Consider the following 144179-nt stretch of genomic DNA (forward strand, 5'->3'; position numbering starts at 1 on the left):
GAAGGAAGATTTGCAAACTGTTAAAACATTTGAAGGACAACAAACTATGCGCTCTAAAGACACATACTCATCCTAGTGCCGTTAACATTATAGTTTGTCATTTTTACATCTGACCACAAAAGTTGGTGTCAGAGTAGCGTCTCACGGGCGTGGATTTGGTTTTGGCATTGGTGGGGACGGATGATTCAACCACCGAACCCTGCCCTGTTTCTTTCTTTTCACCCTTTTTGTCTTTGGTTCTTGATAAAAAAGGAGAAATATACTTGCCTACTTATGCTATTCTACCTGCTTTTAAACCATTTAAAATCACAATTCATAGTTTTATATGTGAATTATATAATGTTAAATTACTATTAAACAAATGACTGACTAAGTATTTTATACTTTAGTTTACTTCAGCCATAATCCATATAAATCAGGTATCATACAAAAATAAAAATAGAGTCATGACAATAAAAGAATATGACTTTAAGGACTTAGCAACATTACTTCAGTTATAGTACACCAACATCTCTGATACATCAGCACTAAGGGAACACTGAATGACCTGCTGGTTTTTGTCCATAAAACTACTCGTCTAAGATTACCACAAAGTAAAAGATCTCTCAGCAAAATTATGCAACATTTTAGGCACTATTGCCCCGATCAAATCAGTGAGCTGAGATTTTTTATTCTAAACATGAACTACTGTTACAGCAACAGACATGGACTACTGGTGTCCCACACAACAACTCAATGTCCACTATGTGAAGCAGCCACACACAGGCCTGCTCCTCTCGTTAACTGAGATAAACTGCTGGCATGTTTGTTTTACATCTATACTGTCCAGTCTCTCCTGGTGGACACACAGCAGCATTGTTTAATCTCATTTGAGTCATTGTTGACCTTACCCATGTTTTTAGTCTTCTGAGAGCACTGAAGCTTCTTTTAGCCTCAGTACCTGCGTTTTATCCTCAGATTAAAAGTATTATTCTATGCTTGATGTGCCTCACCTTTGGCCCTGGCTCCTCCCCTCTGACTGCACTAGGACATATTGCCACCTGATAAAATAACACATTGATTTGTGCCATATAAAAAGTGAGACGTGTCAATTCAGATTCTTTGTCAGATATACACTAATGAATCAATTTACAGCAGCAGCCTAACAGTTGTCATGATAATAAATACTAGTTAATCTATAGCACCAAATCATCAGTCAGTCACCTGTGACCTCGCCTCTCCACCTGTCTGAGCTACAACATGGCAGAGCTGCCTCTGTCACCTGATCAATAACAGTGAGACATTCCACATACATGCAGTCACACATGTGCTTCAAATACAGTCATGAACCAACAAGTCATCATTCCACCTGTGATCTTGTGTCACCATTACTCTCTGAGCTTTGTGTTGGTTGGAATATTTGCAAAATCATGACTACCTCATGATATTTTGTCTCAAAAATGAACCCTATGAATACGTCAGTGCCATTAAGATGAAATTCTTGTGTCACCAACATTTAACGTTAGACATATAATTCTAACAGCCTCTGTAAACTAATATCCTGGCTGCTCGAGGCTGCCGTTTTCTCTGACACTTTCAATCAAAATTAGAAATGTTGCTCTGAGACTGAGAGAACTGATAGTGCTGCCTGTTGTGCAGTTAGTTTCCAAAACACGTTCATGGTTGCATACAATTTTAGACTGATGTGGGCCAAAGCCTAGCATAGCCTGTAACGTTATTATGATGGACACATTTTATGAGTGAACTTGACTTTAAGTGAGTTACAGGTTTCTTTGAAAAATACTTTCTTATATCCAGGTTCTTCCTCTTTGCTGCCGTCCTCCTCTCCTCCTCGCAGCGCAGGTTTGCCGCTGCTAAAACTAAACAGAGCTCCCTTAAAGGCACAGCCAATCACATTGGCCATATTTGTCACATGACGTAGGACTTCAGTAGAGCAGCGGTCCCCAACCTTTTTTGCGCCACGGACCGGTTTATGCCCGACATTATTTTCACGGACTGGCCTTTAAGGTGTTGCGGATAAATACAACAAAATAAAACTAGTACCGGTACCGAAAAAAAAGAAGATTTATTCATAACACACTGAAAAGACCCAGGAAAACCGAGTTAACGATAACAAAATTTCACACCTGAGCCTCAACTCTCGCGGCCCGGTACCAAACGCCCGGGGGTTGGGGACCGCTGCGGTAGAGGACGTAATTTAACTCTTTCTGCACCGCTAGGTGAATGAGACGTTGACAGATCTTTTTTTTTCTTCTTTCTATCGGGTTTGTTTTTCTTTACTCGAAGAGATCAAATTATTGGTGGGGACAATTCAATAATTGCTGGATATTGGTGGGGACATGTCCCTCCGTCCATGCCAAATCTACGCCCTTGTAGCGTCTCACCTGCAAACATGAAGGTGTTGGCTTCAGCTTGTATCTCCTCATCTGTTAGGCCTTGTCCATCTTCGTCCTTCAACACACACATCAGTAACACTGATAAAGTCCCAAAAATGCAATACATTTTTAGATGTTCTCCTTCCCTTCACTTTTTAAATCCACCTTTAACTATTTACTCACTCTGAGACCAACTTCAATTTAGCCCCTACACCATTTTGCTAAGGTTGCACGTATGTTTGACATGAACTGCTCCAGTGCCTGTGGACTTTACTTGGAGTGGGATATAAAGCTGTGTCTGTGAAGGTTCTCAGTCATCCAGGTCATCGTAGTCAAAGGAGCTTGGAAGGAAAAGCGTCTGGACTTCTTTAAGTTGCTTGAAGACGTTTCACCTCTCATCCGAGAAGTTTCTTCAGTTCTAAGGTCAAATGGTGGAGAGTCCCAGATATAAACCTAGTGGGAGTTTCCCCCCACAGAGGGACAAAAGGACCCCCTGATGATCCTCTAATCGCCTGAGCCAAGGTGTGAAACTGGGTGTGGGTCCCAATCAGCCAGAGTTTTGGGTGAGTTCATTGTGAAACCTGGCCCCACCTTATCATGTGATTTCCTGAGGTCAGATGGCCCAGGATGTGAGTGGGCGTTAAGGCGTCTGGGAAGGGATCTCAAAACTGGATTATAGATGGCAGAGAGTTGGTGTCGTAAACCCCGCCTCTGTTCAAAGATGGTCGCTCACAGTGGACATAGATGGCTTCTTTCACTCCTCTTTCAAACCATCTGTCCTCTCTGTCCAAAATGTGAACGTTGGCATCCTTGAAAGAGTGACCTTTGACCTGTAGATGCAGATGGACTGCTGAGTCTTGTCCTGTGGAGGTGGCTCTTCTGTGTTGTGCCATGCGCTTGTGAAGTGGCTGTTTGGTCTCTCCGATGTAGAGGTCTGGGCATTCCTCGCTGCACTGTACAGCATACACCACATTGTTAAGTCTGTGTTTTGGCGTTTTGTCTTTCGGGTGAACCAGTTTTTGTCTGAGCGTGTTGCTGGGTCTGATATAAAGCTGTGTAATGCTAAATAGGCACTAATACAGGCTTATTCAATGCACTGTGAAAGTGGATGTCCTATGTCTTATATAAGCAAAACTAAACACAGATCAGTTCCATGTGATCATTTCAGAACTGATCAAATTAATGGCTCTGGAAGTGGATTATCATCCCTTCTTGTTTGTTTATTTTATTACTACTACTATGATGCTCCTCCGAGTCCCTCTGTCCTACCCTTGTCAGCAGCAGAATGTCCACAAAGTCTTTCCTCCTCTGTGATGTCGGGGCAACTTCACATTGTGTCACTATCTCCCTCTGTGCTTTCAGAAGGGCACGTCGCTTCTGAACCACATCCCTGCTGAATCTGCAAACCAGAATACAGCAGACTAAAATTAATGATCCCTGCAGCTTCCTACATAACTTGTATAACTTGGCTACACAAATATCAGAAGGTCAGAACATTACCTGTGTACAATATTTAAGGTTTGTTTGAACAGTTTCCCCTGCTGAGTCTTCCAGTAAATCCAGTCCCAATGATGTAAAATGTTGTGGTGCCGCTGTCCTACCAGGTCACAGAGCTGCACTATGGCTGACACGTACTCACTGGAAGACCTGGAGGGACAATTTTCTTAGAAACACCATCATAACAAAAATGGGAGATATCAGTTGAAGTAAGTGGCTGTTCTCACTCCTGACAGTTGCTGTTGTAGCTGAAGGCACATTTCAGTAAACTGTCCAGAGTCATCAGACTGACGTGGTCAAACATTTCCAGATTAGTTTTGCCTTCTGCTACAAGTCGGCACCACTTGTCCTGAAAACAGAAACAAGAAGGGAGGAATGGGACAAAGATGTGAGAATCTGCATGGAAACAAAATCATATTTGGGGCGTCATTCATGCTGTCCTCAACTTCAAGCAGCTGAACTCTGGCTTAGACTCAGATGGAGATGTGGGAGGAGAAAGCAGTGGAGAAGGCAGATTAGAGGAGGAGGAGAAAGGGATGATAAAAATATAATTCTACAAATCTTACAGGCACATTTAGTTTAAAAGAGCTTTTTTTGGCATAATTGAAAACTAATTCATAATTGACATTTAGCAGTAGTTTGTAAGCTATATTTGGGTGTTTAGAATGTTTATCAGATTCTTCCTTTATTTCAGAATTCTCAGGAATCTGGAATATTGTAACAGACTTCTATTGATGTTTTAAAATAGATTTTCTCCTTCGCACTGTCATAAAATGCTTGCTCACAGGAAGTTGGTTGATTGTTGGAGTTTTCTTCAATTCCGTATGTCACGGCTGGGTGCGAGTCAGTTGTTTTCTCTCTTCCTTCTAGCATCTTAAAGTCAAGCCATGCTGGTACTATCCTACTCCTTTGGGGTGGAGTTCCATGGTTTCCCACCGCACCTGTTGACCATCTGACTCATCTAAAGGTTATGCGCTATAGTCTGTCAGTATGCTAGTGAATACTTGCATTCTACCTGGATCATCCTGCATTAACCACCTGCTTGCTCACCCTGCCATGGCTGCCACCTTGTGGACACAACCAGCATGCAAACGCTTCCTCTGTAAAACCCTCCCTCATACTCCAAGTGAGCAGTACATTCACTATTGGCAAAACTACGCTATCTGAAAACTCAAACACTGGGCAGAAATAAACTCATCCTCCAAACCTGGAAGAAACTCCTGTGTTGTTTTCCCAGACTCACCTCTACTTTTTCTCCTGGTGTGAAAAACTCTATAAAATCTTTATCCGCTTCTTTGTTGGCCTGTATTTGGATATTGTACTTTTGCTTAAACAGCCCTCACAGCCTTGACACTGCAAGATGTTTATGTTACAGCAGGGTTTTATAGGCTTTCTTATTGACGAAGACCTGTCCACATTTCCTTTCACAATACCACTAAAGCAATTACAAAAAGGATAAACAAGTTCCTGTTTTTACACAATCTGCTATTAAAAAAAAAAATTAAAACAATCCACATTGGGGGAAAAAAAAATGATACAACAGCCCATGCATCTCTGACTTACAACATCAAGTGCCTTGATAAAGCTGCTGTTTTTGTTGAATGACACTAGAAATCAACCTAGATGACTTATTTAGAACCTACAGAGAAAACTAAAAAGCTAATTTTCCTCATGGTTGTACCACTTTTACCAAAAAGCAACAAATCAAACTGGATCAAATGCTTGTCTAAATGGTTAATTGAAACAAAAATCGTCATGGAAGCAGTTCTGTGCATGGCTGTGTGAATCTTACATGCATGATTTTAGACGAGGAGTTAAATATGGTAATGTAGCTCTTCAAAATATCAAAATGAAAAGCTGGAGTCAGCAGTCGTCTTTTGCGAGACCACACCTCGCCATTACTGATCAGCACACTGCGTCCTGAGACAAAAGAGAAACAGAGTTAGTGATGCTAAAAGGAACATCCTGTAAACTATGTAACCACAGATGAGAAAAACAGAAATATTTGACTCACCCAGCCAAGGCTGTAGGTGGTTATAAATGAGCCCATTTTTCACCGTCATGCTGGCTGAAGGAAGTAGATGATGGATGATGTAAGAGAAGAACAAAAACTCTTGAAATGTGGTCTGTTTGTGTTTTACCCTACCAGGTGCCATTAACAGAGGTTTGATATAGTCAGGGTGGAAGAGTCTGACCAGGTGAGAGAAAGGACCAAGGACCCAGGAGCAGGAGTGTTTGTATGTCTTCACCATGTCATCCATCAGCTGGAAACCTTCTTCTCTGCCCCGTATCTATCATGTTTTATCACAAAACAAGATCTTAAGATCAGTAATCAAAGAGAAAATCTATTGTGTCGCAACAGAAAGTACATGAACCCTACAGCTTTTATGATGTAGAGATACGTAAATATAAAACTAGAACATGCCTGTGTATCGTACCTGCCCCAGATGGCCCAACAGCCATGAGTTTGCCGGTGGTTTGCTGAAGCATGACAGCCTGTGAGAGTACCAGACTTTCCTCACAGTCAAAACTGCAACCGCAGCAACCAGTCCAGTACTGAATATGTACATTAGTGAACAGAGACATGTCCAGCTGAGGACCGGAGAGAGGACACTGTGCAGGAGAGCCATCGCTGAGAGAGAAATTAATATTCAGAAGTCCTCTGATCCTGCTATGTGGTTGAGGAAACTGCTCCAACCCTCAATTCTGATTCGACAAGGGGAAAAACAAATTACCGACAGTTTTCAAAAAGAGGCAGTCTCCCTGTCAAATATTGGTCAGGCCTGATATTGATCATATATGGAATGCAAAACATGCCAGTCTGATTATAGTGATACAGTGTGTTAGTAATGCACTTATAATAAACACAGTAATGTATCAGTTAAACTAGATAATTTTATATAGAATAATGTTAAAGTAAAAGGTAACTGCACAGTTACAGTTTTGAATGTGATTGTTGTTACAACCATACAGAAGAAGGAGGGAGAAAAAGGAAAAGTACAGCTGTCATCGAGCAAAAACGGGAGCTGGAAGCATGTAATAATAATAATAATAATAATAACCACTGCAGCCAAGAAGAGAGCCTGACGAGCCCAGTTGTAAGTAAGCTATTAAGACTCGACTGTACACCGTGTTCGTGTTTTCCTCCAAAAACAATAAGTTCCATTGGAGCAGCCTTTCAACGCCTCTCTCTGTCTCTTGCTAGCAAAGTTGACCCACACAACAAAGTAAAGCCAGTTTTCGGCTATGAGCCCGACACGAACCCGACGTATTAGCCAGAGGTCCCTTTACTACGGTTCGGAGCCGCGGACCTTCAGTGACAGTAATAAATCACAGCCATAGTACATTCACGTAGTTGTAAACAGCATGATAATATATTAAGTAATCCAAAGTATTCAGGATACGTTACTGTCATTGAGTAACGTAACAGAATACGTTACAGAATACATTTTGGGGCATGTATTCTGTATTCTGTAATGGAATACATTTTAAAAGTAACCTTCCCAACACTGGTAGTAACAGGTAAGTTTTTTTTTTTTTTATTTGAATATATATATATATGAGTGTTTGTGTATTGATACAAAAACAATAGACATATGAATTCGATTGTGTAATTTAAGTGATCTAGGTAGCTCTGTTTTGGAAGTTCAGTTAACGCTAGAAATGTGTTTTGGAGTTTGTACGTGTTTCGTCTCTAGGGGCCCCCATAAATATTTATATATAAATATATATATAAAGAAAACCACGTTTTTTACATTACTAATTCCTTTTGTGAATAATTTTATATTGTTGTTGATAATTAATTAATTAATTAAAGCAACAAAACAACCTGAAGAGCTGGTTTGGAGCTGAAAGAGCCGGCTCTTTTTAGTGAGCCGAGCCGAATGAGCCGGTTCTCTAAAAAGAGCCAGAAATCCCATCACTAATTCAGATAGTTAATCAGTTGCTGTTCCAGATGACCTACTTGTACCAGACCCACTGCAGGTTAACCAACCAACCGTCTGTATAGGATCTCATTTATAGTCATAGTAATCCAAGGAGCTGGGAAAGAAAAGGGACTGGACTTCTTCTATTTTCTTGAAGATGTTTCACCTCTCATTGGAGAAGCTTCTTCAGTTGTAAGACCAAATGGTGGAGTGTCCCAGATATTTAAGCCTTAATGGGAGTTGTCCTTTAAGAGGGCAGTCAACCCACTATTACCCACCCCTGATATTACCACCTCATAACAAATGTTTAAAAATCAAAGCATCATCAGAGCTCAACAGAAAAACAAATTAATTATTAAACCATGAGAGTATTCTGCAGCCAATGCTGTTTGTATAAATTCACTGTAGTACTTTTCTCACAGCAGCTCTTATTAATATTAGTGCAAACAAAGCTGTAACATATATGAAAACAATATTGAAATAAGACTCGCAACATTGGGGGTGAAGGAGTGCTTCACAGACACAGTTTCATCCACTCGCCAATAACCTGCACCCTTTACATTGAGAACAAACAAACATTAACCTGGCTTAACTTCATTTTTACACTGTTTGAAAATCAAATCATATCAAAGCAAATGGGGGTAATTACCTGTACAGCAGAAAAGAGAGCTTCAGCTCGTTTTGACCCCGTCTGCTTCTCCTCCTGTTCTTTTTTCTTTTGTCAGTGATTTATATACTGAAGTCCACTAAAGAGCTCTAGAGAGCTTGCGCCAGTGGGCGGGGAGATGCACAGTGTGTGCACTCAGGTCTCCCACTTACAAAGGTCTTCAACAAAACAAACAGTGAGAAATTTGAATCTGTCCGTTTGAGTGTTAGAAAAACACTGTAAAACAGTGTTTACAAAAGAAATAATTTATTTTACACACAGATTTAGGGAAAAGAGTTATTTTGTTAGAATAGTTAAAAAGCTACACAGAATAAGCATAAAGAATAGATTAGTAAAGCTAAACTATGTATGGCTGAAAAAATATATTACCACATGACAAGACAAACATGTTGAGGTGAAAGGTAATCTGAAATTAAAATAAAGACAACAGGTGAAATAAATGATATGAAATGAAAAATTAGGTCATTTATTTCAAGTTATATTAGGGCTGGCCTAAAATCCATATTGTGGTATAATATGAAGCATGTGCGGTAACGACATATATCGCGATATATTCTTTTCTTCTGTATACTGTATTTTCCGCACTATAAGGCACACTTAAAATCCTTTAATTTTCTCAAAAATCCACAGTGCGCCTTATAATCCTGTGTGCCCTATGTTTGTATTCTGGTTGTGCTTATTGACCTCGAACTGATTTTATGTGGTACACGCCACTCAAAAAAAAATCTGTAAATAATGATTGAATGAATGTAGTCCAACTTTGGTGAGCTATGAAACCGCACCGCTTGGTGGATTGTCAGCGCATTACGGCTACTGTAGTCAAGAGTCTCGCGGTGTAATCTGGGTCCTAAACTCCGTCTGCATCAGGTCCCAAAGTCAAACGAACACTGCGGCATCACTAAGAGTTAAACTGTCTAAAATCTTTCCTCTTTAATAAAATGATGAGCGTTGCTGCTGTACCGATTGTAACAATTAAGTTTAACATCCAGGCATCCATGAAAACAGAATTTATTAAATTTAACAGAGTTAGAAGTTAGCTTGCTAGTTTCCACCTAAACATGATATACCGTGTTCTGACTGAGAGATTTCTGAAAAAACTTACAGCTCTGCTATCACTTCCAAAATAAATGAAGACAGAAAATTAAACAGCAGTGATTTTTGTAGGGTCACTGAAGTAGGACTAGCTGGTATATAATGATGTGCTAGATGATTGCTACCGACACAGCTATGTTAGCATATCCTAAACAGTGAAGCTGGAGGATGAACGGCAACTTTTTTCCAAGTTAATGTGACGTGCTTCATCTCTTTGCTATTACTGTCGCCTGGCATAATTTGCAGGTGATATTGCTTGCAGCCGCTGTGATGCTTTCAACCAAAGCAAGCGCAGCTTGATGACACGATCAACATGTTCTATCGTGGTTAGAGATGGGCAGTAATGCGTTACTGTAATCTGATTACTTTTTTCAAGTAACGAGTAAAGTAAGGGATTACTATTGCAAAAACGGTAATTAGATTACCGTTACTTTCCCGTAGGAACGCTGCGTTACTAAAACCGTGATTTTTTGCGAGAATGTCTCATGACAGTGACGTAAGCGAGTGCGACGTTCGTGACAACAGCTGTGTGCAGATCAACAATGGAGTATATATCGAGTACCGAGAGAGTATGAGCGTGCAGCGTTTAAGTACTGACCTTATTTTGAGTTTGATTCCATAAAAAGTGACAAAAACATTAGCGTCCGTTGTGCGTGGGAAGAAAACTTCTTTTTACAGCGGAAAAAAACCCCTAAACTTCCAAGCAAGCACCGAGTGCGCTACCACATAGCGGGAAATTCACAGAGAAACTCGTGGATTCTTCAACTGCGCTGCGGCACACCTGCACCAGGGCAAACCTCCGCCTACCTCGCTCCTGCTTTACAGGTGAAAATAGAGCAAAAGGACCGCTAGTCTTTGACTTTATTTATTTTCTGCTGTGTTTTACTTGCATCTATTTGAAAGACTGAGTGTAAACACAAAAAATATTTTATTTTATGTGCTGGAATGTGCAGAAAATAGGTTTAAATGTTAAACTAATTTCTTCCAGTCAGAGAATGTTGCCGATAATTAATTTTTTGCTTGATGCCTAAAGTTAAAAGATTAAAACTAATAAAACAAGTTTTAAAAAGAGACTTTTCCATTTGATTCCATTTTGTATGATGGATTATGTAGAAAAAGTAGAATTGGGCTGAAAGATCTATCACTTTATCACCTATTCAGGTTGTAAATCGTGTTTTAAAAAAGTAACTAAGTAACTAAGTAATTAATTATTTTTGAAAATAAGTAATCAGTAAAGTAACGGGATTACTTTTTTGGGGGAAGTAATCAGTAATTAGTTACTGATTACTTTTTTCAAGTAACTTGACCAACACTGGCCGTAAGCTTCTCCAAGGTCTTAACCATGCTGCACTCAATGAGCCCGTTCTGAGAAGTTGCACCTCGTCCCATCGTTTCAATCCCAGCGGGCAGCCTTGGGGGGGTTTGAACAGCCGGTTCCGCTTTCTTAATTCTCCGATAAGCCAGGGCCAAGCCAGCTCCGATCAGCAAGAACCCTGTTATCATGGTTCCGAATAGGTCGATATCTTAAGCGTCCTCGATCGACAGTCCCGCCAGACACACGATCCTCTGCCACCCGTCCATCATGTATCCGGCAGGGAAAGTCCCTCCAGGGCACTCGGGCTCTCCCGAGCCCAGACTTCTCGTTAAAGGGTGTCAATAGCATTCAGAGACCAGCTGATCAAATCCATAATTCTCTTTTAGGTTTAGAGAACAGACTGTGAGAGAGTGTTCCAGGGAAAGTAATACACACGAGACAAGACAAGCACACAAGAGCCTAAGCAGGGAAGATAAGGTAAGGAGAAGGAGGAGAGGAGAAAAGTGCGACTGCCTTCGCCGAGAGCCAAACGAGAAAATTTTTAATTGGCACAGATCATTTAATTGAAATATAAAAAGTACCCTTTAGATATGATGAGAGCCAAGCAAGAACCTGATCTGCTAAACCAACAAAGTTTTGAAGCCTTTGAATTCTAATGCGACAGTCAACAGTGCTGAAAGCAACAGTGAGATCGAGCAGAACTTAAACTGAAACTCTTTGTAAGTCACTATTGATCTTTAGGGCATTGATGCAAGAGCATCAAGCAAGTACTGTTTCTGTGCTATGATCAATTGACATAAATGTGCCTCTTACTGAGGCATATTTTACACATATTAGATATTTCTTCACTAGCAGATGGACCGGCACTTGAATCTGCCTGCAACCAGTGTTGACAAGCAAGCTTGTCTCTGCGGTGAAAGTTTTCTCTTTCTGTTTCTTTCTTAAATTTTTAAGTGCAATAAACTTTCCATCAAAGTTCATCTTGTGTCTCAACTCCAAAGTAATAATAAATAAAAAAAAATTTAAAGATGGAGACTCTACAGTATGCAGCGGTAGCATCTCTTCCACAATGTAGCCTGCAATCATTTTTTTAAGCTCACCTTCAGACGTTTTCTGTGCTGCTGAAGTAAAATCAGGTTTTGCCTGCTTAGCAGGAGTTGCCGTGGTGTTATCCATGGATGATGAACAAGGATCACTCAGAAGTGTTCATCTATGCTCTCGTGTCAGGCGCTTCAGTAGATTACTCGTGCTATTAACAGTTTTAGCATGAGTAAAAATAGTTTTTACATATTACTGTAATGTTCTTGTCTGCTTGTTTCAGAAAAGTGAAGAGACGGGAATATATCCATTTCAAAAAACAGCCACTCGCTTCAGCCGAGTCCAACAGCTTCCGCTTTAGAATATGACTGTGCAGCAAACTGACGCGAAATGACACACAGCTGCACTACAGCGATGTTAAAGCGGCAGAGTTTACTTCTACGTTTAGAAGACAAAATTATTGAAATTAAATAATGATATTCAGCAAGTTCAATTATTTTACAATGTAACGCAAGTACATTGTAAGTAACTGTAATTAAAATGGCTAAAAATGAACAGTAATTAGTTACTCTACTTTTTCAGTGGAAAAGTAATTTAATTACAGTAACGCTAGGGCTGCACGATTTTGCACAAAACGAGAATCACGATTTTTTTGCTTAGAATTGAGATCACGATTCTCCCACGATTTTCTTTTCCAATATAAATATTTCTTGCGCTTATTAACTGCACATCAACTTCGTAACTGTCACGGTCTGGCTGGCAGACCGTGGGGATGTGGGGAAAGGAGGACCCAAAACGCAGACTCTGCGATGCAAACAGTGCTCTTTATTTACAGTGAAAAGGCTGTAAATACAATAACTCCCCGTTGCTCCCTCGAACCCCGTGTGCGTGCTTCCCTCCGATATCTGTGCTCGTGCTCCCCGCTGTAGTGTTTCCGCACCCCCGTGCGTGCTGCCTCTCCGGACCACTCCTCCTCCTGCAGGGAAACCAGAGACGCAGCCGTCAACACTAAACCTCCGCGGGCATATATGAACAGCACAGACTTAAGCTAACACACACTGACTTGGTAAGATCACTCAATGATCCCGCGCCGGTGGGAGCTCCAACTCTCTCCTAAGTAGCTGCCCCGACGAGCCCTGATCACCAACAGGTGTGGCATGAACTTCAGGTGTGGCCAGTCCTTCCGCAGGGCCACACCCCTCAGGCCTGCAGGTGGCTGAGCTCCATCCTCCAGCCACACCCGCAGACATACACACCCATACCCTTCCTATACATATGAGTGGGACACAGACTAACACAGCACAGTGCAGAAAAACACATACATCACCAAAATAATAATAATAATAATAACAACATCAACATCAACAGTCAAAACTGCTCACGGACCCCGAGTCCCCCAGAGCTGGGTCCGTGACAGTAACAGTTGAGACTGAACATAAAAACAATAAATAAACATAAAAACAACAAATGTCTCACGTTTTGTCGTTGCCGCAAAATGTTGTACTGCTTGAAATTCCGTCTCCACCGTTGCTCCACACTGCGTGTATAGAGCAGGTAGTGCAACAATAGAAAAATAGTTGCGGGACGGCACTGTGTAGCGTTTGTCTAGGGTGTTGATCATTTTCCTACATCCCTCGTTTTGCACAGTGTTGATGGAGCCATATCATTGGTCAGGTGATAAGTGATAGCCTCCGTAATTTCTTTGTGCCTGCGGGAGTTCGACGGGTATAGGGAAGCGCTGTATAATGTAACGCAAAGTTATTTAAGGACTAGTTTATTTCAATGGATGAGTTTACTGACTGACGCGCAGAAGAAATAGTTCTTTATGGAGCCTAGATGGTGTGAATGATGAGACCAAAGACTGCAATATCCTGCACCAAAAATATATTGAATAAATGGGGGACAGGGGAAATGGAACAAAATAATGAATACAACACACAACATAAATGCCCACAATTAAATAATAAATCAATGCTGTGACTTTTCTGTGCAAGAGTCCTTTTGCTAAGAGTCCTTTTTGGTCCTTTTCTTTTTCAAGTTCACTTTCAAGGTATTCCTCCTTAGGGTCCAGCTTCATACAATGGGGAAATATGTCCGTAATCCAAAGACGGTTAAGTGGGAGAAAAGAGGGGAAAACAAAGAATGGTCCTACCGGCTCGCCACTTCAATATGAAGAAGATTAATTCAAAGGGAGGGAACAAAACCTGACCGCTGAGGTGAAATGAGTTTATAGATGAATTGAGAGGAGAAAACGCTTTGTTTTCCAACACCGTTCTAAATGCCATAAGCTTACAGCCACAGCAGGAGTCGAAACCGGAAGTACCCCTCCACAGCCGGTTTTCAGAGTTGCCGCGGCGTGGAAGGAGCCAATCAGAAGAAGGACCTCAAATCAGCTGACGTGGGTCATGTGACAGGGAGTAGTTGATATGGGTTACAATAAGGTTCCCGTTATTGATGTTTGGGTGGCTGACGGGGACGGATTTTCTCCTGTCACTTTCTTGGCCTTTACAGCTTCGTCATATTGCACTTTATGGTGACGTCTGAGGTGGTTATGCAGAATTGTAGTGTTACCTTACGGTGCTGCTACTATGGCAAAACACAGCTTGCAAATGATATTTTTTTGACTCTCATCGTCTTCTTTGAAGGCAAATAACTTCCACACGGAGGAATGAGAACCTTTTCTTGGAAGTAATTTTACAGTGGGGTTGTCATTCTCACCGCCATCAGGAAACGTTTCCTCTGCGCTCATTGTGTTTTCTCCCCTCAGGCAGTTTCACGTGCTCTCCATTGTTTTTTCCCTGCCAGATGGCTTCTGTATCACGTGGTATAAGGCTCCGCCCTTGTCATTTGTTGAGCAGGAAGCGTGAGCGCTTGTTTTCATGCAGATTATGTCCCAGATCAAAATGCGGTACAATCGTCATCTTTTTTTCTTTTTTTAAATCGTTGTCATTTGGAAATGAGATCGCACATAAGTATGAATCGAGATCGCGATTTTCTAACGATTAATCGTGCAGCCCTAAGTAACGCATTACTTAGTAACGCATTACACTCAACACCATCAAGGGCAAGGTCTGGCTGCTAATGTCACCCTGGGTTCTTGGCTAGCTTTGTGTTAGCATGAAGAGCAGAAGTTTTCTTAGCAGCATAATGTGGTTGTTTCTGTGTGCGTTGCAGTTTCCAGTGTACCATTGTGCTCTTGTCCTTTAGTGCAATAAAAATTAAAGTACTGTGCATATCACTGCTACAGACTGCACCACTATTTTCCTTCTCCGGTACACAAACTGAAATCAGCTAATTGTAGTGCAAGTGCAAGTGGAACTAAGCAGAATCATAGGCAGGCAGACTAAGAATTCAATTGAAAACCTGGGTACTGGTTCTCGATTCCCATGCCTAGTCATACAACACTACATACATACAACAATTTTGATCTAATTTTCCACCACCATTATAAATGAATTTGACTGTGCCATCATCACTAAGGATAAATAGACTGATATACTTAGATTTGCTACATTCTTTGTAGATATTCCTCTTTAATATTCATGCATTACAGTTATCCTTAGTCTCTGTGGCATCTACATGCTGTCTCTTAAACCTTTTATAAGGGGGTTATTGATTTTGCTTCTTTACAGGTTTTAACAGTCCATCGACAGAGAGCAGCAACCCGGCAAACTAAATCCTCATTGTTTCCTGGAGAAGGAAAAACAGGAACATTTTTTTGGATCAAGAATTTAGTCCAGCAAAAAATAGCATTGCAGTGAATATCAGATATGTTAGGCTCCTGTGGATTCTGACGGTTAGTATTCGTTCTTCTCTAATGCTTTACCACCTCCAATTGCAACACTTCTGGCAAGAATTATAGACAGTTTTCCTCACTGCCAGTTGCAATAACAGGACAGAAGAACTGACAATCCTTTTTTTTTCCCGTATTTTTTTAAAATGAAAAGAGCATTTCACCAAGCAAAGTTTTATTGATTATTTCAAAAGATAATTTAGCAAACTGTTATCCTTGGATTCTGAGCCTCTTATCAGCATTTAATTTCAATGCCACTGCTGGCTGACTGTATTTTGTTTGGCGAACAACAAGCACTAGTGAACTGAAATACCTTGGCAATTGAGTAGAGTGCAGTCAAACTTAAAGGTGAACCTGAAGAAATGCAAAGACACCCTGTGGTAGGACTCGACTTAAGCGGTCAAAGAAGTGCAGGAGACTGATGCTGTCCAGTGTAGCAAGTGATTTATTCATCATTTTGTGGCCCAAACAATATTTACAAAGAAACAAATAAGAAACTCAACTCTATAATTAACTCAATTCAAATAAACATAACTGAACTTAAATCAACAGACATTAAGGTCAAACTGCACACAGCTACACTGACCTGAACCTTTTTCTTGAAACACCTGAGTTCTTCTGCTTAAATAGTCCACTTAACCAAACAATTTGTCCTCTGGACTATTCCATTCAGTAGGTAGGTAAGATGAACATGATTATAGTCAAACCTTTACTACTCCTCTTTACTGGCAACATAAACTCTGGTGTAATCAATACATATTACAACAATAAATCTATTTCTTCTCAAACCCTCTAAAATCAACTTTATTAAATTATAAGAATTCTTCCCCGTCTGCACTTGGTCTCTTCCTGTGACCTCAGATGAACCCAGAAGGTATAAAGCAGGAAGTAAAACTACATTTCCTCCTTTTGTTTCTGCAAGACAGGTAGGTAAGGTAAGTTCTAAACAATACAAATTAACAGTTGAAATAAAGAACATGTTAACTTAACAAACTTGTAGGAATTGATTTAAACCAAGATGTTATATTATATAATCTGTAAAAGTAGTGATGGGCAGATGAAGCTTCATGAAGCACTGAAGCTTTTCATCCAATTGGTTCACTCCAGCGCAAAGCTTCTTGAAGCTTCATTTGCTCTAGTAGGACACCTACTGGACGTAAAAATATTAGTTGGCATGAATTTGAAGAGTGTGGCCTTTTGCACACAGCCTGTAAATGTCAACAACAAAAGGAGTGTGTAAAGCATCTATATTGTAGTGATGGCAGTATACTGTGTATATTTATGCTGGCAGTATGGAAAATGATTATTTGGAAATGCTTAAAATGGAAATGATCATTTACTGTGAGGTGAGGTGTGGTTGGGGTGTGGACAGTAGTTGTGCTTTTGTAACGTTGAGGTATGGACAGCTACACTGAGTCCTGCCTGTTCACATTTTATTCTGTAAAAACTACATTTTCACTGCTTTTATAGCCTTTTTAGTGGGGAGAACATAGCTAGGATTTAATGATTTAACAAATCTTTTGAATCCTTTGTCCTCCACAATGCTAAATGGCTGGGAGTCCTCAATCACCATGCTAACCAGGTCTTCATCTCAACGCATCCACTTAACACACTGTTTACTGCTACAACTACACATGTTTCTTTTCCAGCTATTTATTAATTAATTAATTAATTAATTTATTTATTTATTTATGTATGTGTGTATGTATGTGTATATATATGTATATATTGTACTATTCTTAGTTAGCGTATTGTCTGTCTTGTCTTAATGTTGGTTTATAATGGAGCACTGTAACAAAAAATAATTTCCCCCAGGGATCAATAAAGTATTCTGATTCTGATTTGAGATTGTTCTCCTGAGGAAAGACAATAAAGACAAAGCACAAATATAAATATCACACACGTAACTTATTACAGCTGTATAATGTTGTTATATCATTTAGTAACATTACTGCATGCTATATTATCATGGCATTTGATGGCTCACCTGGTCTTGCTCCACAATCGGTGTTCCCCTTATTCTCATGCAAAGCTCTGTAGTGCCTAAGCATGGATGAGGTGTTGTTGTTATATCCCAGCTCCCTGGCACATAGCAAACACTTCACCTTGTACAAAAGTCAAGACAGCTTAACATAAATTGTAACTAATGCACCATCAGTATTATGAAAATACATCTTCTGTAGAAATTTACATACCTTGTTGGGAGGAATAAGATCAAAATGTTCCCACACAGGGGAGGACATCCTCCTCTTCTTAGCTGGCTCCATTCTCTCCTGACTTTCTCTCCTCACTCTCATAAACCTCCAAACTGTCTCCAAACTCTCACTAACCACAACTCTCCATCAAACACCCACATTTTGATTGAAGTCTGAGGGCTTTATATCGCTGTCATAGCTCGCGGCAAAGTTCGAACCACTTCATGAACCAGTCACGTGGTACAGCCGGGCAGCGAGGCTTCGGACGTCATCATTTTCAGCTCCTCCCATAAATGAAGCAAGCCTCGATACGCGCATCGCGGAAAGGCCCCCTCCATTACTCGACACAAGCTTCGAAGCCTCGATACAGAACGTCACATCACTATGTAAAAGTGCAAAACATAAACAAACCTGGGATAGTTGATGTTTGCCTATTGCAGATTACATGTGAAATATGGTTAAATCAAAACAAGAATGTTAACTAAGAATGTAGACAAATGGTCTTCTCACCCACTTTGTCACACACCCGCAGGAAGAAGCTGGAGGTCAAACTCAATGAAAACAACAAAAAGTGGAGGTGTGAACTGAGAAAACTAATGAGAACCAGTGGCCAACCTGGACAAAACAAATGAACTCTTAGTGATTTCTGCAAGAGGTTTACAGGTTCACAGCCCTCTCCTGCCTACACACCCAGACTGCCTTCAACAATGTTTCCCATCCGTTTTAACTCAGATGAACTCTTTGGCTCGGATTACCCCACCTCTGACAAACATTATGGTTTTACTGTGACTTTTGGCCAAGTTAGGAGGAGGGGGAGCTGGAGAAACTACATGAGAGCAAACCTGCAGGCCAAGATGGCCTCCTGTTCGTGAACCCTATCCGGTTGTTCAGTGATGACGCGACGAATCCTACTTCCGGGTCTAAAGTAGTCTGCGTTTAATATGGCATTTGTGTTGTTAACATGTTTAATGTTTTGTATTTTCTTCTATTTGATCTCAAAAAGCTCCTAAAACAGTCAGCGATCACTGTTGACCTCCCTCGGCTTTTATTACCGCTAATCATTTATTTAAGCTCAGTTTTTAAAACCTTAGGATGTAACTGCAGCCCAGCCCATGCAGCAGTATATGAATGACTAACCTCGTATTGTGGATGGATTATCTCAGTTGTTCTCCTGGCTGAAGTTTGGTCCTTTTACAGCATCCTGCCATGCGATTACATTTGTTCCTGACCACCGAGAACACTCACGTTAACTTTTATCGAGTGGGAAAAAAGTTAGCTTGTTCATATTATGCTAACATAGCTGTGTCGCTAGCGGTCACGTAGCACATCATTATATACCAGCTAGCCAAACTTCAGTAACCCTACAAACGTCACTGCTGTTTAGCTTTCTGTCTTCATTTATGTTGGAAGTGATAACAGAGTTGTACGTTTTAATTTGTTTCCAAAACCCCGCAGTCAGGACATGCTATATTGTATTTAGATAGAAGCTAGCGAGCTAACTCCCTGCTAACTTCTAACTCCGTTAAATGTCATAAATTCCGTTTTCATGGATGCCTGGATGTTAAACTCAATTGTTACACCTGGTAGAGCAGAACGCTGATCATTTTATTAAAGATGAAAGACTTTAAACAGTTTTTCAACTCTCAGTAATGCCATAGTGATCGTTTGATATATGGACCTGCAGCGGAGTTTGGACCCAGACACGGCTAGTGACGTCAGACTGAACAACCGGATAGTAGTATAATAGAACATAAAAGGTAGAACAGCTATTTATTGTCATTGTAGAATGTACAAGAAAATTGTGTGTGCTCCACAGCAACTCTGGAATTACTGGAATAAAACATAAGAAATAGACAACAAAGGAGTGTCTCAAATATGTTTTAAAATAATTATTTGTTATCTTTTGATTTACAATCATTTTCACTTTCTTATGTTTTAGTTTTGGTCTTCAGTTAAAATCATCTGAAGCTGGAGACTGGTAAGGTCCATGAAGAAGAAAATCCAATCTGCATCCACAAAACGTTCACTGACTCAGCAAACATATAGATTGTTTTTCACAAAGTAAAGGCTTTTCTGCTTATCTATATGTCTTGTGGACTTCAGCCTAACAGCCCTATCAACTACTGGTTACTGGTCTGGTCTTGTAATCCATACCATTAAGCTGCATTCCTTTCCTCACTCCAACAGTAAATACGATGAAATTCAACACAGCAGTATGTTTGTTTGTTTTTTTCAAATATATTATTTCTTGCCAAAACTCACCTGTCACCTTCTTGAACTAAAATGCAACATAAACACTTAAAGATATGACATTGTGCTCTTTTGTATTCAAATACAGAGAAACAGAGAGGGCGAGCTGGCTGCAGACGTCTGGTAAACTCAGTCTTCCTGACTTAACAGCAAAATTTTCTCTTCAGCATTCACAATGCTGACAAAAGTGACATTGCTAGAGACAGTTTCTTAAATTAATCTAAAAATAAATAAATAAATGTTTTATATGACTTTTCTATCCAGACATAGTGGTGGTATCAGTGGTGATGATGGCGGTTATTCAAATAAAATTTGAATAATGAAAGCTGGAGTACTGTGTTGTATCTGCACAGAGATAAGTAACAAGCAGGTCGCTGTCTGAAGCACTGAAGTTCACTGACCTCACAACACATCAACAGACAGACTAACCCTGGACAAACTGTCAGTCTATCCATGGTGAATATATAAAGACAGACAACCATTTGCACTAATATTCACACCCATGGTCAATCTAGACTCAGGAGTTGGACTAAGTGGACTGTGGGAGAAACCAGAGTTTGCAAAGAGAACATTGAACCAAGGATTTTCTTGCTGTGAGGGACAGTGCTAACCAGTGCAGTAATTTCCTGAAATACTTGACTGAAAGTGAGCGATGAACTCCATGAAAAGGCTTTGCAGTTCATGTGCCAGGTAAAAGTGGCACAGCAGGTTCAGTGATTAAACTGCTTTACAAGAGTCTTATAGCCTGGAAAATGATCTATCCGATTTGAATATTGAAAACTGTCGTAAAATATTGTTCAGACAGAGATAAGTAGCAGACAGCTCCTTGGTAAGATACTCAAGTTCACTGAACCAACAACACATCAGCAGAATTTATGTGACACAATGTTTAAACATGTAAAAAAAAAAAAAAGTGCTGTTTCGGCATGATCATTAACAGAGAAGACATCTTCTGACCTTTGTCTTTAGACCTCACATATTGTCCAGGAGTGTAGTGACGTTAATGATCAATGAATGACCATAAAAAACTACATCTCTAAAAAGAACAGAAGAGTTTGATGAAATTAAATTCAAATGTATTTTAAATTATCTAACAAAGATACACTACCTTTTCAAAAGAATTTACTCACCAATTCAAATCACTGAATTCAGGTTATGCAATCACTTTCATCGCCAAGTCTAGATGCAGTCTGCACACCTGCTTCTACAAACATTTGTGAAAGAATGGGTCACTTTCAGGTGCTAAATGAATTTCAGTGATGTACTGTGAAAGGATGTCACCTGTTCAACAAGTCCAGTTATAGTTCCAACTGCCAATCTGATGTATGAGTCTGGGTTTGGTGGTTGCCAGGAGAACAGTATTTATCTGGCTGCAGTGTGCCAAGTGTAAAGTTTGGTGGAGGGAGGATCATGGTGTGTGGTTGTTTTCAGGAATTGGGCTTGGCCCCTTAGGCTACGTTCACACTGCAGGTCTTGATGCTCAATTCCGATTTTTTTGATCAAATCCGATGTTTTTGTCTGCTCGTTCACACTACAAATAAAATGCGACAGCAAACGCGCTCTAGTGTGAACGCTCAAAGCGGCCGCATGCGCAAAAGAAGACGTCACACACAACACGCTCTGTTTAGACCCAGAGCAACAGTATTGTTTGACTGATGGCCTTAATATAAAAACTTGTTTCGGACTTTACGTTTCCCAATTTTGCTTTAAGTTATTTTGTTATTTACAAATAACCTAATAATGATCCTTGTTGGAGCTATTTGTTCTTTAAATTGGTTAAAGTTTGTTGTTAGTTTACTTATATTTTGGGGTTTATTTGTCGGTTAATATTTTGTTTTAAATGATTTGTTTGTTGTTATTTTGTTAAATTAGTTAGTAAGAGCTGTAGGGCCATTTTGTTTCTATAAATAAAGAGACTGGTATAGGACCAGCATGCATTGGGGTGGGCCTATGGTTTTTTACCAGAGCAGGAGAAGCAGCAGGAAGGATCTTGTTATTGCTTGCCAAGATGGATAAATAAACCAAAACTCTCAACTAAAATGTTTGGACAATGGACTTCTTTTGCCTGCGTACGAAATATTACCTCAGTGCAGCAGTGGCTTGTGGACTTTAAGTTGTGGGACGTTTGATCTTACAAAAGTAAAGGAATTGCCACTACATAAAGTAAAAAACCATCCCGTGGACAAAGGAATAATCCTTCATTAATGGATATAAGGATTTCAAGGATCACCGTCGAACTCGAATAAATGTTATTGGATCGTCTGGTGAGTAATCCAGACGGATTTGATGTTGAGGCCTGGATCAACATGTCACTCGTTCGTCAAAGCTGGTGAGTGATAATATTGTTTAAGCCGTAAAGGAAAACGGTGAAGCTATTGGAGTTTAAAGACATAATTTCACTACAAAGACTGATGAACTGAGTTTTGATGTACTAAATTGGTGCAAAATTGGATCGCTAATTGAAACATGCCAACGCCCTCTGTGGAAATGTTTGTTCGCTGCAAAAGGCAGGTAAATGGATGTCATGTTTGTACTTTAGGCTATGGATTCTCAGTGTGCTGTACATCTTTATGAAGTTTGAAATAATCCAAGAGGACAATAAAAATGTCGGATATTAAGAGTAAACGAGAGGATGACACTGCGTTAAATTTACGCCAAAAGGTTTGGATTTGTATATAAAGACATGCCAAGAAAAGCGCAGTTCAATGTGTAAGCAAGCATCTAAGTACATGGGGAAAACTTCCGCTTTAATGACCTCATATGAGAACGTTAAGGAAGTGTCTTCTGAATTTGGGAAGTTTATTAAATGCTATCAAGATGCAAACGCTTTGCAAGAATCCTTTTTAAGTTTGCCACTGCCAGAAGATGAAGTGAAAAGGCAAAATGCACATTTTCAGTCGAAGATGACAGCATTCTCTGTTTTTATGGACAAAATAAAGGTTTGGTTGCAGGAGGCGGGCGAGCCGTACACTGAACAAAGCAATATTGTTCGTAATGATAAAGTTGTTGAAAGTTTGGATGAAATAAAACCTGAAGACAGTGTCTCTAATATCTCAAGTGTAAAACCACCTTCAAAAACATTGTCACAGCAAAGTCGAATTTCATCAACATCTTCCGCATGCATTAAAGCTGCGGCTGACAAGGCAGCGCTCATGGAGCGACTCGCTGCATTAAAGAAAAAACATTCTATCGAAGCGCAAGAGGAAAAACTGAGAAAAGAAAAGGAGACATTATCCTTGGAAACAGAGCTGGCAGCCACTAATGCAAAGCTTCGTGTCTTAAAAATAAATTCAGTTTGTAGCTCTGAGCATTCTGATGGAATGAACTCTTATTTTGAAAGAGGGCACGTACAAGAAGCGCCTAGTTTAACTCCTTGTGCCGATACATTTGTTCCAACATCAAGAGATTACTCTGGTATAAATTCTGCATCTGAATCACAAGTAATCGTACCTAGACAAAGTCAAACCCAACATCAGGTTGATGATTCAGCTCAAGTGTTGAGACATCAGATCTTTTATCCTTGATATATTCTTGAGGTGATAGTAAGCTGACTTTGTTATTGTCTTAATGTGTTTTTCTAAGTTTAAGTCTGCATCCATCACTACACCCAAATTTCTCGCCTGGTTTGTGGTTTTTAGATGTATAGATTGAAGTTCTCTGGTGACCTGTAATCGTTTTTCTTTGGCGCCAAAGACTATTACCTCAGTTTTGTTTTTGTTTAGCTGGAGAAAATTGTGGCACAACCAGTCATTAATTTCCTCAATGCATTTACCAAGACCCTGTACAGGGCCTCGGTCTCCTGGTGACATTGTGATATATATTTGTGTGTCATCTGCATAGCTGTGATAGTTTATTTTGTTGTTGTTTATAATCTGTGCCAGTGGGAGCATGGAGGATTTAAGCTTTCAAAATGGATCAGCAACAGTCGCACAGTGCTCATGTCAATCCCAGAGGAAAGAAGAGCAAAGGAAATTAAGGATCTGGATTTGGACACAGATCAACTTCCAGTTGAGAGAGCACTGGGTTTACAGTGGTGCATAGTAACAGACAAGTTCCAGTTCAGAACCTCCCTGCAGGACCGTCCAACAACCAGAAGGGGCATTTTGTCTGTGGTCAGCTCACTGTATGATCCTTTGGGAATCTTGTCTCCCTTCAGTATGCCAGCTAAACTGTTGCTACAAGAGCTTTGCCGACAAAATTTGAAGTGGGATGAAGTTATTCCCCACTCTCTTTCCCAGCGGTGGCGTGATTGGCTGGAGGATCTCCAGCTGATTTCAAAGTTCAAAGTGGAACGTTGCATTAAACCAAATTGCTTTGGAAGACCAGATGGGGCACAACTTCATCATTTTTCTGATGCAAGTCAAGATGGGTATGGAACGGTGTCATATTTAAAGTTGGAAAAGAATAACGTCACGCATGTTGCTTTTATCCTGGGAAAGGCTAGAGTTGCTCCTCTCAAGCAAACTACAATTCCCAGGTTGGAATTGACGGCTGCAGTTCTTGCAGTTCGGGGGGACAGGCTTCTGCAAAAGGAGCTGCAGGTCAGGTTGGAAAAATCAGTTTTTTGGACTGATAGTACAACAGTACTGAAATACATCTCCAATGAAACCAGAAGCTTCAATACTTTTGTTGCAAACAGAATTGCTGTCATTCAAGAAGCAACAGATGTGAAGCAGTGGAGATACGTTTCTTCTAAGGAGAATCCTGCAGATGACGCATCCAGAGGCATGAGAGCTGGGGATTTCCTCAAATGTAGGAGATGGATAAAAGGGCCAGAATTTCTCTATAAGTCAGAAAAGGAATGGCCTAAACTGGATGTGGAGTACAGTGTAATTTCTGCAGATGACCCAGAGCTCAAAAGGGACCTGACAATGAATGCCATTGTGAGGGAATTACAAAATCCTACCAGCTATTTTATCCTCTACTTCTCGTCTTGGGCAAAACTTAAAATCTCTGTAGCCTGGCTTTTAAAGATGAAAGAGGTCTTGGTGTTGTTGGCACAGAAGAGGAAAGAGTTGCTTGCTGCAGGTTTGAATAAGAATGATCCGGAAGGTCAGAAAGAAATGGATGATGAAGGACTCCAAACAGTTTTCTGTGAGGTTGAAGCTATAATGAACGACAGACCCATTACTAAAGTTTCAGATGTCTCAAATGATCTTGAAGCACTGACACCCAATCACTTGTTGTTGCTGAAAAATAAACCAGTTTTTCCACCAGGACTGTTTCATCCAAGTGATTTGCATGTCAGGAAAAGGTGGAAACAGGTACAGTACATGGCAGAGTTGTTCTGGAAGAGATGGCTTTCTGAGTACCTACCTTTGATGCAAGAAAGACAAAAATGGATGAGGACTAAAAGATGTCTTATACCTGGAGATGTTGTTTTAATTGCAGACGCTACAGCTCCAAGAGGATCATGGATGATGGCGAAAGTCTTAAATGTAAACCAGGATGCAAAAGGCTTGGTGCGTTCTGTGAGACTACAAACAAGGACCAGTGTTTTGGAAAGGCCAGTGACGAAACTTATTTTGCTACTGGAAGCCTCATCGTGAAGAAAATCCTCAATGAAAATTAAGGATTTGTTTAAGGGAATAGCTCCTCCTTTTGGGACTTTAAAGTAATTGTGATTGTATGCACAATTAGGGGCCGGAGTGTTGGAGCTATTTGTTCTTTAAATTAGTTAAAGTTTGTTGTTAGTTTACTTATATTTTGGGGTTTATTTGTCGGTTAATATTTTGTTTTAAATGATTTGTTTGTTGTTATTTTGTTAAATTAGTTAGTAAGAGCTGTAGGGCCATTTTGTTTCTATAAATAAAGAGACTGGTATAGGACCAGCATGCATTGGGGTGGGCCTATGGTTTTTTACCAGAGCAGGAGAAGCAGCAGGGAGGATCTTGTTATTGCTTGCCAAGATGGATAAATAAACCAAAACTCTCAACTAAAATGTTTGGACAATGGACTTCTTTTGCCTGCGTACGAAATATTACCTCAGTGCAGCAGTGGCTTGTGGACTTTAAGTTGTGGGACGTTTGATCTTACAAAAGTAAAGGAATTGCCACTACAATCCTTATTGCTGTTTTAGAGAGGAGCGGTGCTTCGAAGGATAGTTGCAGATTTCTGTCAGAATCTGCAGATTATACAGTACAAATAAAATGTTCACGTTTTCTCCATCGTTGTCTTCCCAACAGTTTCACTGGATGGCCAGTAAGCGTTCGCGATGTCTTCTCCGGCGCTGACAATTGGCGTCTGTCTTGTGTCAGTGATGTAAAAGACGGATTTAGTGCGACATGACCGTCAAACAGCAGTCGCTTTCTGAAACATCAGATATGTATCGGATTCAGTACCACATACGAAAGTGACCCAGCTCGGATTTGAAAATATCGGATTTGTGCCGTTCACACTGTCACACCATGATCGGATAGATGGGTCGCATAGGGTCAAAAAAGTCGGATTTGATGCGCTTTCGCCTGCAGTGTGAACGTAGCCTTAGTTCTAGTGAAAGGAAGTCTTAATGCTTCAGCAAACCAAGACATTTTGGATAATTTCAGTTTGAGGATGGCCCTTTCCTGTTCCAACATGACTCCACACCAGTGCACAAAGTAAGATCTATAAAGACATGGATGAGCGAGTTTGGTGTGGAAGACTTGACTGGCCTTCACAGAGGCGAGCCAAATCTTCTCGTCCAACGTCAGTGTCTGTCCACACAAATGCACTTCTGGAAGAAAGGTCAAAAATACCCATAAACAAAAGGCAAAGAGTTGGCCGGCATCATGTTAAACCCTGTGGTTACGAATGAATGTCACTCATGTTCATCCCTGTAGCTTATAATTAAAATTGTGTGTGTGTGTGTGGGGGGGGGGGCAGTTTCTTAACAAAAGCATTTCTGCTCTGAACTGGAAGAAAAAACCCTGAGTAGAAGCTCACATCAAGACAATAGCTCGGTTCACAGTAGCATCGCTCAGCTAACATGCTAACAGCACATTTGAGTTACTCACCCCCTCCCTTGCTGTGCTGAATCATAGCATAAGCGAATCACTCAGGACTCTCTAACCCCCTCCCTCCTGGCTCACAGCTCAAACGAGTTGAACGAATCACTCACTCACTCACCCCCTCCCTTCCTGTTACGAATCACTCACTCACCCCCTCCCTCCTGGCTCACAGCTTCTTCTTCTTCTTGGTTGGCAACCAATGTTAAGGCGCATTACCGCCCCCTGGCTCACAGCTCAGTGGACATTAAGATGAGAAAATATTATATTTAACACAATTAAGGAAAATACCAATAAAATAAAAATAAATAAATGTTCCCTTTAGAATTTTTTTTGCTCTTTTTTGCTCTAAAGAAAATAGTTGTTTTCTTTTACAATCATACATCATGTCATACAGTGAAAGAAAGTGGTTGAATTTTTACTCTTTTATCTATGTCTTCTTCAACAGAACAACTAAAAAAGTGTTATCTGACCTCGCCTGAAGCAACAAGTCAAATCATCATCATCATCATCATCATCATCATCATCATCATCATCATCATCTTTATTTATAAAGCACTTTAAAACAACCACAGCTGACACAAAGTGCTGTACATTGGAACTGTAAAATAAAATTACCTGAGATATAAATAAAAAACAAATAAAAGAAGAGTGAAATCATTAATTAAATAACTACTGCATTAAAAAAGAAACTAAGTCTCACTGAGGTTAAAAGCCAAGGAATAAAAGTGGGTTTTAAGACGTGATTTAAAAGTGGACAGTGAAGGGGCCTCTCTAACATGCATGGGCAAATTATTCCATAATTTTGGAGCCACAATAGAGAAGGCCCTGTCCCCTCTGAGCTTCCTCCTGGATCTCGGTACCTCCAGGAGCAGCTGGTCAGCTGACCTGAGAGACCGACAGGGTATGTGGGGATGAAGAAGCTCAGAGAGGTAAGGTGGGGCAAGACTGTGTAGGCATTTAAAAACAAACATAAGAATTTTAAAATTAACTCTAAAAGACACAGGCAGCCAGTGCAGAGAGGCCAGCACAGGGGTTATATGCTCTCTTTTTCGAGTTCCTGTTAGGAGTCGTGCAGCCGCATTTTGAACCAGCTGCAGACGTGAGAGCAATAACTGACTGACCCCCACATAAAGTGAGTTACAGTAGTCCAGGCGGGAAGAAATAAAAGCATGGATCACTGTTTCAAGGTGCTGCCTTGAAAGAAAAGATTTTAGTCTTGCCAGTCGCCTTAAATGATAAAAACTGGACTTCACCACTGCTCTGATTTGGTTGTCCAATTTAAAATCACTGTCCAACTTAAAACCAAGGTCAGTAACAACAGATTTAAAATAGACTTCCAGGGATCCTAAAACAACAGAGGAGGACTCACAGGGACCACTGGGTCCAAACACCAACACTTCTGTTTTCTTTTTATTAAAATTTAAAAAGTTTCGAGCCAACCAAGCTTTAATGTCATCTAGACATGTCAAGAGAGGTTTTATGGAGATGGCATCCTTGCGTTTTAGTGTCAAATAAATTTGGCAGTCATCGGCATAACAGTGAAATGAGACCCCATGCCTTCTAAGGATAGAACCCAGAGGCAGTAGATACAGAGAAAAGAGCAGTGGCCCTAAAATTGAGCCCTGTGGGACACCACATGACAGAGGAGCAGAAGACAATTCGTAACCGAGAAGGCTGACAGAGAAAGTTCTATCTGACAAATAAGACCTAAACCAATTGAGTGCAGTGCCACCAATACCCACTACATCATGTAATCGAGAAATTAAAATATTGTGGTCTACTGTGTCAAAGGCAGCAGTTAGGTCAAGCAAGACAAGAACAACATGGTTACCAGAATCACATGCCAGAAGGATGTCATTAAAAACCCTTAGTAATGCAGATTCTGTGCTGTGAAGGGTTTTAAAACCTGACTGAAAAACCTCAAAGATTCCATTTTCATCTAGAAAATCTTTCAGTTGACTAAAAACAATTTTCTCTAAAACCTTGGAGACTAAAGGCAGCTTGGAAATAGGCCTATAGTTCGCTAAAACTGTGTGATCAAGGCCAGGTTTCTTAAGCAGTGGCTGTACTACTGCATGTTTGAAATTTGCAGGAACCAGCCATGCTAGCAGCCTCAGAGAACAACACCAAGGAGGAGGCCTCATCTAAAGTATAGCTGTTGTATGAAGGCTTGTGTGTTCTCTCACCACAAATTATTTAAATATTAAATACTAAAAATGACAACTTTGTTTGCTCAAAAGCTCCCAGTCAAAGTGGATGCTGTATAACAGAGTTACAATCTGAACAGTTCATCTTATGTGGATGCAAAATGCCCTGCTGCTTATTCAAAAAAAAGTTTAAGTTGGCTGGAAGATAACTTCTCTCATCTGAACTGACAGCAGCATAGTGATGAGAAACTATCGGTTGATGTCAGCAGACAAAAGAAAAACATCACCAAGAAAACGGCGTGAGTTCGATCAAATAATTTAAAAAGTGAAACTGAAGATACAGATTACAGGAAGCAGAATATTACCAGGAAAAGTATTTACTGGTATGTGCGAGTTATAGAAAAAAGGATTTTAACAGTATTTGACATGATAATTTAAATGGCATCCTCCAGAATTTATCCAAAAGTTTTTCACTTGGAAAGTTGTGACACCGTTAATCTAATGTAAATGCAATTCAAAGCTGAAAGTCAAGTTTAGATTATCCAATATACACAACCGCCTGGGGTAACCATGCTGTACAGAATGTAACAAATACTTAAAAGTAATCAGTTTCACTAATCTAAAATGACAGGCATCTTTGTGAGGATGAAAAGGTCACAACAGCCACATATGCAAGTATAGAAAGAAGAAAGAAAGAAAAGAAAGTTTGAACACAATAAAGAATATCTTTGTGATTTTGTCGTTATTTTTGCTTCTGCACTTAAATGTATTATGATATTAAATGTGTTTTCCAGTGGTGATAATGCTACATCTATAATGCTTTACAGCTTATTCAAAAAGATTTTGACGACACAAACATGACTGCTTGGGTATGAATGAAGTAATTATGAGCACTAGGTTGTAACAGTTGAGAGATAAGTAACAGACAGCTCTGCTCTGTGAATTATTCAAAGTCACTGAGTCAATGCCACATCTGCATCTCACATACGACTTGTTGTACATTGTGTTTTAAAGTGTAAAACACCACCTGAAATGGTTAGAGAACAGCTTGTTGTTGGATGTGATCATGAACACATGATCTTTTTTTTATCCATTGTGCTTCAGACAGTTACATAATACACAACATTTTCTCTAATTTGCAACAATGGACTTCGTTTAAACTGACATAAAAATGCTGAAATAAATGTGCCTTTAAACTGGCAGGTGCACAAAAACATGTTAAAGGAAACTCTATAATGATACTTATAATCTTCATGCAGCAATAAAAACATGACACTGTAGCATGTGTAAAAGGACAAACAGCGCCCTCTGCAGCTTGTAGAAGGAAGTGCCCAAGCGGTCTCCCATCCAAGTAGAAAGAGATTTTCATATCGGGAGTGTTCAGCATGCATGAGGCATGTCAGTCATCACTATAAGAACCACGGAGTGTTTTATGTCCATAGAAATACATGACGTAACTCTGAATACAAACACACAACAACAACAACAATAATAATAATAAAAAGAAGAAGAACAAGACTGTATAGCAGGGCTCTTATCCAGGAAGGGAGATCAACAAACTCAAAAGAAACTCCGAATTGATAAACGCTGAGCGTCCAGAACAGCTGATCAGAGTTAGTTTAATCAACTCTGAGTATGCCCACCCTGAGGTAAGCACGTGCGTGATACCATTTTTTTTTTTAACCCAATCCAAAATCCAAAAGCCTATGATTCACCATGGAAACCGGGCAGAGAAAACGCTCGGCTTACTTCACCCCACTTGAAATAGATATTCTGCTGAGTGTATATGGAGAGTACGAACACATTTTTAGCAAGAAAGGCAACACGGCTGCAGCAGCAAAGGAGAGAGAACTGGCGTGGGAGAGAATTGCAGCGCGTGTAAATGCGTGAGTTGAAACGGTAAATACTAGTCAATACAATCCTGAGATGCATTTACAGGCGAATTTTTACTCATAATTTTAATTAAGGTGCAATACGGGAACAAAAAGGACTTGGCAGCAGCTGAAAATGAAATATAAAAACATAGTTCAAACAGGTAAGGCCCACTTTTTCTTTTGTATATGAGTCCATAAATGTTTTTTTAAACCCACAGGCCTAATATCCTGCTCAGATTAACATATGGCTTCAATTTAGCTAACAGAAAGAAGGCAGAGGCTCGCAAAGTGGTTGAAGGGGCACCTCCATCCATGCTGATGGAGGCAGAACAGTTTTCCAAGAGTAAGGATACTGGATGCCCGGTGGCTGAGCCCGTCACCCCACAGAGCGCAAGTGTCTGCATAAAATGTAATTATTTATAGCACACACATACATGAAATTTGAATATGTGGGATGAAATTCTCATTTCCTTCCTTTTTATAAACATAACCAAGTAAATTTTAGTGCCAACAGTTTAAGTGTTAAAGTGAATGAAAATTTAATGAATTACTGAGTGAAGTAAAAGGCAAAGCATAAAGGTTCAAATGCAACAAACAAACCAAAAATCGAATTCATTTATATCTCTTTAAAAAATAACTAAAAAGAAGCAATACTTCAGGAACCATCACACCCAGACTCTTTGGCCACGTCTGACCAAAGTACATAGTGAGTTATACTACAAATTACAATTCACAAGTGTTTGAAATGGGATCATTTCTGTCTGCATTGTCTCAACTAAAGGTTCAGTACATTTGGTGAAACAGTAGCTAAATTTCTTCATCAGCAGTGCAGTACTGATCCTTGTTACTAGTATTAGCTTGGACATGCATTTTCCATAATGTCTTTATTACTTAGGAATGCTGTTCCCTGCTGACTTATTCATAATGCCATCATGTGCTATAACACATCTGCATATTTATTTCAACAGTTGCTGATGGCCTTGATGAGACTCCTACTTCAGCAGAAGCATTTCCATCCCTTCCATCTGTAAGTAGGTGACTGAGTGCTCCTGAGATATTTCTAAAGAAAGGTTTCTAAAACAGAATGTTGCTCTTCATCACAGGAAGCAGACGAAGATGACGATAAGGATACATTATCTGCTGAGATAGAACCAGATAGACCTAGTGAGGTACACACCATGACAGTAGAGGTATGTTTTAGTCGTGTGTTCTTGTATTTGAAATGTGCAGTGAAGTGATGACGATGACTGGAAAACAACCTTCATATTCATGTTTTTATCTTTTAAATTAACAGAGCAAGGCCGAACATTATCAAGAGGAAGCTCCATCAACTACCCCAGCACATATTAACACAGTGAGACGTTCAATGCCATTCTGCATTTTCATAGCTTTATTTAAACTGCACCATGCATACATTTCAAGCCATTCTTACATTTTACAGTTACCAGTTAAAGAAATTTACAAAATGCACCTCATCCAAACAATGACAAAAACTGACAAAGAAATCACATACTTGGATCGTCAGATTAGAAAGACAGATCTGGAAATTGAATTACTGGAGCACCAGCTAGAGGTGGGTAACATGTTACAGGTGGTTACTCTCAGATAAATCCACAAATGATAATGGCTGGTTTTGTATTTGTAGGAAATAAAGAAGAACAAATAAAATGTTGAATAAAGAGTCCTGATTTATCCTCTGGGGGTGGGGTAAACTAATCTGAAAAACGATTTTAGCAAATGGTTTCTCTGACAGCTCTTGCATCATGAACATTTTCAGGGTGAACAGGATCCTCTTCCCCAGGTTCATCCAGTCATATGGCAGGGTGCTGCTAAGAGAGGCAATATTATGGAGAACAACACATGCCACAATGATGTCGCATGTTCTCTCTGATGATACCTTGAGTCTATGCAGGCACTGGAACCAGGATTTGAATATTCCTAGAGTCATGTCCACCCAGAGATGGGGAAGTTTAATTACAGCAGCTACAATCCCAAGTATAATCATGAAGTATAACTGAAGGATTTGTACATCAGTCACCTGCTGTGCTACAGAATTCCTCTTTAATACTCCTTCTTACCTTACGAGATTTCTTATTTGGAATACTACAAAATTTTGTAGCTCATGTGTAAGAGAAAAGTAAATCTTTCTAACTGGTGCATAGTTTGTGTCATAAAGGAAACCCCTGATGGTGACAAAGCAAATTGCCACACAAAGAGGTTAGTCTGATGTGAAAAGCACGACCTCGCTGTGTTATATTTGATATGTATAGGGTTGGAGCAAAATGTTCGTAATGGAGACATTCAACGAGATGCTCATCTGGGAATGAAAAAAACTTCTAATCAGGGTGTCACGCACAGAGATCTGAAAGATCTTCCGGGGATGGTGACACTATATAGGCAGCGATTTTATACCTGTTAATCTCTAAGATAGATCTTAATCTGCTCTGGCGCAGGTTTGGTTCAAGGCAGGCATGTGCAATAGTGCAACTTCTGGTACTGATCGGATGCTAAGTAATTACATGGCCGGTACCAATACCGATATTTTGATCTTACAAAGGCAGCTTATGTCTGGGTGAGCAGTGCGTCATGACTTATGAGATTAATCATCAAGTTACAAATTCTTAACACATTTTAATGAGCACCAAATCACTGTTAACACAACAAAACACACCTCAGGTTTTCAGGTTTTTTTGAAACTGGGGTTTTTGGAGACCTGAAATGTAAACATACCTGTCTCTTAAGGAGTTTGTGTTAACTTCCATTGTTTAAAAGCGAGGCTATAAATAAAATAGATGTGACAGTCAGTGCAAAAAAGTTCTGACATTTTTCACAGTACAGCTACAGTGGGCTACATACTGGACATAGAGGACTGAAACAAAATATCAGCCCTGTTATGCTAGTATCGACCCAATACGTGTTGGTATGGATACAATAGACTTTGTTTTAACTGAAATAAGCAGTATTTGTTTTGATCTGCTCACCTCTGATTCACAGCATAAGTTACCATGGGGATTTAGTCCTGTGAGAAGTGAACCCCCTTCATAGTATAGGTAACCCTGAAGTTACCTACATAAGACAAAATCCTGCTTTGTAGTTTAAGCTTCTGCTCCGGTATCAGGTTATATTTGTTTCGATCTGCTCGCCTCTAATTCACAGCATAGCTTACCATGGTGATTAAGCCAGGTAAAACTTTCATACTACTGAAAGCTCAGATTTAAAGCTCAATACAGCCAAGCTGACTTTGCTCTGTACTTCAACGCATCTGTCCAGTTTTTTTTCTTTTCTTTTCCATCATGGACTGTATGGTTTCATACAGTTGTGTTTTTCACGAGAGACCCCTGAAGGCCACACTGATTGGAATCTCGGAGCAGCTGAGAGACAAGCACACTGAGCCCGGAGAGCGACGGGAAATGGTTTTGGAAACAGCGGCGTGTTATGAAAGCAGCCGGGAAAGCGCGTACCTGCAGGTGTTATACTTATAGCTGCCTGCCACAGGTAAGTTTCACTCCGCCACAGTGGTAACTCTGCTAGCTGATGGGAAGAAGCTGTTAACTCCCAAGTGAGACCCTAAACTGTACTATTCACAAATGTGTAGTTTTATTTTAGTACATTTAAAAAGTTGTTTTACCTCGAAAATCTGTAATTTGTCACATTTCTTGTACGCAAACGGTTTTACTCCACAAATGAGCTGAACAGTCATGTTTTCAGCAGTCTAAGTAGTTTGCCCTCGGGTTATTCTTCTGTTTTTTCGTTTACATAAAGCACTGAGTGGTTTTTCTCCCCCTGAGCCTTACTTTCTGTGGAGAACTTGGCATGCCACAAGAAACAGGCAAATTAGTTAACGGTGTCCAGAAATCTTTTTATTACTTTTCTGTGTCAGTTGTTATTTGCTTGTTTCCAGGGTAGAGTCATCAATATATTTTTGCTTTGTGTTACGAAATGGACATTCCTGCTGCTTTGCTATCATCTTAGCTAACTGACCTTAGTCATAGAGGCTATAAAATGGAGAGAATGGAACGAATCGCTCTTTGGGTGTAGGACCTTGTTGCATTGACCGTCTGCTGACATTTGGCCATGAACCTAAGAGCCTCACTGCTGCTATTACCCCCACCCTCTGATGAACCCCACGCACCCTATGCATTGCTATAGCATGTTTCATTATTTGCAGGGTATTGTGAATGACTCTAGTATGTGTGCTTTGAACTCCACTATCATATTAGACATTCTTTAAATCCATAGGGAGCAATCCATTCTAATATTGAACTGCTGAAAGCTTGCATCATAAAGAGACCTTAGTTTAAGAGGCAGTTCTTGGAGCAGCTTGAGCTGAATTCAGTAGGTTGTAATTACTTGTGCAGTTGTGATAATGCTCAAAATGATTTATGAAGGAAAATCTCATCATCTAGTGTCTGTTGTTTGTTTTGATAGTCTTCAGTAGTGATCTGGTCCCTGTACTAAAGACTGAGTTCATCATACCCAGGGTGCCATTCTGTTATCTGGCTTCTCTTTAGTGTAACATCAACAATCAGCGGGAACAGGCACACAGTGCTGGTTATCAGATTGCTAAGTTAACCCAATCACAAAAATGAAGTTTACTGGCAGCAGAATTGACGATAAAATTATGCTATAGTAAAGATATGAAACTGTTACGCCCAATACAGACCGAAAATAACACTGCTGCTGCAGACACACCAGCTGAGTGAGAGAAAAAGCAGTTTACAGTAGTTTAGTATTAAAAGAAACCAGAATAAACACGTAGGCTTAGTCTGCATTCAAAGGCATTTTTAAATCTGCTTGGAAGACCCACTTTTTCTGTGTGGCGTTTGACCAAGTGTGAAATTTTATTGTTTTATTTTATTGTGTCAATCCATGTTTTTGTGTCTTGCACTTTAAAAAAAAATAAAAAAATTCTTATATATAATTGTAACTGTTTGGTGCTTTATAAATAAAACCTGGCTCAGCTTTGTATCTTTAGTTCATCTATCCACCAGATTTCTGTGGTCACAGGAAAGATAACTTCACCAGCTCAAAGTTCAAACTCATAATCTGATTACAGAATACCTGCACGTTGTTAACGTAGGAAACATCGGAACTTTTGTGATTCTGTTTACTCTTAATTTCTTAGTTTTGATTCCCCTTCTGTGATTTGCTTTGCTTTTGCGCACACTTTTTTTTTTCATAATTTCCCAGGTTTTTGCCAACAATAATGCTCAAAAGTCACAGTTTAAAACAAAACAACTGTCTGGTTCACAACAAACAACTATTCAGACTGGTACTCTGCTGGGCCCCAGCAATTAGAAACTGAACAAAACACTTCAGTGTATGGAGGATGTTTGTGTCGTTGGAGAAACTGTAAAATCTGATTTATTTTTATTCACACCTGTGAGATACATTATCAAACTTAAACTCTAAACAGGGACAAAGATACAGTGACTTGTGTTGATCAGATTTAAATTCAAACTACAATATTGTCATAAATCATAAAGTAAATGTTCACCATTCTAGAAGCAATAAATAAAATGAGCCACAACTCACTGAGTTGTTTTTGTTATTTTTAAATTAAGTATTAATAATATTGTTGGTAGAGCCTCTGTCATCTCATTAACTCCACTTTTACTCTCCCTCTCTGCATGCAGCAGGTTTAAAGGTTGTCCTGAATGAAATGGCAGAAGGGTACGACTGGTTCACCAACCAAAGAAAATCTCCACCTGCTTCCTATTCCCCTCTTTCATGTCATGACAGCGGCTCCATCCAAAAATGTCTGCCAGTGAAAACTCTGCAGCCTTTCTCGAATGATGGTAAAATTGAGCATGACGAAGACTCTGGGGGCCGTCAGTTGAATGAGGGTCCTTCGCCTCATTTGTATGAGGAACTTTTCTGTGCCGGTCAAACTTCCATCCCTCTGGGCCATCTGGCCAGTGCCCTCATGACCTCGTCTGGGCTGAAGACTGATGTGGTGAAACAAGGTTACCTGGGGAAGCTGGAGCGGAACCACAAGAGATATTTTGTCCTCAGAGCAGGGAGTCACACTGGGCCGAGCCGACTCGAGTGGTACAAGAGCCAGGAGAAGTTCATGGCAAAGGAGAAGTCTTCTGGCAAAGCTGCGCTGTTTGGGTCGAGCAAACAAGGGTCTGTAAAAGTGACTTTATATGTGAAGCATATGACACAGCACCCTCAAATTGATGTTTTTTAGTAGTTTCTTTATAAATCTCTAAATAATAATACAGTTAAAAATATTTCAACTATTAGCAGGTAGTCCTAAATTTAAAAAGTATGATACTCAAAACATGTGTCCAAAAATAGGTGTGTTTGTAGAGGGTTTATAGGATGTATGTCTTTCATTTTCATCTGAAGAAGCATTAAAATCTAACTGTATTTAATTCCCCAGAGTGATTTACTTGCGGTGCTGTCTTGGCGTGAGCCGGATTGCCAGTTCCCGGAAAGGCCACACTGTGGCGTTGTATCCCAAGGATCAGACCATGGTGCTGGTGATGGAGGACCAGAAGGAGCAGGAGGATTGGTATGTAGCCCTTAAGAAACTGATGGAGGAAGAGCAAAACGATGAAGAGTATGGCGAAGGGGCTGATGAAGATGATGATGGCTATTGCACTCTGCCCCCTGCTGCTTTCTTTAAAGAGGTTAGAGCACTTTTCGGTTGTAGTTAAGATCATAAGCAGTTGATTAAATATACTGAATTTAATAACATCTTGATCAAAGCGAGTAGCTTCCCTGATACTCAGAATCAATCAGAAATGGCAAATATGACAACCTTATTCTCAATAGGACACATTTATGCCACACAAGTGCTGTACCTCCTTCAAAAAGAAACCTAATCTAATGATTAAACATAAAAAAGGACTGTGCAGAATTCATATTTTCATCAGATGGCTGCTTTGACACCCTCAGTCAATTCAAAATAGTAATTAAAAAAACCTCCCAGCTGTCTTGCTCCAACCTGTTTCTGTCACATTGTCTAAGGTTTGGCCCATTACGGTGAAGCCCAGAGGTCTGGGTAGTTCCAAGTCCCTCACTGGTGAGAATCGGCTCTGCCTCACAGCAACATCTCTGATCTTGGTGAGAGTGGGTGCAGGAAATGATTTGCCATCCGTCACGATACCTTTGTTGAGCGTTCGCCGCTTTGGCCACTTGGAGGGCTTGTTCTACTTGGAGCTCGGCAGGTCTGCACCAAATGGTCCTGGAGAGATTTGGATGGAAACAAATGACCAAGGTAATTAAACAAACAAAAAATGTTGTGTTGAGGCCTGACTGGACAAAAGTAAAGAGTGTGACTCATCCTGGTGTATATGTTCTTTACAGGAAACAGAATACTGGCCCAGCATATTCACGAGGCAGTTCGGGAGGCAGTTCGGGCACTAAGAGTTCTTCCAGAGTTGAGCTGCTCTCCAGTCTCCAGTCAGAGTCAGAATAAAGGCCTTCTGGCCTCAAAACGCTGCAGACCTAAATACAGAAACAGAATGGTGAATGTAAGACCACAGCGTCCCTTAGTCTTGTTCCCCAGAAGTCCTGACATACAGACTAGTCCTGCACAGTCTTGTGTAAAGCCCCTCGAACCAGACGAAACAAATCCTGAATCGTCTCCAAGCTCGAGCTTTAATTTCAGCCCTTGCAGATCTCAGAATAGGTCCATTTCTGAAACTTGGAGTGACATGGAAATGAAGATGGACCAATGTGATGCCGCAGCCTGTGAGATGCAGGAGTCCGTTGACGACAGGGAGGGACTGGGATACATGGTCATGTCCCCTCATGTTAGCCGCAGCTCATCTGTGTTATCTCATGATGACTATGTTACCATGGCAAGCCCACATAAAAATAGCCAGCCAGCTTACTCGTCATCCTCTGCTTCTCTGCAGACATCATTCATCAGGCAAGTCTTTTTCTTACCTATATTGGTACTAGTAGAATATATGATCTTGAAACAATGGCTGAAATACTTTTGACAGAGGGTACCGCAAATAAAAATGTCAGAATTGATCAACATGTTTTTTGTTTTGTTGTTTTGGTTCACCTTGGCTGCCAGTTGTGTAATTTCTAGAGTAAAACTTTTGTCGTTTTAGCTCCTCCTCTGACAGCAGCTCTCCCCTGGACCCGCCTCATCATCTGACCAATGAGCACAGTCAGCCACACTGGCTGATGACACCAGCCCAACAGTCAAAAATGGATGCTGACCAATCGCAGATGAGCATCAGTTGCTCCACCGAACCACAAGTTGATACAAAGCAGGAAGGCAGTAAAAGCTCAGCACAGACTGGAGTCACTTCTCCTTTAGGGGGCATTGATGGGTCCGACCTGAAAATTCCATTTGTCACATTTGGATCAGGCTGTAGTGGGCCGATCCAGGCTAGTTTCAACTTGGATACAGATCAGTCTAGTCAATTCCAAGCTGTACCAGGCCAGTCTAGTATTAGAAGATGCTGGCTGTCATTGCTTCTGCCTGCTTGCCTTCAAGCTGAGGACGCATCCTGAGTGTTTGTAATGATTTAATGTTTTGTTTGAATCTCAGTAGTGTAAAGAAAAGCTGATTATTTATAGGTCACTTTACAAATGAAAAACGTGAAAATTAAAAGAAATATTTCAGTGAGATTGTTGCTGACACTTGTTGCACTTGATCACTTGCAGTCGTTGCACATGAAAAGAGAAGCTGGGACTAACGTCTTTACACAGTTTAGTAATGAGTATACTTTTGAGAAAAATAAAGTTGTTGTTTTACAGTTTGTCTGTAAAAGCGCACAGTGTGCCTCTTTTTGTCAGTGGGTGTTGTTTTGGGGGGTTTCTTCTGCTTGGAGTCTTGTTGTTTCGTGGAGGAAAAAAATTGTTAAATAAAATGACATAAATTGAGTTTTTCTAAAAGTTTTTCTTCCCCTGTTTGGTAAAAAATTGTAAATGCCAGTTGATAAAATGCAAGTGATGCATTATATCTAATCCGTCTGTTAACACGTCACTAACTGTTCTCTAGCAAGACTTTAACACAACATATTAAAACTATATTTAAACTGTAGGGAATTAAGTGTTGAGTGGCCGGTGACTGTTAAGCTTATTTCTAGCTTCAAAATAGATTTTTAATATGCTACCATGTCGATGGATTTGTGAACATGTATATCATATGCACAACTGTGTGTGGCCTATCTCCATTCAAATAAAGTGTAGTACTCTACAATACTCTAATTAAATTCAAATGTAGGAACATTTCCTATTCCTGTATCAATACAATGAGGACAATGACCTAACACTGTTGTATTGCAACATGCAGTAGTGTCCAAAAGCCACCCCCTTATTTCTTTATATTCTGCTAGGAAAATGGGTGCAATGAACCATTTGCAAGCATACATGGAAATACAGGATGTAACGCAAAAACAGTTGTAGTACTTTAATGCTCAGCACAGCCTGAAGTATTTTAGGCAGCTTTTAAGTACCGGTAGTCTTCAGGAATAGAAGGACACTCAAAGCTCTTCTTTGGATGAGAAAAAATGATGCAACTGTAGCTGTAGTATTGATTCTGATATAGTGCAGGCCTGAGCCTGACTTGTAATGCACACTGGCAGAGCAGTTACTGCAAATAAATCCAGATGTGGCCACCAGGAACATCATGGAAGCCTTTTGTGCTTAAACATAAAAACCACGTCGTGGGGTATGAACCCAAAGAGAAGAAAAACAGGATGTCTGTGTTTGCAATTATACTGAAGAACAAGCTGTTTTCTAGTTTGGGAAATTGACTTCGGCTGTGATCTTGCAATACTGTCTGTGGCTTTTTCCTGTTGAAATATAATACACTGCTCTTCTTTATTCAAGTGGGTGTCAAATTCTTATTAAGCTGTAAAGCAGTGTCACTGCTGAGCACTACTGCTGCTCATCCCTTTAAGTCTGTATACAAACAAAAGTCAATGACTGTAACTTTGTTATTATTGCATGCTGTAGTACCTAAGAGTACGCATGTTCTTAGTGTTTTCTATCATTTCAGTGTCCTGAATGGTTCTAGGAATCCTCACAATAACAAACAGTGCTTTATAGAGGCTGTAACAACAATTACATGCAAAGCTGCCTCTGTAACTGTGCAGCTGCGTTTCGTTTTAACGTTATTCTACCTAAAATCATGTCTCACTAATGCATTACTATGTTCTCTGTATGTAGTGTACTAACTCACTGCGTCACTGTATTCAGATGTGTTTTCTTGCTTCTGTGGACATAAACACACTCAGATGGTTTTTGTGGTAATGACTGGCATGTGTCTGATCCTGCCACTAACACACGACTCTGAATATTCACAACGTCAGGAGCCTAAGCACCATCCGGCCTGGTTAGAACCTGAAAGGAAGACTGCCTCTTTTTGAAAAGTGTTGTCTTTTCTTGTGTGTGTGTTTAGCCTCATGCTTTTGAATGTTCAAATACTGGCCCAGAGAAGAACAGACCACTATTGAGTTAAAGCCTGGTCACCAGGCACTCCCAAACAAGCTCCCTCACCAGACCTAGCATCAGGATGGGGTCTCCACCGGTGTCCCTGGGTATCTCCAGTAAGGTTTATATATTCAGAAATCAGTTTATGGACTGATTTCAGATTTTGAGTTGCACTTAGTCTGACCCCTCACCCAGGACCATTTGCCCTGACAACATTGCTCCTGAAATCTAACATCTCATCACAATAAGGTGAGTCCTGACACATACAGGGTCTCCATCAAAAGGAATCATCTAAGGTGCATTAGGCATCTGATCAGGACGCCTAATGCATCCTGCATTGGAGTCTTAGATGAGGCGTTTTGGGCTTGTCCCACAGATAGGAGACCATGGGAGACCAGGGCAGGATGGGAAGATTATGTGTGATGACTGGCCTGGAAACCAAATGGTAGAAGTGCTGGAAGAGGCAGCTGGGGAAAGTGAGGTCTGGGCATGTATGGTTACTACCCTATGACCCAGACCTGGATAAATGATTGGTATTTAAAAATGCTTGTTGATATGTTTTTAAGACACATCAATAAAATATATTTTGCACATTTATGCTATTAGACTCTGGAGCTCCCCCATGTTCAACGTGATTCACTTACCAAAACAAAAAAGAAGTGCAATAAACAATCTGAGTGAATTTGACAAAGACAGTTGGTGATAGCAACAGATATTAACATTATTGTTAAATGAAAAATTGTGTTTTTTTTGCAAAGATTATCATCATGTACACAAAATCTGATACATGATTACAATTTTCATTTTTAATGTATGCTGTGATTAGTTAGTGCTCATTTAAAAGTTTAGGAATTGTTGTGCCCATGGTGCAGTTGTCATTGAGATTTCCTTTGAGAGGAAACATGACATGTAGAGTTTTTATGAAATGACAGAGACTAACAAGAGCTCAACTACAATAGGCTCATCCCAAACTGGATTTTTTATTCTATTAAAGCCACAACTTTAAAAAAACTAAAAATGTTTCCTCTTGTACCCGTTGTGTGAATTCTGTGGTAAACATGTTGCCCCATGTGATTTGATCTGTGAAGGAGAACGAGAAATGCATGCCACTTTCTTCATTTACGGTTTCTCTCGGAAACACTTTCTAAGACACTATGTCAAAATTTAGCTTTGTTCTTACATACACATACAATTTTACTTTACATTTCTGGGGGCAGACATTTAATTTGGTTATTAGCTTTCTAGGGATTTTTGTTTGTTTGTTTGCTTTTGTGTGTGTTTTGCCATTTCACTTTTTTTATCAAGCTTTTTTCCAGGATGGGATAATGTTTATATTTCTACAACTGCATATTTTGGAAGATTTTGCTTCTCTATGTACAAACTGCTTCCAGCACTGTTGCACAGTACAACAATGCAATGCCTTTCAGTGGTTTCAACAACTTGATGCAGTTAGAGCAATGCAGTTCAGTGTAATACTTTAACCTTTCAGTATTTACAATCAGAATTGGTGGGGTGGAGCACTTTCCTCTCTACATGTTTCAACATCAGCAACTTCCCCCTATAAGAAACACGACAGAGCAGGATCAGTGGTGAGAAACTTGGACTTCTGGATGCTAATTTCTCTCTCCTAATGATGACTCTCCTGCACACTGTCCTTGCTCTGGTCCTCAGCTGGACAGGTCTCTCTTCAGTCCTGTACATTTTCAGTACTGGACTGTTTACTGTGGTTGCACTTTGGACTGCGAGGCTGCTGCTGCGGCACGCCTGGTACACTCACAAGTTGTCCTGTTTCAGCAAACCACAGACACGTTCATGGCTGTTGGGCCATCTTGGGAAGGTACGACACGCAGCAATCATCTAGATTTTTATGATCTACTTGACATATTTATCTCTAAATCGTAACATAACTGTAGAGTTCCGAATTAAACAGGGTTTACTTTCTGTTGCAAAATATCACCATTATTTCCTCTTCGACTGTTTTAAACACCGCAAAACTTTAAATTTTGTTTCGGGATGAAACATTTTAGATGCAGAGCACAGAAGAAGGTCTTCAGCGGGTGGATGACCTGGTGCAGACATACAAACACTCCTGCTGCTGGTTCCTCGGTCCTTTCTATCATCTGGTCAGACTCTTCCACCCTGACTACGTCAAACCTCTGCTTATGGCACCTGGTAGGGTAAAACACCAACAGTCAGTCAGTATTAAACCACATTTCCAAAGCTTTTGTTCTTCTCTCACATCATCTGTTATTTACTTTTTTCAGCCAGCATCACAGTGAAAGATGAACTCATTTATCACAATCTACAGCCATGGCTGGGTAAGTCAGACATTTCAGCTTTTCTCATCCATGGTTGCAAGATAGGATCACTGTCAAATTTTTTTAAATTACGCAGTCTTAATAGAACATAGGAAATACAGGAAAGAATTATTCCTGCAAACTCTCTTTTTTCTCTCAGGAAACAGTGTGTTGATCAGTAACGGAGAGGTGTGGTCTCGCAAGAGGCGGCTGCTCACTCCAGCTTTTCATTTTGATATTTTGAAGAGCTACATTGCCGTTTTTAACTCCTCAGCTAAAACCATGCATGTAAGAGACACACAGGCACACATACAGATACACAAAACATGCTAATTTTAGTTTTTACTGACATATTTAGACAAGCAAACACTTGAAACCTTTAAAAACTGCATATGGTTAAACTGATACAGCAATGAGGAAAATTAGGTTTCCAGTTAACTTCAGGTTACAAATTAAGTTAATTGAAGGTTACCCATAATCTTCTTATGGCCTCTGACAGTGGCCTCCTCTCTGTGCTTATCCTGCTAGACCTCAATGCAGCATTTGATACTGCTCACCATAATATTTTGCTACAGAGATTAGAACATGCCCTTTTTAAAAAAATTTTTTATTTTTTTTTAGACTTTACAGTGTGACTGTATTTATTCAGGGTCAGGACAAGATCTCATTTCAGATTTCAGAACTCCTTTACAACGTTTGTGTAATGTTTTCTTGAATAGCTTCTGAAGGACGGTTTTGATTCAAGTTATCAAAAGTTCCTGTTTGGGAAATTGTGAATACAACTTTTGTTTTCTTTTACAAATTACACGTGCACAGCTCTTATATTTGAGCTTCTCTGGGTGATGGCAGTCAGACTTTTGTTGCTTTCATCTTGCTCATGACAGATTTGTGTTGCACAAGAATGTTTGACACTGTATGTTTCGTCCTCACTGGTAGGTACCCATTACTACACATCACAAAGAGCATGTATAGAGGCGCTGCGCACACAAGCACACAACAGCAGTGACAAAACTGCGTACCCCAGAGGTTCCCGTTGCCACATTTCTCATTATATCAAGCCGTGCGAAGCTCACTTTGTATGGAGTTGCTATGGTTACTTGTTAGATCCAGCTGGTTATAGATTTTATATTTGTGTATTGTTTTATTTATATATTTTAATATTATATTATGATATTTTCCAGTATTGTCAAAAACGTATGCTTATCATGCACAGAGCAGGTGCTGTAAATTATATACCATATGAATCACACACCACATATGATTTGTTTCCATGCTTATGCTCACACCTTTATCCTGTTAATCCCTCCTTGTTTCCGTTTTCAGGACAAGTGGTGCCGACTTGTAGCAGAAGGCAAAACTAATCTGGAGATGTTTGACCACGTCACTCTGATGACTCTGGACAGTTTACTGAAATGTGCCTTCAGCTACGACAGCAACTGTCAGCAGTGAGATCAGCCACTTACTTCAACTGATATCTCCCATTTTTGTTGTAGTTGTCAGTTTCTAAGAAGATTGTCCCTCCAGGTCTTCCAGTGAGTACGTGTCAGCCATAGTGGAGCTCAGTGACCTGATAATAGAGCGTAGAGAAAAAAATATTTTACACCACTGGGACTGGATTTACTGGAAGACTCGGCAGGGGGAACGATTCAAACAAGCCTTAAACACAGTACACAGGTAATAATCTGACCTTCTGACATTCTGCAGCTGAGTTACACAAGTCACATAGAAGGCTGCAATTGTGATGACACATTGTTACTCCCAAATGGTGAAAACTAAAGTGTTACTGTCCTTTATGTTGCTTATCTTCTTTTCCTTGTGCAATACTGTTGAAAAAAAATCTATTTAAATCTAATGTTCTAGATACTTTTGATGCTGTAATATTCTTGAATAGTAACTTGTAATTATGTCTAATGAACTGTTGAGTATGGTAAAGGCAGGCTAGTGATGTAAACCGCTGCATTCTGGTTTACAGGTTCACTAGGGATGTGGTTGAGAAGCGCCGCACCCTCCTTAACCAACAGAGGGAGACAGAAGCACAATCTGAAATTGCTCCAACAGCCCAGAAGAGGAAAGATTTTGTAGACATCCTGTTGTTGACAAAGGTAGGGTGGTACTCAACTTTAATAGAAAGCGACTGAAAGAAAATGAGCCGGGCTGAGCCGAGTAGATACCAGGAGGAGGTAGTAGTGGAAAAAAGGAGTGTATAGAGCCATTTTTAATTGAAATACTGCACCGGCTTAAGTGTCTCTTAAATAAGGGGTTGTAACATGTAGATGATTCATAATGAGGAAATTTCAACATAGCCAGACTTTCTCTGCATTAGCTGACTTCACATAATACTAGATGTCAAAATCTCACAGAGGTGAAAAATAAATTACCTGGAGTCATATTTAGTTTACTACTTCGTGCACTTTTGCTGCTGCTGTATATTTCATACAGCTGCACATTAAAGTTAAAACTTTTCATACATTTAAACATTAAAAGTTACTCTGTGTATATATATGTATACACTCATGTTTAAAAATTATTAAATCAACAAGGCACTTTGTTCACATTGTACTACATTAACTGTTTATTAAAACCTCTTTGCAGAAAAATTCAATCTTTCACTTCATTCTACCTGCATGAAGAATGTATCATAGCAAATCTCACAGCAAAATATTAGTTGTTGGATCTCTACATTTTCCCCGTGTGTTTTAGCATGCAGCACAGTTTCTGCTGCTTTGGGAGTAAGACAATATTTAGATGACACATATCTTTGGCCAAATGGAATTCAACTGTATTGATTTCACTGCATATTCTTCGAGCTGGTTGGATATATAGATGTGCTATACAGGCTCACTCTTATGGGCATCTGAGTGGGTCCTGGATAAGTCCTTTTAGTGACCAGTGACTTGTTTTTCTTGGCCTCCGCATATTAATTATCCTGCAGTTTGTGGTGTGTTTTCAGGCAGTTATATAATAATACCCTTTCCATATGATATGTTCTTGGTTAAGCTTCTGTTCATGGATGTAGTGTTTTAGGCTACATCCAGATGAACAAAATCAACCTTTTGGGATTTAATTAGCTGGATTATTGAGTATGCATCAGTTATTCGCTTCCAGAGCCATTATATTTGAACTATTACTGAGACAGCTCTGAAATAATCATGTAGAACTGATCTATATGTGGAATTCTGTGCAGACAGAGAACCTCCACCAGTCATTAGTGGCCTGGAACAGGTGATGGTATGGACCTTCCACACATATGCGTAAACTAAGTGAAAGTGTGTAGGAAGATGGTGTTGGGGACACTTTGAAATTGGCCACAGTGTAGGTAAATAGTTAGAAGTGAAACAGGGCATTTTAACATTGATCTCAAAAAGGCCTTCGACACAATCAATCACTCAATTTTATTGGATAAATTGGAAAGATATGGTATTTGAGGGAAAGCTGGTAACTGGTTAAAAAGTTACCTAACAGGTCGGGAACAATATGTTAGCATAGGGCATTACCATTCAGAGAAACTTGGTATTACATGTGGTGTTCCCCAAGGGTCAGTGTTGGGACCAAAACTTTTCAATGTATACATAAATGATATTTTTGATGTTTCTCAAGTACTTAAACTCATACTGTTCGCAGATGACACCAACATATTTTTCAGTAGCGATGATTATACTGATCTTGTAATGACCGTAAACAGGGAGCTAAAATTAATAAAAAAAATGGATGGACATAAATAAATTATCATTAAATATAAATAAAACTAAAGCAATGTTTTTTGGTAATTTAAAATATAATGTAGAATTACCAATTATCATTGAAGGTGTACCAATTGATAATGTGAGTGAAAACAAATTTTTGGGAGTCGTAATTGATAATAAAATTTCATGGAAACCCCACGTCAGACACATAAAAACCAAAATTTCCAGAAGCCTCGCAGTTTTGAACAAAGTGAAACAATTCCTTGATAAAGATGCACTTCGTACTCTGTACTGTACCCTGGTTCTTCCATATCTTACATATTGTGTGGAAGTGTGGGGAAACACATATAAAAATACAACTAATCCATGAGTCACAGTACAGAAACGAGCACTGCGTATTATTCACAAGGCTGGTTATCTAGATCATACTCACAAACTCTTTCTTCAGGCAAAGTTACTTAAATTCCAGGATCTGGTTAATTAACATATATGTACATGTGTGTGTAGATATATATATATGTATGTGTGTTTGTTACTTGTAGTTATTACTGCCTGTTACCTGTGGTAATGCAATTTATAATTTATATATTCTGTATTCAGTTATGAAGGCTCTAATTGTTGTTTGCGAGCTGCCGTTTAGATGCTTGTATCTGCCCGGGGCTGTTGATGGGTCTGTATGCAATGATGGGCGTAGCTGCGGGAAGTTTGTTTTTTTTGTTGATGAGTGAGTATAGGGGTGGGATTTAATAAGTTTTCTTCGTCCCACTCCTTTTTCAGGCAATTTTTGTTTTTTGTTTTGTGCATTTTATGTTCAATATAGGTATTTGTTGTGCCTGAAAATGAACAAATAAATGAAATGAATGAAATGAAATGAACATGCATTACATTTTTGGCACTGCATTAGTTGCAAGATGTCTGTGTGTTGAAGGATGAAGATGGGCAAGGACTAACGGACGAGGAAATGCAGGCTGAGGCCAACACTTTCATGTTTGCAGGTGACATGTTACAGTAACATCTGTGGTCACACATAAAAATTACACCATAGTGGTAACTGCTGCTGTATACTCTAGGATGTCTCTTTAAAGCTGCAGCTCATAGTTTGCTGTCATTATCCTCACACTTTGCAAATCTTCCTTCTTCTCGGGCAGGTCATGACACAACAGCCAGTGCCATCTGCTGGACGCTTTATAATTTAGCACGCCATGAACACTATCAGGAAAAATGCAGACAGGAAGTGATGGACCTGATAGAGGGACGAGATGGACAAGAAATCCAGTGGTCAGAAAATACAAATGCCAGCAACATTATTGGTAGTTTCAGATGTTTACATGTGAATTTTATCTCAGTGCCCTGACATGACTTGATCTTAAGGGAGGATCTGTCCAACCTTCCCTTCACCACCATGTGCATCAAAGAGAGCCTCAGACTCCACTCTCCTGTGCAGGCTGTAACACGGAGTTACACCCAGGACATGGTGCTGCCAGGAAACCGAACAGTCCCAGCAGGTGAGGGGGGAAACTCTCTTTCAAGATTTTCAAATAGACTTAGGAGATTCAAGAGCTGTGTCTTGTCATAAATCATGCTTTAGCTTTCATTTGTGAGACAGTACTTTAAGGGATACTATTTAAGGAGAGATTACTATATATTAGTTCCAGTTTTTAATGTCAAGTTACACACTTAATGAGAGAAGCTGATAACGAATAAATGTTGAAGTTGTAAAAGGAAAGTTTAAGCTTTAACTAACTCAACTAATTGTTTCTTGTAAACCAGGTACAATCTGCTTGGTAAGCATTTATGGAACACACCATAACCCCACTGTTTGGACAAACCCACATGTAAGCACTTAGTAAGATCATCTTAATTTTTGATACAAATCTGTCATATTTAATCTTTGTCATTTGCTCTCTAACCAGGAATATGATCCCCAGCGATTTGACCCAAGCAACAAAAAGAGCCAAACCTCTCATGCCTTCATCCCCTTCTCCTCAGGCCCCAGGTTCAGTTTCAGAATTATTCCCAACAGTACAACTAGGAAATGTTTTGGTAGCAAAATAACAAGTATATTTTAACAGGAACTGCATTGGTCAGAAATTCGCCATGGTGGAGCTCCGTGTTGTTGTGGCGTTGACCCTGCTCAGGTTTCGACTGACCCCAGGAGTGAATCCTGAACTCGGGAGCAGCAGAGTTCGCCGTCTCCCCCAACTCGTCCTGCGTGCGGAGGGAGGCCTGTGGCTGCAGCTGGAGCCTCTGAACACGCCCACATAGCAGGAGCAGTCAGATGAATGAGCCAATAAGATGATATAGTAACTTGTGTTTTTGAGAAAAGAGTAAAGAAAAGATCAGCCAGGAAGTGAAACTTAATGCAGTATCTACGTCGATGCCCACTGACAAACGTTATCTATCTGCAGTAACTTTTTGGTGTCTTTATCTAATATAGGCAAATGCAATAATAACCATGCAACTCTTTAATGTACCTCTCAGACCGTAATTAGCAGTTTGGTTTTGAGGTTTCATACATTAATATAAGGGCTAAAATCTTCTTGTCAGAAATCGACATTTAACTGGGCAAATAAAAAAATTATCTTCTTTAACATAAAAAGAAACATAGCATTCACAATTTTGTTTCCTTTCTTACATTTTGGTGGCACAGTTGATCTGTCATAACTTCGATATACTGCAGCTCTATATTTAAGTACTGTTAAGAAAAAAAATAAGTGAATTTCAAAAAAACCTTTTTTTAGATATAAATATACGGCTTTATAGCTTTAACTTTTACCTGCAATATTTTTACATGTGTAAAAATGATTACATTTTAACTATTAATATGATGAAATGTTCCTACAGCACAACTGATCAACCTTAGAGTTGCAGAAAAGTACTGTTATTATAATGTAATTGTATGTCAATTCTCCTACATGGCAGTCTTATTTAATCATAAAAATTACATACCACCCTTAAAAGTCAAAATGCTCTTAAATACTGTAAAACTAGCATCTGGGTTTGTAATTATAACAATCTACTGTTCATTGTTGATTCTATCAACTGTTATTGATATAATTTATTATTTATAACTTTATGTAAGAAATCGTGGTATTTAATAAAAATTTTTTTTAAAAATAAGTTATTCCAACCTACAAAGTTTAAAATGACGTTTTATTTAAAAAATTAAAAAATGTTAATGTTATTAAATGTTATTGGTATTGTAATCACATGCACATGTAATTACATTGCTAACTACAAATCTTATCAAATCAGACTGGATTCCATATAAACACTGAAAGTTACATTTAATATTAGCTTTGGTTTGTTTGATACTATCATAACAGTGCAGTAATACGGCATAGCATTTTGATTTTTATATAAACATTTACCTACTTAAACATTATAGAGTTACGAAATTCAGTTTTCCAATGACAGCTTTTAAACACACTTCCTGTGTCTCAACATTTAATCCTTTTTTTTAATCCTGTTTGTCATCCTTCACCAGGTACAAACTATAAATGGCCTGTTTCCTTCCTCCAAATTTTTTCCTTATTGCTGCCTATTGGATGAAACTTTTCAATTTCCAATCACATCATTTCAGATCTTGTCGAGGTTGCGCGGCAGAGTACCAGCACTAACACTGCTTCTGTTAAGAACTAAGATACAAAATGTTTTGACTGATTGGTGGCACAATTTTCTCAATATAACCCTTTCACTTCTGATATTTTTCAATAAAAAAAAGTACAAAAATATTGATATTTTTAGTGTTACATAACTGATAGTACTTTAATTATATGAAATTTCAATAGCCATCTGTAAAATAATATTATGATTGATTGCATTTTAATAATGCAAACCTGTAATTTACATGCAATTGTTCATACTCATTACATTTGTATCTATATATAATCTGTATACAATATACATTTCTGAATCTGGCAACTACTGGACAGTAATTATAGTTTTCAAAGATAATTATATCTGCAAAATTCTGCAAAGATGTAACAGAAGAAAAATGTAAAATTACAGATTTTTTTTTACAGCGTATACAAGAACTCTATAAGAATTTTGTTTGCGTTTTGTTGATGTACTGTAAAAAAAACAAAAACAGTTTTGCACTAGCACAGGTTACAAAAATGCCCAGAACACAATACTCCCAGTCCTCCCAGTTCCAGTTTTGTTTTTGGTTTGTGTCCAGATAAATTGACAATGTGAAAAATGCAAGCATGTATTCTGCTTCAAAATGTATTCATAGCTGTAAATCCAATAAATCAAAAGACAAACAAAGATTGCTGGAGGAAGAAAGTTTATTCTGCTATATTCAATGTTTCCCAAATTCTTACACTTCCAAAATAAATCCTTTAATTTCCAGAATTAACTGAACATAGCCACATAATTAACATTTAGATAAATGTTACTTCCAAGTAAAGAGGCACAAATAGCATCACTTTCAACTTTAATTCTTCCACGCATCAAGGTGTACAGGTTTTCCATTGTTACACGTTATCACCTGAAGTTTGGTTTCAGTGTACTTGTATGAACAAGGGTTCTTGCTCGATTGTTTACATTTAATAACGTCATACTCTCTGGGGATGAATCCTGTGTTTGTTTTTACACACACAGTCAGAACTGATTCCAAATACTCTTCTTTGATGAAAGTGTTTTTCTCCTTGCATTCATTTCTGCCATTGATGTTTTTCATCATTTGATCACAGGAGCCCTTTCTCACAACGATATGTTTAGTTTTGAGCTTGTCATCAGTTTTACAGAGCACAGCAGGAGAAAACAGCACCAGGAGCAAACAGGCACATTGAAACCTCATGATCCCCTGATAAAGAAAACAGAGCATTTACATTAATATTTCCTCATTCTTGTTACTGGTGTAGTAGATCTGTCATAAATTTGATATAGTGCACATCAACTGGATGACACTGATCACATTTTACTTTGGTTTTATCTGAAAATGTGTAGATTTACAGTAAAACAGTGTTGAGCCTCCATCAAAATGTTTGCGTTTATTTGATGCTCTGTAATAACAGAGCCACAGAGACACTGCTTTTGCTAAATGCAGTTTCACATACAAAAATATCGGTTACCCAGCACTCTACCTTTTTTTGTTTTTGCTTGTAGTTGTTTGGTTAACTCGCAGTGGCTCAGGAATGAGTTGGTAATCTGCAAAGTGGAGCAGAATCAATAATTCAGACTTTGGTATTCAACACACGTCTTTACACCTGTGTGTGAACTTCAGTTAAGAGTTTTGTCTATCAATGAGTTTCTTTCCTATAATATATGATAAATGAATGTTCTTACCAAACATGAAGTGAAGACTGAAGACCAACAGATATTATATTTTACATTTACAAGTCATAGTTTGCCTTTGTCAGAGCGTAGACTCTGTGCACTTCCGCTTTTATACATAAAAGCACAAACATCTCAGATAATTATTTGCATCACTTTTGCAACCTTCCTGAGACGCTTTAGCACTTCTCTATTTGTGATTAGGAAACAATGCAACTGTCACAACAAATGACCACAACAGCTTGTAGACACAGTTTGCTATTCAAAGCTGGTTTTACATTAAACAAGGTATTCCTGCATGTTTGTCGGCCAAACTGTGACAGCACTTTTTCACAGCACTATATTTATATAACTGATGATTTATACAGTTTGTGCACACTCTGCTAACATATCTGGTGCAACAACAGATGAACTATGATGTGGCATTTATTCTGTGACTGACAGACTTGTGAAATGTTTTGACAGTTTGCTCATATTTCCGCATTTTAAACCAGAAGACCAGTTGCACTTGTGGCCACAGGCATGACTCTAACATGACACGTATCTCTATACTTCTGAATATATCTACAATTTATAATTATTCTGCCACACAATATATACATCAAATAATATTCTGCCAGTCTGCTAATAAACTATTTGCACATCTCTGTTGTCTCTCCTGTATATGACAGACATCTATCTAATGTAGGTCAAGGTACACTGCATATCATATAGTATATGCTCGAAAAGCTAAAAACAAAATAGAAGTAATACACTTTTAGATTGTCTGAGGACACTAAACCTTTAGATTTTTGATCAAAACATGTTCCAGTTAAATATTTTTGATTATTCTTATTTATTTGGGAGTAACAATATGTAGTGACAGTTAAAGTTCAACTTATCAAGATGCCAAATGTCCCAGTATTAAAGTCTTGTGTTAGAAGTTTCATGATTTTAGTTTCTTGTATTATTAATTACACTTTATACACACTGTGGCCCCATTAAAGACTGATTTGGCCATGGTAAATTCAGATGAAACATTTCAAAGTTCATATTCACTCAGCTGTAATGTACACATGACTTATTTTGCCATTACCTATTTAGAGATGGCACGATACCACTTTTTTATGTCCGATACCGATACCGATATCATAAATTTGGATATCTGCCGATACCGATATGAATCCGATATAGTGTTTTTTAATCAACAAAACTTGTTTTTTTTAATATCTTGCTGCATTTTGTATAAGTTCATACTCAAGTTTAAAACAACAACTACACTAAAGCTATTCTGTTATACCTGTATGCAAAAAAAAATGTTTCATAGTTCAGCAATACTGATCAATCTAATAAACTTAAACCTACACCATCCTCCCTATTCTGGTATTTTAAAGAGTACTTAGCGTAAATATTAAGCAACCTAACTAATAGGGTTCCAACTCCCAGCAACAAAAATAAATAAATAAAAAATGGGGAACCACCCCTCACGCTCCACCTCATGATGCTTAATCGACGTAACCAACCTTAATTTGATGCAGTGTGAAAAAAAATGCACAGAAATCAATTATTTTTCAAGAAATATTAAATAGATTCAACATCTTTCTTCAACAAAATTGCAGACTGCACAGATGGTACCTTCCCAAAGGAAAAAGTACTATAGCTTACTAGGGTATATATATTAGACTTAATAGTCACTATATACAGTAATTGACTTCTATTCATTTTACATCAAATTAAAACTTTGGCTGTCAGATAATTATTTATTAAAAGCTAGACATTTTAAATGAGAATAAGAAAGAAAAGTATGTCTTTGTGCCCCCTTTTCCCTGTTAATGCCCTGTCGGCCCCCCTGGCTAAACTTTGCTAGATCCGCCCCTGCACAGTTACCAGCGTCAGCTACGTAGAAAAAGATCCTGGTGTAGAAAGTAATATTAAATAAATTGTAACAACAGCTTATCAAGCTTAAACGTGCTGCTGTTGTTCAGCCGCTGGTTTCCTCTTTCTGGTGCAAAGTGGGCCAAAAACAAAGACGGACTCGCGACAGAAAAGCTGATCATTAAGCAGTTTCATGATTGAAGTAGCAGCAGGAGAGGCAGTCGCTCGTTAAGCTTAACGCAGGAATGCTTTACATTCAGAGATGGACTTACACACTTGCTTTACTTCTCTCGGGATAACTTTGTCGGAGATGAAATGCCAGGTTGCTAGCGAAGCTCCACATGCTATCCAGACCACCGACAGGTCCCGCATGCCACAGCCGCTCTATCACGTGATGCATACTGCTCCGACGTGCTAACGTTCTGAGGTGAGTTACGGCGTGTTGCAAGTTTTGTGAGGTGCTTTCGTGATATTTAATAGATCGGATTACATTTTTTATTTTTCTCCGATATCCGATCCAGTAATTTAGGTCAGTATCGGACCGATACCGATACGTAATATCGGATCGGTCCATCTCTATACCTATTACAATAGCTTACTGCGGGAAATGGTTAATGCGGTACAGAAGTTTAAAAATAAAGAAAGAAAAGCTAAAGTGGCGAAACTGTTTTGTGACTTCCATCTCTGTAGAGAGATAAGCACCTCTGCATGTCACATGGTCAAAATTCACTGAGTCAATGTCACGTCTGCAGGACGTGTGACTCTTGTGAACACACTGTACACCCCCTGTCTGCAACACCACTGGAGTCTAGAAAACAGCTTTTGTTTTGTTATGATCAGATAAGACATATTTCTCATGTAAACTCATAAAGATGTACATGGTGTGATGATTGACAACATAAAAGGACTTTTTATTTGAGCACTTTGGCCCTTTATGGTTTGCATCATGATAAAAAAATATTTGTTTTAGTTTAAGTCACAAATAATAATAATAATAATGTTAATGTATTAAACCAAATATATATGTGTGTGTTAGCAGAGAAGGGCGTAAGTGCATTTCCTTGTTGTGGTCATGTCTCTGTAACTCTGTTGGTTAGTTGTTTATATGCCGTATATGGGCTTAAAATACACACTATGAAATGGACAGGAAGTGTGGGTGCTAAACTGTTGCTCTGCATACCACAGGAGTAGGGCAGGAGCTGCACAGAGGAATCAGGGTTCTTTCTCCCTTGGCTGTTTTGTTTGACTTTTTGTTCCTTTTTTGGTGATTTTCATCTTTAAGCAGGTCAGTCTTTGAACTTGTTATATTTTACCATTTTGCCTTTGTGTAACCTTTTGCTAGTGGGTAATAACATTTCCGTAGGCCTTTTGGTTATAAACACTGATATCTGAAAAATGTACATCATAAAACTGCATGAATACAATGTTTTTAGTCCATCATTAATGATAAAACTATAATAATAATGGCAGTTGCATTTTGTTAGTACTAAGATTGACCAGAATCGACAGGATTAAAAAAGATTACATCAGAGGGACAGGTTTTGGAGACAAAGCTGGAGAGGGCTGGTGTGACAGATGAGGATGGTAAGGATAGGATGATAACTAAAGCGAACAGCTGAAAGGGGAAGAAGAAGACTAGAAGTTGTATACAAAAAAAGTATTACATTAATTAAGTAATATCCTTGGAATGCTTCAGAGTTAAAGAAAACAAAAGTAATAGTGTCTCAGTGAATTTGTATATCTGATAAATGACCTCCATAACTTACACACAGAGCTGTTTGTGAAAATAAGTGACTCGTTGTTGTTGGATGTTGTTCAAGTCATATATCTCACATACACAGCTGACTTTAGTGGTTACTTTGCTTTTGTTAAAGTTAAAGAGTCTATCAGCAGGTCACTGTGTAATGTATTTACTATGATTCAACCATATTCATCAGATTGAATCTAAAAATACATCTTTACCATCTGGTGCTTCAGACGACCAGCTTATGTCCACCGCAGATTAACCAACCAACCCGTTCTCAGTCAAGTCACAAAACTAAGTAATTCAGCAAGTTTGCATTACAAAAATTTAGTATATTATAAAAAGTTTGTTTTGTTTTCTTCTTTTTCTGTACTTACTGTTATAGTGTACTAAAAAGGTCCTATTTTTCTTGTAATTCCACAAAAATGTAAACAAAAATTCAGAAAGTTAATTTCCCAGAGTATTGTGTTGGATGTCATTTACTCAGAAAATGTTTTTTTTATTATGACTGTTTAAACAATATTATATTTTTTTTGTTCTACAGACAACTGCCCACTAAAATCAAAACTTTAAAGAGGACAGACTAATGTAAATGTTTGGTTTTTCTTCACCAGGGACTCATGAAGGTTCAATGTGCCTGTTTGCTGCTGCTCTCTGCTGCTGTGCTCTCACAAACTTATAAAGATTTCAAAAGGAAACACATCCTTCCAAGAAAGGGCTCTCATGACTGTAATAACATGATGATAAATGTCAATGACATAAATCAGTGTAAGTCAATAAATACTTTCATGAAAGATAAGGTGACCTTAGTAGTTGCTTTGTGTAGCACTAACAAAAAGGGGTTTGTCACCCACAAATTTGATGTCATTGACTGCATAATGATAAGCAGCAAACCTTGTTTATACCAAATGCTAACACTCAGAAAAAACAAAAGGATAAAATGTGAAAATGGCCTACCTGTACACCTTGAGGCCTGAAGTATCAGGTTTCAATGATGCCTTAAACGGTTCTCTGTCTTTCTGTTTCTTTATCAGTTATATATTTTATTGTGTGATGCTGAATCTGAGTAAATAAGTCACAAAAAGGGTCCCATCAGTCAGACTCTGCCCAAACTTTGCCTGTGCCACAAGCCTTTAATTTTGACCTTCCTTTATAAACATTTACATTTGATTTAATAAAGGCTTTCTAAAACCACAAAATTAACAGATAGAAAGTATGAAATTGTTTGAAATGTGTCTATGAGGAAGCAATATGTTCATAAAAAATGTGAATTTGAACATGTGCTATCTCAAGTATATCATAAAATAGTTTGAAATGTTTAATCACTGTAGGGTCTGTGATTTGGTGCTATATAAATAAAATGTCATTCAATTTAATGCTGTTTTAAATAAACAGTAGAAATTCCTGATTATGTGTGTGTTGCTTGTTGAAGCACTTTGAGTTTGTTGAAGACCATCTCTGAAGATGTCCTTTGGATCAGTTACTATCCTTACATGACATTATCGTGTATAATGTGTGTTTTAACCGTTCTGAGAACATGATTGTGATTGGCAGTCAAAACTACTGTAACAACATTTGTTGATAAGTTAACATTTGCACGTTTTCACTTTTTGATCATCTGGAGATCATTTAACTAAAATAAAAATGTGCAATCTGACAAACCAGGCTCTTGATTTGTCTCTTACATTTTTGTGTTCAGTACTGGCATAATCATAAACTGATGGTGAGACTAATCAAATAGTTATTGTGGTATTAAAATGTAGCACGGGCTACTCAAGTGAAATATCTTCAGATTTTACTTAAACACAATTCTTACATCATTGTTATGTGGATAAATGCTATCTCTGGTATTGCACTAATAGCCATGTTACTGTAATACCTCTACTAGAAGCAGAAGAATCAAATACTCACTTTGGCATTTTACAATAAATGCCAGCTATAGTACACAGAACTGAAGAGTCTAAGGCTACGTCCACACGTACCCGGGTATTTTTGAAAACGCAGATTTTTCTATGCGTTTGCGCCTTTTGTCCACACGTAAACGGCGTTTTCGGTCACTGAAAACTGAGATTTTTAAAAACTCCTGCCAGGGTGGATATTTTCAAAAACTCAGTTTTTGCGTTTACGTGTGGACGAGGAAAACGGAGTAAACGCAGCGTCAAAGGTGTGCGCCTCTTCTGACGTCACACTGTGCGCCACGTTATTGTTTCGGTGAAATTAATTTCTACAATGGCGGACGTAGACAAAATACTGTTACAGAGGAGGCTACCCCCCTCTGTCCCCTTCTGGCTGCCTCTGCCTCAATTTTATCCCACAACTTAGACATTCACATTACTCATACATATAGGATCTTGGGGGTGGGCACGATACACGGAATCCAAATTACCATCAGGGTGTACACCCCACCCCTGGCATCGTTGCCCACCTCTCAATTTTAAATACACGTAGACATTGAGGGCTAGCAGGAGGGACCATGCGCTTACCTGCTGCTCTCTGGCAGGTAGCTCCAAGCCCTCCTGGGTTTTAAATGCACCTTAGAACACACATGCATCAACACTACAATGAGCGGGTGGAGGGAGGTTTGGAGTCTTCTCTCACCCCCGTTCTCTGCGGCCTGCTGGAGCGGGGGGGCTAGGAGGAGGAGTTGGCCGTCCGACTGCGGTCTGGAGTGTGGGGCCTCCCTGCTGCTGCGGAGTCGGGGCGGTCTGCCTCCCCCCACCGCAGGGAAAAGGGAAACACCACCTGGGTCTGGGTGCAGTTCCCCCCTCCAGGGGCAAGGGCACCTAGACCCGGTTTGTAGAGTACGCTTGGGGAGTGTGATCGTGTGTACAGCGTCTCTTTATGTCTGTCTCCACGTTGGTTGAGTGTGGAGTAAGTGCATATGAGAGCATGAGGGTGGGAATGGATGTTTGTATCTGTGTGTGCCTGTATGTCTGTGTCTGTATGTCAGGTTGGGTATCAGACGCCACCTCTCTGGGGACATCTCAGGCCCTCCAAGGTTTGGAGGCCTATCTCCCCCCACCACCACTTCCCCTGCCAGTGGTGGACTCCCTCAGACATCGGTGTGTTGGTGGTTCTTTGTGTCCGGGGATGGGCGTCCAGGTACACACCGGCTCACTCCTTGGCGGCCGCTTATTGGGGCTCGCTCAGGCCACTTCGGAGGTGGGGTGCCCCCGGCCTCTCGGCCTGGGGCTCGGTCACTCAGGCACAGCTGGCTGCCGGCGGAGCTCACGGGCGCGTCACTGCAACCCCCCCTGGCTTCTGCTCCGCGGCTGCTGAGTGAGCCCTCATCTGGGACTCTCCTCAGCTCTTTCTGGGACAGTGGCGCAGCTGCCCCTCTGGTGGTCTTCCTTGGTCTCTTGTGTTCTGGGGGCCTCTGGATGTCTGGAGTTTTGATCTCCTCCATACCTGCTTCACGCCCTGGAGGACGGGGCTGTGGCCCCCCCACACCCTCTAGCAGATCATTACATGAAGGAACCTTTTAAAAAACAAAAAACAAGCGCGTCCATGCTCACAGGTGTACACACGGGTGATCACACCCACAAACTACACCCTTTTTGGCTCCTACCTCAAAGCACACTGTGTTCTGTTGATCTTATGTGCTGCACAATAATGTTTAACATTTAGTATTTACTGTCATATTCCCATATATCATTGTGACGTTGTTTATTCTATTACTCTTGTTCTCTTCTGCTTGCTTTCTTTTTTCTTTCTCAGCAGGTGATCCAGGTGATTGATATATGCATTTTTTTTTCTGCTCATTCTGTTGGTTTTTGTTTTTTGCCCTTCTCCCCCGTCCCTCTTCTCAGCTCTTTCTCTTTCCCTCTTTCTTTCTCCCCTTCTTTCCCCCAGTCAAGTCTGTCCCGTATTCAGCAAGTGAAAATAAAATAAACAATAAAAGGTGAATCAAATGGACCATTACGGCAAGGCTGGGATGGTCAGTTTGGTAAAGTAAATCCGTTGGGCATCTTTCTTTGCCTTTAGACAACAATTCTGAGGGCAAAAGAGCCAAACGGGACAGGCAAAAAAAAAAAAAAAAAGAGTCATTGTAGGTGTGGTTTGGCTCATGCTGCCTGTTGAAGAAGCTGCAGCACAGTCTTTGCCTTTCACTTCTTGCTCCACTTCTGTTGGCTACACAACACTGTTTAGACTGAACATCGACAGAAGCAATTACAACCCAAGCATGGCTGGCAAGTTCGATTCTGGCAGGACAAACGATGATGAGATGAGGATAGTGATGGTGGGGAAGACTGGAACTGGAAAGAGTGCTACTGGAAACACTATTCTGGGCCGTGAGTGCTTTGAATCCAAGTTCAGTCCCATATCTGTGACTGTAGAATCTTTCAAAGGAAAAGCTGCAGTGGATGGACATCGCGTTGCTGTCATTGACACCCCGGGCCTGTTTGATACCAGGGTTGATGAAGAGAAAACTCAGAAAAATACACTCAACAAAAATATAAACGCAACACCTTTGTTACTGCTCCCATTCCCCATGGGATGGACGTAGAGACCTAAAATTCATTCCAGATACACAATATAACCATCCCTCCCAAACAGTGGTCACAAATCAGTCCAAATGTGTGGTAGTGGGCACATCTGCTATATTGAGATAATCCATCCCACCTCACAGGTGTGCCACATCAGGATGCTGATCTGACATCATGAGTAGTGCACAGGTGTACCTCAGACTGCCCACAACAAAAGGCCACCCTGGAATGTGCAGTTTTTTGCGCTATTGGGGGTCTGGGGACCCAGAACCGGTCAGTATCTGGTGTGACCACCATTTGCCTCATGCAGTGCAACACATCGTCGCATGGAGTCTATCAGATTGTCAATTGTGGCCTGTGGAATGTTGGTCCACTCCACTTCAATGGCTGTGCGAGGTTGTTGGATATTCGTGGGAACTGGTACACGCTGTCGTATACGCCGGTCAAGCACATCCCGAACATGCTCAATGGGTGACATGTCCGGTGAGTATGCTGGCCATGCAAGAACTGGGACATTCTCAGCTGCCATCTGCCCTGAACAATGTGAACCATGATTCATCCGTGAAGCGCACACCTCTCCAACGTGCCAGACGCCATCGAATGTGAGCATTTGCCCACACAAGTCTGTTACGGCGACGAGCTGGAGTCAGGTCAAGACCCCGATGAGGACGACGGGCATGCAGTTGAGCGTCCCTGAGACGGTTTCTGACAGTTTGTGCAGAAATTGTTTGGTTGTGCAAACCAATTGTTCCAGCAGCTGTCTGGGTGGCTGGTCTCAGACGATCTTGGAGGTGAACCTGCTGGATGTGGAGGTCCTGGGCTGGTGTGGTTACACGAGGTCTGCGGTTGTGAGGCCGGTTGGATGTGCTGCCATAGTCTCTGAAACGCCTGTGGAGACGGCTTATGGTTGAGAAATGAACATTCAATGCACGGGCGACAGATCTGGTTGACATTCCTGCTGTCAGCATGCCAATTGCACGCTCCCTCATTGCTTGTGGCATCTGTGGCATTTTGCTGTGAGACAAAACTGCACATTCCAGGGTGGCCTTTTGTCGTGGGCAGTCTGAGGTACACCTGTGCACTACTCATGATGTCAGATCAGCATCCTGATGTGGCACACCTGTGAGGTGGGATGGATTATCTCAATATAGCAGATGTGCCCACTACCACACATTTTGACTGATTTGTGACCACTGTTTGGGAGGGATGGTTATATTGTGTATCTGGAATGAATTTTAGGTCTCTACGTCCATGCCATGGGGAATGGGAGCAGTAACAAAGGTGTTGCGTTTATATTTTTGTTGAGTGTAATTTTGTAGTATATTAATATAGAAGGTCTAGTTACATGTGCATAAAAATAGATAGTAGAACTGTCTACTTTTTACTTTCGTACTTTGAGGACATTTCAGAGCCTGTAATTATTCACTTTTGCTCGAGTAAAGAACTTGAATCAGTACTTCAACGTTCAGCATTGGGGCCGGTTAATACTTGGATGGGAAACCTCCTGGGAATACCAGGTGCTGTAAGCTTTTTCACTTCGACACACAAACTGCAGAGGGCGCTGCTGATATCTATTGTAGCTGGAGACACAGTTCAGTAAGACATGGTCAGACTGTATCAGTCCTTACTACAAACCAGGAAGGCAACAAATATTTTTTTCACAGTACTGTAAAACAACACAGAGTTACACACATTGTGTGGTATCATCGTAATAGTTACTAATTGTGTTGAGCAGGTGTTCATTTTCAAATTAATGTCAGCAAATTTTTGCTAATTTACTGTATAGAGTAGGTAATAGATAGCCATGCAGTGATACAAGCAATCCAAAACTACATGAAACACATGACATTAGACATAATAGGCCTTCCTCATTGGAGACGTGTTGACTTCTTAGTCACATGATTAGCAACAATGATCATGCTGATCTGTGTGTGCCTGTGAGCTGTTGGCAAAACTTATTGTTGCTGCTGTTTCCTTTTTACCCTCTTTTTTCTAAGTTAATCAGAAAAAAGTTTTTAGCCATAATTTTCTTTATTACTCCATTTACATAAATTCTTTTTATTTATTTATTTTTTTGTATTTTCCAGAATTATATATTTTTTTTAATTATAAGGTTAACCAGCAACACTGAGAAAGCAAGAACAACACTCAGTTGAATTATGACAGTGACTCACAAACTTATTTTAAAGGCGACAACTAGGTTAAAAAAGAAGGACCAGTTCTAGAGGTCATGGCACAAAGTCCACAAATCTAAGTTTATTGTCAGGCTGCGAGTCACACATGTGAAGGAAAAAGGCAACGCAAACAACTCAGTCAAGGGGAAGTTAAAAGTTGGAGCAAAGATGGATTCGTTCACCAAGAAAGTGAAGAAAAGTAAATCTCACAAACAAACAAAAAAAACCCATCACTGCCAACAAGATAAGTTACAAAGAGCTCCCACGATCAGTTTCTTAACTGCCTATCTATTGGAGCCTATGTGTTTAACCACTGTTACAGAGTGAGAGGGTACATCCTGCTCATGCTGAAAGTCGGTCACCAAAAATAATAATATGCTCTCACATCCACACATACACCAATTATTTCACATAAAATATAAATGTGTTTGTAAAAATGTTAAACATATACAGATATCTCTAACTATAATATTGCCATGACTGAATACTGAATGTCCCAAAAGCCCACAGTAAGACTCTACTTCAACTAATAAATCACTGAGATAACATAAGAAGGAAATTCAATATGTCCACAGGATCCGCTGTGTGAAAACAGCGAGCTGTAAATGAAAAGAAAAAGCTTCAAAACTTCAGAAAGAAGTTTGACATATTTTACAGGAACCTCACATATAATCCCCAAAATATTATGACTTTTGAACTTGTTGCTATCTGTGACATCATGCTAGGAAGTCTTGATATGCAGGGAAACTCAAAAAAAAAGTATGATACAGAGGGGCAGTCACACTTTACTATATGAAGAGATCAAGACTAAGCTTACAGTCAATTAATGCATGAATCAGTGGTTTGGAACTGGTTTGGGGAAAGTTTAACATTTTCCCCAAACCAGTTCCTAATTTTTTAACTCCTCCAACCACTGCATGGCCAACATTAAGTACGGTTTCAGCAGGTACTATCAGAAAAAATAATGGATTAAACTCCTCAGCTTCATCTCTGGCTTCATTTTCATATCCGGCCTGAATCTTGCGTCTTTCTTCCTCCAGTTCTCTCTCACACTTCATCTTTAACTTCTTCATCTCCCATTCTCTCTCATCCATCTCTCTCTTTCTCTCCTCATTCATCTCCTCTCTCTCCCTCTTCCTCTCCTCCTGTCTCTCCTTCCTCTCCCTCTCTCTCTCAGCCTGGAGTTGTCTTTTGTATTTCTGCATCTCTTTCTCATATCTTTCCCGTATTTCTCTCTCCATTTTCACTTTTTCTTTCTGTATTTCTTCTTCTTTCTCTTTCAGGATGCGTTGTTTGTCCTCTTCAATCGCCCTCTTAGCCTTTTGGAACATCTCGTTGGTGTAGTGGCTTCCTCTGTTCTTCTGGACTATCTCTCTGATCTTCTGGATCAGCTCAGTAACCTGAGAGTGCTCCTTCAATTTATTGTTGAAGACGTGGTACTGACCGTTACATCTGGCCACGAGTTCCTGAAGGTCTGAGCTTCCTTCTAAGAACTCTTCAATAGTGGTGCCTTCAAGTTGGTCCCCATGGGTAAAGAGAACCATGCTGTATTTGTCTGCTGCGTGGCCAAAGATTTTTTGAATCCTTTGCACCGTCTGTTTTTCCTCTTCAGTGAATCTGCCCAGTCTGATGACCACCAAGAAGATATGGGGTCCTGGAGAAGCATAGGAGATGCACTGGCATATACACTCAACAAAAATATAAACGCAACACCTTTGTTACTGCTCCCATTCCCCATGGGATGGACGTAGAGACCTAAAATTCATTCCAGATACACAATATAACCATCCCTCCCAAACAGTGGTCACAAATCAGTCCAAATGTGTGGTAGTGGGCACATCTGCTATATTGAGATAATCCATCCCACCTCACAGGTGTGCCACATCAGGATGCTGATCTGACATCATGAGTAGTGCACAGGTGTACCTCAGACTGCCCACAACAAAAGGCCACCCTGGAATGTGCAGTTTTGTCTCACAGCAAAATGCCACAGATGCCACAAGCAATGAGGGAGCGTGCAATTGGTATGCTGACAGCAGGAATGTCAACCAGATCTGTCGCCCGTGCATTGAATGTTCATTTCTCAACCATAAGCCGTCTCCACAGGCGTTTCAGAGACTATGGCAGCACATCCAACCGGCCTCACAACCGCAGACCTCGTGTAACCACACCAGCCCAGGACCTCCACATCCAGCAGGTTCACCTCCAAGATCGTCTGAGACCAGCCACCCAGACAGCTGCTGGAACAATTGGTTTGCACAACCAAACAATTTCTGCACAAACTGTCAGAAACCGTCTCAGGGACGCTCAACTGCATGCCCGTCGTCCTCATCGGGGTCTTGACCTGACTCCAGCTCGTCGCCGTAACAGACTTGTGTGGGCAAATGCTCACATTCGATGGCGTCTGGCACGTTGGAGAGGTGTGCGCTTCACGGATGAATCATGGTTCACATTGTTCAGGGCAGATGGCAGCTGAGAATGTCCCAGTTCTTGCATGGCCAGCATACTCACCGGACATGTCACCCATTGAGCATGTTCGGGATGTGCTTGACCGGCGTATACGACAGCGTGTACCAGTTCCCACGAATATCCAACAACCTCGCACAGCCATTGAAGTGGAGTGGACCAACATTCCACAGGCCACAATTGACAATCTGATAGACTCCATGCGACGATGTGTTGCACTGCATGAGGCAAATGGTGGTCACACCAGATACTGACCGGTTCTGGGTCCCCAGACCCCCAATAGCGCAAAAAACTGCACATTCCAGGGTGGCCTTTTGTTGTGGGCAGTCTGAGGTACACCTGTGCACTACTCATGATGTCAGATCAGCATCCTGATGTGGCACACCTGTGAGGTGGGATGGATTATCTCAATATAGCAGATGTGCCCACTACCACACATTTGGACTGATTTGTGACCACTGTTTGGGAGGGATGGTTATATTGTGTATCTGGAATGAATTTTAGGTCTCTACGTCCATGCCATGGGGAATGGGAGCAGTAACAAAGGTGTTGCGTTTATATTTTTGTTCAGTGTAATATCAGTACATGAGAATACAAATGTTAAATGCTGTTACTCTTTGTGGATTAAACTCAACAAGATGTAACCTGATGTTTCACAGCTATCTTGGCTGAGTTCCATTCCCTACACTAAAGGTATACTGTAAACTGTTTAAAGTTGGTATAATGACTGAGTTCAGTGAATGACTCTAAGCATCATCATTTTAAATGTAAATGAATTAATAATTAGAATAATTAAAATAACGTGTAAGCACTGGCGCATTAGCATTAAACCTTGTGAACTGACTGTGTGTGTACGGCTCATTTCCTATTTAAATAGCATCTCCTACAGTCCACAGATATAACCTCTCTTCTTTCTCTCCTGTCCTGTCTTTTCTTACATCTTTCTGGGTGAAGTTAGCTCTTTTTCTTTTCTCTCCCTTTGACCCCTTTGACATACAGCAGCTGGACCTTTAGCTAGTGTTGTGGATAGGCGTAGCTTTGGGTCACGTGGTGTCGGTGATTGCTATATCACCTGTTCACGTCCTGAGGGAATTTTTGTGAATGAGTGGGTGATGGGGGAAGTCGACTTTTGCTGACCGCTCAAGCTTAGAATGTTTTGATCACTGTTTTTCTACGGATTTTAAGGATTTGATAACAAATAAAGGAGTTTTAACCTGGAACTTTGACTTACGTTTTAAACAGCGGGCGCGTCAACATTATTCCCCTATTCAGCTGCTCGGCGACTCAAAGGCTTGACAGTCGCCAATATTTGTCAGCAAAAAGTGCGACGGCAATGGAGCCTCCCGCAATCAGCGCTGAATAAACGCCGACGCGAGCCCACACACCGCCGCCACTACACCCATAAAATCGGCTAGTCTGACAGATAAGGAGAAGACGACGGTGGTATGTAAACTGTGTTTTTGTGCTGCGTGTTGTTTGTTTGAACGCAGTTTGGATTCTGACCATACGAAGATGTTTTTGTGACACGCCCACCGCTACGTTTGCTGTTGGATTTGGTGTGTGTGTGTGTGTGTGTGTGTGTGTGTGTGTGTGTGTGTGTGTGTGTGTGTGTGTGTGTGTGTGTGTGTGGCTCGTGGCTCGTGGCTCGTGGCTCTGCAGGCGTTCAACTGAGTTTGAAGGAATCGCTGTTGCCTTTGTTTTGGATTTTGGCATGCTGCTTATGTTGAATGCTTAAAATGAGTGGATCGCAGGCTGCATCTGTTGTTGGAAAAACTGAAAAGGATAAAAGATTAATTTCCCTCACTGAGAAAGCTCTTGCAAACAAAATTGAAACCATCCAAACAGATTGGAAAAGGCATGTAAACAAAATGAAAAGTGTTATTATGTCTCTTAAAGAGCTAATGAAAGATGATAAAAATCATTCACGAGTCAAATCACAGTTTGAGTTAACACACCTGTTTAAGGATGCCAGTGCATTGCATGAATCTTTACTTTCTCTAATCTCATTTGATGAGAAAGATAAACAAAATACATGGTTCTCAAGCATCGCTAAATACAATAAAGGGTTTATGGAGGATGTTAACATATGGCTTTCTGAAACTGATAAATGTTCGGGGAGGCCATCACCTGACAAAGCACAGTTACAGGAAACTTCCCTGGGAGGAGAAATGGAGGTTCGGGAGCACACTGGAAAAGAACCTCAATCATCTCTTAATCCTCAGAATGATGTTAATGGTGACGTGTTGCCATCCGACAGTGTGTCAAATCAAGGCAGCTCAAGAGTATCATCTACTTCATCTGCACATCTCAGGGCAGAAGCTGAAATGGCCGCCTTGCTTGCACGTCAACATATGCTGAAAGAAAAACACTCTCTTGAAGAACAAGAGGAACAATTGAGGAGAAAGAAAGAACAACTTCAGCTTGAAGCAGATATAGCTGCAACTGTTGCAAAGGTGAACGTGCTGAGAACTGGATCCACTATGCGGAGCGTCGCTCCACGGAAATCTAATGGAATGGAATCATATTTTAAAACAAAGGGAAACAGCCTTGAAATTCTTAATGCGGATGCAGAGACTTTTGTTCCACAGACGCTTACAAAAGGAAATGCAATCACTGGGAATGCAGAGCTTCAAGTAAAAACAGTGCAACAGAATATGAAAAGTTCAAAAAAAGCGCCCCTCGACAGCCAAACCCATCTGTTCTCTGATTGGATTGTTACATTTGTGATTGACATGACATTGACCAATCAGATGAAGGGAAGAAAAATAGGGTCAAAATCCGTACTTGTAACTTGCAGGGTTGTTTTTTTTTTTTTTTTTTTTTTTTAAGTCCACACACAAATCTTTTTTACAAGTACAAAATATTTATGACCACATTTTGAGCCCATATGATATTCACTGCACATGCCCATATTAACCTTAACCAGAGGGTTTAAAAACGGCTTCTGCCGTGGCCTGGTGGACAAGAAATTGGTTAAGGGTTCCCCGAGCTTTCACGCCCCTCATGTTCTTCATGTGCCCACCACTAGAAGCATGCCTATGGAAAAAGTGCGCCGGCACACAGTGCAGTGCGCTTTATAGGTGTTATCGTGCACTTTTCCAGCCAGGTGTTTTCCTTTTCCCATTCCTCCCTGTACTTTTGCAGCCTTTTTTTTTTTTTTTTTTTTTCTTTCTCTGAGGGGAACAAACATTTTGGCCCAATTTGAGCCGATTTTTGATTCGTGCGACCGATTTGGTGATCGGCCCGATTTTGGCCTTCATCGTGCATCGTGTAGTATACGTGGGGTAACGAGAAGCGATTAACACCTCACGACCAGCTCCCGATCATCAATCGCTCGTGAGGGTGTCACCGCAGCCGCTCACACTGCTCACGCGCAAACACATAAACGTCGGTGAAAAAGACGGAGAAGCACGGCTGTGCAGCGTGTGATCTGGACACAAGCGATGGAGGAACAACTTGTAGAACTTTGGAAAGCTCATCCGAGTCTTTTCGATGTGGCATCACAAAATTATCACGACCACAACAACCATGAAAATAGTTGGATTTACACTGCTGCTCATTCACAGCTGCCTGATCAATGTTTTTCATTAGCAGTTTGGCAAAGTTGATGGTGGTGGTGTGTCTGTGTGAGTGAAAGACAGAGAGAGAGAGCGACAGATTTTCTGTTATAACCTTCATTTTATGGAGGCACAGTGTGAGCACTCAGGTCGCATCAGAGCATCGGGCCGTATAGTGTGAGACCTGCGTCGTGACCTACGAACTTCTAACCCCTGCGAGTCAATCGTGCAGTTTGAGCAGGAGCTGAATAACGTGACTGAAAAAATCGCACAGTGTCTGCCCAGCTTTAGGTGTACTGTCGTCCGAGACTTGCACCGCAGTGTCGGCGTTTGTTTCCCTGTTGGCCATGCTTCTTGTTGTGGTCACCTGTTGTCTTCCGGTATTTTCTCTGTAAGCGACCTTTCCTCGACCAATGAGATGAGCGGTAATCTGAATTGTCATACTCGAATTGTCATAAGTGTGCTGTCAGCTCATTGGTCACAAAGCAGGAGAGGGGCTGGGAATTATGTTTTCAAACAAAGCGTTAATTCCATAAACATTTATAGACTACTTTTGATTCTCACTGTATTACGGGACAAAGTGCGTCCCTTATTAGCTCAATACGGGACGTGTACTTTTGTTTCTAAATACGGGACGATTCCGTTTTTTAAGGGACGGTTGGCAACCCTAGTTGTAGTATTCCGCATTATAGCTGCTCACCACTAACTTGAACCTGTTAAAATTTAAAAAAAAAAGTAAAATTATTGTAACAATTACAGGGAGTGCACAATTATTTGGCAAGTCAATCAATCAATCAATCAATCAAAGCTTTATTCGTCACATGCAGGTTGCCCTGCAGTGAAATAGGACCCCCCCCCCGACCTTACACATATAGCACAAACATTACATGGGGATACAGGTCAGAGATTGTTAGAATCAGAAAAAAAAAACACTGAAATGTACACTACACTGGGGAAAGTACAAGAGGAAAAAAAGAGACCCCTACTCATGCTGTGCTTCCATGGTAGGACAGCATGAGAACAGGAAACAAAAAAAACTCCTCTGCACAAAAAAGCACATAAATGTCCACAGCACAACATTGTGAAGACATGACAAGCCACAGGGGTGGGTGGGGGTTGAGGAGTAATCCGAAGCGAACACAGCAGCCACCCTGCACAGCGCTACCATTCCAGCGCGGCACACAGACCCGCCGTGCTGCCCCTTCAGGAAACAAGCATCGAAGGCGTTTGGAAGGGAGGGGGGATGAGTGTGTGCTTATCAGTGTAAGTGTATGTGTGTGCGTGTCCAGAGTTCAGCGGAGACAGTGTCCTTCGCTCTATCAGGCTAAGTAAACAGTCTGCCAGCCAACCCAGGTGGCCTTCATGGGACGGGAAGAATAGTCATCACACAGTCGTTATCAGGGAGTTGTTTTGGTGGGCTCCAGCCTTGGGCCTGCAGCTGGCGCCGTGGTGTCCGAATGTTGAATATTGTTAATAAGTTGTATTTTTGAGGAATAATGTTATTATTGAACAACAATCATGTTCTCAATGAGCCCAAAAAACTCATTAATATCAAAGCTGAATGTTTTTGGAAGTAGTTTTTAGTTTGTTTTTAGTTTTAGCTATTTTAGGGGGATATCTGTGTGTGCAGGGGACTATTACTGTGCATAATTATTAGGCAACTTAACAAAAAACAAATATATACCCATTTCAATTATTTATTTTTACCAGTGAAACCAATATAACATCTCCACATTCACAAATATACATTTCTGACATTCAAAAACAAAACAAATCAGCGACCAATATAGCCACCTTTCTTTGCAAGGACACTCAAAAGCCTGCCATCCATGGATTCTGTCAGTGTTTTGATCTGTTCACCATCAACATTGCGTGCAGCAGCAACCACAGCCTCCCAGACACTGTTCAGAGAGGTGTACTGTTTTCCCTCCTTGTAAATCTCACATTTGATGGACCACAGGTTCTCAATGGGGTTCAGATCAGGTGAACAAGGAGGCCATGTCATTAGTTTTCCTTCTTTTATACCCTTTCTTGCCAGCCACGCTGTGGAGTACTTGGACGCGTGTGATGGAGCATTGTCCTGCATGACAATCATGTTTTTCTTGAAGGATGCAGACTTCTTCCTGTACCACTGCTTGAAGAAGGTGTCTTCCAGAAACTGGCAGTAGGACTGGGAGTTGAGCTTGACTCCATCCTCAACCCGAAAAGGCCCCACAAGCTCATCTTTGATGATACCAGCCCAAACCAGTACTCCACCTCCACCTTGCTGGCGTCTGAGTGGGACTGGAGCTCTCTGCCCTTTACCAATCCAGCCACGGGCCCATCCATCTGGCCCATTGTTGGGGGAAAACTCTGTAAAAGACCCAGGAGAAATAAAGACACAATGAGACAAAGTTACTTTCTTTATCAAACGTGTACACGGGTGAGCTGCTAAGAACAACTCACACCATGCACAGTGGCTTGGTAATTTTTATAGGAAAGACAGTGAGAACAGGATAAGAAAATACAAAACAAATAAAATAAACAACTCCATATGTGGCGCTAGTCTCGTCAGCAGAGAGCTGGGAGAAGGCTGTGAGAGATAAAACAATCTAAAACAATATGTCCCAAAACAGTATGTCTTTGCTGAGAAAGTCTAAAAAGATCATTCTAAACTAATCTAACCATAGGCAAAGGGCAGACAAAAGGCATCTTTGTACATTTAAAAGAAGGTAAAGAAACATAGAATCATTTTTCCTGTAACATTCCCTCCTGTTTAACTTATTTTAAATGTATACAACAATTGTCTATGAAAATTATTTATTAAGTATCTTAGGCAATTTTTAATTTCCAAAATCTTCAAAATGTCAGCATAGCAGAAATGGCAGTCATTTGGTCTAAAGAATAAAACAAAAGAAAATAATAAAAAGAAAAACATAGTAAATGAAAATCAGAGTAAATGAAATAACAAGTGGAATAAACAAGAAAAAATAATAAAACTACAAAAAATAAAGGATAAAAACCTTATATTTTAAAACAAAAACTTACAAAAATAAAAGGATGAAAAGTAAAATGAAAACTTTATATTTTAAAAATGATGAAAACCTAATATGTAAAATGAAAACTTCAAAAAATACAAGGATGAAACCTTATACTTAAAATGATGCAAACCTTAAATTGAAAACTTTATGTGTAAAATAATGAAAACTTCATATTTAAAATGGAAACTTTATGTTTAAAAGTCAAGACTTCAAAAAAATAAAAGCATGAAAACTTGCATAACCTACTAATGTTTTAATCAGTGCATGATCACTTGACAAGTCATTTTTAATCACCACGTCATTTATTAGCAGCTAGTACAAGTTCTCCTCTAACAGAATTGCAACGGGATGTTGTTCTTCTTCAGGCACGGCAACATAAGCAGTCATTGTAGTTGTTATCATCTGTGAAATCATTACTCTTAGGCATGGCAACACACACAACACTAATATGAGCAGTGCTATCATGATGAGACCTAGAAGAAAAAATGGCTTTGCTACAGCAGCCAGCCATGAACCGCTGAACAGCCAGTCAAGCCAGCCTTGTGCTGTAGCTGCTCCAGGTGTGTGGTCAGTGACATATTTTTGCAGAGCGGTCAAATTCTGCAAAGCTTCATAAATGTCTCCTCCAGTTTCGTATCCATCAGGGATAAAAGTGCAACATGTTTCCCCGATCAGCTTGCAAACTCCTCCTTGTGATGCTGTTAGCAGGTCTAGTGTCAGTCTGTTCTGCAGCACCATCGTTCTGATGGCCTGCTGTTCTCCTGCTAAGGCGGTTCCCAGGGTCTTAGTCAAGTTGATGTGTCGTAGCAGAGCATATCGGTTGATTTCCACATGATCCCGCACCTCGGCAACTCCAATGCCGGGGATCAAGCTCTGTAAGAATTTCACTCCACCTCCCCAGATGCGAAACTCTCCCGGCACTCCAGTGTCCACAGTAATGCCGAAAGAATTGGGTGAGGTGAAGTCCACTTCACGTCTCTGTCGGCGGCTTGGGTGATGTGCAACACGTTGCATGAAGAAAACGTGATCTGATAATTCCACCAGGGCGCACAGACCTCCCCAACCTTCAGGGAGTGACAGATAAGCCTTGTTGCCACATAGGAAGTACCAGTCAGCCAAAACTCTGGTTCCTCTGCTGCTGGGTGCCGTCCGTGCACATCCTGTCTGGTACTGAGTCTTTGTTTGTAGTGGCATTCGGTAGCTGTAGTCGGAGCGACAGTTTAGGCCCATCAGCGTCGCGTTACTGGCACAGGTGGCGTTGATTGAACAGGCCATACACTTCCTCTCGTTCCTTGGTGGGCAGAAAGTGTATATGTGCTTACATAGGTGAGTAGGCAGCTCCCCCACTGCCCGCGAGCCATTGTTCATCACACATACTGGCAGTTGTGATGCATTCAGTTTGTTCAGTAGAATTACATCAGGCAGCGGGTCTGAGACTTGGGGCCAGGTCAGTAGGTAGGTCTGTCCGGAACAGTTCACATTTGTGAGTGATGATGACCTCCAGGTTGCTTTCGCTGGGATGCTGTAGTTGGCTTTGGACCAAAGAGTACCGTAGCCTGGATGTGTTGCCAGGCCCAACAGGCACCAACTGCGATCTTCAGGTATGCTGTACGGCCACAGGCCAGACGTCTGCGAGGATAGGGGCATATGGGTACATGCATAGCAGTCAGTTTTGTTATTCAAGTGAGCTGTAGTGTTCATAAACTGCCACCAGAAGTTAGTGGCGTAGCCATGGGGAAACTTGGTGTACTTTCCTTTGTCATACAGTGTCTGCCTTTTCTCCATATAGCGTGACTTGTTGTCCCTCATGGAAGCAAAGGTGAGGAGCCCGGCCATGGTCAGGGCCGCTGCAGTTGATAAGAGCCACCACCTCATGACGACGGGACACACCCTCCTGTCGCGAGTAGACCCCCCGGCCAGGAAAGCTGACCCCTCCACCGGGCGAGATCACAACAAGCGGGCAAGCCTGCCGTCAGCTGTGTTTAGATGGCTTCACTGACTCGCCTGCAGTGACTCTGATGGATCCAGGATGGTCGTCCCGCAATTTTGCAAGCGGTCGGTGTAGTGAGGAGGACTTGGTATGGCCCCTCCCACCTGGGTGTGCTCCAGTTTTTCCTTTGGAGCACCTTGATCAGAACCCAGTCACCGGGCTTTAGTCTGCAAGACACTTGATAGACATCATTACATTCTTCGTCATTTACAATCATCTCTTTATTTTCCTACAACTTAGACATACATTTTGCTACTGAAATTGTATCTGCCTTTTTCACTGGGTAGATTTCTGGCCACTTTGAGAATACATCTATAACCACTAGGGTGTATTTTTACCCTTGGCATTCATTTAGCTCAATAAAGTCCATATGGATTGTGTGGTCTCAGGTTTCCCTGAGCATTACATTTTTGACACGTCATGCATGTTCTGACAAATTGTTTTGCTGAGGTTTCAAAATTTACAGTGTAGAATTTACAGTGTAGAAATGAGAGTATTGTAGAATTTACAGTGTAGAAATGAGAGTTGACAATACTGGTCAGTCCCCCCGTTGACAAATGCGTACAGCCATGAGTCACTAATGCTGCCATTTTGTGGAGGAATTTTGGCAACACTGGCTTGCCATAACACATCATTAAGTCGTTTGTCAGAACTGCACCGTGTTTTAGCCATTTTGCCTGCTCTGCTGTGCTTGCTGCTTTTTGTTCATTTTTCAACACATCCAGTGGAATCTGATGTGTGTTTACTGCCATCAATGTGATGTTTGCCTGTCGTGCCGCCTATTTTGCTGCTCTGTCAGCAAAATTGTTGCCTGTAGTACTGAAAGAGTCAGTAGGCGTTGTAAGAGGTTGGCATGCTGGTTTTCCAGTTGGTGTAATCATTCCTCTGTTATGCCAAATTTTTTGCAAAATGATGCACAGCAGAGAAAACATACTGGCTGTCTGTATGTATGTTTATTAGTTTGTCTTTGTGTATTTAGCTTTCACGTATCACAGCTATCAGCTCAGCGCTCTGTGCAGGACATGAAGAAGAAAGTGGTTTTGCTTCTATTATTTTACTATCTGTGGTTACTGCGTAACCTACACAATTTCGGCCTGTGCTGTGTTACGTCTGGTTCAGTTTGGGTAAGAAGGAAAAACAGCCGAGTCCGTGTAGGTGACAAACATAGTGATTTTATTACACACTTCTAAGACAGAAGCATGGGAAGACAAGCGTACAGCCACAGATCTCCAAAGAGTGGACAGCTCCCCCTCCTTATATAACCCATGATGACGTCACACAGTCAGACCTTACTGGAAATGATAACAGTTTGGGCCTGTTCAGAGAGTTTACCTAATATGGACATCAACTGCTAGTTGTTAGAGAAAAACAAGTGTGTAGTACATTCGTGCCTTTTATGAAAGTATATCTATCAGAAAACTGTCCTCAGACGACCCTCCTATTATTACTAAGTGTGTAGGTGAACGTGCGTGTGTGTTACATAAGTGCGTGCATGTGATTACAGGCCGGCATACGTGCAGAACTACACGCAGGCCTGGGCCCAACAGGACTAGTGGGTCTGTATGGTGTGACTGCACTAAAGTGCAACAACTTAAGTAGATAACAAGAATGATACAGAACCTCACTGAACAATCAGTGTGCATTAATATTTACTCAAAGTAACACAGATGTAATTAAAAGATTATTCTGTCAACCGATTTAACAATGGTAAATGATTAATCAATGATAACTGATTATGAGAATACAAAATAAAATATCTCCTGGTCACATTCCTCCTCTTTGGGCTGGCTTGCCAGCCCAACTCACACCAGGATTTATTTTCAAACCAAACAAACACGTTATGACACTTATCAACCCTAACACCTCCGTTGTTTTCCAATTTCCAATTTTCCCACTACCCAGCTGTTCTTTTAGCTTCAGACTCGAGTTTCAGCCTGCCACGCTTCAGGGCCCTTTACCACCTCCTCTTGGAGTGAAGAAACGCCCTCGGATTCTTCTTTCTTCGACTTCCGGGGTTAGACCACCCTTCAGTCGCTACACAGATCTGGGGATTATTCTGCCCCACTTTTCAAACAAAGATCTGTGTGTTTGTTGTCCGTTGTCACCGCCGTGTCCCCCTTTTTGCCAAAAGCCTCTCGAACCTCGTTGGTCTCTGGTGTTCCTAGTTTTCGCCAACCCCTTCCGGGTTATCGTTGTGGTTATGGGATCCATCTTCTCAAGGAGCCCCAAGGCCATGACACTTGACCCCCGTTGCTGTGGAGGGTCCCCATATCTCCGTGTCCCCGTCTGGTGTCTGTTCCCTTCCCTGCAAGAGACAGAAAGCCAACACCTCTCCTGCGCTGGCTCTCCTAACCTAATGTTGTTAACTCTGTTTATTCCAATCCTATGCCATGCTTATGTGTGTAAGCGTGCATGCACTTAACCCTCTGCACGTGAAGTCAATAGCTCCAATATATCAATCCGATCCGTTGTCGGATGAAGCTTTTGACCTTCACAGACTAAGTGCCAGCTCCTTATAAGCACATTTGCAATGTGTGTATAAAAGTGAACAACAGACCTCAAACAAATTGGGCATTCTTAATTCCAACTTAAGTGTAGTACTCAGTTTCTGATCATCTAATTATGCTTCTCACAGGTCCCCTAAATTGTCTAGAAACCTTTAATTTAAAGGTTAAAGGTTAAAACACAGACCAAATCATAGACCCCCTATATAGCTTTTGCCTTTATGAGCACACTTCAATAATGAGCAACAACCTGCAATCTGTACCAAAAAATCTTCATGGTCCCACCTGCAATTAAAGATCAGATGCATTTTATACCTGTTTTAATTCTTCCTTATATAGAACCTCCTCAGTTTCAGGTTAGTTGCGATTAGTCTCAATTAATCGTTCTAGTTGTATTTTGCAATTCAGCTAAAAAGCAAACCTGTTAAAGTAAACAGCTTATTTACAACCACCTGCAAATCATAAGAGTAATAAAGGATTCAGCACAACAGACAAGTATCATGTTCAGGATTTCTCTGATCATTAAATCACTATTATTGCCACAATTTGTTTTATTCACCCTTTGGGCAATGTTACTCCAAGAGAGAGAGAGAGAGCCCCTAGTGGCCAGTTAGTGGGCTCTAGGTTAAACTGTCCCCAAATTTGTTATTTGTTATTATTACTTGTTTTCATGTCACTTGTCTGTTTTCTACTGCACCCCTCTCACCAAAGCAAAGCAAACATTAGCAGCACATTGACCGTAGTCAGCCATCCTCATTCCATAGGTGCTATAAAAACATTTCCTGTAAAAGAATCAGTTTTCAAGACAGGGTGTGTCTCACCCAACACTCTCACCAGAATACCGTGTAATAGCATCACCAACTCCTAACCCATAAACACCGTTTCTTCACACATCCGCCCAGAAATCCTGTAATAGAAAAACATTAAAAACTGTAACCCTGTAGGGAAGAAAATGTAAATGGTAACGCTGCGCAGTTACCTCTGTAAACAACACAAGACACAAAAATGGCATTTAAAGGTTCACTCTTCCTCGAATATTTTGTCATCCTTCTACTCCTGTAAAAAGAAACACACATAAATTCATCCACCCTTTTATCCTATCTAGGTGGAGGTGGTTAACCTTGAGTCATGGTCTAGTCTTGTCATCCTTTACCAGTCAGTCCGTTTTTTATTTCCAGTCTTTCATCCATTCATCCATTCATTCATTTCTTTCTTTCTTTGCTGATAGTGAAACCTGTCGTCGCATTTAGTTTCCACACTCAGCAAAATGACGTCATCTCAAAAAGAAAACAAGAACTTGAATTTGGATTCCCTCGCTGAATCCTTTTTTAGACAGGGACTCTCGTTTCTAATTGTCCCCACAAGTGTTTCCTCCAGAACCTATTTCAATGCGGAGAAACTCACTTACAACAATTTTCTCGCCGACGTGTAATGCTTGTAATTTCCGATGTGCAGATCTGCTTAAAGAAAAGATTCACAAACAAAAATCAGTGCACTGTTCAAAATATAAAACAAAATAAAATGAAAAATAACAAAAACAAAATGCAGACGCCCGGGTCTTAGGACTTGTCACTGAATATTCCTCCCATCAATAAAAATACCAACCTAAACCTACACAGAGTCAAATCAACACCACCTCAACCTTTTCATATTCATAAACCTATATGTTTTGCGTTCGTGAAACAAAATAGAACCGTTTCCATATTAAATAATTTGAACTCTTGAAATGTTTTAATTCTCTTAATTCTGCCTGTTTATTTCAACACTTATTCAATGACTTTTATTCAACTGCTACTTGGTCACTCAAATTTTACCTGTTCAAATTGCCTAGGGTTCAACAAAGTCTAGATCCCCGTTATCATAAAACTTGAACGGGTGTACGATGATTTACTTACAGTAATTTAGAATCATCACTCAACCTAGCTCTACTACTGGCACTGCGTGACTTTTCTCACACTGGAAACCAGAATTTAGTACAGAACTTTAATACCTCAGGCAATCGTGTTCAAGGGCTGCCCCCCCTTTCTCTTCTTCTTTGTCCGTGTGTTCCTCCTTTTATTAAATCTCCATCACAATGATGTGGCGCTCTGAAATAAAACTCACACTGTTAATTCATCGTTTTCACTCTGCATCACTGCTCAGGCTGTTTTCTTTTCTTTTTGGTGTACAGTAAACAATTGAGTCGAGGCCTTAAGCCCCAGATATCTCGCACAGGCATCGTTTTCATAACCAAACCGCTCCGGACTCTGCTCCCCAGACCACACAAATGCCCTCTGGGCTTGTTATTGTAACAGATTCTATATTTGAATTTGTTGTGTGCAGCATTGAGCCTTTGTCAGTAAAGCATTCTTCATTGCAGCAGCTGGAGCATTGTGTGTCACTTCTTAGTGAATTAAATCGACATTTTGATTTTGGTGCATGGGTATGTATCAGTTTGCCAAAGTGGATCTGGGCCTGGAGTTTGTTTAAATCTCAGAATGTTGTGATACTCGGTCGGTTTCTGGCACTCAGGTGTAATACCAGAAAAGAATGGCATGACGGGTCATATATGCATTTAATAAAGCACCTGCGGCCACTTGCTGTGTGTACTAGTTCTAAAAGGGCAGTTAATTGTTGTACAGTTGTGTGGCCTGAAGCTGACTTTGCAACTAATTTGTCCTCTACTCCTACAATCTTGTGGGAAGTGACCTTCCTCTCCACGGTTCTAGCAGGCGTTGTCTCTATGTTATCTGCTGTTTCTGCGTGGCTGTCTGCAGCCTTAGTGTCTGTGACTTTGCTCGCCTCTCTGTTCCTGATAGCCACCTGTGGATTAGTGTTTTAGTCTATTGTCAACAGTCAACCTTATTTTGAAGTTACAGAAAGCTTCTTCTTTTTTGTTTGTCTTGGTTTGGGAGAATAGATGCAACTCTACATTTTCACTTAAGGCAGTTTTAAATAATTTCTAGTTTTTCAAACAATTCATGGATCTCACACATTTCAAACTTTCAAGTTAGGGTTGTTTCCCATTTATTTATATATATATATATATATATATATATATATATATATATATATATATATATATATATATATATATATATATATATATATATATATATATATATATATATATATTTAACTTTGCATAGCTCACAGCTCTAAACCTAGGCATTTTTCAATCATATGCCTATCACTATGTGTCACTGTGATTCTCAAGTATTGTCACAAGTTCGTTTAAATTCGTTTCCAAAACCAACAAAATAATCAAACAAAAACAAAAAACATAAACGTGTCAGGACACAAAAGAAAAAAGAAAAATGCTGCCACCCGAACAAGGCAGAAGTCTGCATATGTTGGCTTGTAATAGCATGCAGCTTGTAACATGGTAGACTAATGTGCCTGTGTTAATTCAGCTCCATATTATTGTGTGAAGTTGCACTGGGTTGGGAGTGGTTTTGTGGTTGTCACATTTTTGGTGAGCCAATGGCTGGAATGGGGTTGGACTAATTAGAGGCAGGTGTACTTGATTGCACTGATACACCGGTCCTCTTATAGCCCACACTACAAACACTGCTGTGTTGTTTTGTCTCTCTGTGCAGGTATGTAATGTGATGAAATCAGATATGTTTGGGATGGACGGGTTTTGCCCTATGAATTTTATATTAAGTGTGTCGTTTTGTCTCTCTGTGCAGTCCAGGGCCTATTATATGCCACAGCCTAAAGGCAGCTGGGTTGCAGAGGCTTGAGTGACCACTGACTATATGCTTGCAGGGTGGTGGGTCTCCAAGGACGACTTCTAACCCTGTTAAAGGCAACATGTGGAGTGCAACTTGGCTGTGTGGCATAGCTGGCTCTGGCCTTGGGACTGTGTGTTTTTATACAATTCTTAAGTGGGACACTGGACTGTTTTATCTTTTATCTCTTGATATATTTTTTGTCAATAAATTATCTTTTAGAATTTTATTGACTGACATCTTTTTGCCCACGACTGAGACGGTTGGTCAGACCTAGAGTCTTTCTTTGGGTGTGTTACAGCAGCTTCTGCTCTAAAAGAAACAAATAAATAAAAAGAAAAGAAAATGTGGAACATGCTCATCAGCTTAGCAGTGTCTACATATTTAATTCAGCTTCTCAATCCTGTAGTTGTAGCTGTTGTCTACAGGGTTTTGCTTATTGGTTGTTATTATAGGTGTGCTCTATATCTCAGCAATGTGTCATTCTAGGATGATAGGTTTCAAGCTGGTCAAGTGCCTCTATGCACTTCATTAGTTTAGTTATTCTCCGTATTGTCTTCATCTCACATGCCATTACACTGAGTTTCAGCAAACCTTAAGCTTGATGCAGACTACTGCTTAACAATTATTCACCTCACATCATAACCGATTAAGGTGCCTCTTCATATTAATATTATGTCATTGTTAATATTATCCTCTTTGTCTTATATAACAGCAATAGCATATTATAATATTTTATCAGTGTGTACCACTATACTACTCCTGAGCCAATTTGATAGTTAGGATCATCTTATTCAGCAAACAGATAATTTAGAATTCATCCAATCTGCGGTCACATTTGTTCTCTCTGTTGCATGGCGGACCAGGCAGTTCTATTATAATATATTATTTATATTTTATTTTGTATCCATCAAGGGCTTCAGATGACCTGCAGAATCATCCTTTTCCCAGGGTGGAGACAGTTACCTTTTCACACACTGTCCTTGGCTGAACAGTGACACAGCCTTAATATACTTTATTTATGTTATTAAAATATTTTCGTGTGAATTATTTGCTCTATATTCATTTTATACATGCTGGGCATGGTCATCATGCCAACTGTGTTTCATTGTTAATATCACTTTACAGGTTGTTATCCTTGCTATTATTAATTTCAAATATTCTAAAGATAATTTCTACTGTAACTTTCCCTTTGTTCATCTTTATTTCGTACTTTTTATATTTATATCTACTCAGTGGGGTCTGTTTTCAACCCTTTTAAACTACTTCAAACTACGTTGATCTCTAGTTTTCACTTAATAAGGGATTATTAAGTTCTTCCTGATATGGGTGTTGCTGCAGATGCGGCTGCAGGAATGAGTGATGGCTTTCTAAAAGGGTTGTGGGAACTGCACAGTGTCTCGTCTTCTGGTTTTACTAAACTGGCAGTTGAGTTCTGTTCTTCTGACTGTTTTATATTTTGTTTTCTTAAATCTCTCAGTTTACAGACACTGTTTTTGTCCGGCGTCTGGACTTTTCTTTTCTCACCACTGCTCGTCAGCAGGAGTGAGTTTTAATTTCACTTGCTTGATTACCCATCTTATTTATGTATTTACTTATTTTTGTTTAAGTAATATATACACAATACAGCTGCTATCACCTTCGCTGGTATTAGAGACGAGAGTGGTTGCTCACACGCCCTTCTACTTTCAGACTATTTCCAAAAGCGGTGTGAACTTTATGAGACGGAACTCGACCGTTCTCTCAACTCACCAGCACGTCAGTGAATAGCAGTAAAAGAAAAACACAGTAGGAGCAGCTCAGTCTCTTATTGGACCGTGAAAATTCAGCTTGCTCCATTAATTAAAACAATACACACACACATTCACATTCACAGCTTCGACGCGCGCGACCGGAACCCTTATGATAAGGGGAGCTCCCAGAGCTACTTACTCCCTAGACCCAGTCTAGACCCAGCTGGGGGAGCTACCCAGAGCTCCAAAGCTACCAGTCGACGAGCTCCCAGAGCTACCAGTCGACGAGCTACGCTACCAGTCGACGAGCTTCCAAAGCTACCAGTCGACGAGCTACTTCCGCTATTTTAAATTCCCTGAATTCAAAATGCGCTTTTACGCAAGATTGTGTCAGTGTGTCTGTATCTACCTGGTCAGTGTCGCCGGGTCTGGTCCACCTCGATCGGGCCCCACCACCGTGGGTCGCTTTCTAAGACGTTGGCCAAGACCCGAATTTAACGCTCTTGGTCTTTTTCCACACACCTGGTGTGTGGGCTGTCGACAGGCGAACAACGTGGACTGGTCACTGAGATGGGACACGATGGAGGTGATCCGGCTGTCGAAGGACCAAGAAATGTTGGGGGAAAACTCTGTAAAAGACCCAGGAGAAATAAAGACACAATGAGACAAAGTTACTTTCTTTATCAAACGTGTACACGGGTGAGCTGCTAAGAACAACTCACACCATGCACAGTGGCTTGGTAATTTTTATAGGAAAGACAGTGAGAACAGGATAAGAAAATACAAAACAAATAAAATAAACAACTCCATATGTGGCGCTAGTCTCGTCAGCAGAGAGCTGGGAGAAGGCTGTGAGAGATAAAACAATCTAAAACAATATGTCCCAAAACAGTATGTCTTTGCTGAGAAAGTCTAAAAAGATCATTCTAAACTAATCTAACCATAGGCAAAGGGCAGACAAAAGGCATCTTTGTACATTTAAAAGAAGGTAAAGAAACATAGAATCATTTTTCCTGTAACACCCATCAAGACTCACTCTCATTTCATCAGTCCATAAAACCTTAGAAAAACCAGTCTTGAGATATTTCTTGGCCCAGTCTTGACGTTTCAGCTTGTGTGTCTTGTTCAGTGGTGGTCGTCTTTCAGCCTTTCTTACCTTGGCCATGTCTCCTTGAGTATTGCACACCTTGTGCTTTTGGGCACTCCAGTGATGTTGCAGCTCTGAAATATGGCCAAACTGGTGGCAAGTGGCATCTTGGCAGCTGCACGCTTGACTTTTCTCAGTTCATGGGCAGTTATTTTGCTCCTTGGTTTTTCCACACGCTTCTTGCGACCCTGTTGACTATTTTGAATGAAACGCTTGATTGTTCGATGATCACGCTTCAGAAGCATTGCAATTTTGAGACTGCTGCATCCCTCTGCAAGATATCTCACTATTTTTGACTTTTCTGAGCCTGTCAAGTCCTTCTTTTGACCCATTTTGCCAAAGGAAAGGATGTTGCCTAATAATTATGCACACCTGATATAGGGTGTTGATGTCATTAGACCACACCCCTTCTCATTACAGAGATGCACATCACCTAATATGCTTAATTGGTAGTAGGCTTTCGAGCCTATACAGCTTGGAGTAAGACAACATGCATGAAGAGGATGGTGTGGACAAAATACTCATTTGCCTAATAATTCTGCACTCCCTGTATTGTTCACTGGTTCATTCAATGGGTCGTTCAGTGGCTTATTTAGTGAGTGTCGTTCAGTGGGTGTCGTTCAGTAGCCCATTCACTGAACGACCCATTCAGTCGGATACCAATTCATTTTCTATGGCGGCAACTTTTGACCGGGAAGTTTTTCAAAAGTGATTTCTTACACTTACCAAACAGACCCTATATAAGGGGATCAGTGCTCAGCTCAGTCATTCTGGCCGTGAAACTCAGAGTAGCAGTGTCTCTGGATTTTTGACCACAGCGTCTTGGTTAACTAAGACACACAACCTTTTTATCTGCTCTCTTTAAAGACTGTATTTACAGTACAGGTAATATTTTTGCATATTCTTAACTGTTGCAAATTGCTATTTCCTGTTCTTTACTTACTTGATTTTAATGTGTTTTACTTACATGATTACACTGTTTTTGCCTTTCCTGGTTTAACAGTTTTTTTAATTACATTGTTTCACTTTTTTTTCTTTTTTTTCTTTTTTAACTTACCTGATTATACTTTCTGTTCTTTCCAGAACACAACAGCCATGGAGGACGTTGGTGTTGAAAATATGAAGGGTTTGGCGGATGCTTTCGCCAGATCTAAAAGCGTTGAGGATTTCCTCCTGGACCCCAACATTTTCATTCCATTGCAGGCAACGACAGTTGAGGATCCCACGAGACTTGTTCAGAGTAAATTTGATTATGACGGAGTGGTGGTTGAACTAAAAAAAACTTGAAAGGCCTGCATATACCCTTTTCTAGGTTGAACATGGCACCCTTCAAAATGCACCAGTTGAAAAACTCCTGGCACACCATAAAGAAACACTTTGACCTTAGTAAGGTGTCTGTGGAGGGCTTAAAAGTGCTGCGAAAGGTAAGAGGCTTTGATTTTGCCTACCTGGACGGGGGATTCAAGTTAGAAGCTATAGTAATTCCCAAGTCCCTTGTGGTGGTGGACAGAGTCTGTAAAATGCCTGACTATTTACCAAGGCACACGGTGGACCTTGTTAATGGCATCTTAACAAAATTTGTTGAGTTGCTCAAAGACCTTCCACTGGAAGACCTGACCAGACCCACGCTGCAGAAGACCATCATTCAAAACAAAGGGAGCATGAACGTATTGAGCAGGATCGAACGTTCATGCTCTCCAAACTTGATGAAGCGAAGAGGATGTTGCCGGAGCATCCAACATTGGAAGTCCGGTTCTTTGTCTACAAATTTTGACAAAAGACAAGGAACCCCTTTCATTTGAGGGAAATGGCTAACCCTGATGATGTTGTGCGGTGTTCTCTGTACGTGGCCTGCAACTTAATACTACTGGACCCTCACACCACACTTTTCTGGTCAAGAGCAGGACTGGAAAGGATGTTTGGACCCAGAGCTAGGCTCTTCACGTGCATGTCCATGCATGAGTGTGTTAACGTGCAGACAGAACTCGACCAGCACCCACCGGACATCTTGCCAGCTTTGGCAGAGATTGTCACTCGGCCTAATGTCACCTTCTGGCAAGTTTATGTGGACAGCCCACACACTCATTATATGTCCACATTCCGGCACCCCATTAGCGGCTTGATCGTCACTGGTGGCCTCGGCCACCCAAATTACGTCACAGGCGGTGACCACCAGAGCTGAGGACTACTACATCCACATGATGGACTTGGCCAGGAAGGTAATTATAACCAGAGAATAGAGATCGTGAAGGGGATGGAAGGGAAGGAACTGGCAGACTTTACAGACGTTTTTGCATGCTCATTCTTCAACTTGAGGAAATTGCATAAGTGCCTGATGGACTTCCCCCTTGTTGTCCCCTTTAAACGGGAACAGCCAAGCGTGAATGAGATACTGTCTCGCTGTCTAAAGTATATGGCTGACCAGCTCCGGCAACTCGGGGAGAAGCACATAGGCAAAGGCGGCTTTCTCCCAGTGTGGAAGGCATTCAAGCTGGAGCTTGCGCTGGAGGAGGCATTATACGGGCACCCCTTGTACAAAATGGACAGACAGTACTCGGCAGCACTGGGGACTAGCTCGCTGCATGAGTTCAGTGCAACCAACATGAGGGGCTTCATGGGCCTGGGTGCAGCAACTGGTGCAGCTATTGAGGACTGCCCACCACCTCTGGCACACTGGATAAGGGACACACTCCAGATGAAAAGAATCGAGAGGCTATTTGCTCTCACATTGACTCTCAAGTGCAAGTCTTCCGTGCTGGGACCTGAACTTGTAAAGCTGCTGCTGAAAGACCTCTTCAGGAGGAATGACGCCATCTTCATCTCAGAGTTGCAAGGGGAAAAATGCCCAGAGAATCTCAAGGGACACATTAATCTGGCTGCACTGACGGAGAACCTGGCCACCAGAGACTCCTTCCCGACCCCATTCACCTTTGCCCGGGCGAGGAAGCTTGTTGAAGGGCAAGGCAAGAATGTACAAGAATGCCTGAGAGCGGGATTCCTTGAGCTGAAGATCAGGTGGTTCCCGGACATTAAGTACCGTGATATAAAGGGAACAAGGAGGGCTTCTTGGAACTTGATGGATTATGTAGAGATGCATAATGACGGCAGGGAGCCTTCCATCGAGTCCCAAGCCATGGCCATAGTAGGGGATGTGGCCATGGACTGTGCTACGCCAGGACCCTTGAAAGGTACAGAGAGCATGGAATGCAATGGCTGCCCCAAGTGATGAAGAGGATTCCGGGGAAGATTGAAAAGCACACGCGGAACAAGGTCTTGGTGCTGGTCAGCTCAGTGGGACTTATCATGAATAAGGATTTTGTGTCCTATGAGAAACTGAAGGGCCAACTCCTGGAGCTGAAGATGACACAGGCAGAGCTCCAAAAGTACAAGATACTTTTAACATCAGTCTGTGAAAAAGTTTTCGGCTTCACTCTCTATAAGCTCCACTACGATATCCTTTATCGAATGGGGAACCCAAAACCCCATACGGAGAAAAAGTTGCCTCCAGATCTCCCCCTGGTGATGGAGGAAGAGGATGCGCCTGTACTAGAAGAGGATGAGGAACCTGTCCTATTGCAGATGAGAGCTGTGTACATGCCCGCTCAAACCAGCAGACACTGGACACAGCAGGAAAAGGGATTTATCAACCTTGATCCAACAATCTCCACTGGCGTGGCATACAAGGAGTATGTTGGACAATGCAAAGCAGCAAGACTACCTGCAAGGTCGTACAAGGGCTTTGGGAGAAAGCGAAGAGACCTTCTCAGGGATGCATAGGCATACAAGTTGATTTCCTTTTCTAATCATGTCCTTTTTTCTTTTTTTTTGACTTTATGCTTAGAACTAACAGAGTAGGACATTTTTGTTTCTTTTGTATCCACTTTAAGACAAGTGTGAATTTGATTTCTGTTGTAGTTGATCTTGAAGAAGTGTGATCTCAGTTATGTTGTTCACAGGTTCCACTGTAAATACAGGTATTTTAAGAAGAAAAAAAAAAAAACACCCCTCACATGGACTCTGCCTTGACCTGGCATGAGGGCTTACGTGCCCCTCTGGGATACAACCAAAGAGTCCAACAGCTGATCAGCGACCAGCTGAACCTCAAAGCTGTAACAGAGAAGTGTGAAGGACAGAGCAGTATACTTCCTGTCCCTCACGGCCTGGATGTTCAGCTGGTCGCTGATCAGCTGTTTCTCTCTCTGTCGGCATGTGCTGTGATGTTCACATCTCTGATGAAGTTTAGTGTCAGTACTGATATATGATCAGAATGATAAGATTCTGACTGTCTGAGGAAAAATTGCACCAAATCGAATCTGGACCTTGTGAATCGGAATCGAGTGGATTATAGAAATCAGTGACTAGCCTAGGCCCGACAGAAGTGGATATAACTGACTGTGGGTAATGAGAAAAGAGGAAAAGAACAATTGATAACTTTTTTAAGTTAAGGCCTGATTCATCTGAAATTCATAGCCAGTGCTCTGACAGGCAGCCATAAATCTTTAAACGCTGCTTTGGGTGCGCCCAAATTTTCTTAATGGTGCGCATAACAAAAAAAGTTAGGCGCACTCAGAGAGAGAGAGAGAAAGACAAAGTGACACTTGTTGTGCATTTAAAAACCAAACAGACAGAAAAACCAAAGACCAAGCTGTTCTTACACTGCCAACAAAAATGTGTTAAAAGGCATTACTCTTATTGTTTTGGATTATCTGGGGAAAGTAGTTTTGTGTACAAGGCTTTATCTATATTTTTGCCCCCATAACCTACCTACGAACACTCGGAACACAGACTTAGACTTCCGGACACAACGTGACAAACTGAACAACCATCCTCTGACTTTATCTCCACGAAGGAAAGTCCCAGAACGGCCAGGATCACACCCTCGGACTGGGGGCTGGATTCTGCATCCGTCGATGGGTCACTCAGCACCCATCAGTAAACCGAACAAAACTATTTGGTCTCATAGTAGGTCACCAACACCTGCCATGTGAGGGGTCTAACGACGCGGCAGGCCCTGCTGAGTACAGTGGTGGTCGAATCAGCCTGATCCGACACTCCTATCTCCAATTTCGAACTTTTTATTCGGTCAGATTTGGACCCATTTGAAAAAGTCCAGAACCGTTGGTGCTATCGACATGGGGTCTTCACCAGGGTGTCCGGAGGACCCCAAAATCCCCCCATAGACACCACTTTCATTCCTCTATCACGCTTACTTTTCCACTTATTCCAATTTTATTCGGTCAACTACTGGCTATTACCCCCTAACCTAACCCGAACCCCTAACCCTCAAACCCTAATTCATTTTTACCGAACATAAGTTAAAAAAGACGAATGGGAATTTACACAGCTGAGGGGAGAATATAAAAGGCTGAGCTCGCACAGGAGCTCATTTTCCACTCGGCACTCGATGAAAGCACATCTCTGCCTGTCCAACTATTGACAGCTAACCTAGCAAAGAGAAATTTTTTGGCAAACAGCTTTCCATGCCTTCAGAAAGGGACACCAGTGTGGACTTGGATGAACAGTTATTTAGTTTCAGGAGGCCCTATGGAAGCTTCACCAGCAGACGAACCAACGACAGCAAATGCCAGTCCTCCAAGTCGGGCAGATTTACACTTAAAGAACCCCATTTTGCTGTGTAAAAGAGAAAATTAGACTGTGTCTCAGCTGGTGGTGGAGCCAGACAGTCAGGCAAGTTCACGCTGCAAGGACCGTGCACGTCCCCCTGCCTTCAAAAGAGGGGGGAGTTGTCAGTCTTCACTCCCTAAATGTTCAGTATTCATGGCTCAAAGATTGTTTCATTTTGAGGAAGGGATAAAAGAAATTGAAGTACTAGTGAATATTGCACTAAATAACAAACGCACTCTTTGTATTGATAGACAGATGGGAATTTATTTTTATTTTGACTCAAACTGCTGACTGCTCTTGAAAAAGCCAGTGATCAGATCAGATCACATCACTAGAGTTATCAGCAGTGTTGGGCAAGTTACTTTGAAAAAGTAATTCAATTATAGTTACTAGTTACTACTTCAAAAAAATTACTGAGTTAGTAACTGAGTTACAATATTCTAAAAGTAATTAATTACTTGAAAAGTAACTATTGCGTTACTTTAAAAAAAAAAGTTTAACCCTCTGGGGTCCAGGGTGTAATTGGCCATTTTTTACTACTTTTGATTTTCCCTCCACATTTTACATTTAAAAACTATTTCCTTTGCCTTGTTTGGTATCATCCTTTTCAGCACAACCTCACGTGCCTGGATTTACAGTTATGTTTTCATTTTGACATACTGTATTAACACAATTGATCCAGAGGATATCATCCTGATGCGGCCAGAACAATCGGTTTGACCCAACACGATGCATGCATTTGACCTGGACTTGTGTTGTTTGTATGTTTAGAATGATGTCTGGATACAAATCATCGTCATATCTGAAAATACACCATCTACCAATCAGCTCTGGACTTTCCCACTGGATTTCTTTTTCTGAATTTCCCCCACTGCCTGTCTGTGATACAGCTGTTTCTATCTTCTGGCCAAAAGTGAAACACTTGGTGTTGAAGCACTTGCAGTTAAACTGCTTCCATGTTGTGCACATGCAGCTTACATCATGAACCATCAGTTCTCCCGGAGCTACAGTAATGACCTGGTGAATTCTCATGGTTCCAGGAACAGCTGGTATCTGCTTTGGCATTTTCTTCATAGCTTCCTCAACATCTTCACTTTTCCCAAAGAACAGTTTCACACTTGTGTTTGTTTCAGAAAAGACCCTGAATAACTCTTCTGCATCTGGGATGTCATGCCCCTTTGCTACCATCATGTCAGCTGCTCTTTTTAAGGCTCCCCCGACACCATCTGGTGCTCCTTTTACATGACTGGCCTCGAAAAAAATCCAAGAACCAGCCTTGAATCCTCTTCTGTCCAGTTCTGTAGTGAAAAGGTAGAAGTTTCTTTGTTGTTTGTATCACGTACAGGCTTAAAAAGTGCAGCACAGACACTTGTGGATGTTGGCCTTGAAGGGAATCTAGCACAGGATTTAGGTGCTGCCATATTGCTGGAGGTCCTTTATGTCTACTGGGGGAGATGTTGCTAAAGCTCACAGGTTCTGAGAGTTTACCAACAGACAACACACCAGTATGAAAGGTGGCCTGCTGATGTGAAGCCCCAGAGTGGACCACCTGAATTTGAGAACTGTATTTACAGCTGTAGTTTTCTGAGAAGTCAACATGTATCAAAGCCACCTCACCTGACATGTTGTTCTTCAGGCATACTGCTGCTCGATATTAAAGTGATTCATTTTAAATTTCTTTACAAAGCTCTGGAAGAGCTCAATGAGGTCCTCTTGTGTGCCCTCCACAGATTTCTTGAGTGTCACCTTGACAGTTGCCTCCATCTCTCACGCTCACTCTGCAGGTATCTCTCCCTTCTTTCAGGATCAGCTTTAAGGCGTTCCCGATACTTCCTTTGCCCTTCTGCTGCTGTTGTTGGTGCCATCTTACTCGCATCCTTAACATGGAACATAAATCACATTCAGCATGCATGCAGTATAAGAATGGTGATTGAATATAATAATAATTAATTTAAATAATTGGATAACTTAACATCCAAAGTATTAAAATCTCAACCCCGTTACAATCAAAAACATAACAGGGTCGAGATTTTTGCACAAACTGGCCGCTGCTCAATATAGTGAATACCAGACAGAGCACATGGCATGCATGAAATTCAAAATCACCACATGTTCATGAACTAACAAAAAACTTTTTCATAAGTAATAGTTTTCTATCTTTTTTTCATGTTACGGTACAATGGGATTTGGACAACAGGCTGTGTCGATAAATGAAGCAGAGGGAGCCTGACCATGCGTCACACATTTGACGAGTTAAGAGTGAGAATGTTGATAAGACACGAGGGGTGGAGAGACATGACCTCAAAAAGTGCTATAAAGAGTGGAATGTCACCACCCCTTTTCAGTTTGCCTGGTCCTGAAGAAAGATGTGACGTGGAATGGAAAGTTCAATAGACTAAATCTGCGATTTTGCTTATTTATGTGCGGTACACACTTTCTGCAAAGTCTTTACACAACTAGAAAGCTCTTGGAGCTTGGAGTCAATAGATCTTTGCAGCAGCAAACATGATTGAGGGGAAAAGGCCATTATCACAGCAAGTCGAGCGGGAACTGATGGGTCTGCATCCCAACATGAATTGGATTCAGAGTGTCTGTCCTCTCCAGTAAGGCCTGAAGTGCAGAAGGCAGCGTGCCCAGCCAGGGTGACGCCCAAACTGGAGAGCTGCCTGGAAGACAAGTGGATTTGCGACACATGACACTGAGCTCAACAAGACACTGGGCAAGCTGTGGCAGTGAGTACAACTCAGTTTCATCCAATGAACACCACATAATTTAATGGATTCTTTCTTATTACTATTTAACTGGCTTGGGTATAATTTTGCTGTTGCTGCTCCATAAGGCAACAAAAGTGCGAGAAAAAAACCAGGCTCTGCCTGTGAATCACTTTCTTTTCCTCCTTCCAACCTTTATGGCTGCGCATTCAAAACATTCATTAAAAGGACATTAGTGATGTGTGCTAGTGCACGTGTAGAGATGAGATTTATGGACTAAGCGCTGTTCTCTCATTGAATTAATGTACAATGAGTCATACATCATCTCTCAGTCTCCTCCAGCCCAATATCCATTTGTAGCATTTTTCAGAGGAACAGGAATGGGGAAAAGGAGGCGCAACATCAATTTGTCACCATGCAAACAGCCACAGCTCTCAGCCATATGTTGCCTTGAACAACCCGCACGCTGAGGCTGGAGACCGCGGAGGATGCTCTGTGAAGAGGGAGTTGAGTTGAAACCGGAGCCAATCATCCCGCCCTGTCTGCTGTGCCCACAGACAGCCTGGGTCTCTCGTGGGGCCCACCCAGCTGCCATGTACTCATTTGTCACACTGGGAGGAAGAGACCGCTGGTACACCAACCCTCCCATATCCTCCACGCATCCGTGCCTCGCCATTTGGTCGATACGGAGTCATCCGTTTAAAGGGTGTACTTATTGTACTTATTTTTGTGTGTACTTACCCCATTTTTCTTCTTTTTACTTACCAGATTCCACGAGCCATGGAGGGTGTTGCTAGGGAGAACATGGATGGTTTGGCCACAGCATTTTCAAGTGCCTCCAGTGTTCCATATTTCCTGACTGACCCAGAGATCCTCATTCCTCTGCAGGCTAGTACTGTTGACAATGCTGGTGAGCAACTAGATGCTGACTTCGATTTTGATGGCATCGTAATCGAACCGAGATGGCTGGAAAGGTTGAAGCTGTTGTTCTCAAAGTTCAACCTTTCTCTCTACCGAATCCAACAGCTGCGGAATTCTTGGCATTTGATCAAGAAACATTTTGATCTAACCAAGTTTTCCAAGGAAGGCTTGGAAGTCCTACACAAGGTTCGAGGCATCGACCTTGTTGAGCTGGATGAAGGATTTAAATTGCATGTTGTTGCAATTCACCGATCCCTTGTTAGGGTTGACAAAGCCTGTCAGTCCCCACAGAAACCATTGATCTCATCAATGGTATGATGATCAACTTTGTGGAGAATCTTAAATTGTTCTGCTCGCTCTTCAGAAACTTGAATGTATGCCTGGTAGAATGCCCTGCATGGATTACAGCTTAGTTTGTAACTGTGTGCTTGGTGTGGCTGAAGAAATTGCTCATCAACTTTACTGTTGCGGTGAGGACCTGCAGATGGCGAGGCATTGTAACACTTTCCAATTAATGTGTTCTTGAGGAGGAAAAGTGTCTTCACTGGTGCTTTGCTAACACTGTCAATAAAGTCTTGATGTGTAAGGTGATATGGTGTGTTATGGAGAGATTGTGTCACTGCAGTCCGGGAGTTCACATCGTACTGCTGCTCTGCCCTGTGATGTCTGAAGTTTATCTGGCTTAGACGTTTAGGTTCAAGGTTCTTTGCTGTCCCTGCATTCCACCTGTGCTGCTCATCTGTACACACAAGCCCTGTCTTTCCACTGATCGCAGCATTCTGCACCTGTAACAAACATTAGTTTTTTTTCTCACTGTCAATACTCAAGATTTCAAATAATGAGGAAGTTTACACTAACAAAAGCAGTACACGGTCGGTGTCCTGCATGTTATAGATATGACCCTGGGTCAATTCACCTGAATCATATCCAAAACAGATATAAACACTGGCAAAGCCACCCATATTATCCATTTCATATTAATAGTCAGTTACTTTTTGATGCAGAAATATACATCCACAGTCTAATTTTTTTCAAAGTAGTGTGTGTGTACAAATATACATACAGTACATATATAAACAAACACAAACACAGGAGGTCGAGAAAGTGGCCTACACATCGGAAGGTTGGTGATTCACTCTGCTCCAGTCGCCAGGTATCCTTCATACCAAGACACTAACTCCAAGGTGCTCTCCGATGCATCCATCGGAGTTTGATTGTGTGTGAGCATTAAAAAGCACTTGCATAGGTAAATCTTAGAAAAAAGCGCTTGGGTGAATGAGGCAAGTTGTATAAAAGCACTTTGAGTGCTCAGAGTAGAAAAGCACCAGTTTATCCTTTAACTTAACTATAATGAAGCTTCTTCGTTTAAAATAAAAGGAATCAGGTTATAACAAAACAACTTTGAAGGTTCCACAGAGCTTCACAAACAAGTGTAAACACCATAAACAAAGTGTCCATCGTACTAAACTGATAATGAAGGAGTTTGAATTTTCTTAAGTTCATTCCTGAGAGTCAACTTTCCTCTAGTTTTTAGTCGCTAGCTAGCTTTAGTCAGACCAATTAGCATCCAGTTTGATTCATTTACAAAGTGCTCCTAAATGAAACAGAAGTCATGGTTTGACCCACCCTGTGCTTTTATGCAAGTGAACCAAATTGAAATGACGGCCTCTTTGTCTTTCTCATTTCATGAAACTCAGAGCAGCTTCTCTGGGTAAGCAGGTGATCAGGTTAAGAGGTGGTTCTCTGCCATCAAGGAGAATTCCAAGTAAGTGGGCATTTTCGTGTAATCTTAAAATCCAAAGCCTGTAGAATGGAGATGTTACTGCATTAAATCAGAAAGTACCGATAATTAATCTCCACAATGAAAATAAAATCAGAATTCTCCAAAATATTGCGACAACACTACTTTTGGTACAGCAGTTCTTGCATAGTATTTTACCTTTTTATAGCCATCATGACTTCTGTTTTTATATTCAGTCACTTACAGTGGGGCAAAAAAGTATTTAGTCAGCCACCGATTGTGTAAGTTCCCCCACTTAAAATGATGACAGAGGTCAGTAATTTGCACCAGAGGTACACTTCAACTGTGAGAGACAGAATGTGAAAAAAAAATCCATGAATCCACATGGTAGGATTTGTAAAGAATTTATTGGTAAATCAGGGTGGAAAATAAGTATTTGGTCACCTCAAACAAGGAAAATCTCTGGCTCTCACAGACCTGTAACGTCTTCTGTAAGAAGCTTTTCTGTCCCCCACTCGTTACCTGTATGAATGGCACCTGTTTGAACTCATCATCTGTATAAAAGACACCTGTCCACAGCCTCAAACAGTCAGACTCCAAACTCCGCCATGGCCAAGACCAAAGAGCTTTCGAAGGACACCAGGAAAAGTATTGCAGACCTGCACCAGACTGGGAAGAGTGAATCTACAATAGGCAAGCAGCTTGGTGTGAAAAAATCAACTGTGGGAGCAATCATCAGAAAATGGAAGACATACAAGACCACTGATAATCTCCCTCGATCTGGGGCTCCACGCAAGATCTCATCCCGTGGGGTCAAAATGATCATGAGAACGGTGAGCAAAGATCCCAGAACCACACGGGGGGACCTGGTGAATGACCTGCAGAGAGCTGGGACCAAAGTAACAAAGGTCACCATCAGTAACACACTAAAACGGCAGGGAATCAAATCCCGCAGTGCCAGACGTGTTCCGCTGCTGAAGCCAGTGCATGTCCAGGCCCGTCTGAAGTTTGCCAGAGAGCACATGGATGATACAGCAGAGGATTGGGAGAATGTCATGTGGTCAGATGAAACCAAAGTAGAACTTTTTGGTATAAACTCAACTCGTCGTGTTTGGAGGAAGAAGAATACTGAGTTGCATCCCAAGAACACCATACCTACTGTGAAGCATGGGGGTGGAAACATCATGCTATGGGGCTGTTTTTCTGCCAAGGGGACAGGACGACTGATCCGTGTTAAGGACAGAATGAATGGGGCCATGTATCGTGAGATTTTGAGCCAAAACCTCCTTCCATCAGTGAGAACTTTGAAGATGAAACCAGGCTGGGTCTTCCAACATGACAATGATCCAAAACACACCGCCCGGGCAACAAAGGAGTGGCTCCGTAAGAAGCATTTGAAAGTCCTGGAGTGGCCTAGCCAGTCTCCAGACCTCAACCCCATAGAAAATCTGTGGCGGGAGTTGAAAGTCCGTGTTGCTCGGCGACAGCCCCAGAACATCACTGCTCTCGAGAAGATCTGCATGGAGGAATGGGCCAAAATACCAGCTACTGTGTGTGCAAACCTGGTAAAGACCTATAGTAAACGTTTGACCTCTGTTATTGCCAACAAAGGTTATGTTACAAAGTATTGAGTTGTATTTTTGTTATTGACCAAATACTTATTTTCCACCCTAATTTACGAATAAATTCTTTACAAATCCTACCATGTGGATTCATGGATTTTTTTTTTTTTTCACATTCTGTCTCTCACAGTTGAAGTGTACCTCTGGTGCAAATTACTGACCTCTGTCATCATTTTAGGTGGGGGAACTTGCACAATCGGTGGCTGACTAAATACTTTTTTGCCCCACTGTATTTCTTTTTTATACAGTTATCATTTTAAATTACCATGTGCAGTAGCCATATTGTTCAGACTACATGTTATTATTATCGTTGGGGGATTGCAAGAGTGAAATAGTTTGTAGAGTTATATTAAAATGTGAGAAGACTAATGGAATACTATGTACATTTCATAACTTAGAACTAGAGCTTTTAGTATTTTAGTATTTATAATCAAGTGTGTGTGAGTGGGGGGTGGAGCAATTTGCCCCTATAAGTACAACCAACAGAGCAGGGCCAGTGGTGAGAAACTTGGACTTCTGGATGCTAATTTCTCTCTCCTAATGATGGCTCTCCTGCACACTGTCCTTGCTCTGGTCCTCAGCTGGACAGGTCTCTGTTCAGTCCTGTACATTTTCAGTACTGGACTGGTTGCTGTGGTTGCACTTTGGACTGCGAGGCTGCTGCTGCGTCACGCCTGGTACTCTCACAGGTTGTCCTGTTTCAGCAAACCACAGACACGTTCATGGCTGTTGGGCCATCTTGGGAAGGTACGACAAACAGACATCCTCCTTTTTTATGAACTATTTTAAATATTTGTAATCTCTACATGATGCAGCTATAGGTTTCACAGTTAAACAGGATGTACTTTTTGTTGCTATGTTACTATTTCTCTTTGATTGCTATAATCAGCACCAATCTTTAAGTCTTGTTTTGTGATAAAACATTTTAGATGCAGAGCACAGAAGAAGGCCTCCAGCGGTTGGATGACCTGGTGCAGACATACAAACACTCCTGCTGCTGGTTCCTCGGTCCTTTCTACCATCTGGTCAGACTCTTTCACCCTGACTACGTCAAACCTCTGCTTATAAAACACCAACAGTCAGTCTGAAGCTAAGCTTTTGGTGTTTGCTTACATTGTTCATCATTTACTTCCTTCAGTCAGCATCACAGTGAAAGATGAATTAATTTCTCACCACCTGCGCCCCTTCTGGGTGAGTGAAATATTTTAGTTTTCCTCATATGTTGCAGAGTTTACTGGAATTAAATCTTTCCCAGTATTGTTTTTGTTCTAAAAGCCAAACAACAGTGCTCCTAACTACAAGTCTTTTTTTTTGGTTTCAGGACACAGTGTGTTGATCAGTAATGGAGTGGTGTGGTCCCGCGAGAGACGACTGCTCACTCCAGCTTTCCATTTTGATATATTGAGGAGCTACATTGCTGTATTTAACTCCTCATCTAAAATCATGCATGTAAGATACACACAATCACGCATGCAGTAATGCACACAAAGCTGATCGCATGACAGTTTGAGTCATACCTCCAAGCGGGCAATGTGGACAACCAAGTTTGTGAATGCGATAACTTGAGACGTAGGCTACATGGAGTTTTGAAATCGATACCATAGGTGCATCTACTAAAAAGCTCAGACAAGTTCGATTCTCAGTGACCTCGGCCTCAAAGTCAGGGGTCACAGGTCAAGTTTTCTGAAAATGTTAAATTAAGTCACATTGGGTTGTGAAGTTGATAGGATAAGTGTATACAGGGGTACCACCGGTCGCAAACAAGACAAGCAAACATTGTTAAAACTGGTACAACCATCAGAAAAATACGTTTTTCAATTATTTTCAGATTCTAAATTAGTCATTCGGGTTTTAATTGCAGTAAGAGCACACAGAACACAGTAACAGCCACCTTAAGATGCTTTACTGTTAGTTAAACAACTTACAGTATTGGAAAAAAAACAGCAGTAATCAAGTGAACTGCTATGAGCAAGCACATTCTGGTGGTCGGAAGGAAAAAGTTACATTTAGCAGGAAGAAACCTTCAGCAGAATAAGACTCATCAATGTGATGCCTGTTATTCATATTTCTTTTGGTGAAGAGTAACACACCCTCTACAAAACTACTACATCATTTTCTGTAGTGATTTCCAGAGTTTTAGTGCACCACACCTTTTAGCAGCCACTCTTTCAAGAAGATCAAATGTTTCCTTATCAGCAATTTTCATAGGATACACCGACGTTTTCACATGCTTTCAAACTGCTGTCATTTAAAACAATACACAAACAGTGGCACTGATGAGATGTTTATATCTTTTATTAATAATAATAATAACTTAGATTTGTACAGATCGAGTAAAGACAAGTGGAAAAAAAAAGACTGTTTACTTTAGATTCACGAAAGTGCAGAATGTGTTGAAGCATGGTAATATTAACATTACATGGAGGGGTGTTGTTTGTTTTTTTGTTTGTTTTGTGTGTGTGTGGGGGGGGGGGGGAACTAATAGACTAGGGTATTTTATTCATTCGTTTTTATTTATTCTCAGTTTTAAAAAAAATTCCTTAAATTATCCAGGAGGCTGAACACGCAAACGCACAATCTACATCTACACTGACTGCACAGAACTTAGCTGATCTTTAAAATTCATATGTATAACATATGTTACCATATTTGAGATCAAATCATAGTGTTCACTGTTTGTCCAATAACATCTTAAACCGATCCTGAACAGTTCAGCTGCTTTAAGTTGAAGACTTGGACTGCATGAATCACCCCCCAAATGTGATTTTCTTTCCATGCTTATGCTGATATCTTTATCCTGTTAATCCCTCCTTGTTTCTGTTTTCAGGACAAGTGGTGTCGAATTGTAATCTGGAGATGTTTGACCACATCACTCTGCTGACTCTGGACAGTTTACTAAAATGTGCCTTCAGCTATGACAGCAACTGTCAGGAGTGAGAACAGCCACTGATTTCAACTGATATCTTTCATTTTTGTTGTAGTTGTCAGTTTCTAAGAAGATTGTCCCTCCAGGTCTTCCAGTGAGTACGTATCAGCCATATTGGAGCTCAGTGACCTTGTAACACATCGGCGAGAAAACATTTTTCACCACTGGGACCAGATTTACTGGAAGACTCAGCAGGGGAAGCGATTCAAACAAGCCTTAAAGACTGTACACAAGTAATAATCTGACCTTCTGACATTTCTGTAGCTGAGTTACACAAGTTACATTGCTTTTACGGAGCTTCGAGTTGTTGTAGCGCTGACCCTGCTCAGGTTTCGACTGATCCCAGGGGTCAAGCCTGAACTCGGGAGCAGCTCGGGGAGAGTGCGCCGTCTTCCCCAACTCGCCCTGCGTGCAGAGGGAGGCCTGTGGCTGCAGCTGGAGCCTCTTAACAGAGTCACACAAAAGGAGTAGTCAGAGGAATGAGTTACTAAAATAATATTGTAACTGCATTTAAGAGTTAAAAAAAGATCAGCCAGATCTTAACAGGTAAAAAGTTATTATGAGTCTTAATGTTAACGGAATTACCTTTTAAAAAACATATTATGTCTTATTGTAATTACAATTATCCTTTTAATTACAGATGTTATCAAATGCAACCAGATTGATCAAAGATTCCATATAAAATCATGTGTAATAAGTGGATATAAACCATGTTACATTTAATATTAGCTTAGCTTTGCCTGTGCCACAAACACTTGCTTCTCTAAGGTCCACCTGTTGATCCTCCTGAAGCTGTGCATGTCTGCAGCTACCAGAAAGTCTTGTTAGAAGCTGCTGATTGATTATTTATTTATGAAGTCCCCTTGTATTTTTCACCATACTGGGAATGCTTATGTTGTGTTCAATAAAGACACAGAAATTCCTGATTACATGTGTTGTTTTCCTCCAATGCCATGGACGGCCAGTCATTCATCCTCAGCTTATCCCAACCAGCAGACCTTTTGTTACTTGCCCAATGCTGTTCGTCTTATGTAGGGGTGGACTGCCTTTTTGTTCATCGTTTTCTCATGTTTTTCTTAGGGAGGCAGGTTGCTGTCATTTGGTTTAATCTTTTAGAGTAGGTAAGTTTGTTAAATCCCTGAGACAGGCTCCTTTCTTTGTTGTTGTTTTGGCATTGGGTGCACCCTGAAGTTATAATCAGCTCCTTCCTTTGTGTCAAATAATCTTACAAAACAACTCATTGTAAGTAAATCATTATCAAATTTTTCCAGTTATGTGATGTAGCTGCTTGGGGTCTGATGAGGATAGTTGTGGTCTGGCCACCCCTAGACGGGCCGTCACAAGAGTTTTATTTTAATAACCGATGCATCCACAGGTGTATTCATATATGAATGACAAAGATATTCTTTAATGTCTCCAAACTTATTTTGCATATAGCGCTGCTGTTACCTTGTTGCCCTCACAAGATCTCCTGCTAGTTTCTTTTTTGTTTGTTTTTTTTTTATAAGGAGACTCATCATGTTGTTAATTCTCAGAGTCCGCACAGCAGCACGTTCCCTGGTTATGCTGGGTTGTTTTCTTGTATTTAGGATTAAACTGATATCTTTGCAGGAACCTGTCAACCCATCCAAGTGCCACCCAGGCCCAATGCTGCTTAGCTTCAGAGAGCATGAGGTTGAACGTGTTCAGGGTGTCATGGATGTAAACAACATTCTTGATCAGAAACTGACTTTTTACACAACTTGGTAAATAACTTGAAATAAAAAGTAAAGATACTTGTATTTCACTTTTAGATTCAAATTTGTTTTGAACCTTGTGCTCATACTTTTTATTCTGTTTTATTCTAATGTTCATCTGATGTCTTATGGACGAAACTCATGAAATTACTAACTGAAGCTGCTTTCCTGTGAGGAAGATGGTGACACCCACATCATGAATAAACTAAAGTAAGCATCTCTACACATTTGTCCTCTTGAACGCTGTGCATGTCTGATCTGAAGCTACCGGAAAGGTTCGTTTGAAGGTGTTGTTGGTCGTCTATATGGTGTGTTAACTAAATCCTTATTATGTGTGGTGTTTGTTTAAGCACTTTGTCTTTTTTCAGTTGTCCTTTTTGATAAAGCTCATCGTTAGTGTTGGATCAGGTGACCCTGACCCATTTCTTAATTATGCTGCAAAAGACGATGCTTTGGTGGGCTTTGCATGATGAGTTTTTCCTTCCCATTGTCACCTAGAGCTTCTCATAGGGAGTCATCTGATTTGGGGGTTTTTCTCTGTAATATTGTCGATTCTTTACAGCATAAAGCACCTTGATGTAACCATGGTTGTGAATTGGTGGTATGTAAAGAAAACTGAAACACAGGAGGCTGTGACAAGTAGCAAGTGAGATGACAAATTATTACTACCAAGTGCAAAAAAAAAAAAAACGCATATAGTACAGTTCAATGCACAATTGTACATAGGACATCCAGTCTAGTAGGGTCTTATTTATAACAACAGTTATTTGCAAGTACACAAGATCTCATTGACCAACAGAGGGAGCCAAATCCCAAAGACCCTACAATAGCAAAGAGAAAAAACCAACAATCAGAGGACTCCCTGTTAGCAAGCACTTGGCGATAGTGGGAAGGGAAAACTCTCTTTTAACAGGAAGAAACCTCCGGCAGAACCAGACCTAGCCATTTTCTTCAGGGTATTTCTATTGTACAGCAGCAGAAATACGTTGAGCTCGTCCTTGTTGCTGATAACCGCGCGGTAAAATTAATCTTCTTTTCTAACTTTTTCATTTTTTCCCCTTGGTTTGCAAAATTAGATTTTTATAAGATAAACTGCTGAGAAGCAGGATGAGAAATTTGTCTTGTGGTGTTTCAGTATGTGAAGATGAACAGGGATCAAAAGAAGATGAGACAGAGAATATTTGAGATTGTCAACATGGCGAGTCTGTTTTTTTGCTATTTCTATACAGATTCCATACCAATACAGACACACTGTACTACATACTGTTCTGCAGTAGTTGCTAGCAGTTGGAGTATAATGTTACATCCCCAATGTTGTCTTCTTCAGGTCTACAAACCTCTGAGGACCTTTATTGCTCTGGTGGGGTTGGAGATATGGACGAATGGTGACCTGATCTCTGTGACCCCCCCAGCAGGAGCAAACCTGGATGCTTTCATGAAGTGGAAGTGCCATTGGTGAGGGAAGGAAGACAGGATAAAAAACACACTGGGTAAAAAGACACTGTCTTCCAATTAAGCAAGAATTACTTTGTTTTTGTAAGTGTGTGCATATTAAAGACAGCTGCTCTAGTTTATTGACTCACTCAGTTAGGATGTTCCTAATGTAGTGCTTCTACATTAACATTTGCCATCTCGCTGTTTCCCTATCAGAGCCAACAGTAGCCAAGTCTCGATCTAGCAATAACAACTGCATCTCTTCTTTTGTTAATAAAGAAATATTTTTTCTGTTCTCACTTTATTCTGTATTCTGTCAAGTTAGCCCTTGCCTTTTTACCATTTCAACTATAAATCTTGAGTGGGAGAGGGAGATTGCCTGGGAATGCCAGTTGCTGTGAACTTTTCCCTTCTCTATGTAAACGGCAGAGGGCGCTCCTGCCATTCAATGAAGAAGCTGCACCTGGAAATACTTGATAACGATGGGAGCTCTTAAAACCTTGATTTAAAAGTTAAAAGTGACAGTTTAAACAACTCAGGTATTTTCTAGTAGACATCTGGGTTTGTGACTGTGACATGATGCTGTAAGTAGATTATTAGCATTCACAGTTTCTTTGTTCATAAACTCATAGAGATGCCCACGATGGTGGTAACTGGCAGTGTAACACTATCGTTTTAATTCAAAGTACAACACTATGATCTGACTTTCATCTTTGATTTGCTTTTACATTGGATTAGCAGGGTGCTAACTACAGCTGTCTGATATAATGCATAGCTTTAATAATAATGATGATAATAATGTACCGTAACTCTCAGCCACCACAAGTAGCCACCACTACACTCCTCTCTCCTCCTGAACCAAAATGGCAACAAGTCAGGTCTGAATGCAAAAGCAGATGACAATATGTCTTCTCTATTTTCTGCTTTCTAACTATTTTTAAATGTGAATACAGTTTAGTAGTTCTGCGTGTCTGTAACTGTTTGTTATTTACAAGGATGTGATTAAGTATTTAAGCAAGCATGTCTTTGTAAATAGACATAAAAACTGGAAAGTACACAAACAAATATTTGTACGTGCTGTAAAGAAAGTAGGTCTAGAAAGTAGGTGCATTTCCTTCATTTGCAGCCACATTGCTGTGACTCTGCTGGTGTGGTTTTTGTGTGTATCACATAAAGGCTCAGAGTACAGACATGAAGTGGACAGGAAATGTGGTTGCTAAGCTATGTGTGCTAGTGTGCGTGGTAACCAGGGCAGTAGTACAAGTTGTGTAGCATAAAAGGGGCTGACACAGAGAAATCGGGGTTCATTTAACCTCTTTCTAATTTTCTGCTTTCGGATGAGCCTCAGCTGCACACAGGTCAGTCTGTGAACTATTTTGATTTTAACAAAAGTTTGCATTCGTGTAACTTTTTGCTCAAGTGTAATAAAATTTACGGAGATCTTTAGACCTACTTAAACATCATTTAATCTCCTTGCATCCTGATATTATTATTATTATTTTATTTTTTATTTATTCATTTATGTATTTATGTATTTATTGGGGGGGTGGGGGGGGATAAAAACTCCTCTGTTCTAACATTCGTCTGCATGTTCCAATTTAATCAACCTCTCTTCACCATGATGGGAATCAGAGCACTGGGACTGAAATACCTGCTAATTTTGTGTTAAACCTAGTTCAATAACTACACCAGCTTTAGTGTTGCCATCAGATACCAGTGTTTGGATACTGATACCAGCAGCACATATACACACTGAAACACTCAAAGTAAAGGACTGTGTTGTTATTGTTGTAAATCTTGTAGGTAGAGGCTCTTAGGTAGTTATTACCATTCAGTCAGAGGTGTCATCATCTGTATGTGTCAGGTGTTCTGTCTGTCAGAAAACTCTTCAGTATTTGTTCTTCAAAGAGCTCCAAGCCAGCAGTAATCGGTCTAGGCCCTTTGGTCACGTCTACATCGGTATCCACACCAGATTTTGGGGTTTCATCATCTTAAAATGCAAATGAAGAAAAAGTTGTGTTTGACTCATTATTTAAGTTCATAGGATTTTGAGGTGAAATTTCTGTGTCAAAATGAAGACCCGATCAAATTTATGGGACATTAAACAGGTTTCCATACTTTTGTTGTGATACTATAATAAATGTATTTAATAAAATGCACTTTGAAATAATATCCTCTAAATGCTAAATAAAAATCCTTTTAATCTGTTTGAATCTACTCAGACAATAAAGACAGGAAGACAACAGGAACCCCTCATATTCTAGTCTCAGTGAATTTGCATATCTGATAAACATGATGTGGTTTCTGTGATTAGGTCGATTTTGCTAAAGCTTAATATCTGAAATGTCTCCATTGATTTGTGTCTAGTTTGACACAGAATTAATTCACCACATTCAGGGAAATTCACTGACTGAAGATATCTTTACCAGCTGGTGCTGCAGACGACCACCTTGTGCCCAAACCAGCAACCAACTCACAAGTCAAGGTGAGTCTGCTGTCAGTAAAGCAAAAACTAAGATAATTTTGAGAAGTGTGGCAAACAAAATTGTGGTTGTTTCTAATGTAACACTAACAGTCGAAAGAGTAGGGTAAGTCTATGCAGTATTATTTTCATTACTTTACACATATTTTTCTGTGAATATTGTTTTATTGTACCTGTAATCTAAAAGCTTTTAGAAAAATAACCACAAAGTTCATTTTCCAGATTAGATTACTACAAATGGTTTTTATCTTGGTCTTAAGCTTTTTAAGTAGGTTTTATATGATTGTTGAATTACATCAACGAAACCAAAACAGTACAGAGGAGAGACTCCTTTAAATATTCTCTGTTTTCCTTCCCCAGGGAATCATGAGGGTTCAGAGTGCCTGTTTGCTGTTGCTGCTGCTCTGTGCTGCTGTGCTCTCGCAAACTTACAATGATTTCAAAAAGAAACACATCCTTCCAGAAAACGGCTCTCGTAAATGTGATGATATGATGAAAAACGTTAATGGCATCAATCAGTGCAAGCGAATTAATACGTTTATCAACCAGAAAGCAGAAAAGGTTAAGGATTTGTGTAAAGGTAAAAAAAATGAATACATCACCCACAAGTTTGATGTTATTGACTGTAAGATGAAAAGTGTGAAGCCTTGTAAATACAAGTCTCTAGCACTCAAAGGAAAGAAGAAGAAGGTAAAATGTGAAAATGGCCTACCAGTACATCTTGAGCAGGGCATATATGACAATTTTGATTATGACAGTGAAAATTAAAGATTGTTGTGCTTTTTTCAGTTTTCTTTGTAATGCTGTACGATCTTTACCTCCCAGTATAAAGCGCATTGACACAACTGCTGTTGTGATCTGGCGCTGTTTAAATAAATCTGAATGGAACCGAACAAAGAATTTTACCTGTGCCACAAACCTTTTAATGTTGCCATTGCTATATTTTGATTATTTGTCTTCGATTGTTTCATTGTTTATTCATGCATTTTTCTGGACTTTTTTGTGTAACCTTTATGGGTTACACGTGTTAAAAATGTATTTGCAAGTGATGAAATTTGCTAATGAGTATTTTTGAGTTTTATCTGCATATTTCTGAAAAATAAACCACATTCACATTTTGCTTTAAAGCACAAAATGAGCGAGTACTTCTCTGAGGACCGTCTCCGGACATCGGTTCTCTCTATGCATGTCTGCAGCTACCTGAAAGGCTTCTCTGATGTTGTTTTTTGATCATTCGAAATCCGCTTGTGTGATAAATAAAGAGGCAGAAAAACCTTCGTGTGTGTGTGTGTGTGTGTGTGTGTGTGTGTCTTGTAACCAGTTAAAAGGTTCACATACTTTTCGTGCGATTGTGCTAAAGAACAAAAAAATATACATACTGATCAAATAATATAAAATGAGTACTTGCTACATGCTATTCTTCCTTAAAGTGCTTTCTGTATTCTGAAAAAGAGAGACGTGATTTTCATTAAGCTATCAAAACATGTCTTCACAACTGTTCAGTAAAAACTACATTTACCTTATGAAAGGCACATTTGAGCTTGCGCTCAATAGCACGACACGAGTGTTGAACTCAGCATTTCTGACCCATGTCAGGGGCTGCAGCGATGCATCAGGTTGTGATGAGCTACCAACAGAGATCTTGACAGAATGACTGTTTAGCATCATTGCTTCACTTTTTGTCAAGAATAAAGCCTTTAAGCTATGATTCTGGTATGACTCAGATCATGAGCAGGTAAACACAAGTATGTACAGCATACTTCCATGCTCGAAACAAAAAGGACACTCTATCATATTTAAGAGGAGCTGATTATACAGATTCCAAATTGTAAGTAATTGGAGTGGATGATAATTTAGCTCCACTCTCTAACTGAATGACTTTCCGGACTTTGAAGTCCACTGGAACACGTCAATCAGAGAAATAAACGCTGTGACAATCCTGCTACATAATGAAATAGAATTTATCATTAAATTACAGGATATTTGGAAATAAAAAGGGTTTTCCACTCTCTTTTATTGTTTCCTATATCCCCATTTTTATTTAATTAATATAATTTACTGTATTATTGCATGTGGTGATCAATTTTACCCATATTTACCATAGTAAGGCCTTACTTGAAGGTTGTTGGAAGTAGTTTAGCAGATGAAGTCATAGTGTGTAATAGTGTGTGGTGTCAGTGCAAACATGCAGTCTTTGACCAGCAGACTGTGCTCCCTGCTTCATCTCTCAGACTCATACAGCAACTAGGAGTGAGTCAGCACATTTTCTCACACCATGCATCACCTGTGACCATCATTCTGATTTGATTAGCATTTTCTGTCATTGCATGTACCGTCACCATATTATTATATTATTACAGTATATTCTTTAATTGCCATGTAGTGTTTCTGACATTGTTTTCTTATTTGCTCTGAATCAGGTCTGTTTTGCCTCTGGGGTCTCTGAAATGTAAAACCTGCTGGTAAATATATTTGTCTTCACACCTACACAACACTTTTTTTAAAGTGTTAAATGGAACACGTGAATGTGTATATTTTTTTTATTTTTTCCGATCAGCTCTCGTAAACCTTCCTGCTAACCAAGCAGTCATTCTCATGCACCGATCACAAAATCCTAACTCAAATCAAAACGGCTCAGTCAGAACAGAACAAACACGTAAAGACGTGAATGACATGAGCTGCCTGTGTGAGATTTAAAATGAATGATGGCAATCATGGTTAGAAGGAACACATGGTAAACATTTTAAAAAGGCACAAAGCCTTATATCATATTAAATCAAATGCAATGCAATGACTTCTAAAATTTTCATATCAATACTAGGATCTATTTCGCTCTTAAAAAGTGTTAGTTGTACAGAGTTTTGTGTAAGGATGCATCACCCGGCTGCAGTGAGTCATTAGGTGCTTACTTGTGGTCATGAAAGGAAGAATGTGGTTAGACATGTCTTTGCTAAACTGGCGTAACGCACCACAAGTAAACCTTCTGTCCAGCCACAGTGTGATGCTGTGAGAGCACACTTCTTATGAGACATTTTGCATTCTCATGCAGTGTTTTCCACTCTAAGATTTTTACAGATGTTGATCAGAGGCCTCGAGTTAATTTACGTAAACAAGTTTCTGATGAATAAATCAAAGTCATCCGAACACGCGTCTTTGTGTCAGGAATCATTTTTAACTAAAAATGACATTTTATATAAACAGTGGATTAAAAATTTGATAAATATTTACCAGAAATTTTTTCTATCCCTGTTGGACGTCAGTTTCTGTGCGGAATGTAAGATCATATTACCTAAAACTACAAGGTGTCTCGAGATGGAAATGTTTGCACTGAAGCAGTTTATTTTTGTTCTACATTTTCAAAATCTAATGGTTAATTAATAAATTCCTACTCGGTGTTTTTGCATTTATTTGTCAGTTTTGTCCTTTTTAGGTGTAATTTTGATGTATTTGGACTTTATTTGAGAGTTTGTTTCAGTTTCTATATTTGTCATCTGTTTTGGGTTCAGCTATTCATTTTCACAATTAAAGAGTTTCGTTCATTTGAATAAAATATATTTATTTTTTGATTTTGAGAACCTGTTTATATATATGGCCTACATTCTTCCCTGCAGCTTCCTGAGCAGCGGCGACCTCTGCAGCTTGTAAAGAGAAGTGAAAAAACAGGCCTAGCACAATTTCACTTGTGTAGGCAGGCGTATTCAGGGTGGGACATATACCATAGTTTACCTTAACAAATGTAACTTTTAGATGATGCAGACCCCTGTCACTGTAACACTGATGCACATCTCTGTAAAAGAATTCACCTCTGAATATTGAAATTGCAGTTAATAACTTTACTAGTTTGCTGTATCATATCACAATAGAAAGAATCTCAAGAACTGTAATGTTTGTCATCTATAATGACTGTCAAATAAAGTCTATCAGAATCAAGGTGACAGTTTCTTTTCCATTTGTTGTGACTGTGTGTCAGTCATACTGACCTAAAAATAGATCAGCAACAAAACATTTCTAAACCACTGACACTGGATTGACTGGAAGACACAGCAGGTGCTCTGATTTGACCTTTTTGTAGTCAAGTAACACGAATCATGTAGGAATCTGACTTTGATTTTCACCTTTTGGCCGTAATAAACTGTAGAAAAATAAACATTAGATTATCATAGTTTTGTAAATTTAGGGTCTGTGTGATATTACATTGACCAACAGAGGGAGACAGATCACAGTCTGAGCTCATCCAAACACCACAAGGCAGGAAAGATTTTGTTGACGTCATACATCTGTTTGGAATATCAGCAGCATACCATGTAAGTAAATAATGAAAGGTAAATGCAAAAGTAAAAAAAAATAGATTTAGATTTTAATGGTGTTTGGCTGTACCAACATGCCTTTTCCTTTTAAGGGGAGTCCAGTCATCCTTTCATTACTATATATAAAGTAATGGAAAGAAAACCCCAGACCCTGCTCTCCTGTACAGGCTGGAAGGACAAGGAAGGACATCCCATGGTGCTGCCAGGGGAATCACTCAAGGTCAGAGCAAATGTTATTTATTTTTTCAAGGATCGTGCACACAGTAAGTTAACCTCACAGTAGTAAATGATGGCTTGTCCCAGATTTAAAGATTAGTTAATTTCCGCCTGCAAGTCCTTGGCAGAGAAAAATGCTATTGAAATACAGTTGAAATCTGTGACAGACACCCTCTTTTTCCTTGATATATTAGGGAGTTGAGTTGTAGGTTTGAAAGTGTTTTTTTTGTAATTTAGTTAGTTTAATGGGATTTTGTTTAGACTGGGGCCATTTTGTTTATGTTAGCTTTGGCTCTCCTTGAAGTTAATGTACGCTTTCAGTAAAACAGCTTTGCATTTAACCAGTTCAAACTAACTAAACTGTCTGTCACAGTTTACTAACCTGGTTAGTAATGGTGAAAAGCTGCCTGGAAAAGTCAGCTAGCAGGTTGTTAATACATCAAGTCTAAAAACAGCATATTAATACATTTAGATCCCGAAGGCTGCTCCAAAAACGATCAGATTGTATTTTACATTTTTGTTCAGTTCAAATCATCTTGGTTTTTCTCAAAGAAATCTACTACATCATGTATATTATTTTTATGTCATGTGTAATTTCCATTGCAGGAAATTAATTTCCTAATTAATAAATTTTAATCAGAGTTAAATTAAGAAGGGACAGCAGTAAAAACTCCAAAGCAGCGATGTCATCAATACACTGCACTTCCAATTGTAGAACGATTGCACTGGGTTCTTGGGAAGTCTGGACTGCTGTGTGAACTTATGAAGTCTGGACTAGCGAGAACTTGCGTACATGAGTATTTAGAAACGGCCTAACAGTCTGCAGTCTATGAACTCACCTCGTGTAATGCCAGCTAACAATGTAAGCTCCTTAATTAACAGTAACAAAAATCACACAGCATAGTACATTGAAGGTACTGACTTTTCATCCCATCCCATTTTTCTTATGAAGTGGTGTTGTAAATGCATTCCTGCCCGTGCACTGCTGGCTCTGGGTCCATTGTGTAACTGACCTCACCCCCATTAACAGGACGCTTACATTACAGCCTCTTTTTGCATGTTTTGTTTGGGTTTCCAGAAATCAGAATCAGAGAAACTCTATTCATCCCAGATGGAAATTGAGTAAATAAAAAACTATAATTAAAAAAAGGGTTCCAGGTTGTACTCAAACCCGGGCTGGCAGCTAAACCTGCACCCAACGGTGCCAAATCATCAAAATTGGATAAGGATAGAGAGGGGATAGCATAATATTTGAAACTGGAAATGACTGCCGTGAAATCTATTTATTTCAACAGAGTAACTGTATTGTGATTACCACTTATTTAAACAGTAACTGTAACAGAATACAGTCATATTTTGAATTGTAAATACAAAACGCCGGTACATGTATTCCGTTACTCCCCAGTGAAGGTCAAAATTTGACAGCTTTCATGCTTTGTGCAAAAATGAACATTGCTGCGATTTCTTTTTTCCAGTGGAAATTTAGTGAGGTTTATTTTTTTTGTGTTTCATGAGGATAAATATGCACTCCAGAACTGTTCGTAGGTGTGCCTGCAATAAGAATAGTCATGCATGCTGTTTTGCTATTGAAATTCTGTTGTCACTCCCTTTTAATACAGATAGAGTTGTGGTCAGAAGTTTACATACACTTACTATAGGCATTTACCAAATATTGGTGGAGGTGCATGTATATATTTGAGGCTGTATGTAGACTTTTGAACCTGTGTGGATGAGTCCAAAATAAATTCCAACTTGTCCCCCCAAGTCTTGCTTTCTTAAAGTCATTAAAGGTGTATGCTGCACAATCATTCCACCCTGGCAAAAGAATCGTTCCAAGAAATCATCAAAAGCCCAAAATTACCATGACATTCATGCCCATGACGAGAGGATAAAAACTTCTAACCAGAACTGTACATGTCAGTGAACTGCAGCATTGGAGAATTCTGGTAAGTTAATCTCAACATTTCTGAAATTCTTCAATATAAAATTATGAATATTATTTTTTAAAAGCCCCCCAAAATAGCACAGACAAGAGGGACAGAGCATTTTTTTCTTTAGATTTTAACATCATATAAGAATTTGTGAACCCTGAGATTGAGAAATAAAGAGACAACTTTTCTGCAACAAATCTTCTGCAGCATTAAATTGGATGAAAGAAGTTTATTCTGGTTTCTTACATGTGATCAACTCAAATCCTTACAATTCCTCTTCATGTTTGTCAGAAGACAGTGATTATCAACACATTTTAAGAAATTCTTTGAACAAGTAGTTAAGACAACACAACAGTTTCAAACTGGAATCAACTGCTGAGTCTTCTCCTAAGCGCTACCAGCCTCAAGGTGTACAGGTAGAAATTTATTCTTGGATTTGTCTTTTTCACATAGTATCCTCTTCTTCTCATTAGGTTTTTCTTGTGTGTATGAACAAGGTTCCATTATATCTTTTGTCACACAGTCAAACCAATTATATGGTAAGTTAACAAATTGCTTTTTAGATACAGCTTTACACATGTCCTGAAATATTTTGTCGTCACGTTCGTCGATGAAAGTATTTTTTCCCTTGCACTTTCCTGGAGTTTTCTTTTCCAGTGCATTGACATCTTTCATCAAAGTGTCACAATCTTTTTTACCATTTGCCTTCACAAGCGTGTGTTTCACTATGAAGTCGTCATAATTTTGTGAGAACACAGCAGTGGAGAGCAGCAGCAGCAGTAAACAGGTGCACTGAACCATCATGATTCCCTGGTGAAGAAAAGCAGCAAAAACATTTACATTAGTCTGTTTCATTTTAGTTTTAGTGGAGCAGTTGACAGTAGTTTATTTGATTTTACTTAATTCAATAATCATTAAAAACATGCAGCACATTGCTCTGAAAAATCTACTTTGTGGATCTTTGTCAACCAACAAGATTTTAAACAGAACAATACGTGACTTTTAAATACTTTTATATTCAAATATTATTTGTATTTGGTTAATGCTCTGTAATTACTCTGAATAAACATCCTGCTCTGGCTTTCATAGCTTTCCAAGTAATCCAAACTTTTCCACGTTAGGACACCTACCTTAATCTTTTGATTGACTGATGAGTGGTGGGTTAACTGGCAGTCAGTCGTCTGAAACACCAGTAGACGAAGATGTCTTCAGGAAGAGAAATTCTCTGAAGCTGGTAAATGGATACTGTGGATTCATTATATAGTGTCTGCATGAAAGGTCATCATCTGATAGCCTCTACATTTTGCATGAAAAATAAAGTTTATCTCAACAGAAATCATTAGAGGCAGCCCTGCATGTATGATATGTAGGTTATACAAAATTTGCCTACTCACATAATCTAGATCGGGATAGCATGGGACTAAGTCCATATCTGGACAGTGGAAGTCAGTTATATTCACAGACAGCTCTGCATTTAATGTACGAAGCTAATTTATTTGATACAAAAGGCAACTGAGCTATAACATTATGAATTACTCTTGTGATCCCAGTATATCTGTATTGTCCTGTCATTGTTTTAAACCTTTACGCATTTAGGGGATATTATTTAATCATTATGTACATTTTGGTGCTTGAATTTAATACAGTAACACAAAACTGAATCCTATATTGGCCATGTGATCTGATATTCATTTGACAAAAATGTCAAAACATATAATTTGCTAAAGCAAACTAACTCATAAATGTCATGTGATCCAGGAATTTAAAGCATTTTTCTTTTATAGTCAGATCACATGGAGGTACAGTACAAAAGTTATGCTGTTCCTTACTCAGTGAACTGTTATGTAAATTAGACCTCACAAAACGAGCTAACTGCAACATCTTTGTTCATACACAAATTTCTCCACAGTACTTTTCTTTATTCAAATCAGAAGCAGACATCCGTATTATTAGCATATTCTGAGAACCATTTCCCTGTTGTAATCTCATATTAAACTTTAGCTCTATGTTGTAGTGGGAGCTCTGTGTCTTTTGCTGAAGTGTTTAGCAAGAATACAGCTCAACCATATCCAGGTGGGATTTAAAAAAGTTTATTTCAACAGAAATCAATAGAGGGTGTAAACTTTCTGTAAACTATATCACACTTCTTCACCTTGAAGTTGCAAAGTTGCTTATACCCTGCAGAAATCTGTTTCGATGTCAGCAAAAGACAGCACACACACTGGACCTGGAGGATACTTTTACCTGGAGAAAGCAAAAACACAATTTTTAACAGGTGATATTTGATCCTATCTCCATATATATAATAAGTTATCTCCAGTTATTTTTCACAACTTAAGACTTGTAGAGCTCGGTTTAACAGCTGTATAATGACCAGTGTTGTTTAAGTTAGTTGAAAAAAGTAATTAGTTACTTATTACTAATTACTTCTCCAAAAAAGTAATCCCGTTACATCACTGATCACTTATTCTCAAAAGTAATTAGTTACTTATTACTTAGTTTCTATTTAAAAACATGATACACAACCTGAACACTTAAAGCAATAGATCTTTCAGCCCAATTTTTTTCTGCAATATCCATCATATAAAATTGAATTGAATGAAAAAGTCTCTTTTTAAAAATTGTTATGTTAGTTTTAATCTTTTAACTTTATGCACATTGCATTAAGCATAAATTAAATTACATGCAGCAGTCTTTGACTTGAAGATATTTGTTTAACATTTAAACCTATTTTCTGCATATTCCAGCATTTTTTTTTATACTCGCTCTTTCAGATAGATGCAAGTAAAACACAGCAAAAAATAAATAAAATCAAAGACTCGGTGGCACTGTCACTGTAAGTTCTGTCGCTCTTAAATCTATTTTCACCTGTTTAGGCAGGAGTGGCGCCAGTGGAGGTTTACCCGGTGCTGCAGCAGTCATGTCAGTGGAAAGATCCAGGGGTTTCTCTTTGAATTTCACATTACCGTGGCAGTGTGCTAGGTGCTTGCTCAGATTTGAAGTTTCATTTTTTGCCATGGAAAGAAGTTTTGAGTGTACAGCAGATGCTGTTTTTTTTATGGAATAAAACTTGAAGTAATATACTTCCATGCTTTTAACGCTACATGGTCATACTCTCTCCCGCACTCCATATTATCCATTGTTGATCTGTTGCTGCCACGGGCATCGCACGTGTTTATGTCATTATCATGAGACACACTCAAAAACAAAATTATGACAGTTTAGTAAAGCAGTAATGCAGCATGCTTACGGGAAAGTAACAGTAATTCAATTACTTTTTTGCAAAAGTAATCCCTTACATTACTCGTTGTTTGAAAAAAGTAATCGGAACACGTTACTCTGATAATAACATCTGGAATGTAGAAATGGTCTACTATAACAGTTTTTTTTCACTCAGTATCAATAACAAATATGTTACACAACCATACAGCAGAACCTGTGATGTTTCTTATTTCAGTAACCCACATCAAGTATAATGCAACAGGACCAGTGGCAGACATCATGTCTTATCCAGCCTGTTTGTAATCTGCTTTAAAGAGGGAGGAGCTGACTACCGAGGCCTGGTAAGTTCAGTCCTCATAACTCCACAGACAATTTTTAATTTTCACATTTTTCATTTTAGCATTAAAAACTCAAGTGACATCAGTTCACAGTCAGTTTTTCAGATCATTTTGAAAAACAAAAAAAGCTTTCTACAACTTTTTACACATGCTATTATAGTTCCTGTTATTGACACATTTACACGTATCCAAGAGGGATTAAATGTAAATGGCCTGTATTTGTATAGCGCTATTTCTAGTCCCTAAGGACCCAAAGCGCTTTACACAACCAGTCATCCACACATTCACACACTGGTGATGGCAGCTACACTGTAGCCACAGCCACCCTGGAGCGCACTGACAGAGGCGAGGCTGCCAGACACTGGCGCCACCGGGCCCTCTGACCACCACCAGTAGGTAACGGGTGAAGTGTCTTGCCCAAGGTCACAACGACCGAGACTGTCCAAGCCGGGGCTCGAACCGGCAACCTTCCGATTACAAGGCGACCACCGAACTCTTGAGCCACGATCACAAACAACCGTCTCCTTTGATAATTTTGTGATTAGACTAGTTAGGAGGACTGATCTTGGGAACCTTGAAATGATGCATTTTATATTCAAGCATTAATTAGTTGCATCTCGATCTCTCCCTTTTGTTCTCTCTCTGAACATTTTTTAGTGGGAAGAGTAACACTTTATTATGTTCAGCTATTGACTGTATGCTATTATCAGTCTCAATACCTGGAAGGTGAGTGCTTTAATTTGAATAAAGTTAAGATGAGTACTATGTTCATGTGAGATACTCAAATTCACTGAGAGAATAACATGTCAGCAGAACTTGGGTGACTCTACACGTTTAGCTCACGAGGCATGCGTGGGTGCGAGGGTAAATTATCAGTTGTAACACTACAGACCCAAAAATGTTCATAGTTCAGACACTGAAACTAAAGATGTAGATGTAGATGGAGTATTAACAGGAAAACTGAGTCAAATGTGAAACATGGTGACTTTAAGAGTTTATGATTTCTCCACTAATATTAAAGAACTACTGTTGGGGTTCTGGGGGTGCTCTGCCTCTGGGCGGGGGCTCTGGCTGAGCCTTGGGGGCTTGGTTTCTGGTTGGTGTATCGCCGGGTTTTGGGTGGGTGCATGCACAGCCTTGGCACAGGGGTCTCTGGTGCATCGGCAGAACTAGGGGCCTCTTCAGCTGGTGGGGAGGTTTTTACATCCTTGCAGGGGTCTCTGCTCTCTAGGAGTTCACTCTGCAGGTGGGGGAGAGATATAGGAGAGTTGGAGAGTGACTCAGTTTACTCTGGACTGGGCAGAAGATTAAGCCAATCAGGACATCAAATTCACATTTCCAATCACCTTCAGAGAACTTAATGTGCTGAAAGAAGAACATTTCAGCTTGGTGGGATTTGTTAATCATTTCTTCACTGAAACCAAAAAAGCAGGAATCTGCAGATTTGAAGACTTTAAGGTTATATTAATCTTTGATGGCCTGGATGAGTGTCAGCTTCCTCTGGACTTCCACAATACTGAGATCTTAACTGACCCTAGAAAGTCCACCTCAGTAGATGTGCTGCAGACGAACCTCAACAGGGGGAACTTACTTCCCTCTGCTCGCCTCTGGATAACCACACGACCTGCAGCAGCCAATGAGATACCTCAGTTGAATTCTGAGAAGTCAGAAACATTAATTATTGCCCCCGACAACCAGATATCTCTAATCAAACAGCATCTTGGTTCTCTCGGCTCATCTGTTCACCTGAGCCTCAGGTACCTTGGTGTGATGTTTGATTCTGCCATGTCCCTAGAACAACACTCTCACCAGTTAATTAGGAACTGCCTTTTTCAGCTAAGAAACATCTCCAAACTGCAAACTTTGCTGTCTAAATCTGAGTTAGAAATGGTTATTCATGCTTTTATTTCATCTCGCTTAGATTATTATAACAGCCTTTTTCTTTGTTTGAGCAAAAGGAATCTTGACCGTCTCCAGTTAGTCCAGAATGCTGCTGCAAGGCTTTTAACTTAGACACGAAAAAGAGAGCACATTACACCAGTGTTACGTTCATCACTGGCTAGAATTCATTTTAAAATCTTGTTAATGACTTTTAAAGCTTTGAATTGTGATGCCCCTGCATACATTTCTGATCTTTTAGAACCCCACGCTCCCTCTCACATCCTGAGATCTTCTAATCAAAGGCTGTTGGTAGTCCCTCAAACATATTTTAAAACCAGAGGTGATAGATCTTTTAGAGCTGTGTTCATCCAATCTGTTGTTGGATGAACACAATTTAATCATGGCACCTTTTTCCACGTGATTTAACCAAGTACAATAAACCATTTTTGACCATGTCAAACCAACACATTTTGTATTTGGTGGTTTAATGTAATCAGATTATGTTGGATCAACGTAGTATACTTGCATTGACTTGAAGTGATTTATTTAAGTATTTAGAGCGAAATTTGTTTTAATTAGTTCTACGCAAGTTAAAAACTTCAGGAAAGCACAATGAAATCTTGATGTTTGAACAACTACTTTGTTAATCAAAGCGATTACTGCTAGTCGTGCTTAACCTAACACACATATTTTTATATATATATATATATCCATCATCCTATTCATGTAGCCCCTTCCGCCGGGGTTACTTGCGTAGTAGCATTCCAACAACGCCCTGTTTTCGTCTCTTGCCCACCGATGCCTTCTTGTTCCAGTAGCCCACTTTTCGCCAGGGTGCCCTGGTTCCTCAACACCGGACGAGGACCTTGTTGATCCGGGCGACGTCCGAGCCGGCATGCCTTCATATTTATCTGTCTCGCTCATGTCTGCAGTAGGCTTGCTTAGCATAGGGGGTCTAGCCTTAGGACCCTTACTGGATACAGACGCCCCAGGCAGGAATCGAACTTGCGATCCTGTGTTCCAAAGGCGTTGTAACAGCCGTTATGGTGTGGTGTCCCTTTAAGACACCCAAGTCGAGGGTTGATGGTGTCATCAGTGTGTGCCACTGCTCTTGCTCTCTCTCTCGCTCTGGGACTATGAGGACACGTGCCTTCACGCTCGTGCTTAACGAGAGAGGGACTTATGTTTTCTTTTCCAGACCCTTTTTTTTTGTTTTGTTTGCAACGCTTGGGTTGTATGAACGCTGGGCATTCTGTTGTTGAGCCGCAGCCGTTCAGCCGGGCTTTTATACGGTTGCTGAAGAATGCGTATTAAAGAACCACCGTGGATTACTGATACCAGCGTGGGTGTGTATCCTTCCGCCTAGCCTGCTAGGTGTTTTGCCGCCTCTTCTCAACCACACAACACAACCCAACGTTACAGCGTGTAGTTTAACCACTACACTATCCAGCTGTAAATGCCAAGGGCTCAGAGAAGAGCTCGAGAGGATGTGGAGGGTGAAGGTAACGGTGGTCCCCGTGGTAATCGGAGCACTAGGTGCGGTGACTCCCAAGCTAGGCGAGTGGCTCCAGCAGATCCCGGGAACAACATCGGAGATCTTTGTCCAGAAGAGCGCAGTCCTGGGAACAGCTAAGATACTGCAGGACTCTCAAGCTCCCAGGCCTCTGGTAGAGGGGCGTGCTGGGTGTTTTTAAAAAAAAAGAGAGAGAGAGAGAGAGAGAGAGAGAGAGAGAGAGAGAGAGAGAGAGAGAGAGAGAGAGAGAGAGAGAGAGAGAGAGAGAGAGAGAGAGAGAGAGAGAGAGAGAGAGAGTGTACTTGGATGGGAGACCGCCTGGGAATACCAGGTGCTGTAAGCTTTTGCACTTCCACACACAAACTGCAGAGGGCGCCACTGCTCACTCAGTGGAGGCAGCTTCAGGAAAAGCTTCATGACAACGCTCCTCATTGCATTTCGCTTTTGTGCAAAACAAAAAAACAACAACAACAAAATATTTAGGAAATACACAAACTTATTTATTCTGTAAATGTACAAAATCTCTGTGGCTAGTCCGTCTGGCCTCAGTCGAGAGGAACTTGTTAACCTTGTAGTTTGCAGCGGGCGCAGTGTCAACCTGACACCCATGTGCAACCAGTTTGAACTCTTATTGGCTGCCGACTGCGGTCCCGAAGAGCACTGAATAAATGCGCATCAGTGTGCTACCCTGAGCAGGGAACACGATATCATGGAGTTTCTAACACGGAGCAAGGTGAAGGTGACGCTACTATGCAGGACCGCCCCTGCTCAGCTTCAGAGATCAGATGAGAACAGGCTGGTATGGCCGTAAGTGAGAGGCTTCCTCGACAACGGGGTTCATGTAGATACTGTAACCCATTTATTGGGATTTAAAAAACAATTTAGAGTGAAGGATATTGATTAGTTTCTACTTTTTTTAATAGCTGCACATGACAGCACAGTTATAATGCATACTTAATGCTGCAATATTCACGTCATAAACAATTGTGAGTGTTTGCACAAAAACATCTACAGGTGCTCTGTGCATGTACAGTGATATTGATGTAACGCTTGAAGAATTTGACATTACTACATGAGCGGAAGAGCTCTTTGCGCAAGACTCACTAACCATCCTATTGGAAAATGAGCTTAAAGAGTGCCTCACATCCGTTTCAACATTTAAACTGTCATTTGTGTGTTGAAGTGCAAAAGCTTACGGCACCTGGTATTCCCAGGCGGTCTCCCATCCAAGTACTGACCAGGCCCGACCCAGCTTGGCTTCCGCGATCAGACGAGATCGGGCGTGTTCAGGGTGGTGTGGTGGTTTACTCATTTGTGCCAGTGGGTGGCTGTAGCTCAGGAGGAAGAGCTCGGGACCACCAGTGTGTCTGCAACTGGCCTTGTGCTGGCGCATGTTTGGATTACCTCTGGCAAACCTGATCGGGGCCACCATAGGGCCGTCATTCTTTGCAGTATGTGGGCCATGTGTAAGCACATTGTGTGGGCGGGATCGGGGCCATACCAATTTTGCTATGTGGGTAGCAACAAAAACATGAAGTGAATGTTTTCTATGTGACTATCAGTCTCTCACATTGTTATAGAGGATTTTTCCTCCAGTTTTCTTTACCACTTTGGTCAGTTCCTTGAAGTTTGTGAGCACTGGTTTATGCACAGCTCTCTTAAGGTCTCATCACAGCGTTTCAGTCAGGTTGAGGTGTGGACTGACTGGGCTATTGAAACACTTTTCTTGCAGCCATTCTGTAATAGATTTGCTGCTGTGTTTGGGATCATTGTCCTCTTGTGTGAACTGTTTTAAACAAGCTTTGGGTGTCTGCCAGATGGCTTCACATTTGACACTAGAATAATTTGCTATAGAGTGGAGCTCATGGTCGAATCAATACTGCAAAGTGTTTAAACAATTCTGACATTTAAAATTAATTACTTACCATTTGGTCAGAAGTATCAAATGGTAGACATGTACAAGTTCAGAAACAAAGTGTTACATAACACATTTAATAACACTTTTATGTAGCGTGATAACATCTAGAATTATTGCAATAATACAAGGATTTCTTCTGCTCTCAGAACAGTTTCCATTGTTCACAGCTTTGGAACGAGGTGCATCAGCACTCTGCAGCACTCATAAGGTGTTAAGTTGTGGTTATCAAGAATTCTCTGGTAAACACATCATTGTTAATCCTTGAGTATCTCACAGAGAGCACACCTCAGGGCGAGAAATAATTTAAACTGTAACTCAGCAATATGTTTTTATGCTATTTATATTATATTATTAGATTTATATTATATTAATTTATTTTACCTCAGCTGTGTGAATCAAATCCAGCTGAATATTCTCAGAACATATTCCACAATGAAAGAAGAACGTTTTTAAAGTAAATGTTGCCTTTTGTGTTAATAAGTCAAAGATGAGGATTTAGAGTAACACTGACATAAACGTTTTCTGTCGCTGAAGGTCAGTTTCTGTGTTAGATTGTAAACTAGCTTCTCTTGTCTCCCTATTGCTTATCCATTATGATCTACTTGATTTTTAAGTTTTTAAGTTGTATATAATCGTTTTCACACAGTCATACTCATCCAGTACACTCACAATGGACCAACCCAACATAGCACCCTAACACTGAGTTGGGGAGGGCATCTTTCTATGCCCCTATTTCACAACGTGCGTGGGAAGGGGTCTATAGGTGGTTTGTGGTGAGATGGATTCATCCTGGTTTTCTGCTTGTCTTCCTGTGTGTCACTAGTGGGTGGGTCACAGTGAGTGAAAAAATGGTGGGTGTGTGTGTGTGTGTGTGTGTGTGTGTGTGTGTGTGTGTGTGTGTGTGTGTGTGTGTGTGTGTGTGTGTGTGTGTGTGTGTGTGTGTGTGTTGCCTTAGGGCTTTGGAATTGACGTAATGGCACAATGTATTGTGGGAGCGCAGCGCCATAAATCTGGGCCACTAATCAAAACAAACATACGGTTGCTAGAAACATGCTTAAAAGCAGCTCAAAAACAACTGGACACTACTGCCCCCTACCTGATGTTGTCATTGGCCCGCTCCCTTGGTGGCTCAGGGTGGTCTGGACCTCCTCCTTGTAAGGGGGGCTCCTGGGTGCCTGTTCTCGACTTGTACCATGGGGCTCTAGGCCTCTGTCGACTCCCTAGCAGGGTTGACTACCTGTTGCCTCTGGTCCTCTGGGATTCCGTGGGTACTCCATCTGTGGCCTCGCTCCTTCTCCTGCTGGGATGGATGCGCAGATGTCACCAGGATGTGTGGCCTTGGACCTTTGATACTCTTGTGGACTGTGGATGGCACAGTTGTCCTGCTTCCATCTCTGTCTGCCTCCAGGCTTCTTGGGGGCATTGCTGCAGCTTCTTACCCTCATTATCAAGTGCGTTTGTAACAAACACACAGCCATTCTCACACTCACTCACTCTCTGTCGATATCTCTCTCTACTACTCACACACACACACACACACACACACACACACACACACTATAGCTAGACTGATTTATCATTTTGTCAATGGAGTGAAGACTAGGAGTAGCAGGGCAGCTGAACTCCTGCTGCCTCAGATCATTTTTTGAGCTCAGTCCCTATTTATATTCATAATTAACCAGTTTACTTAATTGATTTATTTTTGTTCATAATATTGGTTTCTGGATTTAAAAAAAAAAAAAACACATTTTGCCTTCATATATAAATGCATTCTTCCCTGTGTCATCAGCGCCCTCTGCAGTTTGTACAGGGAAGTGAAAAAACTTACAGCACCTGGTACTCTCATCAAAGTAATAACGAGGCTCAACCCTATGTGATGTGTTCAGTCATGTTTAGGTTGGTAGGGAGTTGTAAACAGGTTTATGGGAATTAATTTGATAATTTGTTAAATTGTTTAGCAAGGCAGTCAGAAGTGAAAAAGCTTACAGCAATATATTCCCAGGCAGTCTCCTATCCAAGTACTGGCCAAGCCTGCTTAGCTTCTGAGAACAGACATGTTCAGGGTGGTATGGCCATAAGCAACAGTCTGCCACAAACACGGGCTATTTATACATGCTGTAACAACATTTACCACAACAGACTTATACTGTTCTCTGCAACTGTAACACCGTTCATCAGTTACGGTTTCATCAGCCTGATATGTTACAGATAATACACATTATCCTTTGGAGGCCACATTGGAAGGCCAATTATGTCACAGCCAGCCAATGGAGGCTGTCCCAATTCGAAGGCTTCTCCAAATGCGGCGGACAAATTCGTTATTCATTTCCGCGGATTTGAAAGATGGGTCGGGTGTATCCGTCGTGGCCCAACCTATCCCAGAATTCATACCGTGGCCCAGCCAATTCCAGCTTTCAACAATGGCAGCTATTTAGTTTTAATATTATTCTTTCTGGGTCACAAAATAAACTTTTAAGATATTTTCAGGCGAGAATGTTGCTGTGTAAATTTCAAATATCTGCTCGATTTATCAAGACATTAGCCTGTTTTGACAGACATTTCTGTCAGTGAAGTCTTTAAACAACAAATATTTCGCTGAAATAACAATCGTCTTAATAGATACTGTGCTCTTTGTCACTAAAATACTGTTCTGTAATGAATAAGTGGTTTTATTACTGACATTTGCTACTAAAGTTCAGCGTTAGACTGATAGAAAACAGTCTCCTAAAAAGACTTTATCTAATAGAAGTTGTAAATATATAAACTAAATATTTTCCATATAATAAATAGTTTGGGGATGCAACATTCGTGGTCATTAGAGTATTGGACATCAAAGATCAGCAACAAAACTGATTCGACCGCATTATTATTATTTACATATGCCAGATGCTCCCTCTCGACACCTTTGTGGACAAAAATGCCTTTTTCCAATTCCACTGAAACCATATTTTTTAATCTCTCTTCAATTGCAGTATAAAACCATACATTCTGTAATAAGATAAGATAAGATAACCTTTATTAGTCCCACAAGTGGGAAATTTGTTTTGTCACAGCAGGAAGTGGACAGTGCAAAAGTTATACAGCAAAAATTAGAATACAATAAGAATAAATACAGTACACAACTGTACAGAATAGAATAAAATACTATATACAGTAGAATAAAATAGAATAAAATATACAACAAGATAAAAATACAACTTTGTCAGAAAAGAGTATTGCACTTAGTCTTATTGCACATGTGTGGGTTTGTGTATGTTTGATCAGTTGGAGTCTTTGTTGTGGAGTCTGACAGCAGTGGGGAGGAAAGACCTGCGAAATCTCTCCGTCCCACACCGTGGGTGCCGCAGCCACTGAAGGAGCTGCTCAGTGCTGTCAGAGTCTCCTGCGTGGGGTGGGAGATGTTGTCCAACAGGGATGAAAGCTTAGCCACCATTCTCCTGTCACTCACCACCTCCACTGGGTCCAGAGGGCATCCTAGAACAGAGCTGGCCCTTCTGATCAGCCTGTTCAGTCTCTTCCTGTCCCCAGCAGAGATGTTGACACCCCAGCAGACCACACGGTAACACAGAGTCATAGAAGGTCTTCAGGAGTAGGCTCATCACTCCAAAAGTCAGCATGTCAGCATTTCATTTTTAAGAAAAGTAGTGACATTTGACATTTTTACTGTATTCCAGCAGATTCCACCATTTTGCCATTGTAGGCCAATGCATGGGATTCCTGTATGATCTTCTTATGGCCTCTGACAGTGGACTCATCTCTGTGCTTGTCCTGCTAGACCTCAGTGCAGCGTTCGATACTGTCGACCATAATATCCTATTAGAGCGATTAGAACATGCTGTAGGTATTACAGGTACTGCACTGCAGTGGTTTGTATCATATCTATCTAATAGACTCCAGTTTGTGCATGTAAATGGAGAGTCCTCTTCACACACTGAGGTTAATTATGGAGTTCCACAGGGTTCAGTGCTAGGACCAATTCTGTTTACATTATACATGCTTCCCTTAGGCAGCATCATTAGAAGACATAGCATACATTTACACTGCTATGCAGATGACACCCAGCTCTATCTGTCCATGAAGCCAGATAACACACACCAATGAGTTAAGCTGCAGGAATGTCTTAAAGACATAAAGACCTGGATGGCCGCTAACTTTCTGCTTCTTAATTCAGATCAAACTGAGGTTATTGTACTCGGCCCTGAAAAGCTTAGAAATATGGTATCTAAGCAGATTCTTACTCTGGATGGCATTACCTTGGCCTCCAGTAACGCTGTGAGGAACCTTGGAGTCATTTTTGACCAGGACATGTCCTTCAACGCACATATTAAACAAATATGTAAGACTGCGTTCTTCCATTTGTGCAACATCTCTAAAATTAGAAATATCCTGTCTCAGAGTGACGCTGAAAAACTAGTTCATGCATTTATTACTTCCAGGCTGGACTACTGTAATTCATTATTATCAGGAAGTCCTAAAAACTCCCTGAAAAGCCTTCAGCTGATCCAAAATGCTGCAGCAAGAGTCCTGACAGGGACTAGAAAGAGAGAGCAGATTTCTCCTGTTTTGGCTTCCCTTCATTGGCTTCCTGTTAAATCCAGAATTGAATTCAAAATCCTGCTCCTCACATACAAGGTCTTAAATAATCAGGCCCCATCTTATCTTAATGACCTTGTAGTACCATATCACCCTATTAGAGCACTTCGCTCTCGCTCTGCAGGCCTACTTGTTGTTCCTAGAGTATTTAAAAGTAGAATGGGAGGGAGAGCCTTCAGTTTTCAGGCCTCTCTTCTGTGGAACCAGCTTGGATTCAGGAGACAGACACTATCTCTACTTTTAAGATTCAAACTTTCCTTTTTGCTAAAGCATATAGTTAGGGCTGGACCAGGTGACCCTGAATCCTCCCTTAGTTATGCTGCAATAGATGTAGGCTGCCAGGGGATTCCCATGATGCATTGAGTTTTTCCTTTCCAGTCACCTTTCTCGCTCACTATGTGTTAACAGACCTCTCTGCATTGAATCATATCTGTTATTAACCTCTGTCTCTCTTCCACAGCATGTCTTTTATCCTGTCTTCCTTCTCTCACCCCAACCAATCACAGCAGATGGCCCCGCCCCTCCCTGAGCCTGGTTCTGCCGGAGGTTTCTTCCTGTTAAAAGGGAGTTTTTACTTCCCACTGTTGCCAAAGTGCTGCTCATAGGGGGTCATATGATTGTTGGGTTTTTCTCTGTATCTATGAAGCGCCTTGAGGCGACTTATGTTGTGATTTGGCGCTATATAAATAAAATTGAATTGAATTGAACTGTATTGTGGGGAGAATTAAAGAAAATGTCAATGCTAGAAGATCATTAAATCTCAGTCTGTGTAACATATGAAATAAAATGGTTTTGAAAGGGCTGAAAATTCATCAAATTTTAATTTCTTTTAGATTCCTACAACTGAAATAAGTTGATTGATAAAAGCCAATCAAGCACACCTTAACCACTCCCTCAGTGCCATCATTTGTTGTTTGCAAATACATAGGATTTAGAACAAGTGATGTTAAACAAGAACATATCATTTGCAAGGAGTCAAATGATGCGTAAAATGAACTTGATTAGTAATTGAAAGGAGCTTGTCTATTTTCACGTGAACATGCACATGCATAGTTCTTAAAATGTTTATTTAATAGTTTCAAGTCCTTTCACCTGTCCAATCAATTTTTGTCTCTTCTCTGTGTTTATTCAGCCTTTGTCTCAGTTTGTTGACCTTTGGTCTGTGTATAGTTTATTGATTCATATAGTCCTTCTGTCCGCATTTACTTTTTCTGTTTTATTTGGGATATTGTATTCCTGATTTGTTGTCTTGAGGTTTGCTTCCTCTTCTCATTAGTTGGATTCAGTTCAGCTGTGTGTTTTTCCCCATGTGTCTCCACTTCCTCTAATCACCCTCCTCTGTATATATTGTCTCAGTCTCATTCACACTTTGTCAGAGCACCCTGTTTAGTTCCCCAGTGTTAGTAGGGTCCCTGGTAGCTGCTCTGCCAAGCACACGCGGTTTACTACTGTTTGAGCTTGTGCCCCCCCCCCCCCCCCGTTAGTTTTTCCTCAGCTCATTAAAGGGCTTGCCTTCTGTTAACCACCATGTGCCACAATATTCTGGGTTCTCATGCAGAACTTATTGCATTTTAAGGCATGTTTAAATAATCTTCCAGTAAATCCAGTCTCAGTACCGAAACATGCTGTGCTGCCATTCTGTTATCAGGTCTCTGAGCTCTGCCATGGCTGACACACAGTCATTAGGAGACCTAGTGGGAGACTCTTCTTTGAGAACTAACTAAAATGGTAGACTCAACATCAGTTCAAATCTGCGCTCACTTGTGCTGAAAAAAGAAATGGGACAAAGGTGTCAACTTCGGCATGGAAAGAAATAAGATCTGTGGCATGATTCATGAGGTCTTAAGCTTAAAAGCTCCTGCAAGTCTTTTCCTGTATGTTTGTCTCACCCCACAATCTTGCTTCTGAATCACTGCCTGGTCTTGGATGAGAGACTAGACATTTTTTGCCATTGGAGATGCTAACAGGGGCAAAAGCCCCCTGACAACACAGCTTCAGAGACCCACAAACCCTCCACCACAAGACGGCGATTCTTGTGTATAAATTTCTGATCACAACTGTACATTGCTCGGAAAATAAAAGGGAACATTTATCAGTTTTACACAAAGCTACCATGGGGTTTTCAGTACAGCAATGTAATTCAGTTAAGAAGCATAACCCACTGTACCAATTTAACCTGCTATAATCCAACTCGAAGGTGGCAACGGCAAAAAGACTTCTCTTCAAAAGAATCAGGCAGACCTTCAATTTAATCCTAATTTTACTTTTGAAGCTCGCCCTAGCTAATTGGGCTAGGGCTAAATTTGGGTATTCCAGAGTGTCATCACAATTCTGCATAGCAGGATGGTCACTGTTTTTGAGTGCATTTTCAGACTCATCAGAGCTATTTGAGTTTATCGCAGCTAGAGCAAAGTTTATTGCTTAAAGTGAATCATAATTTGGCTGGCTGATATCCTCTCCCTCATTTTCCATGTTCAAATAATTATAAAAAGATAATGGTGAACTGGACTGACTGGGCCAGCCAGGGGAGGCACTGGCCTAAATGGTGGCTGAGCTCACGGCCACACAGGGGGAGTAAGCGGTGGTGTTTCCCCGATGAACGAATGAATAAAATGAACTTGAATGTTGAATTAATCAGTTCTGATCAGGTCTGAATCAGATGTTGTTGTACCTGAAAAGATTTTCAAAGGCTGCTGCAGCCCCTCATCAAAAGGACATAAATCTGGCCACGCCTCGCTCTGATACAACTGCCTTGCACTGAACTGGAGCATGTTTAAGCTGAAAAATAATTATAGCTACAAAAAAAATAAAGTTTTGAAAACGGATTCAAACCAGAAAGTTAAAACAAAACAAATTTAAATTTAAAAAAAATAAATAAAAAAAAAAACTGCTATGGCCGGGTCTTGAAAAACAAAACTGATTCAAAAGCCTTAGTGATAATCAATCAATAGCAGTCAACAGATATTTAAACGTGTTGATATGATAAGTCAGCTTGAAACTGATTTTGGAGGAAAACCGCTCTGCATCACCACGCTAGATTATGCTTTCAGAGAACCAAAGTAAGCATCTTGCCCAGATCAGTAGTCTTTAGCCATTTACAAAATGACACTGGCACCGAGACCAACTTGTGAACTTCTTATTGAAGTAAAACATGTCAATACTTTCAGAGGAATATAACTGGCACCTTTTGTGGGGGGAGGCACTGAATGAGTATGTGCAGGAGATATGTTATGGATGCCAATCCGGTCACCCCAGCCAGTTACAGCACAGTTGCTTGTTTGAATTGCCTGTGTTTTTCTTCAAGACTTACTATGAGGTGATGGAAAAGCTCCGGACGCCCCGATTCATCCCAGCCATCAGTCTGTTTGTGTGCTCATACAGCATCAGTGAGGCTGAAGCAGAAATCAACAGCACTGCAGAGTGTCTTCTGTGTGACCTGAGATCAGTGCCGCACATTGTATGCACCATTGATGAGAATGTCGGATACCTGCTAAATACCAATCATCACACCCGCGGTGTTAAATCAGCGCTGCTCCACATGATTGGAAACTACTGGTCTGGGAGACGAGATTTAATGTACATGTGTTATAAAAACCTTACTGTGCACTACACAAAATTAAATTTAAAAACGTATGTTAACACTTTTTGTCATTTGTGTTTGGTCAAAGTGATTATGGAATACACGCTGAGAAAAATATATCACAACCCTGCACACCCAGGGGGTTTAGGAGGTGTAAAGAAACTCGATATTGCTGTCAGTGAGGCAACAGGCTCTTCATAAACCTGCAAGGATACATTTCCCCAGAAATGGAGTTTTGGTTAACGGGATTGACAAACAGTTTCAAGCTGATTTGGTTGACATGTGTGAATATTCTGTGGATAATGATAATGTTAGGTATTTATTGACATGCATAGATGTGTTTTCGAAGTATGCATGGGTTAGGTGCCTGGAAAAACTCCAAACAGATTTAGGAAAGGAATTTTATAATAAACATTAAAAAAAAAAAACTCACCTTAAAGGGGAAAATGTGGAAATACTTAACATCAGAGAGCGGCCATTTGGCTTTTCTACCAAAAAAACCCCCCGCCTTCCAGCCTTTTAGCGAATATCCTTAATCACCTGTGAACTGCTGATTTTGTTATGTAAATAAGGTGGGGCCATGCTGAGCCACAAGGAAACTTGTGTTTCAGTTTGCCATCTTAGGGAGAAATCAACACACATGGGTGTATTTCCTTTGTTGCTGAGATTCATTGATAAAAACAGTACAAAAAAAACAAAACAAAAGGGTTGTCTGAAGCAACTGTTCTTTTCTTGCCTTCTTCCCAGCCATATGAGAGTTAGCCAACTCTCTTGCAAGCTCCACCAGGAAGTCCACCCGTCTTTCCTTCGTCCCGGTGCATACTTGATACAGCACATGTGCATTCAGTGCTGCCATGTCAATCATGTTATAGAACACGGCAACTGGCCAGTGCCGTGTTCCTCTGCGGACAGTGTAATCCCGCACCATCTGGTCCATCACATCCACGCCACACTTTGTGGTGTTGTAAAGGGTGACAGTGTTTGGCTTCCTTTTTTGTGGTGTTATCAGTCTGAACCACGCTGTGCATGCTGCTAAGAATATAGACTGTCTTCTTCCGTTTGGCCACATACGCCATCAGCGTGGCAGCAGTGGTGGAAAACACCTAAGAAATAAGAAATTATTTCCATAACACTTTTTTACACAAAATGAAACACAAACATCCATCCATCTTCATCCGCTTTGTCCGGGGCCGGGTCGCGGGGGCAGCAGCCTAAGCAAAGAGGCCCAGACCTCCCTCTCCCCAGCCACCTCCTCCAGCTTATCCGGGGGAACACCAAGGCGTTCCCAGGCCAGCCGAGATATAATCTCTCCAGCGTGTCCTGGGTCTGCCCCGGGGCCTCCTCCCGGTGGGACATGCCTGGAACACCTCACCCAGGAGGCATCCTTGTCAGATGCCCGAACCACCTCAGCTGGCTCCTTTCGATGTGGAGCAGCAGCTGCTCTACTCTGAGCCCCTCCCGGATGGCCGAACTTCTCACCCTATCTCTAAGGGAGAGGCCAGCCACCCTTCGGAGGAAGCTCATTTCTGCCGCTTGTATCCGCGATCTCGTTCTTTCGGTCACTACCCACAGCTCGTGGCCATAGGTGAGGGTAGGGACGTAGATCGACCAGTAAATTGAGAGCTTCGCTTTTACACTCAGCTCCCTCTTCACCACGACGGACCGGTGCAGCGTCTGCATTACTGCAGCTGCAGCCCCAATCCGTCTGTCGATCTCCGGCTCCCTTCTCCCATCACTCGCGAACAAGACCCCAAGATACTTGAGTTCCTCCACTTGGGGTAGGAACTCATCCCCGACCCGGAGAGGGCACTCCACCCTTTTCCAGCTGAGAACCATGGCCTCAGATTTGGAGGTGCTGATCCTCATTCCCGCTGCGTCATACTCGGCTGCGAACTGTTCCAGTGCAAGCTGGAGGCCCTCACCCGATGAAGCCAACAGAACCACATCATCCGCAAAAATCAGATGAGATTCTGAGGCCACCAAAGCGAAAGCCCTCCGCCACTTGGCTGTGCCTAGAAATCCTGTCCATAAAAATTATGAACAGAATTGGTGACAAAGGGCAGCCCTGGCGGAGCCCATCACCCACCAGGAACGAGTCCGACTTATTGCCGGCAACGTGAACCAAGCTCTTGCAACGGTTGTATAGGGATCGAATGGCCCGTAGCAATGGGCCAGACATCCCAAACTCCTGCAACACCTCCCACAGGACACCCGAGGGACACGGTCGAATGCCTTCTCCAAGTCCACAAAACACATGTAGACTGGTTGGGCAAACTCCCATGCACCCTCAAGTATCCTTGAGAGGATAAAGAGCTGGTCCAGTGTTCCACAACCAGGACGAAAACCGCATTGTTCCTCCTGTATCCGAGGTTCAACTAGTGGACGGACTCTCCTTTCCAGCACCCTGGCATAGACTTTCCCAGGGAGGCTGAGGAGTGATTTTTTTTTTTTTTTTTTTTTTTTTTTTTTTTTTTCCCCCTGTAGTTGGAACACACCCTCCGGTCCTCCTTCTTAAAGATGGGGACCACCACCCCGGTCTGCCAGTCCACAGGTACTGCCCCTGATCTACACGCAACATTGCACAGGCGTGTCAACCAGGACAGCCCTACAACGTCCAGAGCCTTCAGGAACTCTGGGCGGACCTCATCAACACCAGGGGCTCTGCCACCAAGGAGTTGTTTAACTGCCTCAGTGAACTCGCCCCTGGAAATTGGTGGGTCATTCCCCTCATCCCCAGACTCTCCTTCCTCCTCGGAAGACGTGTCAGTGGGATTAAGGAGGTCCTCGAAGTATTCCTTCCACCGCCTGACAATTTTCTCAGTCGACGTCAGCAGCGCTCCGCCAGCACTATACACAGTGCAGGTAGAGCACCGCTTTCCCCTCCTGAGGCGCCTGACGGTTTGCCAGAATCTCTTCGAGGCGGTCCGAAAGTCTTTTTCCATGGCCTCTCCGAACTCCTCCCACACCCGAGTTTTTGCTTCAGCCACTGCCCGAGCCGCATTCCGCTTGGCCTGTCGATACCTGTCGACTGACTTTGAACAGCTTCTGAGTACTGGGGCAAAGCAAGTTATTTTGTGCTTTATACATTATCTGTGCCATTTTATATTCAACTAAATCATAAAATTTCAGGGTATTCAGATTAACAAACAAAATGTTAGTTGGTTCTATATAGTTTAATTGGTTTATAATTCTTATAGCTCTTTTTTGTAACTTGAAAATATGAAGAGTGTTCGTTTTATATGCATTACCCCATATCTCCAGACAGTAAGTCATATATGGAAGCAACAGAGTACAATAAAGTGTGTATAATGATTTTTTGTTCAGGACATGCTTTGTTTTATAGAGGATAGCAATGGTTTTTGACATTTTTGTTTTCACGTGGTTTATATGAGACTTCCAACTCAGCTTATCATCAATTATCACTCCAAGAAATTTATTTTCGTACACTCTTTCAATTTCAATTCCATTAACCCTGATTTTAGATACATTTTTCATTTGTCTAGTGCCAAAAATAATCAATTTTGTTTTCTTTATATTTAATGATAACTTATTTACATCAAACCAGGTTTTTAATATATTTAACTCCTTTTCCGCTGTAGTCAGAAGCTGTTCTAGGTTTTTACCTGAGCAGTACAGAGTGGTATCATCAGCAAACAATACACATTTTAACAGTTTGGAAACACTACATATGTCATTTATATATAATATAAATAATTTAGGGCCCAGCACAGAGCCCTGAGGAACACCACAAGTTACCTTCAACTGCTTAGATTTTACATTATTGAATTCGACATATTGATATCTTTCATCCAGGTAACTTTTCATCCACTTGTATGCTATCCCTCTTATGCCATATCTCTCTAGTTTATTCATTAATATAGAATGATCAATTGTATCAAACGCCTTTTTTAAGTCTATAAAAACACCAACAGTATATTCCTTATTATCTATTGCATTAGATATCCCTTCAACAAGTTCCATCACTGCCATTGAAGTGGACCTTTTCACTCTAAAGCCATATTGTTTATCACTTAGGAGATTATGCTTCTCAATATATTTATCAAGTCTATTAACAAATAACTTTTCTAAAATTTTTGAGAACTGTGAGAGTAGTGATATTGGCCTGTAATTGGTAAACTGACATCTCTCTCCGTTTTTATGGATTGGAATAACTTTTGCTATTTTCATTTGTGAGGGAAACACACCAGTTTGAAAGGACAGATTACAAATGTATGCGAAAGGTTGCACTATATATTCTATAATACTTTTAACTAATATCATGTCAATACCAAAACAGTCAGTGGACTTTTTATTTTTAAATGTCTTCACAATGTTAATTATTTCTCTATGAGTTACAGCACCAATAAACATGGAGGACACATTCTGAGTAATATGTTTATTTAGGTCGTTATTATTTCTTGACTCTGGAATTTCTTTTGCTAAATTAAAGCCAATATTTACAAAGAAATCATTAAATTCATTTGCAATGTCTTTAGTTTTATCAAGCACAATATCTTTATCTTTTTTAAAATCTGGATAATTCTTATTTTTTGAGCCCTTTTTGATTATACTGTTTAATATCCTCCATGTTTCTTGTGTGTTACTTCTACTTTGCTCGAATAATTTGTGGTAATATTCTTTCTTACTTGTTCTTATAATATTTACTAATCTATTTTTATATAACTTGTACTTTATTTCGGCATCTTTTGTCCTCTGTTTTATGACTCTCTTATATAGATTATTTTTCTTTTTACATGCATCTTCTATCCCCTTTGTGATCCATGGCTTATTTGATCTGTGATGCTTTCTAGTGATCTTCATTAAAGGACAATGTTTTTCATATAGTGAAATTACAGTTGATAAGAATGCATCATATGCACTATTTGAATCTTCATTTGCAAAAACCTCATTCCAATTGTGTTCCTTTAAGTCCACCTGGAGGGCAGCAATGGCTCTTGTTGTTCTGTCGTATCATATCAAATATTTGATTCTTTTGTGTAGTTTTAATCCCAAAATAATTTTGAAAAATTGCAAAAACAGGAAGATGATCGCTTATATCAGTTATAAGAAGTCCACCTACTATTTCATGGTCAATTTTATTTGTGAATATATTATCTATCAATGTAGCTGTATCAATTGTTATTCTACTTGGTTTTATAATTACAGGGAAAAGGGAGTTACTATACATTGTATTTATGAAATCCGTTGTTTTCTGATGTCCATTTGGGTTTAGCAAATCTATATTAAAATCACCACAAATTATTTGCACTTTTTTATCATTTAGGTTGCTAAACATAGCAGCAAGTTTTTCATTGAATATCCCAAGGCATGAACCTGGTGTCCTATAGATGCAACTTATAATTATATTGTTAGCTTTTTCAACATGAATTTCAATAGTGACACATTCCAATATGTTATCTATGGTGCTTGACATACATTCAGACTACATTTCAAAACTTTATCTACATATAAAGCAACACCGCCTCCTTTTTTATTCACCCTGTTCATTGTAAATAATTCGTATCCTTCCAGTCCCATTTCACTTTCTCATTATCGAGCCATGTTTCTGATATTGCAATTATATTAAACTTTTTTAACTTACTTAAACATTCTGTAATTTTAGAAAATTTTTTATACAGGCTTCTACTATTGAAATGTATGACCGACAATGCATTTGCCATTTTAATATTCACATTGAATTGGTCATCTGTATAGTACTCACAAGTATTATTGGTGTTATTGTAGAAGTGGGTATCTGGGTCAATGTTACTTTCAGGGTCATGCATGTTGTGCTCTGCATAGTTAAACGTTTTGAAGTTCGTTTTCTCAGCGTGTGTGGCAAAATAACCACCTTGACAGTCCTTTTCATAATCAAAGTCTTCCTCTTCAATATCTCCGAATGGAAACCTATAATCTGTGTCCAAACTTGTCATTTATGTGTTTTTGTTGTTGTTGTTTCCATTGTTTTTGAGCCATAAGGCCAGAAACACTTTCCATACCCATTGTTCATTATCCAATCGTCACTTTTCCAATAGATTCCATAGCAGATTCCTGATTATTTATATTGCTCTAAGTCTTTGAGTTCTCTTATCATCACAACTTTCGCTTCTTCGGGATTGCCATTTAGTCTTATCATTACTTTGCAGTTCCTCGTCCATGTCGCTTGTATCTTATTTTGTTTTCTCAGGCCTGTCTTGCAATTTCAGCAGTCTTTTTCGTTAAATGTTCATTTAAATACACACCAGTCCCTTTTAGCTTCTTACCCTGTTTCAGTAACTCAATCTTTGTTTTGTGACTCACAAACCGAAGAATGATTGCTGGCTTTGTTTTACTGTCTTTTCTGGGGAGCGTGTGGCATGCTGCAATATGATGGCTCTGAATACTTACATTCTTCGTTTGAAGGAATTTTATCACTTGCTGTTCAAGCGTTTGCAGCTCCTCTACCGGGGCATCTTCACCGTCTTTACCTCCGCCAGCTGTTACTCTGGCGTAGGTTCGGTGTTGCGTCTCCAGACCACTTATGACTAAATCATCCATTCTTGTGTATTGTTCAAGGTCCTCGATTCCAAGTCGTCTATTTTCTTGTCCTTGTCCTTTATGAGGTTTTTTAGTTGTTTTATTTCATCCATTAGGTCATGTAGCATACCTTGTTGTTTAGCCACTTTGCTCAGTTCATCAGACATGAAATTAAGCGATTTCCTAATCTCCTCCAACTCCTCTTCAACTCCTGGGTTTGCTTTTTTAGGTGACATTTTCAAAATGATGAGATTGGTATTTCCTTGTGATGGCCCGTTGAAGTCACTGTTGATTTACTTGTTGGTGCCTTGCTAGAGGAGCCTGGGCCCAGTGGCTGCTGGAGGATCCTACCTTGCTCAGGGGTACCTCAGGGTAGCCGTTCAGTGGAGTCGAACCCCCGACCTTCCGATCATGGGGCCACCACTCTACCTACTGAGCTATCCCTGCACTTATGGACACTCTTATACTCGAACAGGGTGTTCGTTATGGCCAAACTGATTAGCACAGAAGTCCAATAACAAAACACTGCTCGGGTTCAGATCAGGGAGTACCCGTTCCTCCCAATCACGCCCCTCCAGGTCTCGCTGTCGTTACCCACGTGAGCATTGAAGTCTCCCAGCAGGACAACAGTCTCCAGGTGGAGCACCTTCCAGCACCCCCCAAGGGACTCTAAGAAGGCTGGGTACTCCGAACTGCCACTCGGCGCATAAGCGCAGATGACAGTCAGGACCTGTTCCCCGACCGCAAGTCGCAGGGAACAAACCCTCTCATCCACCGGGAAAAACCCCAACGTACCGGCAGCAAGCCAAGGGGATATTAGAATACCCACCCAAGCCCGCCGCCTCTCACCAGGGGCAACTCCAGACTGAGACAGAGTCCAGCCCCTCTCCAGGAGACTGGTTCCAGAGCCCAAGCCATGCGTAGAGGTGAGCCTGACTATATCTAGCCGGTACCTCTCAACCTCACACACCAAGTCGGGCTCCTTCCCCACCAGAGAGGTGACATTCCATGTCCCTATTGCCAGTCTTGGCAGCCGGGGGTCAGTCCGCCAGGGCTTCCGCTCCTGGCTGCCACCTGGCACACAATGCACCCGACCCCTATGGTGCCTCCTGCGGGTGGTGGGCCTGCGGGAGGATGGGCCCATGTCTCCTCTTCGGGCTGTGCCCGGCCGGGCCCCATGGACTAAGGCCCGGCCACCAGACGCTCTCCCTCGGGCACCCTCCCCGGGCCTGGCTCCAGTAACCCTATCCCGGACAGGGTAAACTGTTCCTTCAATGTTCTTTTCATAAGGGTCTTCTGAATTGCTCTTTGTCTGGTCCCTCACCCAGGACCAATTTGCCATGGGAGACCCTACCAGGGGACAAAAGCCCCCAGACAACATAGCCCCTGGGATCCCTGGGACACACAAACCCCTCCACCATGATAAGGTAGCGATTCAAGGAGGAGAACCACAAAAGACCTGCAACATACCTGAGTGGTGAATTCATTGCGATCTGTGTGTCCAGCGGATTGAGGAATTTCCCGGCGAATCTTGTTGACTGTGCCAAGGATGGTGGTTTTCCGTCAAAGACGTTTTTGCGCAAGTGAAAGCGATGTGAAGAAATTGTCCGTGGTAACATTTCTGCCCTTGTCTAGGATCAATCAGCCTCATCACTACATTTTCAGACAGTCTCTCCCCACTGGATTGGGGTCCTTGCCAAGATATGGGAGGACATTGCAAATGTACTTGGATTTTAGGTCACAAGCCACCCAGAACTTGATCCCAAACTTGTCAGGTTTACTTGCAATATACTGCAGGAAACTGCACAGAGTCTTTGATGGGAAAAGCTGTTCATCAACAGTGATATGATCTCACTCACTATGTATTAATAGACCTCTCTGCATTGAATCATATCTGTTATTAACCTCTGTCTCTCTTCCACAGCATGTCTTTTATCCTGTCTTCCTTCTCTCACCCCAACCGGTCGCAGCAGATGGCCGCCCCTCCCTGAGCCTGGTTCTGCCAGAGGTTTCTTCCTGTTAAAAGGAGTTTTTCCTTCCCACTGTCGCCAAAGTGCTTGCTCATAGAGGGTCATATGATTGGTGGGTTTTTCTCTGTATCTATGAAGCGCCTTGAGGCGACCTTTGTTGTGATTTGGCGCTATATAAATAAAATTGAATTGAATATGTAGACCAGGGTTGTAGCACGTGATGCAGTTGGTGACAAATGATCCCCACACACTGGAAATTGCAGCGAACTTATCAGTCTTTGCTCAATCACCGCAGGTGGACCTGTCATCAAAAGCGTAGGTGTCGCATGATGTCTTGGAAGTGGTTTCGTGCCATAGTTCCAATTATCTGTGGGTTTCCCAGGTTTAGGGTTGCCAACTCCCTGAAAAATAAATAAGGGACACCTCGTGGCCAGGGCCGGGCAACCCAGTTGTCTTCACCCTTCCCAGCAAGGCTGGACTGGGACAAAAAATCAGCCCGGGCATTTTGACTAGAGACCGGCCCACCAGGATAAAGATTGAAATGTGACGTCATTCAGGGATAAAACCGCAAAGGATTCTGGGAACTTGTGGCAAGAGGTACTAGCGCACGCAGGCTTTCAATTGAACTCAGTTACACAGCGATAAAAAGAAACCCAAAAAATGGCAAGAAGCTGTTGTATTATTAACTGCAATAGCCGGTCGCATGACAGCCACGGGAAGCTGATGGGTAAAGAGATCCTTTTTTTTTTTTTTTTTTTTATCGGATTACGTCGTTGAAGTGAAAAATTTTAAGCCATGTTTCCGAAGTAAGAGCCGACGGATGGTCTGGATATACCAAATATAACATCTCAGAACACTCCAGCTCACATGTTAGTCTGATCCAAGCATTCCCACAAAGGTCAGAGTTTTGTAGTAGTTAATGCGTCATTTTTCTTAACATAATTGGTGATATAGATTACAAGCAAGTCTGGCGCTGAACAGAAATTGTCGCGCTATGCTCCTTTGTTTATTGTGCATAAATAGTGAATTGTCCTGACACAATATTGCGTTTCGCTTCTGTTATAACCATGGTACACTGACAAAACCATATACTTTTATTCACAAGATAAAACAGTAGTTTTGTATCACTAATTGTCCATTGCGATTACAACATACAATATTATTGTCACTGCTACATTTCTGTAATGCTACTGTAACCGGTTTCTGCTTCATCCCGCTGCAACAGTTCGGCCCAAACAGACTCCTCGACTCTGCGTTGTGTAGTGTTTTTAAAAAGACAAGGAGTCTCTGATCGATCGTTGCCACTTTATTTCCTGAATGGAAACAACGGTGTATTATCAGTGCACAGGCTCGCCATACACCACTCCGCACAGCACACTCTCGTATGGCTACGGCAGACTGGCAGCGATTACTGCAGCAATATTACAATTTCTAATATACAATAAAATAACAGCAACAACAAATGATGTACCTGAATGGAAACAACGGTGTATTATCAGTGCACAGGCTCGCCACACACCACTCCGCACAGCACACTACGGCAGAACATCTCATTAGCATTCCGCTTTAGCATGCAGTTTCACACATTAATAAACAAATGAAAAGTACATAAAACTGGTGTTGGACATGTGTCCACTAAGCACTTATTACACTCGGTGCTCGTCAGCTAATCAAACATGTTTTATGTGTCTGTACTACTTAGCTATATTGTGTGCGGAACAATACAACTCACCTCTCGTATAGCTACGGCAGACTGGCAGCGATTACTGCAGCCAGCCACACCGAGAGGGGGGGCGCTGTTTCCCCATTACACTGATATTTGTGGCAAGTGGAATAATACCACAAACACTGTTACACTACCAGAAATTATTTCCACTACTAATTAATTACCGTTGAGCTCAAAGGTCCTATTAATAAACTGTTAATGAATGTGTATTTATGAAGACGATTTGTGAGACTGGTAAACTTATGATATGTACAATAGTCTTTCGTTCTACACGGTGCGTTTCAAGGTCCTGTACCCATCCGTCGGTAAACTGTACCTGGGCTTGTTGCAGTGACCTGAAGTTACTAAACTTCATGAGTGTATGCACTCACTCCAAGAAGCGTATAATTATAAATCTGAGCGTGGTGAAAGTTGGGCAGCACGCTGACGTCTTTTGTCCACTCTTTCACTCCTTTGATTTTTTCCTCGTATCTTTTCTTTGTCTTTTCGTCGAGTCTGTCTTTGTACGGACCGGCATTGTTCTCCTTTTGTTTTGTACATTCCTTTTTTGTGCGGCAAAGGAAAAAAAAGAAGGTATTGGAACCGGAGAATGAACGTTTTGCGGTGCTGCAAATGTTTGCATTTGATGCGGTACTTGGATTGTTTTGCCACGAGTTCCCGGCATGCAATGCGCGAAAATCACGTGATTGCTAAACAAGGGGGAGGGTGCATCCAGCCTCCTCGGCTGTAATTGGTCCAGCCCAGAGTCGATCATGACCAATTGGCCAATCCAACACCTTTCATTATATATACCCTTCCTAAAAAATAAAAAAATTAAAAAAATTAAAAATCCATCGGCCCATAAAAACAAAAAATCGCCAGCGGCCCACCGGGCATATGCCCGATGGCCAGTCCAGCTATGCTTCCCAGTGTGGTAGCTCTTTTTTTGTGTGTGAAATTATTTTTTTAACCATTTGACTTGAAGTTGATTTAAGCAGATGCATATTCTTTGTGATATGAACACATGGGAAACAAATGATCATTTAGCCATTTTTTTGTAGCTCAAAATGACAACATTAACACAGTAAAACAGGTCTCTTTCTTAAACAGAAGCCTGTCATGCTTAACTTTTGAGAATATAAGTAAATCTTTCTTTAAAAGAACTCTGTCCTGCTTAACTTAAAATTATATAAATTAATAGAAAACAATAGAAAGAAAAATATCCTTGTAACAGTGCACATTTAGTGCATTTAGTACAATTGGCTTCAGTTGAGGTATTATTTCAGCTTTTCTAATGCTAATCAGCTGCTCCTGTTTGTAAACCCGCCTGTTCCCATGATTACGCATCATAACTCATCATCATTATTCATCTATGTATTACTTTTATGTATTAGTCATCTATTTGTTGTAATCATCTATCCTTGCAGATGTTTATTACACAAAAAGTTATATTATCACACTTCTGGCCACATAGCGCTGATATTCACTGCACATGCCCATATTAACTTTTTCCAGCCAGGTGTTTTCCTTTTCCCAGTCCTCCCTGTACTTTTGCAGCCTTTTTTTTTTTTTTTTCTTTCTCTGAGGGGAACAAACATTGCTGCTCTAATGCTGGGCTCACACTGTGCGGTTTTTGGCCCATTTTGAGATGATTTTTGAGTCGTGCGACCGATTTGGTGATCGGCCCGATTTTGGCCTTCATCGTGCGTCGTGTAGTATACGTGGGGTAACGAGAAGCGATTAACACCTCACGACCAGCTCCCGATCATCAATCGCTCGTGAGGGTGTCACCACAGCCGCTCACACTGCGCACGCGCAAACACGTAAACGTCGGTGAAAAAGACGGAGCAGCACAGCTGTGCAGCGTGTGATCTGGACACAAGCCATGGAGGCACAACTTGTAGAACTTTAGAAAGCTCATCCGAGCCTTTTCGATGTGGCATCACAAAATTATCACGACCACAACAACCGTGAAAACAGTTGGATCTACACTGCTGCTTAATCACAGCTGCCTGATCAGTGTTTTTCATTAGCAATTTAGCAAAGTTGATGGTGGTGGTGTGTGTGTGTGTGTCTGTGTGAGTGAAAGACAGAGAGCGACAGATTGTCTGTTATAACCTTCATGTTATGGAGGCACAGTGTGAGCTCTCAGGTCGCATCAGAGCATCGGGCGGTATAGTGTGAGACCTGCATCGTGACCTACCAACTTCTAACCCCTGCGAGTCAATCGTGCAGTTTGAAAATCGCACAGTGTCTGCCCAGCTTTAGGTGTACTGTCATCCGAGACTTGCACCGCAGTGTCGGCGTTTGTTTCCCTGTTGGCTATGCTTGTTGTTGTGGTCATCTGTTGTCTTCCGGTATTTTCTCTGTAAGCGACCTTTCCTCGACCAATGAGATAATCTGAATTGTCATACTCGAATTGTCATAAGTGTGCTGTCAGCTCATTGGTCACAAAGCAGGAGAGGGGCTGGGAATTATGTTTTCAAACAAAGCGTTAATTCCATTAACATTTATAGACTACTTTTGATTCTCACTGTATTACGGGACAAAGTGCGTCCCTTATTAGCTCAATACGGGACGTGTACTTTTGTTTCGAAATACGGGACGATTCCGTATTTTAAGGGACGGTTGGCAACCCTACCCAGGTTTGCTGACCAGCAGTCACGTAGCGATGGAACCCTAGTAACCCCCCGCAAGATGACAATTGCAATAAATGCCATTAGTTCAGGGAGGTCCATGAACCAATGAACATGCTCCGTTTGCTGTGCATGTTGAATACTCCATTCTTGAATGCTATGAAGCATGTCAAGAGTGATGAAACACAGGAAGCTCTGAAGGCGACTCGAGATACTTTTCTTGGCCTTAGCCGTTGGCTCTCCATCTGCAGCGTACGCTTCTATTGGGGTGAAAGGGAGACAGGGCCCCACCTGTTCTTCACGCCACACTGTGCCATCTTTCGCTGTCTCAGTCACCAAACAAGCTCTCTTTTTAGGTTGAGAAGCAGTCTCCTCATCTGCAGTGTGAACAAATTCAAATTGTGAGCAGTGGGAAGGTCAAACGAAATCACAAATGCATGCATAGAAACTAATTATAATTCCAGTATCTCCTCCTCTGTATCGGAATAATGTCTGAAATATCTTACTTACTATATCCACTTACTTGTTTGAAATGAAATGGGGTTAGCTAGTAACCTTAACACCTAACCCAGCACACACAAAAAGTGGAAACTATAAAAAAAAGGTAGAGTAGATATTTCTGTCACTCTGCTCTGCTTTTCTTTTAGTATTTTTCACTTGTTTGACATGAAATAGGTTTCATTTCATATTATTTCCTAACCTGAAGACTGATCAGACAGCTCTGAAATTCTAGGTCTTCTCCATCCGAGTCACAAGGGTTGACTTCACTCAGGATCATTTCCAAGGCCTGCTGAGTGGTGAGTCTTCTCTGCATTTTCTGTCCTTGGAGAGGAGGGTCGTGTGTTGTCTTCGTAGCGCTTGTTAAAAATAACACGGCATCCACTTATGCCTTGCGAGCTACTGCCCCAAACATTTTATTAACACCATTCATCCTCTCACACCACAGACCAGTCTTTTATGTGCTCCCCTGGAGGCATTCATGAGCTTTCTTAAATACAGCGCCCCCCTGCTGGTAAACCTTATCATTACATGAACACCTACATATCAACACATCCCCTTTCCTCTGAATTATATATAACATAGGTCTTATAAACTAACATATACACATAATTGTTCTACATTAATATCTGTGTGTGTGTATAGAGAGAGAGAGAGATCGAGAGAGATCTATATCTAATTTTTATTTATTTATTTTTTTAAAAGAAAAAAGAACATTCAGAAAAACAAAACTTTATTTACTATGTAAAATCTGTTAAAGTAAATGAAGATACACCACAGAATTCGTCAGGGCAATGAAGGATTCGGCTAGGTGCAGTGAGATTGTATCCACTGTTCTGACAAAACGTCCTACCGTAGCGTAAATTTATGGTCTTGTCTATCAATCCGTGCTACCTTATCAGAATATGCTACCTTACGTAGTTAATGGCTCCGTCGTATGGGTAGGACGTTCAGATGGCCAAATCACACTATTAAAACGTGCCTCCAGCACACAATCATCTAATGTTGACAAAGAATGCAAAGAGACATAGAGGGGAAAAGACAGCTGTTTTTATTAGAAGTTGTTATGTGTTTTCCTTACATATTTTTGCATTTATGTTCTTGGTTGCTCTTTATATTTTGCACATGCAAAATGTGCCCATCTTTGGCAAGATTCACACTGCACCTGGAAAGGAAAAATAAATGGCTCATATGTTTGGTGAATACTATTAGTCAACATTTTAAACATGATTAGCAAGTAATGATACTAAGACTTACGTGTTTCTTTTGTTTGGTTTTGTTTTACCATTTCAATCATGCTGCGGTCAGCGTCCGTATCTAACATAGAGCAAACAATGCAGTAATCCTCAGCGTTCCCTGAAACACATTCATGGTTAGGTTTTACTCAAACATTATTTATTGATTAATTAAAAAATAGTAGTAAATTTGTTCCACAAATACTTCATGGCAAATTAGTCCCCTGAATTTTTTTTAATTAGACTTAAAGAAGGGTCTTATTTGAAAGTGTTTAAAAAGCACTATTTAAAATGGAAGTACACACTCTAACGTGATAAGGACTTTACTGGACTTACCTCGATGTTCAAGTAGGGTGCAAGCTATCTGCATTCGCTCCAGCACAACTGCTTCTGTAGTGGTTAATACTTCACTGACCTCTCTCCAAAAGCAAGGTAGTGTTCTGCAAACTGAGATTTCTCATTATTGTAATATAAAGTCCTAATTGTAGCTAACAATAAATGGAATCATTTGAATAAGGGTTACCTTTAACAGCAAAACTCCGCAACTGCTGGAATCCTGTTGGTTGTTGTGTTGCATAGTCTGTAACTGCCACTCCATGGTGTCTTCATGCCCTCTCATCCTCAGAAAATTCCTAGTTGAACAAAAATGTTTGTAATGAAACAAGAAATGTTTTATCTAAGAATAATACCTCAGTATCATGCATACCTCCAGTTGCGCAGAATTTTCCTGTCATAAACACCTTCATTCCCCATGGGGTCTATGAGCAGTATTTTCTGTGCAGAAATGTTGACAATCTAAAGGAAAAAGTTAATAAATTAAAAATCACTATAGTTTTTGCCACTGAAAACCTATTTAAGAATAACACTGAGCAAGAAACTGCTTCACAACAAATTACGCAAATTAATAACTATATGAACACATACCACAAGAATCCAGTGCGTACCAAAGTTCACAGGGCACAACCACATGTCTTCAACTGGGAACTTCATCTGTGGGATTGGAAGTGCAGAGTAATTTCGATTTACTTGGGTACCATGCATCTCAGGGTGTTTTCAAATATAGTGTTGTTTAAAGGAACTGAACTCTGTCCTCAGAAATAGAAATGAGTCAACTTTTTGGACCACTTCTTAACTTTCAACTTACCTTGGTGAGGCATCTGAACTGCCCAGAAAACAACGAGCTTGCAACTACTGAACAGAGCAGGTGTACAGCATTCTGTAGAAGTATACAAAAATGTTACAGAACAGTAAATACATTTTTATTTATTTATTTATTTATTTATTGTATTTCAATATAAGTGGGCAAAGGACATTTCTTACTTACCTTTCGTCTCTCAATGACACGGTGCAGGTATGCATCAATGACCTGTTTTGAAAAGTCAGAGTTTATAAACCAGCAGCAACAAATTCTGAAGTAACTGCTTGAGTGCTGTACACAAAAACTTGGAAAGGAATATAATTTCTGATAAAGGTTCTTTCTGCATAAACTGGGTATTATGATGTCACAGATGTCACAACATCTGTGTTGTTGTTGATAACAATCGTTCCTATTGAAGTGAGTGGGTGAAACTTTATCAGAGTTTTGCTATATAACCCCCCCCCCCCCCCCCCCACACCTACCTGCACATTTTAAACTATTAATGGTGCTTCAGATGCTTCAGAAGGAGCAGCACTTCAAAATCAGAATCAATAATGATAAGTTCTCTTA

At 40.6% G+C, this 144179-nt stretch overlaps 7 protein-coding genes, 3 long non-coding RNA genes and 1 pseudogene across 13 annotated transcripts in view; 5 read left to right on the forward strand and 6 right to left on the reverse strand.

The window, feature by feature from the left end:
• Window positions 1-6522, reverse strand: part of LOC309701373 (cytochrome P450 4F3-like) — a 7737-nt pseudogene extending 1215 nt beyond the window's left edge. Inside the window, exons 1-8 of the transcript XR_014280824.1 lie at window positions 6311-6522; window positions 6019-6163; window positions 5887-5940; window positions 5665-5792; window positions 4100-4221; window positions 3876-4022; window positions 3645-3774; window positions 2385-2451 (exon numbers count right to left, since the gene is read on the reverse strand). The product of XR_014280824.1 is annotated as a cytochrome P450 4F3-like (transcript). The remainder of the gene's footprint in view (window positions 1-2384; window positions 2452-3644; window positions 3775-3875; window positions 4023-4099; window positions 4222-5664; window positions 5793-5886; window positions 5941-6018; window positions 6164-6310) is intronic.
• Window positions 6523-16236: 9714 nt separating this feature from the next.
• LOC309700352 lies at window positions 16237-21333 on the reverse strand. Its single transcript, XR_014274650.1, has 5 exons — window positions 21279-21333; window positions 21106-21184; window positions 17899-18513; window positions 17691-17808; window positions 16237-17559 (listed from the first exon to the last, which is right to left on the reverse strand). It is a non-coding gene; the product is annotated as an uncharacterized lncRNA (long non-coding RNA).
• A 9316-nt stretch (window positions 21334-30649) lies between these two features.
• Window positions 30650-34576, forward strand: LOC309700002 (uncharacterized protein). The gene is made up of 7 exons (XM_082523321.1): window positions 30650-31167; window positions 31249-31316; window positions 31415-31564; window positions 32124-32182; window positions 32259-32345; window positions 32450-32509; window positions 34490-34576. The coding sequence occupies exons 1-7, from the start codon at window positions 30998-31000 to the stop codon at window positions 34544-34546; spliced, it is 651 nt and encodes a 216-aa protein (XP_082379447.1). The 5' UTR covers window positions 30650-30997; the 3' UTR covers window positions 34547-34576.
• On the forward strand, window positions 34524-40011 carry LOC309700001 (uncharacterized protein). 2 transcript variants are annotated; one of them, XM_082523319.1, is made up of 6 exons: window positions 34524-34650; window positions 36792-37284; window positions 37544-37793; window positions 38134-38383; window positions 38473-39040; window positions 39231-40011. In XM_082523319.1, the coding sequence occupies exons 2-6, from the start codon at window positions 36818-36820 to the stop codon at window positions 39637-39639; spliced, it is 1944 nt and encodes a 647-aa protein (XP_082379445.1). In that variant the 5' UTR covers window positions 34524-34650; window positions 36792-36817; the 3' UTR covers window positions 39640-40011. The 2 variants fall into 2 exon arrangements, with proteins under 2 accessions (XP_082379445.1, XP_082379446.1); XM_082523320.1 differs by having other exon boundaries at window positions 36795-37284.
• A 3122-nt stretch (window positions 40012-43133) lies between these two features.
• On the forward strand, window positions 43134-51771 carry LOC309700334 (cytochrome P450 4F3-like). The gene is made up of 13 exons (XM_082523856.1): window positions 43134-43402; window positions 43593-43737; window positions 43830-43883; window positions 44023-44150; window positions 45186-45307; window positions 45387-45536; window positions 45835-45964; window positions 48474-48540; window positions 48694-48823; window positions 48917-49050; window positions 49316-49380; window positions 49459-49541; window positions 49618-51771. The coding sequence occupies exons 1-13, from the start codon at window positions 43196-43198 to the stop codon at window positions 49808-49810; spliced, it is 1608 nt and encodes a 535-aa protein (XP_082379982.1). The 5' UTR covers window positions 43134-43195; the 3' UTR covers window positions 49811-51771.
• Window positions 51772-51846: 75 nt separating this feature from the next.
• LOC309700335 lies at window positions 51847-53057 on the reverse strand. Its single transcript, XR_014274635.1, has 3 exons — window positions 52838-53057; window positions 52636-52699; window positions 51847-52355 (listed from the first exon to the last, which is right to left on the reverse strand). It is a non-coding gene; the product is annotated as an uncharacterized lncRNA (long non-coding RNA).
• Window positions 53058-63872: 10815 nt separating this feature from the next.
• On the reverse strand, window positions 63873-67758 carry LOC309701283 (uncharacterized protein; the record flags this gene model as incomplete). The annotated part of the gene is made up of 2 exons (XM_082525376.1): window positions 63873-64772; window positions 67696-67758. 2 exons carry the CDS (start codon window positions 67756-67758, stop codon window positions 63873-63875), a joined length of 963 nt encoding a protein of 320 aa, XP_082381502.1.
• On the forward strand, window positions 66656-86440 carry LOC309701284 (uncharacterized protein; the record flags this gene model as incomplete). Its single annotated transcript, XM_082525377.1, has 2 exons — window positions 66656-66993; window positions 84298-86440. Exon 2 carries the CDS (start codon window positions 85469-85471, stop codon window positions 86438-86440), a length of 972 nt encoding a protein of 323 aa, XP_082381503.1. The 5' UTR covers window positions 66656-66993; window positions 84298-85468.
• On the reverse strand, window positions 71502-83056 carry LOC309700343 (uncharacterized protein). Its single transcript, XM_082523868.1, has 2 exons — window positions 82477-83056; window positions 71502-74294 (listed from the first exon to the last, which is right to left on the reverse strand). The coding sequence occupies exon 2, from the start codon at window positions 74000-74002 to the stop codon at window positions 72440-72442; it is 1563 nt and encodes a 520-aa protein (XP_082379994.1). The 5' UTR covers window positions 74003-74294; window positions 82477-83056; the 3' UTR covers window positions 71502-72439.
• Window positions 86441-96502: 10062 nt separating the features above from the next.
• On the forward strand, window positions 96503-99000 carry LOC309701285 (cytochrome P450 4F3-like). Its single transcript, XM_082525378.1, has 5 exons — window positions 96503-96581; window positions 96764-96912; window positions 97175-97283; window positions 98658-98767; window positions 98847-99000. Exons 2-5 carry the CDS (start codon window positions 96764-96766, stop codon window positions 98995-98997), a joined length of 519 nt encoding a protein of 172 aa, XP_082381504.1. The 5' UTR covers window positions 96503-96581; the 3' UTR covers window positions 98998-99000.
• A 43312-nt stretch (window positions 99001-142312) lies between these two features.
• LOC309700351 overlaps window positions 142313-144179 on the reverse strand; it is a 5195-nt gene continuing 3328 nt past the window's right edge. Inside the window, exons 3-10 of one of the 2 annotated variants that reach the window (XR_014274648.1) lie at window positions 143796-143837; window positions 143616-143687; window positions 143416-143461; window positions 143178-143266; window positions 142995-143103; window positions 142808-142918; window positions 142494-142592; window positions 142313-142401 (exon numbers count right to left, since the gene is read on the reverse strand). This is a non-coding gene — a long non-coding RNA (uncharacterized lncRNA). Of the gene's footprint in view, window positions 142402-142493; window positions 142593-142807; window positions 142919-142994; window positions 143104-143177; window positions 143267-143395; window positions 143462-143615; window positions 143688-143795; window positions 143838-144179 lie in introns of both variants that reach the window. The other variant, XR_014274649.1, reaches the window with a different exon arrangement.

The sequence above is a fragment of the Aulonocara stuartgranti genome (assembly GCF_965226115.1).
Source record: "Aulonocara stuartgranti genome assembly, chromosome: 23".
NCBI classification, from domain to species: Eukaryota; Metazoa; Chordata; class Actinopteri; order Cichliformes; family Cichlidae; genus Aulonocara; species Aulonocara stuartgranti.

Coding starts and splice junctions, on each gene's coding strand:
- LOC309700002 (XM_082523321.1), top strand. CDS start 30,998: ATGGAAACCGGGCAGAGAAAACGCTCGGCTTACTTCACCCCACTTGAA. Junction 31,168..31,248: donor ATTGCAGCGCGTGTAAATGC/GTGAGTTGAAAC, acceptor ATTTTAATTAAG/GTGCAATACGGGAACAAAAA. Junction 32,346..32,449: donor TACACACCATGACAGTAGAG/GTATGTTTTAGT, acceptor TTAAATTAACAG/AGCAAGGCCGAACATTATCA.
- LOC309700001 (XM_082523319.1), top strand. CDS start 36,818: ATGGCAGAAGGGTACGACTGGTTCACCAACCAAAGAAAATCTCCACCT. Junction 37,285..37,543: donor TTTGGGTCGAGCAAACAAGG/GTCTGTAAAAGT, acceptor TTAATTCCCCAG/AGTGATTTACTTGCGGTGCT. Junction 39,041..39,230: donor CTGCAGACATCATTCATCAG/GCAAGTCTTTTT, acceptor TTGTCGTTTTAG/CTCCTCCTCTGACAGCAGCT.
- LOC309700343 (XM_082523868.1), bottom strand. CDS start 74,002: ATGAGGTGGTGGCTCTTATCAACTGCAGCGGCCCTGACCATGGCCGGG.
- LOC309701285 (XM_082525378.1), top strand. CDS start 96,764: ATGCAGAGCACAGAAGAAGGCCTCCAGCGGTTGGATGACCTGGTGCAG. Junction 97,284..98,657: donor CCTCATCTAAAATCATGCAT/GTAAGATACACA, acceptor TTGTTTCTGTTT/TCAGGACAAGTGGTGTCGAA. Junction 98,768..98,846: donor TATGACAGCAACTGTCAGGA/GTGAGAACAGCC, acceptor TTGTCCCTCCAG/GTCTTCCAGTGAGTACGTAT.
- LOC309700334 (XM_082523856.1), top strand. CDS start 43,196: ATGATGACTCTCCTGCACACTGTCCTTGCTCTGGTCCTCAGCTGGACA. Junction 43,403..43,592: donor TGTTGGGCCATCTTGGGAAG/GTACGACACGCA, acceptor GAAACATTTTAG/ATGCAGAGCACAGAAGAAGG. Junction 43,738..43,829: donor ACCTCTGCTTATGGCACCTG/GTAGGGTAAAAC, acceptor TACTTTTTTCAG/CCAGCATCACAGTGAAAGAT.